We start from the raw sequence: 143,401 nt of genomic DNA on the forward strand, positions 1-143,401 counted from the left end.
AAAAAAATGAAAGGCACAAATACAGGATGGGAGACACCTGGCTTGAGAGCAGTACATATGAAAAGGATCTAGGAGTCTTGGTAGACCACAAACTTGACATGAGTCAGCAGTGTGATGTAGCAGCTAAAAAAGCCAATGCAATTCTGGCCTGCATCAATAGGAGTATAGCATCTAGATCAAGGGAAGTAATTGTACCACTGTATTCCACTCTGGTCAGACCTCACCTGGAGTACTGTGTCCAGTTCTGGGCACCACAGTTCAAGAACGATACTGACAAGGTGGAACGTGTCCAGAAGAGGGCAACCAAAATGGTCAAAGGCCTGGAAACGATGCCTTATGAGGAACGGCTTAGGGAGCTGGGTATGTTTAGCCTGGAGAAGAGAAGGTTAAGGGGTGATATGATAGCCATGTTCAAATATATAAAGGATGTCATATAGAGGAGGGAGAAAGGTTGTTTTCTGCTGCTCCAGAGAAGTGGACACGGAGCAATAGATTCAAACTACAAGAAAGAAGATTCCACCTAAACATTAGGAAGAACTTCCTGACAGTAAGAGCTGTTCGGCAGTGGAATTTGCTACCAAGGAGTGTGGTGGAGTCTCCTTCTTTGGAGGTCTTTAAGCAGAGGCTTGACAGGCATATGTCAAGAATGCTTTGATGGTCTTTCCTGCTCGGCAGGGGGTTGGACTGGATGGCCCTTGTGGTCTCTTCCAACTCTATGATTCTATGTGTGTGTGTCTGTGTGTGTAGGACTCAGGTTTCCCATTGCACCCATGGACAATGCCAGATTTCCAGGATCAGATTCTGCAAATACTGGAGAACAATAGTGGGTGAGGGATATTGCCTTCATGTTGTGCCTGAGGGCTTCCCATGGGGACTTGCACTCGATAGGACTTTGGTCTGATTCAGCAGGCCTTTTCTCACATACATTTTTAATTTCATGAATGTATGGTATGCATTTCCCCAAATGTTTGTGGCACAAATCAGTCTTACACTGCCTAGAATTCTAATTGGAATTCATATTAAACACACTCCTGACATTTGAGTGACACACATAAGAATGATTATAGAGTCTGGCTGTGGTGCATGCCTCGAGGTATCATTACAGTGCTATTTGGATGGGATGCCAGAACCTTTGTTTCTTAATTGCTTCTAATAATGGAGTATATAAAAAGAGAGAAATGCCGAGGTCTCTGAGGAAATCAAAAAGCTCTTGGAGAAGGAGAGTTGGACCTAACCAGGGATCCTAGAAAGAAACAAGGTGAAAGAGACAGCAAGAGAAGGATGGAGATTCGGGCATTTTTGATTGCTGTGCTGGTGGCTCTTCTGATTCTGCACTTCCTGAAACAACTCTGGTCACGCAGGCAATATCCTCCAGGACCTTTCCCGCTTCCTCTCATTGGAGGTTTGTGGCGATCCGGGGCGAAGCTTCGCGAAGATACTTTAATTAAGGTACTTACTTCTTAGTAATAACTCAGTCTAACGCCAATAATTGTTTTATCAATTTTACCCAACCATTCTGGTTGTTGTTGTTGTTTAGTCGTTTAGTCGTGTCCGACTCTTCGTGACCCCATGGACCAGAGCACGCCAGGCACTCCTGTCTTGCACTGCCTCCCGCAGTTTGGTCAAACTCATGTTCGTAGCTTCGAGAACACTGTCCAACCATCTTGTCCTCTGTCGTCCCCTTCTCCTAGTGCCCTCAATCTTTCCCAACATCAGGGTCTTTTCCAAGGATTCTTCTCTTCTCATGAGGTGGCCAAAGTATTGGAGCCTCAGCTTCACGATCTGTCCTTCCAGGGAGCACTCAGGGCTGATTTCCTTAAGAATGGATAGGTTTGATCTTCTTGCAGTCCATGGGACTCTCAAGAGTCTCCTCCAGCACCATAATTCAAAAGCATCAATTCTTCGGCGATCAGCCTTCTTTATGGTCCAACTCTCACTTCCATACATCACTACTGGGAAAACCATAGCTTTAACTATACGGACCTTTGTCGGCAAGGTGATGTCTCTGCTTTTTAAGATGCTGTCTAGGTTTGTCATTGCTTTTCTCCCAAGAAGCAGGCGTCTTTTAATTTCGTGACTGCTGTCACCATCTGCAGTGATCAAGGAGCCCAAGAAAGTAAAATCTCTCACTGCCTCCATTTCTTCCCCTTCTATTTGCCAGGAGGTGATGGGACCAGTGGCCATGATCTTGGTTTTTTTGATGTTGAGCTTCAGACCATATTTTGCGCTCTCCTCTTTCACCCTCATTAAAAGGTTCTTTAATTCCTCCTCGCTTTCTGCCATCAAGGTTGTGTCATCTGCATATCTGAGGTTGTTGATATTTCTTCCGGCAATCTTAATTCCGGCTTGGGATTCATCTAGTCCAGCCTTTCGCATGATGAATTCTGCATATAAGTTAAATAAGCAGGGAGACAATATACAACCTTGTCGTACTCCTTTCCCAATTTTGAACCAATCAGTTGTTCCATATCCAGTTCTAACTGTAGCTTCTTGTCCCACATAGAGATTTCTCAGGAGACAGATGAGGTGATCAGGCACTCCCATTTCTTTAAGAACTTGCCATAGTTTGCTGTGGTCGACACAGTCAAAGGCTTTTGCATAGTCAATGAAGCAGAAGTAGACGTTTTTCTGGAACTCTCTAGCTTTCTCCATAATCCAGCGCATGTTTGCTATTTGGTCTCTGGTTCCTCTGCCCTTTCGAAATCCAGCTTGCACTTCTGGGAGTTCTCGGTCCACATACTGCCTAAGCCTGCCTTGTAGAATTTTAAGCATAACCTTGCTAGCGTGTGAAATGAGCGCAATTGTGCGGTAGTTGCAGCATTCTTTGGCACTGCCCTTCTTTGGAATTGGGATGTAGACTGATCTTCTCCAATCCTCTGGCCATTGCTGAGTTTTCCAAACTTGCTGGCATATTGGGTGTAGCACCTTAACAGCATCATCTTTTAAAATTTTAAACAGTTCAGCTGGAATATCATCACTTCCACTGGCCTTGTTATTAGCAATGCTTTCTAAGGCCCATTTGACTTCACTCTCCAAGATGTCTGGCTCAAGGTCAGCAACCACACTACCTGAGGTGTACGAGACCTCCATATCTTTCTGGTATAATTCCTCTGTGTATTCTTGCCACCTCTTCTTGATGTCTTCTGCTTCTGTTAGGTCCTTACCATTTTTGTCCTTGATTATGGTAATCTTTGTACGAAATGTTCCTTTCATATCTCCAATTTTCTTGAACAGATCTCTGGTTTTCCCCATTCTATTGTTTTCCTCTATTTCTTTGCATTGCTCATTTAAGAAGACCCTCTTGTCTCTCCTTGCTGTTTTTTGGAAATCTGCATTCAGTTTCCTGTATCTTTCCCTATCTCCCTTGCATTTTGCTTGCCTCCTCTCCTCCGCTATTTGTAAGGCCTCGTTGGACAGCCATTTTGCTTTCTTGCATTTCCTTTTCCTTGGGATGGTTTTCATTGCTGCCTCCTGTATAATGTTACGAGCCTCCATCCATAGTTCTTCAGGCACTCTGTCCACCAAATCTAAATCCTTAAACCTGTTCCTCACTTCCACTGTGTATTCATAAGGGATTTGATTCAGATTGTATCTTACTGGCCCAGTGGTTTTTCCTACTTTCTTCAGTTTAAGCTGGAATTTTGCTATAAGAAGCTGATGATCTGAGTTACAGTCAGCTCCAGGTCTTGTTTTTGCTGACTGTATAGAGCTTCTCCATCTTTGGCTGCAGAGAATATAATCAATCTGATTTCGATGCTGTCCATTTGGTGATATCCATGTGTAGAGTCGTCTCTTGTGTTGTTGGAATAGAGTGTTTGTGATGACCAGCTTGTTCTCTTGACAGAACTCTATTAGCCTTTGCCCTGCTTCATTTTGAACTCCAAGGCCAAACTTGCCAGTTGTTCCTTTTATCTCTTGATTCCCTACTTTAGCATTCCAGTCCCCTGTAATGAGAAGAACATCCTTCTTTGGTGTCATTTCTAGAAGGTGTTGTAGGTCTTCATAGAATTGGTCAATTTCACTTTCTTCAGCACCGGTAGTTGGTGCATAAACTTGGATTACTGTGATGTTAAAAGGTCTGCCTTGGATTCGTATCGAGATCATTCTGTCATTTTTGAGATTGCATCCCATTACAGCTTTTGCCACTCTTTTGTTGACTATGAGGGCCACTCCATTTCTGCTACAGGATTCTTGCCCACAGTAGTAGATATGATAGTCATCCGAACTGAATTCGCCCATTCCCTTCCATTTTAGTTCGCTGATGCCCAGGATGTCGATATTTATTCTTGTCATCTCATTTTTGACCACATCCAGCTTACCTCCACTCATGGTTCTTACATTCCAGGTTCCTATGCAATATTTTTCTTTACAGCATCGGACTTTCCTTTCGCTTCCAGGCATATCCGCAACTGAGCGTCCTTTCGGCTTTGGCCCAGCCGCTTCATCAGCTCTGAATCTACTTGTACTTGTCCTCCGCTCTTCCTCAGTAGCATGTTGGACGCCTTCCGACCTGAGGGGCTCATCTTCCAGCGTCATAACTTTTATATGCCTGTTGTCTTTGTCCATGGAGTTTTCTTGGCAGGGATACTGGAGTGGCTTGCCAGTTCCTTCTCCAGGTGGATCACGTTTAGTCAAAACTCTCCACTATGACCTGTCCATCTTGGGTGGCCCTGCATGGCATAGCTCATAGCTTCTCTGAGTTATTCAAGCCCCTTCGCCACGACAAGGCATTGATCCATGAAGGGGAACCATTCTGGTATTTAACCTTAAACAGTACCATGGTTTTAAATGCTAACTGCAAGGGCCACAATTTAATACACAATTAAATGCGATGAAACTCCTACACTTAAAAATCATTGAATTAAAATTAAAACTGAATTTAATTTAAAAAATCATCCAAGGTTCCATCGCAAAAGTAACTTAATTCATTTTCAAGTCACCCAGAATTTTTACAAATTTTTACAAACATTGGTGATCTTTGCTTCTTCCAGTACACCGGCATTAGTTTGCCTGTCTTCCCAAGTGATATGTAAAAACTTTTTGAGACACTGTTAATGGAATCTGTAGAGGAATTGGAGATGGCATTTATAAGTGGTCCATGCAGTAAGGTTGGTAGTACAATAGCTTTGTAAACAAGCATTTTGATTTCCCTGCAAATGTCCCAGTCCTCAAACACTCTGCACTTCAGTCGGGAGAAAGCCGCACCCGCAGAGCTCAGGCGATGCTGGATTTTGGCATCAATGTCAGCCCTTGTGGAAAGATAATTGCCCAGGTAGGAGAAGTGATCAACATTTTCAAATGTTGCACTATTGAATTGGACTTGTGGTGCTGCAGAGGAGTTGTTTTGTGCTTGTTGGTGCAGCACTTTGGTTTTTTGGTTTTTGGATGTTGAGTGATAGGCCAAGCTTTTTGTAAGCTTCTGCGAAGATATTTAGGATGGCTTGGAGGTCATCCTCTCAGTGTGCACACACTACATTGTCATCAGCATACTGAAGCTCTATGATGGAAATTATGGTAACCTTGCACTTTGCTTTCAGCCTACTCAGATTGGTTGGAGGATGAATGGCAGCTAACAGATTGAGGCTGAATCCTGACAAGACAGAAGTCCTCTTTTTGGAGGACAGGGGGCGAGCAGGTGTGGGGGACTCCCTGGTCCTGAATGGGGTAACTGTGCCCCTGAAAGACCAGGTGTGCAGTCTGGGAGTAATTCTGGACTAACAGCTTTCCATGGAGGTGCAGGTCAATTCTGTGTCCGGGGCAGCTTCTACCATCTTCATCTGGTACGCAGGCTGAGACCCAGCTGCCTGCAGACTGTCTCACCAGAGTGGTGCATGCTCTGGTTATCTCCTGCTTGAATTACTGCAATGCACTCTACGTAGGGCTACCTTTGAAGGTGATCTGGAAACTACAACTAATTCAGAATGCGGCAGCCAGACTGGTGACTTGGAGTGGCAGCTGAGACCATATTGCACCAGTCCTTAAAGACCTACATTGGTTCCCAGTCCCTTTCCAAGTACAATTCAAAGTGTTGGTACTGACCTTTAAAGCCCTAAATGGCCTTGGTCCAGTATACTTGAGGGAGCGTCTCTGCCCCCATCATTCAGCCTTCAGGTTCAGCCTCCACTGAGGTCCAGCACTGAGGGTACCGAGGGGTGTGTGTGCAAAACTGAGAAGATCCTTCACTGAGAAGGTCTATTTGGGGGTGCCAAATTTTGTTCTTGCCCAGAGCGTTATATTACAAACTTCGCCTTTGACTGCCACTGTGAAAAGAGTGGGACTGGGACAGGAAGTTCACAGGCTGATCCTGCTACCATTTACAAACACGACACTGATATATCCCGATTTTGGACTAGCATGAACTTGACCCAATTTAAAGACTCTCACATGTAATGCTGTAACAGATTATTGTTGTATATATCCTTTTAGCTTTTACAACTTCTGTGTGGCTATATGTATTCTTGTTTTTGCTATTCATATTTGATTTGTCAGTAGGGATTATTCTCACTATTGAATCTAATATTGCCTGAGATCTTGGTCTGTTTTTTATTGGACCATTTACAATTCAACACTTGCCCTTTATTATTACTATGTGTCTTGCTTGTAGCTGCTGGATTGTTTAGACGTTTAGTTGTCTCCGACTCTTTGTGACCCGATGGACCAGAGAATGCCAGGCACTCCTATCTGATGGCTGAGTAGTCTTGTATTCTTTGAATTATTTTCTCTGAAAAAAATGGCTTATAAATGGATTGTTGTTGTTGTTGTTTAGTCGTTTAGTCGTATCCGACTCTTTGTGACCCCATGGACCAGAGTACGCCAAGCACTCCTGTCTTCCACTGCCTCCCGCAGTTTGGTCAGACTCATGTTGGTAGCTTCAAGAACACTGCCCAACCATCTCATCCTCTGTCGTTCCCTTCTCCTTGTGCCCTCAATCTTTCCCAACATCAGGGTCTTTTCCAGGGAGTCTTCTCTTCTCATGAGATGGCCAAAGTATTGGAGCCTCAGCTTCACGATCTGTCCTTCCAGTGAGCACTCAAGGCTGATTTCCTTCAGAATGGATAGGTTTGATCTTCTTGCAGTCCATGGGACTCTCAAGAGTCCTCTCCAGCACCATAATTCAAAAGCATCAATTCTTTGGCGATCAGCCTTCTTTATGGTCCAGCTCTCACTTCCATACATCACTACTGGGAAAACCATAGCTTTAACTATATGGACCTTTGTCAGCAAGGTGATGTCTCTGCTTTTTAAGATGCTGTCTAGGTTTGTCATTGCTTTTCTCCCAAGAAGCAGGCGTCTTTTAATTTCGTGACTGCTGTCACCATCTGCAGTGATCATGGAACCCAAGAAATAAAATCTCTCACTGCCTCCATTTCTCACTGCCTCCATTTCTTCCCCTTCTATTTGCCAGGAGGTGATGGGACCAGTGGCCATGATCTTAGTTTTTTTTTTTTATGTTGAGCTTCAGACCATATTTTGCACTCTCCTCTTTCACCCTCATTAAAAGGTTTTTTAATTCCTCCTCACTTTCTGCCATCAAGGTTGTGTCATCAGCATATCTGAGGTTGTTGATATTTCTTCCGGCAATCTTAATTCTGGCTTGGGATTCATCCATTCCAGCTGGATTAAGGAGGCTTATCTCCGAAACACATCTTGCAAAATGAAAAGCTGAGCTAATCAAACAGCTTATTACAATAGGCTCTGGAATTTGTCTTACTTCTCTTCCATTTTATTCTGCCCATGACCTAGAATGCTGGGAACCTCTCCCCTTCCAACAGATTAATGGGCACCAAGTCCTCTTGGCAATGAAGTAGGAGCTCCTAATCTCTTTCCAAGAAAATGGAGGTGGAGCTTGCACCTCACATGTGGCTATTATTAGTTATTAAATTTATAAATATCACCCTTAATCCACAGCTCAGGGCAGTTCCCAACCTAATAATAATAATAATAATTTTATTATTTATACCCTCTACCCATCTGGCTATGTATCCCCAGCCACTCTGGGTGGCTTCCAGCAGAATATGAAAACATAATAAAACTTCAAACGTTAAAAATTTCCCCAAACAGGGCTGCCTTCAGGTGTTTTCTAAAAGTTAGAATACAACATACATAAAATACATGATTAAAAACAAGAACTAAAAACTAAGAAACCAGTAACCCTTTCCACAAACACATTTTGAAAAGGTATAAGATGTTAATCACCAAGAGGTCTGGTTAAAGAGGAACAGTTTCATCTTAAACACCTAAAAGTGTATAATGAAGGCACCAGCTGAACCTCCCTTGGGAGAACATTCCGCAAAAAAGGAGAGGCTACAGAAAATGCCAGCTTTTGTGTTGCCATCCTCTGGACCTCTTGTAGAGGAGGGACACAAAGATGAGCCTCAGATGATGATTACAGGGTCCTGATCAGATCATATGGGGAGATGCAGTCCTTGAGGTATTGAGAACCTAAGGCTTTGTAGATCAAAACCAACACTTTTAATTGGACCCAGAAACTAATTGGCAGCCAATGCCGCCAGACTAGAATCGCTGTAATATGCTCAAACAGTCTTCTCCTGATGAGCAACCTGGCCACTGAATTCTGCACTATCTGAAATTTCTGAACCATTGTTAGATGCAGCAGCAATCTATGCAGCTAGATAGAACAAGAGAAAATTCACTCCTTGTCATATTTTCTTTTATTTATTTGATTATTTAATCCATTTATGTATGGATGTATGGAAGTGAGAGCTGGACCATAAAGAAGGCTGATCACTGAAAAATTGATGCTTTTGAATTATGGTGCTAGAAGAGACTCTTGAGAGTCCCATGGACTGCAAGAAGATCAAACCTATCCATTCTGAAGGAAATCAGCCCTGAGTGCTCACTGGAAGGACAGATCGTGAAGCTGAGGCTCCAATACTTTCGCCACCTCATGAGAAGAGAAGACTCCCTGGAAAAGAACCTGATGTTGGGAAAGATTGAGGGCACAAGGAGAAGGGGACAACAGAGGATGAGATGGTTGGACAATGTTCTCGAAGCTACCAACTTGAGTCTGACCAAACTGGGGGAGGCAGTGGAAGACAGGAGTGCTTGGCGTATTCTGGTCCATGGGGTCACGAAGAGTCGGATACGACTAAACGACTAAACAACAGCAACAACAATCCATTAATAAGCCATTTGTTTCAGAGAAAACAATTCCAAGAATACAAGACTACTCAGCCATCAGATAAGAACATAACTTTTAAAACATCTGAAATTGGTAATAATCTCTAGCCCAGAGATGTATCTTTTTAATTCCTTACCATACATTTTTATGGTGGCAATGCTCCTGCTGTGGCCCACTGTGGGTCAGAAACCTGACCCAGTGCTCTAGCCCAGCTTATGCCAACCTGGTGCCCTCCAGACTACAATGCCCTTCTGCCCCAACCATCATGGCCAATGGGAAGGGATGATGGGAGTTGCAGTTTTACAGCCTCTGGTGAGCTCCAGTTTCCACATCCCTGCAAAAAGAGAGAGTAAAACAAATGGGTTGGGAAGGAAGGAAGGAAGGAAGGAAGGAAGGAAGGAAGGAAGGAAAATAGATGCTGGCAAAAGAAGCTGTAGAAGTAAGGAAGGCTAGAGCTCATGTGTTAAGTTGAAATAGCCACCTGTTTACTTTGAACATAACATTCCTCTCCTCTCTTTTGACCTAAATGGTAGATAGCAAAGCAATATGGCAACGTTTACACCTTATGGATGGGACATATACCCTTTGTAGTCCTGTCTGGATTCCAAGCAGTGAAAGAAGCGCTCATTGACCACTCTGAACAATTTGATGAGCGACCAGTGATGTCTTTCTTTACAGCAAAAGGACAGGGTGAGTAGTGAAGAATGAGACAATCTACTGGTATTTCCCCCAGAGAAAACATTTAAATGACTCAAAATAATAATAAAAAATCCTTCCAGCAGCACCTTAGAGACCAACTAAGTTTGTTATTGGTATGAGCTTTCGTGTGTATGCACACTTCTTCAGATACACATATTCTTCAGGTATGAGCTTTCATGTGCATGCACACTTCTGTGTATCTGAAGAAGTGTGCATGCACACGAAAGCTCATACCAATACTGTAACAAACTTAGTTGGTCTCTAAGGTGCTACTGGAAGGAATTTTTTTTTATTTGGTTTCGACTACTTCAGACCAACACGGCTACCTACCTATATTTAAATGACTGTCTGGATATACAGAACAAAGCTTCTCTATTAACTGCACGAAATAGGTTGTTGGAGCCAATGCTAGTTCTACAGAAGATCCATTGTAATTAATGTGCATGGCTAATGAAGGTCTATTAATTTCCATGAGTCTACTCTGAGTAAAACTTACCTAGATACAACCCAATCCTCTAGCAAGTGCTTTATGGATAGCCTAACTACTGCCATTCATGCACTAGTAACCTCCAGGCTAGATTACTGCAATGCTTGTTATTTGGGGCTGCCCTTGAGGTTAGTCCAGAAGCTGCATCTGATGAATAATGCAATGGGTCAACTGCTCATGGGGGCAGGAACAGCCAACAAGTTATGCAACTGTTGAAAGAATTCCACTGGCTGCCAATTAGCTACTGGGTTTATTTTATTTTATTTATTAAATTTATATATTGCCCTTCATCAAAAGATCTCGGGGTGGCTCACAGAATAGTTTTTTTGACAGAATTACAAGCCTGGTAGATGAAGGGAACGCTGTGGATGTAGCCTATCTTGATTTCAGCAAGGCCTTAGACAAGGTGCCCTATGATATTCTTGTAAAGAAGCTGGTAAAATGTGGGCTAGACAATGCTACCATTCAGTGGATTTGTAACTGGCTGACTGACCGAACCCAAAGGCTGCTCATCAATGGCTCCTCTTCATCCTGGAGAGTAGTGACTATTGGGGTGCCACAGGGTTCTGTCTTGGGCCCAGTCTTATTCAACATCTTTATCAATGACTTGGATGATGGGCTTGAGGGCATCCTGAGCAAGTTTGCAGATGACACCAAATTGGGAGGGGTGGCTAATACCCCAGAGGACAGGATCACACTTCAAAATGACCTTAACAGATTAGACAACTGAGCCAAAGCAAAGAAGGAGAAATGTAAAGTACTACACTTGGGCAAAAAAAATGAAAGGCACAAATACAAATACTGGCTTGAGAGCAGTACATGATAAAAGGATCTAGGAGTCTAGGTAGACCACAAACTTGACATGAGTCAACAGTGTGATGCAGCAGCTAAAAAAGCCAATGCAATTCTGGCCTGCATCAATAGGAGTATAGCATCTAGATCAAGGGAAGTAATAGTACCACTGTATTCTGCTCTGGTCAGACCTCACCTGGAGTACTGTGTCCAGTTCTGGGCACCACAGTTCAAGAATGATACTGAGAAGCTGGAACGTGTCCAGAAGAGGGCAACCAAAATGGTCAAAGGCCTGGAAACGATGCCTTATGAGGAACAGCTTAGGGAGCTGGGTATGTTTAGCCTGGAGAAGAGAAGGTTAAGGGGTGATATGATAGCCATGTTCAAATATATAAAGGATGTCATATAGAGGAGGGAGAAAGATTGTTTTCTGCTGCTCCAGAGAAGCGGACACGGGGCAATGGATTCAAACTACAAGAAAGAAGATTCCACCTAAACATTAGGAAGAACTTCCTGACAGTAAGAGCTGTTCGGCAGTGGAATTTGCTACCAAGGAGTGTGGTGGAGTCTCCTTCTTTGGAGGTCTTTAAGCAGAGGCTTGACAGGCATATGTCAAGAATGCTTTGGTGGTGTTTCCTGCTTGGCAGGGGGTTGGACTGGATGGCCCTTGTGGTCTCTTCCAACTCTATGATTCTATGAGTTCATGATGTTGGTTTTGGTGTATAAAGGCATATACAACTTGGAATCATGATACTCAAAAGAGCATCTGATTCCTTATATACCTAAGTCAATCACCACACTCTGTGGGTGAGGGCCTCCTGCAGATACCATCGTAGGAGGCCCATTGCACACAATGTAGGCATGGGATCCTTAGTGTTTTGGTCCCTTCCCTTTAGAATTCCCTCCCTTTGAGTAGTAGACAGGTGCCCCCCCTGTTGTCTTTTCAGCACTTTCCAAAGACCTTCCCCTTCCAAGAAGCATTTGAAAACTTTCCCAGTCTGCATCTGTATTTGATTTTTTAAAATGATTCCTTCAGTAGCACCTTAAATGAAGGATTTTTTTAAAAAAAGATTTATTGTTGTTGTGTTGCTTGTTGTTTGCAGTTGTGGATTCCTTTGGGAGAAAAAATGGGGTATAAACGTACTAATAAATGATTTAAAAGTAGTTAAATTTATGATAAGGGGCTTCAAGAGCAAAACTTATTGGCTTGAAATCAGCAGGGTGCCAGATGACAGGTGCAGGATTTGGAAACTAATGAGAGGCCAGAGCAGGAAAACTGAGGGGAGTAGAAGAGAGGCACATAGGTATATGTGTATAGCATAGTAACAGCTAGCGATATTGCTCCACGTACAAGAACTCAAGTACATGTGGAAGGAGTATAGAGACAGTGGCGGAGCTTCATGCTCTGGCACCGGGGGATGGAGAGCAGGTGTGGGTGGGGCTGGCACGCGTCCTGGGGGCGTGGTGAGCTGCCTGCGGGGGCGTGGCACCCAGCACTGGCGAGGGGGCAGCTGCAATGGTACCTCGCCGGGATTGTGCTGCCCGGGGCGGTGCGCTCCCCTGCACTCCTCTTCATCTGCCAGTGTGTAGAGAGCAGCTGAGTTTGGTTATACTGAACAACAATCCTACTTAGTTACAGGTAGGTAACCGTGTTGGTCTGAGTCGAATTTTTTTATTTTAATCCTACTTAGGGTAGACCTAGTGGGTAGTCACCATCATTGTCACTAATTAATTTATTAATTGCCTTCTGCATGAATGTCTCACAGCAACTTACAGACATATAAAACAGCTAAAATGGTTTTAAAACAGTGCAGAATCAGCAACTAAATATGAGTCAAAAACAATATAAAATATACACCTGTTGAAGAGACCTTGAGCAAGGAAAACAGATTGAGACTATATGGGTAAAAATTGTATGAGAGAGAGAAACATCAGTGACCTTACTGTGGGACTCTGCTATAGATTGCCAAACCAGAATGAAGATTTAGATGCTGCCTCCCTAGAACAGATTACCAAACATTCAAAAAGGAGAGTCATGGGAGACTTCAATTTCCCTGATATCTGTTGTAACTCAAACTCTGCCAAGAATGTAAGGTCCGGCAAATTCCTCCATTGCCTCGCTGACAATTTCATTTCCCAGAAGTCAAAGACAACCCCCCCCCCAATTATATTCTTGCAAGGAAGTTGCTAAGATGTGGGATGAATGAAGTACTTCTTAGGTGGATTTGTAGCTGGATGACTGACAGAACCCAAAGAGTATTCATTAATAGTTCCTCATCACTTTGGAAAGGGGGGGGGCAAGGGGGTGCCGCATCCTGGGCATGTTGTTGTTCAACGTCTTTATAAATGGAATTGAGGGGATGCTCATCAAATTTGCAGATGACACCAAACTGGGAGGGATAGCTAATGCTACAGAAGTTGGGTTTATCTTTATCAACACTGGTAGTTTGTGCAAGAAAGACTGAACTTGCGGGTATCACCTGAGTTTTCCATAATTTTAAATGCCAGATAAAATCCCCCATCGTAGATATCATATGTCTGGAGATCTCACATTTTTCTGATACTGTAAAGTGCAGGGACTTCTGGAACCACCTGATTTCTGTTCTATTATCACACAATAATGAATAATGAATTTCTGAATGACGAAAGACAACAGAAAGTGAGGTTGTGTTATGCCAATATCGTAGATGCACCCATATAATACACTGAGACGGATTCTGCATCATCTTCTAATTCTTTGCTTCAGAGAGAGCAAGTACTGGTGGTTATTAAATTCAAGGACATGAACTTCAGTGAACATGGTTTCTTCCAGGCTGGCAACTTAATTATTTACATTAATTTCTGTAAATAATAATTTCTCAATGGTTTCCCATAGGTATTATATTATCAAATGGTCACGTCTGGAAGCAGCAGAGACGGCTTGGAGTGGTTGCTATGCGGAAGCTGGGATTGGGGAAGAAAGGCATAGAGCACCAGATAGCAGAGGAGGCCCGTCAGCTTGTGGAGATCATTGCACGTTCAAAGGGTACCATACATGATCCTAGGTGATGGTGATGGGTTTTCTTATTTTCCAGTCTGCAGAAATCTATGTGTCCTGCCTCTATCCATTTTGGAAAGGAATGTGATATGCTTTAGAATCACAGAATGGCAGGCTTGGAAGGGACCCAGAGGTCATCTAGTCCAATCTTCTGCAATACAGGAATCCTAACCACAGCTGTCCCTGGGTGGACTTGAATCACCAACCTTCTGTGAGACACACTGACCCATTGTGCTGGAGATCATAGCGGTTTCTCTTGACCATCATAAAGTCCCACTCTCAGTATCAACTGGAGCAGCTGAACTCACATTAGTATAACTTTATTTTGCAGGACAACCACTTGACCCCTCCATGCCCATCACTAATTCAGTCTCCAACGTGATATGTGCTATGGCTTTTGGGCACCGGTTTGCTCTTGAAGATGAAAGGTTCCAAAAGTTGATAGAAGACATGGATTTTGTCCTAAAATTTCAAGGCAGCATCTATCAGTCTGTGAGTAGACATTTTAATTCCTATTGAGCCAGAGAGGTCTCCCAAGGGTCTTAGGACCCCCCACTCAGCATTCTGGAATCCATTATGATAGAGGATAGAGTGTTGGAGAAGATAGATTAGGTTTAAATCTAATCTAAGATAAGGGCCATTTATGATCTCATAGCATAAATCATTTCTCAAGATTATTCTAGCGGTAGACTCGTAATCTGGGGAACCGGGTTCGCGTCTCCGCTCCTCCACATGCAGCTGCTGGGAGACCTTGGGCTAGTCACACTTCTCTGAAGTCTCTCAGCCCCACCCACCTCACAGGGTGTCTGTTGTGGGGGAGGAGAGGAAAGGAGATTGTTAGCCGCTTTGAGACTCCTTCGGGTAGTGATAAAGTGGGATATCAAATCCAAACTCTTCTTCTTTTTCTTATAAAGATTGAAAAAAAGAATGAGGAGACTATGTCCAGCCACAGGGGACTCTTTGGAGGAAAGATGGGATAAAAATGGAACAATGACCTTCAAAAAGGTCTTCTAGAGCCCAGGGATTCGCATAATAATCTTCTCTAGAAGGGAATTACATAGTTTGGTGGCCATCATAGGAAATTAAATTTGTTTTCTCTCTGCCCACTGAATATCAAGACTCATGGGACTTGTTTACTGAGCCTGAGGTAATATATTGGCAGCCCTATTATGGACCAAATAAAATTAAAAAATTCCTTCAGTAGCACTTTAAAGACCAACTAAGTTTTTATTTTGGTATGAGCTTTCGTGTGCATGCACACTTCTTCAGATACACTGAAATAGGAGTCCCCAGGCGCTTATGTGGAGAAGGGGTGGGGTGGGGAGGGGGTATCACTCAGAAGGGTGGTGGAAGTGGGTGATTGACTGACTGATAGCTGTTGATGGCTGAAAACGACTGCAAATGGTTTTGCATGAAAAAGCAAGGGTTGAGATGGCTGAAGATCGCTTTATCATGTATAATGAGATAAGAATCCAATGTCTCTGTTCAAACCAGGTCCCTCCATGGTTTTGAGCTTGGTGATAAGTTGTAATTCAGCAACTTATCTTTCCAGTCTATTTTTGAAATTCTTTTGTAGTAAGACAGCTACTTTGAGATCTTGTATAGAATGTCCTGGGAGATTGAAGTGTTCTCCTACTGGTTTTTCTGTAGGAGAACAGTAGGGGAACACTTCAATCTCCCAGGACATTCTATACAAGATCTCAAAGTAGCTGTCTTACTACAAAAGAATTTCAGAAATAGACTGGAAAGAGAAGTTGCTGAATTACAACTTATCACCAAGCTCAAAACCATGGAGGGACCTGGTTTGAACAGAGAAATTGGATTCTTATCTCATACATGATAAAGCGATCTTCAGCCATCTCAACCCTTGCTTTTTCATGCAAAACCATTTGCAGTCGTTTTCAGCCATCAACAGCTATCAGTCAGTCAATCACCCACTTCCACTACCCTTCTGAGTGATACCCCCTCCCCACCCCACCCCTTCTCCACATAAGCGCCTGGGGACTCCTATTTCAGTGTATCTGAAGAAGTGTGCATGCACACGAAACTCATACCAAAATAAAAACTTAGTTGGTCTTTAAGGTGCTACTGAAGGAATTTTTTAATTTTACTTCGACCCAGACCAACACGGCTACCTACCTGTAATCTATTATGGACCAGTTTAAGATCTTCAGGTTTTAAGACAGACAAAATATTTTTGAGGCACTGGGACCTAATATGGTATATTGCACGGGTGTCAAACACAAGGCCCTGGGGCCAAATCCGGCCCGCCAGACCTAGTCATGTGGCCCACCGAGCGCCCCAGCCAGCGGGACCCAGCAGTGGGACCTTGCTGCTGAAGCGCCGCGGCAACAAAGCGCCGACAAACAGCTGGGGCCGGGGAAATGCTTTTTGCCCCTGGGTCCCTTCGCGCTCTTTTCTGGCGCTGAATCAAGGCGGCGACCCCCCCCTTCCCTTTCTTTCTTCCTCTCTCTCGTTCTTATTCTTTCTTTCCCTCTCCTTCCTTCCTTCTTTATCTCTGTCTTCTCTCCCTCTTTCTTTTTCTTTCCTTCTTTATTCCTTCTTTCCTACTCTTCTTTCTCTCACCTCTTTCCTTCCTCTCTCCCTCCTGCTCCCTCTTTTCTTCCTTCCTTCCTTCCTTCCTTCCTTCCTTCCTTTCTTCCTTCCGTCCTTCCCAACTTTCTTCCTCTCCCTCATTCTTATTCTTTCTTTCCCTCTACTTCCTTCCTTCTTTCTCCCTTTCCGTCTTCTCTCCCTCTTTCTTTTTCTTTCCTTCTCTATTCCCTTCCTTATTTCCTACTCTTCTTTCTCTCCCCTCTTTCCTTCCTTCCTTCCTTCCTTCCCCTCCCTCTCCCACTCCCACTCCCACTCCCACTCCCTCTCCCTCTCCCTCTCCCTCTCCCTCTCCCTCTCCCTCTCCTCAGAAACATAGGATGCTGCTTTATACTTCTGGCCCTTAAACCCTGGAACCAGGAGAGCAGCTTCAGTGAGTCAACCTCAGCCAGTCCCTTTGGTGAAGGGTGGTGGCTCACTGGCAGAACATCTGTCCTGCATGCAGAAGGACCCCAGCCATCTCCAGGTACTAGTAGCTCTGCAAAGGTCCTGCATGAAACCCTAGCGAGCCTCCACCACCTAGTGCAGTTACCAAAAATCATTTTTCAATAAATTGTACAATAATTGTACATTTGAATATCTACTTGCCATTATTCTGACTATGTTTCTGCTTTCAGAGCTAGTTATTACTTACATTATTACAAAAAACAGTAATAATTGAATGCACTGACAATAATTTATGAGAATAAAGAGTGGACACATAGTCCTACAGATACAACCGGCCCTTTGAGGGTGACCAAACTGCTGATGCGGCCCCCGATGAATTTGAGTTTGATACCCCTGATTGTCTCCCAAAATTCAATGGCCACAGAACCCTGAGAGTCTGTGGGTGAAATAACTTGGTAAAGCAGGGACTAAGGAGGCATAGAAGGGGATATCCTGAAAGACAGCAAGGCTGGCTGGATCTGTAAGCCCTACACTGCAAAGATTACAACTGGAGCATGTGAGCATCTCTAAATTTTGGAAACATTTAAAGAGAGCCATAAATGCCCATGTTTCAAGAGTGCTACAATAACTGTTGAAGAGTTCAACCCTAAATTCAATAGAGGTGCACTGATTTTCCCAAGGGGGGGAGCAAAGCAATTTGCTGATTTGAATTGGGAGGGGGGAGATTGAATTTAGCAGTGGCAGTCATGATGGTGTGCCCCCTGCAGCCACCACCTTTCCTGGAATTTTTTTAATGGTTGCTCCCACTGCTTAAAAAAAGCAGCTCCCTTCTGTATGACCCAACTAATCCCCTTTGAACTGGGGGGTGGGCAGACCTGTCAATTTCAGTTTCTCATTTTTCCTGTCTTAAATACAGTACAATTCTCATTTCTACGTCAATTTCTGATCTTAAAAAAAAGTTCTCATGAAATTTCATCATTTGAGTTAGACTCAAAGTACTATGCTAGCCCTGAAGAATTATGCAGATTATTAAAGTGCTAACATGAAACATGTGACTAAGCATTTCTGCTCTCTTTCCTTTAGCTGTATGAAATATTGCCATGGCTTATGAAACATCTCCCAGGGCCCCACAAGAAGGCCTTGTCCTGCATAGAGATGGTAGTTTCATTCGCAAAGGAGGAGATAGCGAAGCATAAGGAGAATCTGGCTCTGCATGAACCACAGGATTTCATTGATTACTATCTACTTGAGATGGAGAAAGTAAGTACCCAAACAAATACTGCCTGGTCAGCCTGACATCAATACCAGGAAAGATTCTAGAGCAGATCTTCTAGAGCAAACGGTCTGTAAGCACCTAGAAAGGAATGTTGTGATCACTAAAAGTCAGCATGGGTTTCTGAAAAATAGGTCATGTCAGACTAATCTGGTCTCATTTTTTGACAATTACAAGCCTGGTAGATGAAGGGAATGCTGTGGATATAGCCTATCTTGATTTCAGCAAGGCCTTTGACAAGGTGCCCCATGATATTCTTGTAAAGAAGCTGGTAAAATGCGGGCTAGACAATGCTACCATTCAGTGGATTTGTAACTGGCTGACTGACCGAACCCAAAGGGTGCTCATCAATGCCTCCTCTTCATCCTGGAGAATAGTGACTAGTGGGGTGCCACAGGGTTCTGTCTTGGGCCCAGTCTTATTCAACATCTTTATCAATGACTTGGATGATGGGCTTGAGGGCATCCTGAGCAAGTTTGCAGATGACACCAAATTGGGAGGGGTGGCTAATACCCCAGAGGACAGGATCACACTTCAAAATGACCTTAACAGATTAGACAACTGGGCCAAAGCAAACAAGATGAATTTTAACAAGGAGGAATGTAAAGTACTACACTTGGGCAAAAAAAAATGAAAGGCACAAATACAGGATGGATGACACCTGGCTTGAGAGCAGTACATGATAAAAGGATCTAGGAGTCTAGGTAGACCACAAACTTGACATGAGTCAGCAGTGTGATGCAGCAGCTAAAAAAGCCAATGCAATTCTGGCCTGCATCAATAGGAGTATAGCATCTAGATCAAGGGAAGTAATAGTACCACTGTATTCTGCTCTGTTCAGACCTCACCTGGAATACTGTGTCCAGTTCTGGGCACCACAGTTCAAGAAGGATACTGACACGCTGGAACGTGTCCAGAAGAGAGCAACCAAAATGGTCAAAGGCCTGGAAATGATGCCTTAAGAAGAACGGCTTAGGGAGCTGGGTATGTTTAGCCTGGAGAAGAAAATGTTAAGGGGTGATATGATAGCCATGTTCAAATATATAAAGGATGTCATATAGAGGAGGGAGAAAGGTTGTTTTCTGCTGTTCCATAGAAGCGGACACAGAGCAATGGATTCAAGCTACAAGAAAGAAGATTCCACCTAAACATTAGGAAGAACTTCCTGACAGTAAGAGCTGCCAAGGAGTGTGGTGGAGTCTCCTTCTTTGGAGGTCTTTAAGCGGAGGCTTGACGGCCTTATGTCAAGAATGCTTTGATGGTGTTTCCTGCTTGGCAGGGGGTTGGACTGGATGGCCCTTGTGGTCTCTTCCAACTCTATGATTCTATGATTCTACCTGCTTTGAAATTGAATACTGCTCATCCAAAGAGTCATTATATTCCCTCTTACATATGAATACTAATCTCTTGCCAAGACACCAATATTTTTATTCTGAATCTCAGCTGAAAAGCACATTGAGTTTCGCCAAATTTCCCTCTAGTCATTTTAGTTGCTAAAGTAGGTTGACTTCCACCCATAAGCATCTATTGAAATGGGTAGGAAATGCCAGGCATTTCCATAACCCCAAACGTGAGTGTGAATGAGTGGAAATTTGTGTGTGTCAAGTAAGGGGTCTTCCCTTTGGAGCACTGCTTCTGTGCATAAATTATTCTGGATTGGTGTTCATCTCGCATTCAAACATGGGCAGAGACAACAGAAAAGCTGTACTGCTTCAATGGTTTCATTTTTTTATCTCACTTTTCTTCAGTGGAGGATATGTTGGCACATAGTTCTAACTCATGCTATCCTTTGCAGGAATGTATACAATTCCTCCAGTGTGGCCTGTGGCCCCAATCTGTGGCTCTCAATTCAGGCCAATTTTCTGTAGGCCACCCCAGGGACCACCTGTTTCCTGAAGCAATTTAGTGGCTGGGGCTAAGGCTTTTAAAACATTTATTTTAAAACAACAACAACAACAAAACAACAACAACAGTATTATAACAAACTGTTCAAATAAGATTTAAAAAGAAGGTTGGGAGGGGTGAAATTGCCAACAGCCTTTGGCAGTGGAATCAAAATCTCACAAGATCTTACTGGATACCACTGTTGCTGCTGCTGCCACTTTGCAGGCACTTATTAAGCATTTCCTGGTGGTATGGTAATAACTGGGTGAAAGTAGATAAAGTAAGTACTGAAGGACAGATTGTAATGCATGTAAATGACTTGTCACCTTCCCCATTTTCAACATCAGAGCAAGAATGACCCAGAGTCCACCTATGATGAAGAAAACTTAGCCCAGTGCATTTTTGACCTCTTTGTGGCAGGGACAGACACAACCACCATTTCTCTGAAATGGGCTCTTCTCCTCCTGGCAACTCATCCAGATATCCAAGGTGAGAGAGGGAGCAATGGGAGTCTGGGCTTCTCTTGACCTCTTGACAGTGGAATGTAGTTCTTTAAAGGTTTCATTCACATCTAATGAGGTGCTAAAATGAGGAACTTAAAGGCACAGAAATAGTTAAAAGTAAGTGAGTTTATGATGGAAGTTTTGGAAGACAAAGGGTTATCAAAATCAGTTAAATGTTTTTGACTTGCACATCTAGAAAGTACCCTTTTCGCCACCAACATTTTCCTACATAGCTTCTGGAACCTAAAATCAAGGTCGACAGAAGCAGAAATGTAAAATGCCCTGAATACCCTGTCCTCATAGGAAGCTTCCAATCTATTATTACTGGGACAGGAAGAGATGGAGGGTCTGAATGTGTAAAGAAGTTGGAACAGGAGACGGTTGTGGGCAGTGGATGAAGCTAAGTGAGTCAATGAAAGTTTTCCTGAAGGATAGGAATGGCTGTGCAAATAGAGGGAAGACAATTTGAAGATTGGGAAATGGCATGGCCAAAGGAAGGGAGAGAAAGATGCATAAAGAGGTCATTGTTTTTGCTAGGGGTATAGTGATGAATCCAGAAGTTCAGGTACCTTCATGACAACCCGCAAGCCATGCCCCTTCTAAAACTGAAACAAATATGAAATGTTAACCAATGCACAGATTATGACTTCAGTAACAAGCCACCTGTTTTCTTAGTCTCTCTCCCCTTCTTTGCTCAACATTCAGCCTGGAAGAGTTCTGGTGGGCTCACTCACTCCCTCTTTGCATTTTCTTTGGCCATGATAAAAGGATTTTGGAATCTTTCAAAATATAAATGGCAGTTTAACACATAGCCAATGAAGCCACCTTTTCCTCTGCACAGCTTAGCGGGTGATTTTCTCTTTGAGAGAAGCTCATTTATTTGATCTAAAGAGGCAGGGGTGCCAAATCGAATGAATGATTGGGGCGCAGGTAAGCCCCAGTCCACATAATTGATTACAAGATGTGGCACAACCCCCACCCCTTTGAATGGTAACATCCATCAACTTTGGGACGTCTGGCCCCCTCAAATATTTTTTGGGGGGAGCAAAGGGACCTCAACCTCTAACAGTTGGATCCCATGCAGAGGAAAGGCCAAGAGGTCCCCAGCAGATGCCATCATTGCCTCTGCTGTGAAATAAGTGCCTGAGCCCTCTCCTTGCCTACTACATGATTGATGTTTGCCAAGATCAAATAAGGAAAAGAGGATTGATAAAACAAAGTAGGAAATATTGAGGGGTGGGGGCTATGTTTTTTCAAAAATGTGTAAAACAGACAGTCTTGGATCACAGCCCTTCAGCAAATCCAGCCAGCTCATGTAACCAGAAACAGCTGAGAGGAGATTCACTTTCCCCCTTTTCACCCGTGGGATCTAGAGTGGGGAAGAACCATGTACATTGACATGAGCTCCTTGGAGGAAAAGGTGGGCTATAAATGTAAGAAACAGGGACTCATTCACAGAATCTTATGGAATAAGTTCATGGGAAATAAATGTCCATCTGAAAAAAAATGCAATATTCAAAATAAACCATATGTTTCCACCATTTTCTTCAGATAAAGTCTACAAGGAGATAGAAGATGTCATAGGTTCTGCTCACTCAATCAGCTATCAAGATAAGAAGAAATTGCCCTACATCAATGCTGTGATTCATGAAACGCAGCGCTTTAAATATGCCTTACTTTTTGGGGTTGTCAGGCAATGTAAAGAGGATGTGAAGATTCATGGTGTCCTCATTCCCAAGGTATAGAAGCATAATACAACTGCACTTCTGTATCCCAAGAACAAACAGCATCATTGGGCTGCAGTGTATTGAGTGTTGCAGGCAGCCATTCAGGAGCTTGTGTTGTCTAAAACCTGAAGAGCAAGAAAACCACACAAGAGCAGGCGCTCCATCTGCAGACTTGTTTCACCATCGGCTACTGTAGTGCCATTCCATGGGACATTTTTTGGGGGGGGGGGGTCAGGAGTATAGTGTCAACAGTGTTATGCAGCATCAAAGAAAGCAAATGCTATACGAGGCTGCATCAACTGAAGTATAGTGTCCAGAGCAAGGGGAGTAATAGTACTGCTCTATTCTACTTTGGTCAGACCACATGTGGAGTCCTGTGTCCAGTTCTGGGCACCACAGTTTAAGAAGGATATTGACAAGCTGGAATGTGTGCAGAGGAGGGTGAGCAAGATTATAAAGGGTATGGAAATTCAGCTTTATGAGGAATGGTTGAGAAAGCTGGTTATGCTAAAGCCTGGGGAAAAGGGAGACTGAGAGGAGATATAATAGTTGCAGGCCTCACTTTACGCCGCCTTCGTAGACTTCAAAGCAGCCTTTGACACTGTATCCAGAACTAGACTTTGGGACAGACTGCAGGGCACATCAATTGATAAACAGCTTCTACTATTAATTCAGGAACTGCACGCAAACACAGCCCTCAGAGTTAGGTGCAGCCACCTAGGACATCTAACCGATCCCATTAAAACCTATAAGGGTGTCAGACAAGGGTGCCTTCTGGCCCCACTACTATTCAACTTTTATTTAAATAACTTAGTAGCCGCATTAAATGATTTAGAATTCCATCCACCGAAGCTCGCAAACCGGCACATCTCGGTCTTACTATATGCCGACGATGCAGTAATCTTATCCAGAACCCCTATTGGACTCAAACGGGCACTAAGGAAGCTTGCTACATACTGTGAAACCAAACGCCTCAAAATCAATTACCAAAAAAACCAAGATAATAGTCTTTGGGGAAAAAAATCAAAGCTCAGAAGCTAGGAACTTCAAGGCCACAAATTAGAACAAGTTACAAATTACAAATATATCAGAATGGTAGTACAGGCCTCAGGATCCAACAAACTTCACATAAATTCTATCGGGAGCTCAGCGGAAAAAACCGCAAACTGCATCCTCAAATTTTTCAGAACACAAGGGGTTTCTTTCGTTCCTGCGGCCCTTAAGCTATTCAAGGCCAAAACGCTGGCCCAACTGTTCCTCCAAAGGGATTTTTATAAGAGCTGGTCTTTGACCGTAATAAAGTATTCTATTCTATTCTATGATAGTCATCTTCAACTATGTGAAGGGCTATCTCATGGAAAATGGAGAAAGCTTGTTATCTCCTGCTAGAGCGCAGGACGTAAACCAATGGCTTCAAGTTACAAGAAAGGAGATTCCAACTAAACATCAGGAAGAACTTTCTGACAGAGCTGTTGTGGACTTTCCTTCATTGGAGATTTCAAAGCAGAGGTTGAAAGGTCTTCTGTAATTTAAGCGTTAGTTCAGATTCCTGCATTGCAGATGATTGGACTTGATGACCTTTGGAATCCTTCCAGCTCTAGAATTCTATTATTCATGTATCAAGGGGAGGAAAATATGGTGACCAGAAGTCTTCCTCTGGTTTTGGGTCTTCCCTTTTAAAAGAGGGATGGAGAGAATGAGGCCGTCCTTTCCCCTGCCCATACTGGCAGCTTTTAAATGTAAAAAAGTTGGAGATGAATCTGGCCACTGGTAAATGCCACTCTCCCCACAAAAACCTCACCCAGTTTAAATTCAGTTTGAATTTCACAAATCCAGAAATGTATTGTTCTGAGTGCATTCCCATTCAATTGTTTCTTCTTTGCAGGGGACTGCTATTATTCCCGATCTGCGTTCTGTTCTTCTTGATCCCACACGATGGGAGACACCAACAGAGTTCAACCCAAATCATTATTTGGACAAGAACGGACAATATGTGGCTAGAGAAGAATATCTGCCATTTGGTGCAGGTAAATGCCAATGTCCAAGCTGTGTTGTGATTTGTAGGCATGCTTATTGGGGATATTCCAGGAGATGACAACAGCAGCAGCACCAAGGGAGGCAGAGCAGAAGTAACATCCTTCTGGCAGGAGTAGCACTGCTGGGCAGCCGAACATCGCAAGGCAGTGGCACATTTAGGCTAAAGCTACCCTACATCTTTTCCTGGGATGTAATTTAGCCTGGTCTGGAACCACACTCAGAACTGAGTCTGCAATGAAACCACCCCATTTCCTACTTCTTTCATCCCGAGCTCTATAGGAGATTGGGGTATGTGTCAGTTTTCCCTTTTGAAAGAGCAAAGGAATATTTTTGTCCCGTTATCTGTCACGAGCTGGGCTTTTAGCCTCATCTGCCACATGCTGTAAAGTATTGTTCCTGCAGAAATTCAGCAGACATCCTCATTGCTAACTTCCAAACATCTCTTAACCTTTTTATACAAGTAATTATGCCTATTCAATTGTTGATGATGATGTTTTAAAGTAAAGATGAGCCAGCCATTTTTGTATTATTATACAGCATGGTTTTACAGGTTCTTCTGATTGGTTGTCAAGAAGGCCCTGTGCTGGACCTTCTTGCACAATGCTATACTCTAGAGTCTAGAAGAAGACTATTAAGCTCATTGAACATAACCCTTGGGGACTGTGCAGAGGCAGATGAGTATTTTTTTAAAAGCCTTACAGCTCTCTTTAAGTCGAGCACCAAATAAACAAAGAAACCCAGAAACCTTCACACTGAAGCCAGGGGTGCAAGCACAAGGTAATCAGCTACTACAACCTCTACTCCCTCCCTTCCCATCTCTTTCAGTTTCTTCAGTCTGGGTTTGTGACTTATCCCCGCTATTGCTCAGGGCAGTTGACCAAAGTTTGTCTTTCATAATCAGCCATGAAATGCTGGCACTCAGCAGGCTAGGGAATTGACAACAGCCTTGATTATTTCCCTATCCTAACTATGTCTAGTTCACCAAAGTATTATGTAGAGTACAAAGAAATGGACACTGGAAAGTAAATTATTGCTCACTTGCTGCTTTCCCCTTGTCTCCTCCTCAGGGTCTCGCATGTGTTTGGGAATGCAGCTGGCAAAGATCGAAGTTTTCATCTTCCTGACCAGCCTGCTGAGAATGTTCCGCTTCCAGCTGCCAGAAGGAGTGAAAGAACTCAATATGGAGGCTATGCCAGGGGGTACAACACATCCCCATCCGTATAAACTCTGTGCTGTTCCCCGCTGCAAGGCATAATAAAATAGGAAAGTTCCAGGGAGCTGCACTCATGCTTCCTCCACTTGCCAAACTCTTTGCCATTCCTGAAACCTTATCCCCCTAGAGCAGGGGTCAGCAACCTTTTTCAGCCGTGGTTCGGTCCACCGTCCCTCAGACCATGTGGTGGGCCAGACTATATTTTGGGGGAAAAATGAAAGAATTCTTATGCCCCACAAATAACCCGGAGATGCATTTTAAATAAAAGCACACATTCTACTCATGTGAAAACACGCTGATTCCCAGACTGTCCACAGGCCAGATTGAGAAGCCGATTGGGCCGAATCCGCCCCCCGGGCCATAGGTTGCCTACTACGGTGATGACTTTTTCATTTTTTTTCTCAAAAATTATTTCCTGTAGCACAAATGGATGAACTTTTGCGTATTAATGACAAAAATGAGGTATATTCCATTGAAATATTTAAAAAGGTTATGCACAAACTGTTTTTATTTTTTTGTATGCCGTTTTACCATTTGATAAAATTGTATTAACAATTCTATATATATTTCATATCAAATTTGGACACAACACCACATTCCACAATGGGGAGTGTTCTTAGCAACATAGGGTATACAAATGTCACACCTGCGCAAGGTAAAAGCCCCTTTTTGCGACCTCAAAACTCATCCAGCAGACCTTGCCGGGCATGCTGGGAAAAGAACCTACAGGAGAGGTAGCAAAACATCGTCCTCTAGCGGCATCTATACTGTTACTGCAGCTAAAAAAAACCTCCTTGTGTGTTTGATGCCCCTATATAATGTCGTATATATGTGACTCTAAAGCTTGGGTTAAATTTTATATCTGCTTACAGTGACTTCAAAAATGGTCAAAAAACTGATAAATAAAAATTTTAAAATCATTTTGTGCGTGAGGTTTTTTTAATCAAATCTCTTTGAAAGTAAGTTTTAATCTAATCTTTAATGAAAGCTCATCAAATTATGATACAGGGAAATGAGGTTGTAAAAAAGTCATCACCCTAATAGACATTTTAAATTGCCCGCCCTAGAGTCCAAGACCCAGTGGCGGCACCCCCTGGGGGCGGGGCATCTCTCTGCAGCGCGCATGCGTCCTGACGCATGTGTCGTGACGTCATGACGCACGCACCAGGGCGAGCCCGGACAGACTGTGAATGTCCACACATGCGCAATCCGTCCGAGTTGGCGCTGCTGCTCTGCTCGGCCGGCACGCTCTGAAGCAGAGAGGCTACCTTGCAGTTTGCTGGCGCCGCCGCCGCCTGGCGGCAACCCGCTACATAGCGCACTCTGCTTCTTCCTGCTCAGGCAGAGGAGGTGAGGGGCGGGCCAGGGGCTGGGGGTGTTGCCCCCCGCCAGAGTGGAGCTAGGGGCGGCCCACCCCCTTTGTCCCTCCCTTACTACGCACCTGCCAAGACCACCCCCAGAAACATCATAGATACATCACAGAAGGGGTGTAGCCCAAGACCACCCCCCAAACACATCACACCTACATCACAGAAGAGGCAGTCTACAACAGAAATCCAAGTGCATTGTTTTTATCCTGCCTGGCAAGTTACCTGTTAATGGCCATTTGACTGGATTACCTGGGGAGCCTGGCTAGTCTTTTGTAATGATAAATACTTAAATACTTTTGTAATGATAAATACTTAGTTCCTGAGCCAGGTCACAGGCTCACACCCTATTCATATCTTGAATGTGCCCTTAAGCCAGGATTTGTGAGGAAAGAGACAATGGGGAGGTTTCCCACTTTGACCTTGCAGAGAAATATTTGAGGTCAATTTGTTTAGGACTTTTTTTCTGTGAAGTTTCAGACATGTGGTTTATATATACAGTTATGAACATTTTTCTTTAAATATATATATGATCTTAAAATTCTTATAACACCTTCATTCCATCTCCTGTTTTTCAGGCCCTTTCAGGCCCTTTCATCTACAACCCTATCCCCAAGCCTCCTACTCCCTCCTTTTTGCAACTTAATTTGCATCCTCATCCTCATTCTTACTCTCACTCCCTTTTTTTCCTCCACCCTCCTTGTCACTTTCCTCAACTCTCTCCTACACACAGATCACTCCTCTTTCTGCACTTCATTTTCTCTCCTGATTCGGTCACCCCCTTTCATGCTCCTCATAAAAACCATAAGAATTGTAGTGTTGGAAGGGACCCTGAGGGTCATCTGGTCCAACCCCCTACAATGCAGAAATCTCAGATGAAGCATCCATGACAGACAGATGACAATCCAACCTCTGCTTTAAAACTTCCAATGAATGATAGTCCACAACCTCCTGAGGGAGTCCGTTCCACTAAGAAACAGCTCTTTCTGTCAGAAAGTTCTTCCTGATGCTTACAGCATGTTATGGTCTTAGAGAAAATTATATGAAAATGTCCACAGGGACCTCACCTGTTCTCCAAGAACAGTCTGCAGCTCATCAGGCCCTGGAGATTTTAATTCATTTTAAGGTAACTAGGTGTTCCTTTACCACCACCTTATCTATTTTTGGCTGCAGCTCCCTCCATTTATTATCACCAGGCTGGGCATTGCTTTCTTTTTGGGTAAAAACAGAAGCAAAGTAGTTGTTGAGTAGTTCCGCCTTATATCTGTCACCCACTAGCATTTCTCCTTCTTCTCCACACAGAGGACCTACCACTTGCTTGTTCTTCCTCTTGCTTTGAACACAGCCAAAGAAGCCTTTAAAAGTTTTTTTTACCTCTCTTGCAAGCCTGAGCTCATTCTGAGCATTAGCCCGTCTGACATTCACCCTGCAACTGTTGGCTATTTGTGTATATTCCTTCTTTATGATTTCCCATCTTCCACTTCCTATAAAGGCAACAAATATTGCAGATGTAAGCATGCATACACACCTTGCCACAACCCGGAAGCAGCAGTAAAAGGAGGCGGGGTGTAATGGAGTGGGCTTATTTCAGATTTTAATATTGTGCAGCTTGAAGTGACTGGATGCATAAAAATGGACTCCTTTTGGAATAAAAATGGTCTAGACCCATTTGTTTGAACCCAAACTTTACTTGCAGAACTTTCTTCAAAACAGAACAAAAAAGCAGTAAATGATTCAACCAAATAATTCCATACATCATAATTCCATTTTACAAATAAAAGATAATTCCAAACAGACCTATAAGACAGACCTCCCTTTTGCCTGAGGCTGTGCACCCTTAATCTCAGAAAGCATGAGAACAAAAAAATCAGCCAACACCCTTCCAAGATGGTGATTTTGCAATTCAAAACCTCTCATGTAATCTAAGGTTAAACACTCACGTGTTAGGTAGCAGAGAAAAAAAACAATAGTTAATCATCAACTATTCTACCTCTCTTGTACCTGTGATACAGTGATGATATTTTCATTATCTGGACCCATGGTCAACAGACCCTGGACACCTTCCACCAGACATTCAATAACTTTCACCCCACCATCAACTTAACAATGAACCAATCTATGCAATAAATACATTTTCTGGACACTACTATAAAAATACAGGATGGACGCATAGACACCACCTTATACCGAAAACCATCTGACAGACAAACATATCTACATGCTTTCAGCTACCATACCAAACACGCCAAACAATCAATCGTACATAGCCAGGCTCTACGTTACAGCCGCATCTGTTCCAACTCAACAGACCGGGATTCTCAACTAAGATCTATAGCAAACCTTTTTGGAACTAAAATACCCGCCTGATGAAGTTAAACAACAACAAAGCCAGACTGATACCCAGAGAGAACTTGCTGCAAGACACACCCAAAAGAGAAAATAATGGAACACCACTATTAATCACTGTTGGTATTAAAGGGTTAAGTTATACTAGACCGGGGGTCGGCAACCCGCGGCTCCGGAGCCGCATGCGGCTCTTTTACACCTTTGCCGCGGCTCCGGGGCGGATACTAACGCCACCGTCGCCTGCCGCCCTCCCACGGCGCCCCTGTGCGCCTTTCTTTTGGTTTTTTCCCCCCGGCGCGCGTGTGGATTCCTCTCTTTTTTTCCTGAAGCTGCCGGGCTGGGGGGCGGGACCTGGGAGGAGGTGAGGGGCGGGCTAGGCTAGCATGGCGGCGCGTTATTGGCTGGCTGACGCTGACGCCCCTCCCTCCTAACTGGCCCGCCCCTCGCCTCCATGCCGGCTGCAGCTTCCTCTTTTATTTTTCTCCTCCCGCCGTTGCCGGGCGAGGGGCGGGTTAGCGAGGCGCCACGCTAGTGGCTGACTGGCGTGACGCCCCTCCTCGCTGGCCAGCCCCTCGCCCAACAACGCCGGGAAAAGAGAAAATTAAAAAGGAAGCACCGGCCGAGCGAGGAGCCCCGCCCAGCAACCCTCCGGGCACAGAGCCTATGCCTGAGCCAGCGGGCACGGAGTGGCAGCCCTGCCTGCCAGGGCGTGCTGCCAAGCGCCAGGGCCGGAGACGGCTGGGCAAGCCAGCAAGCCTTGGGTGCCTGGTTCCTCAGCGGAGTCTCCTGGGACAGGGAGAACTTAGCTGAGGAAATAGAAGGTGTGTGTGTGTGGGTGTGTGTGTGCGAGTGAGTGAGTGAGAGACAGACAGACAGACAAACAGACTGTGAGGGAGAGGGGGGAGCCTTGCCCCCTTCTCTGTTTCTTCCCCTCCCTCCCATCCCTAGTCTGTACAAAGTGGGCCAATGCCATGTGGGGAATTGCTTGATAGGCATGGAGTGATCGGCCAATAGGGGTGTAAGGAGGGGAGGCCGAAGAGGGAGGCTGGTCAGGCTTTACCCCACCCTCTAAGAGAGGCATCATAGAATCATGGAATGGGGTGGAATTGGAAGGCACCCAGGGATCATCTAGTCCACCCCCTGCAATGCAGGAATCTCAACTAACGTATCCAAATGGTCCTCCAACCTTTGTTTCAAAGCCTTCCCAGAAGGAGAGTCCACCACCTCGGGGGGGCGGGGCACCAGAAGGTGATCTTGCCTAGGGCGTAAAAAACCCTAGCACCGGCCCTGCTAACGAGGCCAACTGGCCTGGGCCAACAAGGCTCCGCCCCTTGTCCGCCGGGCGCGCTCCGGCTTTTCTCGATCGCGAGGCACGCACTTTTGCCGGGCGACCTCCACTGCCGTGCGCCATCAACAGCATTTTAAAGAGGCGCAGGGCAGCACATGACTCCGGCTTTCCGGCTGGCTTTCCCGAGGGGGCCAGCAGCGCGCGCGCCTCCAGTCTCACATTTCCACCACGTCTTCTTTCTTGGAAAGGGCTTTTACGAGGCGAGCAGCTACTTGTGGAAAAATGTAACCGAAGGGGAGGAAGGAGGAGAAGAGCTGAGCGGGCGGTGGCGGGGTGTGTGTGGAGGAAAAGGAGGGACACACACACACACGTCCCGGGCGCCCTCCATCCTTTCCTTCCTTCCTTCCTTCCCTCCCTCCCTTTCCTTCCTTCGCCAGCCACTCAGTCTCTCCAAGGTACAGTCAGAGGGCGCTTTAGCCATGCCTGCCCCCTGCGGTTGCTGCTGCTGCTGCCACTCCAGCGCTGAGGAGGCTCCCGTTCCCCGGCCCCTGCTGCTGCTGCTGCTGCCACTGACAGACGCCCGGGGAAGCGGTGAGGAGTCGGAGCCGTGCCACTGCCCCTCACCGCCTTCGTCCCTCGTTGGCATATAGCCCCCCCCGGGGGGGCTGGTGGCTTTTTTGTATGGTTGGACAAATCCATCTATTTCTGGTCTATACTAATTCTGCACAAGTCCATTCCATTAATCTGCCACCTATTTAAACAAGAACCCAAAAAACACACATTTTGAAATGTATATTCTTTTAAAAAGACATGTTTCTAAAGATATTTTCGCTTTTTTAAATAGGCATTTTTAAACAGAGGGGTTTTTTTTGGCCAGTAACTACATTTGAACATCTGAGAAGTCTAAAAGCCAGTAGATAATGATCCTAACCATGTTTCTCAGAAGTAAGTCCCACTGAATTATATAGCATTAAGGTAAGAAACAATATATGCAGTGTTATATTTGTTTTAAATGTCGCAATGGTTTTGCGGCTCCCAGTTTGTTTGTTTTCTTTGGAAACGGGTCCAAGTGGCTCTTTATGTCTTAAAGGTTGCAGACCCCTGTACTAGACGCTCTGAAAACTGAGCAGCTGAGCATCATGGACCATCTGGGAATGTTAGACAGTCTGTCTGTATAAATAGTCAGTTCCTTACATGTGCTCGCTCTCTTAGTAACGGTTTTTTTCTCTTGGTTGCTGTTTGTAGTAGAAATCATAGTAGAAATCATGCCTCAAGCTTGTGCACTGAGGCAAAGTTTTGTTTAAGTTTTTCTTGCCCAGAGATGAAGGATGTCTGCCTTATCTCCAGGCTATGTTTTGAGTTTGCAACGTGCTCCAGAGTTCCTGAATTTACGACTCCCGCTGACTGATCCTTAACCTTTGCCGTTGCGCAAACGCTCTGCTGAAAAGGAAGATTTATGTCCGGAAGCGCGACTGGACTAGTAAAATTGTTTACTTAAACATAAACTAATTAAAGGTTATGTACAATCACATACAGCTCCCAAGTTAAAACAGTTCAATGCATCATCAGAGATCTACAACCTCTCCTAGACAATGACAGTTCTCTTTCTCAAGCTCTGGGAGGAAGACCTTTCATTGCCTACAGACAGCCACCCAATCTTAAACAACTCCTCACCCGCAATAATACAACCACCAGACTTACATGGACACTGGTTAACCACCAGACTTAACATGGACACGGGGAAAAGCAAGGCACAAAAGAAAGCTAGATCATGCATAATGAGATAAGAATCCAAAATACATTTTTTGGACACTACTATAAAAATACAGGATGGACATATAGACACCACCTTATACAGAAAACCAACTGACCGACAAACATATCTACATGCTTCTAGCTACCATCCCAAACATACCAAACAATCCATCGTATACAGCCAGGCCCTACGTTACAACCGCATCTGTTCCAACTCTACAGACAGAGAATCTCACCTAAGAGATCTACAGCAAACCTTTTTTGAACTAAAATATCCACCTGATGAAGTTAAACAACAGATCAACAGAGCCAGACTGATACCAAGAGAGAACCTGCTACAAGACAGACCCAAAAAAGAAAATAACAGAACACCACTAATCATCACATACAGCTCCCAAGTTAAAACAGTACAACACATCATCAGAGATCTACAGCCTCTCCTGGACAATGACAGCTCCCTTTCTCAAGCTCTGGGAGGAAGACCTTTCATTGCCTACAGACATCCACCCAATCTTAAACAACTCCTCACCCACAATAATACCACCACCAGACTTAACATGGACACTGGTACCAGAGCCTGCAATAAACCCAGATGCCAACTTTGCTGCTACATACACCCGGACAACACCATTACTGGCCCCAACAACATCAAACATACCATCTCAGGAATATTTAATTGCTCATCTTCTAACATTGTGTATGCCATCAAATGCCAACAGTGCCCTTCAGCTCTCTATATTGGACAAACAGGCCAAACCCTACGTCAAAGGATAAATGGACATAAATCTGACATCAGGAATCACAAGACAGAGAAACCAGTAGGAGAACACTTCAATCTTCCAGGACGTTCTATACAAGATCTCAAAGTAGCTGTCTTATTACAGAAAAATTTCAGAAACAGACTGGAAAGAGAGAAGTTGCTGAATTGCAACTCATTACCAAGCTTAAAACCATGGAGAGACCTGGTCTGAATAAGGACATTGGAGTCTTATCTCATTATACATGATGAAGCTATCTTTAGCCACCTCACCCCTTGCTTTTTCCTGCAAGACCAATTGCAGTCATTAACAGTCATTAACAGTTACAGGTACCGGTAGGTAGCCGTGTTGGTCTGACGCAGTCAAAACAAAAGAAAAAAAATCCTTCCAGTAGCACCTTGGAGACCAACTAATTTCGTCATAGGTATGAGCTTTCGTGTGCATGCACACTTCTTCAGATACATGAAAGTTCATACCTATGACAAACTTAGTTGGTCTCTAAGGTGCTACTGGAAGGATTTTTTATTTTATTTTGTTTTAAGTCGTCAACAGGTTTACCACTCCTATCAGCCAATCACCCATTCCCACACCCTTCTGAGTAATACCCCTCCCCACCCTCCCACTATATATATGGTTTTGGTGACTTCTGTTTCAGTGTATCTGAAGATGTGTGTATGCACACGAAAGCTTATACCCAGAACAAACTTAGTTGGTCTCTAAAGTGCTACTGGACAATATTTATTTATTTATTTATTTCAACTACGACGACTACCTACCTGAATCAACTGTTCTGGGCACTCAGAGAGAGCCGTTTCTAACTTGGTATTGTCAGCATGCTGTTAGTGACTCCTGGAAGGTTGCTCAGGAAAGTATAAATACAAGGAAAAGTCTCTTAGCGTCCTTCTTTATTTCAATATTTAGAGAGAGGCTATAGAACCCAACCTCTTGGATAATGGCGTTGTCCCAAGTGAATCTCCACCCCCTCTCCCTGTCTTGCCCACTCCCTCATTCATCACTCTCATTGTCTCCTCTACATGTGCTGCTCCGTGCCCTCTGTCTTTGAGCTCTTTTACTTCTTTACTTCTACTTCTAAGGCTCGCCAGGTTCTGGGAGATGGAGGGTCTGGAATGCTTTCTGATGGCAAGCTGGGTGTTGTTCTGGCTCTCCCATGATTTCCCAGCTTTCCCCCTCATCTGCCTCTGAGCTGCGACTTCCCTCAACCCCCTGTTGTAAATCTATTCTATACTGTCTTCCTCTTGCTCCTCCCTGGAAAGGTCAGGATGGGGAGGCGATCTCCACCATTCCTCCTCTGCCCAGTCCCTGACAGGTATACTCCAGTGGAAAATCACCCATGTCCATTTCAATTACAAACAGGCACTCCCCATTTCAGTGTCAATTAAATAATTATACTTAACAGGACTTACATGTGCTCCGCTGTTGCATGCAAGGACCTAGACTGCAACCCCTGCAGAAATCAGGGGTTCCCTGTGCATGCCCGTCTTAAATCTCCACCCATCTGTAAGCTCCTTATGCAGCTGTGCTGGTCCAAGGGTAAACTGAGAGGTGAGGTCCAGGGCCAGTCTGAAGTCTAGAGAGTCCACAAGAGGTCAGTCCAATGAAGTTGAGGCAGGAAACTAGGCGAGGTCAGAAGCAGGAACACGGGCAGGAATCCAAGGCAGGTCTGAAGCAGGAACACAGGCAGGTCAGGTACTGGCACACAGGTGGGGTCTAGCAGTCAGCAATGTTGCTTCCGCAACCTGGGACAGGGTCTGACCACCTTTTATCTCTGCCGAGGTAATGGCCAGTCCTGATCCCCTGATGACTCACCACCTTGCCTTGCCTGAATGCAAGCACTCCTCCTGCGTGTACTTAGGTCTCTCCTCCTCTCAGCCCTGAGCCTCCCAAGTTACAGAACTTGGGAGACCCCGGAGGGTGGCTGGACCTAGGAGCCACCTCAGCTCTAGCCGGCAGTGGTCTCCTCTGCACCTGGACCCAAGACAGGCTCAGGCCCCAGATTTGGCTCAGCTGGTGCTGGTTGCAGGGGAGGCTGAGTAGACTGAGGCTCCTCAGGATCGGGTCCCAACCTCAGTTCAGCCGACGTCCCAGGCAAAGGGTCCGGTGCAGGCTGCAAGTCCTCCGGCTCCAAGTCCCAGGCCATCACAGGAGCCACACCAAAAAGTATGGCCATCACAAAAAGTGATGTTGCAAACAGACAGGACAGCACCCAGAGATGCCTGTGCTCTTGGTTTTGTTCCACTTAATTTGAAGCATATTACTTATGGAGCATATTAAATGCTTCAGCTAGCTGTGTGGTATGTTTTAGATAGGGTGCCTGATAATTTCACTGACTGGTAGTCCATCCACCTTTGGAGCCAACTGCTACTAAATACTTGAGGAATGCTGGTGCAACAACATTTTAAATCAGATAAATGAATCAGCACCTGTGTTTATGAGCTTATAAGCCTCCTAGCTGGAAGTTACTGGGAACACATCATTGCAAAGAGTGTAAGTTGTGGATCCACTAAATGTTATGCTTCTGAACTGAAATAGACATACTGATCACTAGCTCCTGATAAATTGCTTAGCTTTTTTCTTCCCGCTTCTGTAAAGTTTTCTGAGCCACTCTCATTGCACAACCTCATGTTTCAATCCTAGCATGCCTACATGGCTAACCTTTCCTGCCCCTTTAATTTATTTGAGCAAGTGGGGTTTGCCCATTTGGCATTGGTCATTCATACTGTGATTCGGATTTTAAAGTATTTGCACATTTCACTTTTTATCTGGGCTGCTGAAAAAAGAAGAAGCCTATTTATTCTCCAGTCTGAACTAAGCTATCAGATTTTCTGTCCCTGAATCTTCATTCTACCCACAAGTGTGCGAGAGTGCACTGGCCTCTGAGGACACTTCAGAAGTTTTTCTGTAACCCAGAGATCCTAACAAGAAGTAAGTTCCTGAGTGGACCACCGAGAAATACTAGGATATTTGTTCCCTGGTTGGGCACTTTCAAAATGTATTTCAAGTTAGAACTATTAGAGTACCCAGGCCTGGGGAGATGCTTTTATTTGATGACTTTCCAATGGTCAGAGTGTTGGACTGGGGTTGGGGAGAATCAGAAATGCAATTCTGCCCCAGAGCGCTCTGAGTGACCTTGGGCTAGTCTCTAGCTCTCAGCCCAACCACAGGGTTGGTGTGAAAATAACACAAGTGCTTAAACAGCCTTTCAACATCCCTCACCTCCCAGGAGATTGCCACCCCAAGTCTCCTAGATATCACATACGGATTTCTCCTATAAAATTCATGCCAGAAGGTTTCCCAAAGACCATAGTTATCCACAGTTACCATGAGAAGAAAATAATTCATGCTTCGCTTCACGAATTCTCCTTCTCAGCCAATTATTTAGAAATAAGTACCTTAGTGAATGTCTCTTGAAAGAGCCTGATTGCAATAAGCCACATGCTTCCAAGCATGTGGAAGGGGCCCTGGAGGGAAGCGTCTGCGTGACCACCAGAGCTGTTTCAGGAAGTACAGAATCAAAAGACCCACCAGCAGAGCGATCAAAAATAATCGTATGCCCAACATTTCCCTGCCTTCTCTCTCTCACTCTGGCACTTGTTTCCATCTAGCACTTCTGGCTGTGTAGGATGTTCTTTCTCTGTCCACATACTTACAACACCCTTTTATACAAGGCAATTAGGCTAATGGTCTGATACCATATAATAGTTTTGGAACGAAACCTTCCAGGCATTGATGCCAATGCTAACCATTCAATTTTATTGCACCACCAGTATAGTTAATTGTAGTATGTGGAACTGTAATAATTGAAAGGAATAGGCAGGCTGGTGTTAGTCCACTGTAGGCTATAGGAGGCAGGGACATAGCATGGTAGGTGCCATTGGGGCAGTTGCCCTGGGTGCAAAAATTTAAGGGTGCAAGTTGGGTGAGGGATGTTTCCCCACTTCTGAGCCTTGGCTACAGCTGGAGTGACCCACCTTCCAGCCCAGACTGCTGAGGAAGGAGAAGCTAGAATCTTCCTTTCAGCCCCACAAAAGAGGCAGCTGTGAACGTAGCCCACCAAGAGAAGTGGTCTGGCTGCCTCCCCAAAGGCACCAGCTGAACGGTGGTGATGGCAGCAGCAGCTCCCCTCACCCCCCGTTGCAGGGAGCACCTCCTAAGTGCACAGCTCCGTCCCAGAAAGGGGAGGAGAGGAATGTGAGAAGGAGGAATCATTTTGCAGAGGAAATATTATTTTCTCCCCCATTCCACCCCCAAAGTCCTTTCCATGGCTTTGCATCACAAATGAATTCAACAAGTCTTATCCTGCCAGGCTCCTGGCTGGCTTCTTTCACTCCTGAGCACTGCAGGTTAACACCTTCTCGAATCTGGTGAGCACCTAGCCCAGACTTTGTGCATTTGGGTGAAGGGGGGGGTGGTCTGAGAGCTGCAGGGGAGGGTGCATGGGAGGATCTGCAAGGAAGGAAAGTGAGGAGGGGGCTAGGAGACAGGGGGTGAGAGATCAGTCTTTGTGCATTTGGGTGAATGGAAGTCCCAGGGTTGCAGGGTGTGTGGTGTGCATAACAAGATCAGCACCTACCGGGGTTGCAGAACCGAGGTCTCCCTGAGGGGAACATCGCCTTCAGCTCACAATGAATGAGAAACATACCACACCCATCCTTTCCGAAAAAGTACGGGAACAGAAAGACAGCCATCCTTCGAATCCTTACTATTTTGTGACTACCCCAGCATGGGTATTTTTAGAGATGACTTCTCTAGCACCTCTCCTAGGATGGGTAGCTTTGGAGAAAAGAGAAATACCACCTTATCGCAGCTACAATTTTAGCAACTGCAAAGACATGGCATGTATTGTCTCATCAGTTATAATTTGGCCCTTTTGCTCATGGCAGTTTAATTTGATGGGGCAATACAGATTTGAAGATGGAAAGTCAGCCTCTTTCCTGGAAAAAGTGGGTTGATATGTGGGATTTATATATTAGATCAGCAGATAGGTTCACCGGCGAATGTTGAATGGCAATATCTACAAAGGCAACATCTGCTGGTGTCTGCTTTGAGCACTTTGGCATCTCCTAAATTGTTGGAGGGACTTTCCAGAACTTCTCAGAAAGCTACATCTATAACTCTGTTTATAAATGCTCTTTGGATTTCTGTAAAGCAGATGTTTAAAAATGTAGAGTTGTGGAATAGGAAATTAAAATATTCTATACAACCTTAACTATGGGAAATCGCTTGAGGATCTACACAGCAGTGTTTCTCAACCAGTGTGCCTCCAGATGTTTTGGGACTACAACTCCCATCATCCCTAGCTAGCAAGACCAGTGGTCAGGAATGATGGGAGTTGTAGTCCCAAAACATCTGGAGGCACACTGGTTGAGAAACACTGCTATACAGAATGGATTTGAAACGCAGATTGTTCCACCCAAATGGGTGTACAGGAAGGCATCATCTCAGGCAGGTAGATGCTGAGGTTGTGATGCTGCAAGGGCCTCATTGAAGCATATGGTACATGTATGTCCACTGATATATTTCGTTTGGTCTGAAGTTTTTGATATTTTCCGATGTTCTGGTACTTTTAAACTATATTCACATAGTATGGGGGAAACTGAGTTTTAACTGAGTTGATCATTAATTATTGTTGTTTTCTACTAGCTAATGCGTGAGTGTTTAACCTTAGCTCACATGAGAAGGGAGCTGCCTTCGTGTTTTTTCTTTGCAGGCTCTGTGGAAATAAAAATGCTTATAGGTCTGTTTGGAGGATTTCATATTTTCTAAGATGCTGAGCCTATGCTTTGGACTGGCACATGTCTTGTGGAACTGTTTGGATGTATCATTTACTGCTTTTTGTCATGTTTTGAAGAAAGTTCTGCAAGTAAAGTTTTAATTAAACTTATTGACCTTGACAATGTTTTATTTCCAAAAAGGAGTCGGTTTTCATGCATCCAGTAGCTTCAAACTGTGCAATATTAATATCTGCAATAGACCTCATCATCCTTGCTAAAAACAGCCTATCTCAAAGAAACACATTACTAAAAAAGAATCCACCTTGTAAAGCTGTTTATTCAGCAGGAAGGGATGGGGTGTGGATGAAGCAGAAGTCAGATTGCAGAGTGGGGAACGCTTGTAGTGGGAAAAGGGAGAGAGCTCGGATCAGCAGCAATGATTTCTGAATTAGCGGGACTTCTGCAGTGGGGTGGAGGGCAAGCCTTGGCTGCTGATGAATTGGGTTCTCTTCAGGCACTGCAAAACAAAAGGCAGGATGGTATGTGGAAAAAGCATTGAACTGTGCAACTGGCACTATATCAAAATTTTGTCCCAACTACTACCTCTTCCTCTTTTTCTTCTTGGATTGTCCATTCACAAACCTTCTTCACAGCAACCAACAGATGGCAGATCTGCTCAGAAAAGCCCTGCAGTGGGGCTGGTCAATGTTTGGACTTCCAGGTGCAGCTCCTGAACTACAACACCTATCAGCCCCAGCCAGCATGGCCAAGGCTTCCCCACACTTGCCCTGGTGTGATGCCAGCAAAATCCAGGGCCCTGTTTCCTTGGGGCAGCTGTTGGCAGGCCCTTGTTGTGGGGCTTGGTTTGCTATTGCTCCTGCACATAGATGCACACCTCGCCTCCCTCCCCTTGACAACCTTGGGAGAGAAAAGTCCACATCTGCCTGTAAACAAGCTTCTGGACTTGTCTGAGGATTCCTTGGGCTCCCGAATGATTGTTGAATGACAGTCACTGCACCCTGGAAAAAGGATTGGCTGCAAACAGGAGTGGGAAACTCTCCTGAGGTTTCTTGGTCTTTGATGCTCGTTGCCGTCATCCCTGGCCGTTGACCATGTTTGTTGAGGCTGATGAGAGTTGTAGCCGAACTGCATCTAGGCAGCTGCTGATGTTTCCCATCCCCGCAACAGACCACGAGAGCCTCCAGTGCCTGGTATCTGAGTGCTGTCCTGTCTCTCTGCTCCCAGATAGCTTGATTCCAGGTAGTCTAACTCACCATTGGACACTGGCTGCCCATTACTACATTACCAAAGGGGGGGAGTAGCTCTCTACCCTCCAGCTTCCAGTTTTCCAGATGTAGCAAACTCCCCCTCTTTAGCCAGACTTATCACTCACCTGAGGAGCTTGTAGCAAGCATCTGCAATGCAAAAAAAGGGAAAGAAGTTCATGAGCATTAGAACACAGAGGTGTGACTTTAGGAAATCTAATTGTCAAGCAAGCATGGGAGGCCTTAATGGTCAGGATTGACTCCCACTAGGCAAAACAAGTACCATATATACTTGAGTATAAGCCGACCCGAATATAAGCTGAGGCACCTAATTTTACAACAAAAAACTGGGAAAACTTATTGACTCGAGTATAAGCCTAAGGTGGGAAATGCAGCAGCTACTGGTAAATTTCAAAAATAAAAATAGATACCAATAAAATTACATTACTTGAGGCATCAGTAGGTTAAATGTTTTTGAATATTTATTTCAAAGAAAAACAGTAAACTAGTTCCATAAGTGGAAAAGAGGGTCAACAAAAACAATATAGTATCAACAATAACTTTAAAAGTAAAAAAAACCAAACCCAACCTTAGCTCAATCAGCAACCAAGCTAGAACACAAAGAGTTTTAACGACTAAGAATTTAAATATATTTATAACCACATGGCAAATGTTTTACGATGCCTCTAGACATAAGTAGTACAAGACAAGGGAAAGAAAGGAGGAAAGAGGGTGATGGAGAAGTAAACCTTGTTTGATTCCTAAAAACCAGTGTTTTGGATGGGGTTTCCTCTCACCCAAGATGGAACTTTGAAAAATATGATAGCCCTGGTTGAAATGGGAGCAGTTGCAGGATAAGTGAATGTTTGTGATTGCTCAGAGGTGTAGGGGAAAGTACTGTTACACACATTAAAATATATTCTATTTTTAACTGTCGGTAGAACTTATTCCAGGATGCTGGACTAAGATGGGCCACTGGTCTGATCCAGCAGGCTCTTCCTATGTTCTTCATTAACAAAAAGTAAATAAAAGAATGAACAACCAAATAAGTATTCCTGGTTCTGTCTTCATTCACATTAATGAAGTCTGTGTTCTCTCTCTCTCTTTTAACATTATTTTTAAAGCCATGGAACTAAGTTAATACTGTTGTTGTTGTTTAGTCGTTTAGTCGCGTCCGACTCTTCGTGACCCCATGGACCATAGCACACCAGGCACTCCTGTCCTGCACTGCCTCCCGCAGTTTGGTCAAACTCATGTTCGTAGCTTCGAGAACACTGTCCAACCATCTCGTCCTCTGTCGTCCCCTTCTCCTAGTGCCCTCCATCTTTCCCAACATCAGGGTCTTTTCCAAGGATTCTTCTCTTCTCATGAGGTGGCCAAAGTATTGGAGCCTCAGCTTCACGATCTGTCCTTCCAGGGAGCACTCAGGGCTGATTTCCTTAAGAATGGATAGGTTTGATCTTCTAGCAGTCCATGGGACTCTCAAGAGTCTCCTCCAGCACCATAATTCAAAAGCATCAATTCTTCGACGATCAGCCTTCTTTATGGTCCAGCTCTCACTTCCATACATCACTACTGGGAAAACCATAGCTTTAACTATACGGACCTTTGTCGGCAAAGTGATGTCTCTGCTTTTTAAGATGCTGTCTAGGTTTGTCATTGCTTTTCTCCCAAGAAGCAGGCGTCTTTTAATTTCGTGACTGCTGTCACCATCTGCAGTGATCAAGGAGCCCAAGAAAGTAAAATCTCTCACTGCCTCCATTTCTTCCCCTTCTATTTGCCAGGAGGTGATGGGACCAGTGGCCATGATCTTGGTTTTTTTGATGTTGAGCTTCAGACCATATTTTGCGCTCTCCTCTTTCACCCTCATTAAAAGGTTCTTTAATTCCTCCTCGCTTTCTGCCATCAAGGTTGTGTCATCTGCATATCTGAGGTTGTTGATATTTCTTCCGGCAATCTTAATTCCGGCTTGGGATTCATCTAGTCCAGCCTTTCGCATGATGAATTCTGCATATAAGTTAAATAAGCAGGGAGACAATATACAACCTTGTCGTACTCCTTTCCCAATTTTGAACCAATCAGTTGTTCCATATCCAGTTCTAACTGTAGCTTCTTGTCCCACATAGAGATTTCTCAGGAGACAGATGAGGTGATCAGGCACTCCCATTTCTTTAAGAACTTGCCATAGTTTGCTGTGGTCGACACAGTCGAAGGCTTTTGCATAGTCAATGAAGCAGAAGTAGACGTTTTTCTGGAACTCTCTAGCTTTCTCCATAATCCAGCGCATGTTTGCTATTTGGTCTCTGGTTCCTCTGCCCTTTCGAAATCCAGCTTGCACTTCTGGGAGTTCTCGGTCCACATACTGCCTAAGCCTGCCTTGTAGAATTTTAAGCATAACCTTGCTAGCGTGTGAAATGAGCGCAATTGTGCGGTAGTTGGAGCATTCTTTGGCACTGCCCTTCTTTGGAATTGGGATGTAGACTGATCTTCTCCAATCCTCTGGCCATTGCTGAGTTTTCCAAACTTGCTGGCATATTGGGTGTAGCACCTTAACAGCATCATCTTTTAAAATTTTAAATAGTTCAGCTGGAATATCATCACTTCCACTGGCCTTGTTATTAGCAGTGTTTTCTAAGGCCCATTTGACTTCACTCTCCAAGATGTCTGGCTGAAGGTCAGCAACCACACTACCTGGGGTGTACGAGACCTCCATATCTTTCTGGTATAATTCCTCTGTGTATTCCTGCCACCTCTTCTTGATGTCTTCTGCTTCTGTTAGGTCCTTACCACTTTTGTCCTTGATTATGGTAATCTTTGTACGAAATGTTCCTTTCATATCTCCAATTTTCTTGAACAGATCTCTGGTTTTCCCCATTCTATTGTTTTCCTCTATTTCTTTGCATTGCTCATTTAAGAAGACCCTCTTGTCTCTCCTTGCTGTTTTTTGGAAATCTGCATTCAGTTTCCTGTATCTTTCCCTATCTCCCTTGCATTTTGCTTGCCTCCTCTCCTCCGCTATTTGTAAGGCCTCGTTGGATAGCCATTTTGCTTTCTTGCATTTCCTTTTCCTTGGGATGGTTTTCGTTGCTGCCTCCTGTATAATGTTACGAGCCTCCATCCATAGTTCTTCAGGCACTCTGTCCACCAAATCTAAATCCTTAAACCTGTTCCTCACTTCCAGTGTGTATTCATAAGGGATTTGATTCAGATTGTATCTTACTGGCCCAGTGCTTTTTCCTACTTTCTTCAGTTTAAGCTGGAATTTTGCTATAAGAAGCTGATGATCTGAGTTACAGTCAGCTCCAGGTCTTGTTTTTGCTGACTGTATAGAGCTTCTCCATCTTTGGCTGCAGAGAATATAATCAATCTGATTTCGATGCTGCCCATTTGGTGATATCCATGTGTAGAGTCGTCTCTTGTGTTGTTGGAAGAGAGTGTTTGTGATGACCAGCTTGTTCTCTTGACAGAACTCTATTAGCCTTTGCCCTGCTTCATTTTGAACTCCAAGGCCAAACTTGCCAGTTGTTCCTTTTATCTCTTGATTCCCTACTTTAGCATTCCAATCCCCTGTAATGAGAAGAACATCCTTCTTTGGTGTCATTTCTAGAAGTTGTTGTAGGTCTTCATAGAATTGGTCAATTTCACTTTCTTCAGCACCGGTAGTTGGTGCATAAACTTGGATTACTGTGATGTTAAAAGGTCTGCCTTGGATTCGTATCGAGATCATTCTGTCATTTTTGAGATTGCATCCCATTACAGCTTTTGCCACTCTTTTGTTGACTATGAGGGCCACTCCATTTCTGCTACAGGATTCTTGCCCACAGTAGTAGATATGATAGTCACCCGAACTGAATTCGCCCATTCCCTTCCATTTTAGTTCACTGATGCCCAGGATGTCGATATTTATTCTTGTCATCTCATTTTTGACCACATCCAGCTTACCTCCACTCATGGTTCTTACATTCCAGGTTCCTATGCAATATTTTTCTTTACAGCATCGGACTTTCCTTTCGCTTCCAGGCATATCCGCAACTGAGCATCCTTTCGGCTTTGGCCCAGCCGCTTCATCAGCTCTGAATCTACTTGTACTTGTCCTCCGCTCTTCCTCAGTAGCATGTTGGACGCCTTCCGACCTGAGGGGCTCATCTTCCAGCGTCATAACTTTTATATGCCTGTTGTCTTTGTCCATGGAGTTTTCTTGGCAGGGATACTGGAGTGGCTTGCCAGTTCCTTCTCCAGGTGGATCACGTTTAGTCAAAACTCTCCACTATGACCTGTCCATCTTGGGTGGCCCTGCATGGCATAGCTCATAGCTTCTCCGAGTTATTCAAGCCCCTTCGCCACGACAAGGCATTGATCCATGAAGGGGAAGTTAATACTAGCATAACCTTAATATAGGACAATTGTTCAGTCATAAAGCAAGAACGTGGGCATGGCAGGGAGAGAAGACAGACAACAAAAGAAGCTTTTTTTGTAAATTTTAGCTGAAAAGAACAAAGCAAAACAAAACCCCACCTCCTGAGTGCAAGCTATGCATGGGCAAGACACCACATTTTAGTTCATTAAAACAAAAATAAACCAGGTAGCATTTCATTAAAACACCAGGTAACAATGCTACTTTGAAATGTCACTTTCTCCTTTAATTAGTACACTCTAATGATAAGTGTCAGGGACCCAGGTGGCGCTGTGGTTAAACCACTGAGCCTAGGGCTTGCTGATCAGAAGGTCGGCGGTTCGAATCCCTGTGATGGGGTGAGCTCCCGTTGCTTGGTCCCAGTTCCTGCCAACCTAGCAGTTCGAAAGCACGTCAAAATGCAAGTAGATAAATAGGAACCGCTACAGCGGGAAAGTAAACGGCGTTTCCATGTGCTGCCCTGGTTTGCCAGAAGCGGCTTTGTCATGCTGGCCACATGACCTGGAAGCTATACGCCGGCTCCCTCGGCCAATAATGCGAGATGAGCGCGCAACCCCAGAGTCGGTCACAACTGGACCTAATGGTCAGGGGTCCCTTTACCTTTAATGATAAGTGTATGTCATTCTTGCCTAATGAAAGTTAGGAGTGCATGTGGAATCTGGGTCACATTTCACTGGGAGCCACGTAGGTACAAACAGAATAAATTATGTTCACTATCAAAAGAGGGAACCATTAAGACAACACCTTGGTTGCCAGCATTCTGTACAGTATGAGGACCCACCTCACCCGCCCATCATCACATTGAGCAACATTTAGAACTAGAGAGACAATGAAGTGGTCAAAATCACACCATCACCGCAGCTATTTTAGCCCCTCTGCGCAAGAGTGGCTTCTGAGGTCTGGCTAAGAACTTCTGCATGAACACAAAGTCCCAAATGTATTTTTCCAGCTATATCTCCGAGGTGTGACTTTGAGGAGGGCCATCTTCTTAGAGGCATATATTTAATGAAAAGTCACAACATGGCCGCCTGCTTCTAAAAGGGGTTGGGAGTCCTATATATCACCAAGTTGCAATCGGAGGAAAGAAGCCCTTGCAGAATAAATCAAACTCTTACAAAATGGAAATACTTTTTTTTAAGGAAGGAAGGAAGGAAGGAAGGAAGGAAGGAAGGAAGGAAGGAAGGAAGGTGGGAGACACACAAACACAGAGTTGCCATCCTTCAAATAAAAAAGTTGTAAATAAATTCTTTTCATTTGAATACAAGGAAATACAAGGAAGCTGACAGGAGAAGGGCACATGCACGAAATATTTAAAAGCTTGTTGTAGCAATGGCAGGAGATAGAAATCCCAGTGCCAAATGGGATGTTCAGGGTGTTTATTTCAATGTCATAACCCAGGATGCGGTAGCGGAGGAGGAAGGAGCAGCCTGACAGCAGCTCGGTCCTCCACCGCCCCCTCTGCCTCTCACAAGATCAGGCATAGGAGCTGTGGTTTGGAAAGGCACAGCACAGTGCCACTCCCAACTGCGGCTCCTGTGCCTGCCCTTGCAAGAGGCGGGACCAGCGGCGAGAAAGGGCTCCTTTCTCACCACTCATCCCTCCGCCGCCTGCCGCCTCACTCGAGTATAAACTGAGGGGGGCATTTTCAGCACAAAAAATGTGCTGAAAAAGTCGGCTTATACTCGAGAATATATAGTAGGGTTTTTTGTTTTTTAAAAATGTCTGGTGGTATGGCTCGTACCCAATGAATAAGCTAGCTTGGAAAATCTCACCTGGCCCATTCCTTTGCTGCCATTTCACTCACAACCCAACCTCTGGATCAATTTGTGGGAATCAGTGTTATCCTCGCAATGAGCAGTGTTTTTCTGGGGGCACTCAATGGTATGCAGCACCTTTTTCTTTCAAATGTTAAAAGTGTGAGATTACTGTAGCAACTTCATGGTGAGTGCCAGCACCATGCTGTCAGGAGTATGGGCAGGAGTCAGGCTCTGGGGCCTGTAGTGCTTTGCAGGACTGGGGCCTGCCTCAGCTTGTGCTGGAGAAGCAAGGAGTGGCCACTCAGGTGAGGCCACTTGATACCTCACTGCACCTGGTGGCAGGAGCTGGGAGGGATAAAAGCTCAGCATTTCCCTTCAGCTCTTTGCCACAACAACGCTATCCCTGCCTGGTTGCATCTGGCCTCTTGCTCCTTGGACCGACGCCTTGATCCTCGACCCTTGGACCTTTGCCTTGCCGATGTCTTGCTCCTTGACTCCCAGACCTTCGCCTCTGCCTTGCTCCTTGACCCTGCGACTGCCTGCTGCTGGACCCTCAACCCTGCCCCTGTTCCTGCTTCTACACCACCATCTTGCCTCTGGTCCTGACATCCTCAGCCAGGGCTTCAACCGCCCGCTGACCGGACCGTGACACATGCTAAACCAGACAGGCTGGAAGGAAAACAAATCACAAATGCTATACTCACCAGACTTGGGGAGGATTACCATCAGGTCGTCTGTGAGCCCCACCTTGTGGTAATGCTCCTTGAACTTCTCCAGCACTTCATTGCTGATGTCTTGAGTGCGGGCTGCATCCAGAAGAGGTCAGAATTAGACTCTGTTCACATATACACAATGTTTGAGGTGGCGAGCAATAACTTCACCAACCTCCAGCTTGTGGGCAGCTCAGGGTAGAGTCTTGAGAGGCTGCCATGTGGAGGGAACACTCTAAGGGGGTTCCAGTCTGTGGGCTGAGGCTGGAGGTAGGGAAGAGTAGGAGCTTTCAGAAGCCATTTGAATGAGGGGTTGCACCTCATGGCCTGGACACTTGCCCCACTTTCACATGGCATGTGCTGGGCCCCCTTGGGAGCAACTTGGCACCTCTGTTTTCATGGCCTTCCCTCCATCGACTTTTAGACTGTAAACTTATTGGGGCAAAGGCCTGGCCTCTTAAGCTTTATAAAGTGCCTCTTGCTGGCTGATGCTGCTGTACATATAACAAAACATCTGTCTCGTCCCGCCTTAAAACTAGCAGTCCATTTAACAACCTTCTCCCTCCCAGCAAGGAATGCTGGGAACTCTTGTTCTATGGGAGGCATCGAGTCCTCTGCATCCTCCACCAGTTCCCAGGATTCCAGATAATTTGAAGTGTCATAAAATGGATGCTACTTTTTATTTTGGTAATTGAGCTTGCCCTATGCTATTATGATGTGCGAGGCGGCTGGAGGGGAGGAGGGTAGCAGCAGCAGCGAGGTATCCGAGGGGAGAGCTGTGCCACATAGCCTGCCCTGAAATTATGCTGTCCCCATCACCAGTGCTGAAATAAGATTCAGCTGCCAGTATATGTGGGGGAGACGTGCCATCTTACCCTTCACTTCAGGCAGCAAATTGCCTTGTGTTGGCCCTGTTTAGTACTGTACTGTACTGTATTATAATCTATTGTAGGGCAATGAGGGTTTGCTAGTTTTATCTACACCCCCCCCCCAACATCCTCCTGGCTTTAAAACCATGGAAGACAAGTGGCTGCAGAGTTAATCAGCACAGCACCAAGGAGACAGGAAAGAAAGCAACTCCTGAGTTTCAGTGAGGGGTCCCGATCAGGGGATTCAATCAGGGGGCCCTGCTTTTGCCTGGGATGCATCAGAGGGTGTGCAATCCTTTCATTCAAAGAAGCAGCCCCAACTTAGCCACACTGCTCTGCCACCAATTGCTCAGGAAGTAAGATGGCGGCTCTTGCCACCTCCACTCTCCTCTCTCTTGCTCAAGGGTGGGTCATTGGAGCACATACTGTACAACTGGACGGTGGTGCTGCTGGGCTCGTCTTCGATCTCCTTGAAGGTGTAGAGAAGGGCAAAGTTGGTGTAGTCGGTTTCCAGCACCCGCATATCTCTCTTGGCATTCTCTGAATGAAGGAGAAGATGGAACCCCAATTAGTTCTGGCCCTAGGGACTCTGAGGCCATGGAAGGAGGGTCAGAATCTGTTCTTTGTCCTTTCAACTTTTCCTTCCTCCCATCTTTCCAGAGTCAGAGCCAGATAATATTGATTTCCAGAGCCAGATAATCACCCACCAAGCCACACTCTGAAGTTATCCCATGCCACCCTAAATACATTCTGCCTTTCCCTCGTGTGGCATAGCATAGCATCAGAAAGATCACCACCTCAAAGATTCTTCACTTCTTCTAGAGTCTCCGTCCCAATTTTCCTAGATGGGAGAGGAGGAAATGATCCAAGAACCACTAATGTGAATGGCAAGGTCTTTTATCAAAACCTTGGTTCTCTTAGAGAAAGAGAAAAGCACTTTGCACAGGCTCAGAGGCACACAGGATTTTTTTAAACACATAACCATTTGTCAGGTCAGTTTTGCAGAGTCCCACTGTCCCTGTTGCCACATTACTACCACGCAGGTTGCCCTTACTCAGAAAGAGGTCATGTGCCAGGCTTTCCTCTCGCACAAGATGTGGTTGTTTTCCTGGCTCTGGACCAAAATCCTGCAGAGGCAAAGTCCTCAGGCAACTGCAGCTCTGAGAAGGAGATTGTTCCATGCCCTTGTTCATCTCATGGGGGTCCACTGACACTTCCCCCTCTCCTACTGAGACACCTTGGCCACCAGACTCTGATGGCTGGTCCACAGACTCCATGAGAAACCAAGAGAGTCCTCAGGAGAGATCCCTGCAGCTGGAAATCCTATTCCCACAAAGGAACCAAGGGCTGCAGCAGAAAGCTACAGTTCTTTCACTCACACTCAAGGAGCAAGGCTCTAGTCCAGGCATCCCCAAACTGCGGCCCTCCTGATGTTTTGGCCTACAACTCCCATGATCCCTAGCTAACAGGACCAGGGGTCGGGGAAGATGGGAATTGTAGTCCAAAACATCTGGAGGGCTGAAGTTTGGGGATGCCTGCTCTAGTCAATGACTAGCTAGTCCTGCTCAAAAAGTCTGTGGCCCTAAGACCTTGCTGAGGCAACATGGCTGTTCGACCACATGAGCAGGGGATCTCTCCATGGTCCTGACTTCCCTCCAAGGTGCAGACTTTTGCCTGCCCTGGCCGTGCCTGGGAAACCCCTTGCTTGGTCCATCCCCTTGTCTGAATCATGACAGGCTGGGCGGCGGGGGCGGGGGGGCAGGAAAATGCAATTCTGGGGGCAAGCCTTAACACACAGCCCTGCTCCCCTCTCTACACGCCCTAAAGCACTTGTGTCCTACCATCGTTTGTGAAGTGTGCAGGCTGGTCTGTCTTCTTAAAGTACATCTCTACCTTCTTGCACTCCTCAGGGCTGAAAAGAGAAATGAGGGAAAGACACATACTGGGATTAGAAATCATGGAATTCTACAGTTGGAAGGGACCACAAGGGTCATCTAGTCCAACCCCCTGCAATGCAGGAATGTTTTGCCCAATGTGGGGCTCAGACCCACAACCCTGAGGTTAAGAGTCTCATGCTCTATCTACTAAGCTATCGTTTGATTCTGAGTAGCTTTAAAGCCTCCACAAACTTTACAAAACAGTAAGTATACAGAGTTACACCTGTTTAATGTGGCTAAGTAACTGGGCCCAGATAGTAAAATCTGCCTGTTTTTTTTAAAAAAATATTAGCAAGAGGTTGAGCCCCCCCCCAAAAAAATTATAGAATCATAGAGTTGGAAGGGACCTTGAGGGTTATCTAGTCCTACCCCCTGCAATGCAGGAATGTTTTCTCCAATGTGGGGCTCGAACCCACGACCCTGAGATCAAAAGTCTCGTGATCTACCAACTGAGCTATTAGACTATGGAGGCTGCTTCCCTGTGGGGCATTTTCCACATAGGTGCTTTGTCTCATTTGCCCATATTTTGTTGCCTCTCACCCTAACCACAGGGTCATTGTGAGGATTAGAGGAGGAGGCAGAAGCATATACACCCCCATGAGCTCATCTTAGAAAAAGGTGGGATAGAAATGTAATGAAATAAAGAAACAAATTAAAACAAATTAAAACATTTGCAGCAGGTTGCATTTTATCACCTCACTTGCGTATTTTTATTAGCATTAGGTCACTTTTCCAGTATGTATAATATTAGGAAAGTACTGATTAAATTATAGTGTTGGAGCACTATAACACTTCAGTGTTGATTTGCAGAAGGAGGGGGTGGCCGGGGGGGGGAGCATTAAGCATCTCCTTATAGGGAAGTGGTCCAAAGCCACCCCAGCAAATTTTGATTAGCATTTGGCACATCTGTTCTGAAAGAGGGTGCTTCTCCTTGCTGGCTCTATGATCCATTGTAGTCTAAATGGCAACACCCCCAAGGGAAGCCAGAGTGAGGGGTGTGGCTTCCATGCTTGGTCTAATGAAGAGGGAACATTTTCATCCTACCCCAGCATTTTCAAAGGGTTTCACAGGGAAGGGGTATTTGGGAGGGGCAAATCCCCCCGCTGCAAAATGTGCCCTCCCTCCCCCATTCTTGATCATGTAAAGTGCTCCTAAGGCCAGCTAAGGGACTAGCAGTAGTTACTTACAAAGGGTAGCCAGTAAGTATTTTCATGTCACCATTTGGAAGGGGTTTGACTAAAGCAGCAGATGTTGTCATGATGCTCTTCATGCCCTGGAATACAGGGCAGTTTGATGATCCAGCCATGATGTGCCACATCCCTGCAAACTGGAGGAAACCATTCCAGTCAGACCAGAGACCTCACCCCTCCACTCCACCATCCAAGACAAGGCCAAATCTGGCATTTCCCACATTTCTGTGCATTTCAATTAACCTGAATTATTAAGGCTCAGAATGGAGCACAGGAACCCCTCTAAGGAAAAGATGCCCATAATAAAAAGGAGTATAAATGCACACCCAGATTAAATCTCAGGAGCTGGACTGAAGTGTACAGGTCAGCAATAAACCAACCACGGTGTCAGTGAAGCCGACTCTGGCAAGTGCATGAGGTGATGATAAGGCTTTCAAATTTGCCAACCAGATAGCATCATAAGATCAAAAGATAACAGAGCAAATGGCTAGCAACGAATCGGGTATAAATTTAGACAGTACTTTGTGGACCCCTGCTCCCATTATCCCCTTGCCGCTGGCCTCCCTGAGGGCACTTGGTTGCAGAAGGCAGAAGTGTGAGCCATTGGCTAGCTCTGGAAGCAAAGAAAGGGGTGCAACTTCCCTACAGCTCAGTACCTTCTGAAGATCGAAGTCTGGTTGCATGGCAATGTCTGCCTGAATGCAGAATGAGCAAAGCAGGAGCACCAGAAGGCTTTGCATGGTGGACCTCATTCCTGCAGGTGGCTCCTCTTGCTCCTTGTGTGCTGTCAAGAGAAAAGCAGCTGGGCAGAGGAAGATGCCGTCTCCTTCGAAGGCGCCCAACTTTATACCTCTCCCCTTGCATGTCCCAGCGGCCAGGGTGCTCTGCAGCGTCCCCTCCCACGTCTTATGTAACACTTTGGCCAAGTGTGGATCTGCTATCTTGGATGGCTGGTATTGGGTAACACCCTATTAAATGATAATTGCTGGGCTGCAACTGGATAGCAACCAGGGGCAAAACCAGGCTTCATTTCACCCGGGTCAAAGACCCAGTTTGGCGCACACTCCATCCGTACTTGTGTACAGAGGGGGCGGGGAGAGAGAGACTGTGAGCCTCAATGGCACTCCTCTGGAGGCTTCAACTGGGGCGAAAAACCCGGCTAGCTCCCCTGCAACTACAGCTCTGAGCAAGCCCCTTTGCCTGACCCAACAACAACAAGAAAAGAGAACAGGCAGGTTGGAGGAAGGGACCCCTCAAAATGACTCCCCATGATCCAAAAGATTGTTCGCAGTATACAAATATTCTGCCCTTGAGCGTATTCCCAACCAAGACCCCTTTTCCTGACTCTGCATGAGAGAGTGCACACTTTTGGTCCATTTGTTTGCATGGGCAGAATTGGGGCAGCAACCCCCCCCCAAGACAAAGGAAGGAATGCATAGGAAGTTGCTTCATACTGAATCAGACCATTAAGGTCCCTTTGAATCAGTGCTATCTACAATGACCGGCAGTAGCTCTCCATGGTTTCAGGCAAGGGAGATAGATGTCTAGCCTCACCTGGGAACTTCTGCATGCAAAGCAGGAGCTGTGACCACTGAGCTGTGAGCCCCAAGCTAAGATCCCCCCGAAGAGGAAAAGGACTAGCATCCCTCACATTACTGACTCTGCTGCCCCAAAAGCTGTGAGACTCCCCTTGAGATATTTCCCAATCTACTAGCGCTCAGGAAGAGCAAATCTGTCCCTGTTGGTTTCTCTCTTTTTCTCATTCTCAAATTTATTCTTTCCATACCAGTTGAACATTTTTTTAAGTCCTTGTGAAAATTCGCCAGCATTTCAGTGCAAATTTCTTCTGAAATGTACATTTTGTATGCACTTTTGCCTAATAAATGCAACCCGTTTGTTAGACAAGCATTCACATAACGAGTCAACATTCTCAATTGATTCCTATGGGGAAATTTCTAAGCATTCCTGACTGTGGAATTTTGAACTCAAAATTGGGGGGGACAGGACAGAAAAACCCTCTGAAACCTTGTCCAATTTATATCGCTCCCTCCCAACACTGTTTCTGATGAAACGGCTTCCGAGGACCAGTAAAACACAAAAAGAAGGTTACAGGTAGATAGCCTAAGCTTGTCATTGGTATGAGCTTTTGTGTGCATGCACACTTCTTCAGATACACATTTCGTGTGCATGCACACAAAAGCTCATACCAATGACAAACTTAGTTGGTCTCTAAGGTGCTGCTGGAAGGAATTTTTTAATTTTGTTTCGACATAAAGATGGCTTGTTTAAGGCGGCTTATTTGTTTATAGTACTTTATGCAGGCCTGGCTGCTTGGATATCTGAACTTGTGGTGCGCATAGCAATGTTTCGGTACTACCGTAATTCCTTGTGTTTAGATAAGTGAATTTTCATAGAAAGAATTTTCGGATCACAAGACTGGCTTTTTCCCCCCACCATCGGTTCATGGAAGCTGTGAGCAACCACCCGGGCAGGAGAGTCGCCACCAACCATGGCCGAGGAAGGCATTGCTGCTGGAGGTGCTGGAGGTGTAATGGATGTCAACACCGCCCTTCAAGAAGTGCTGAAGACCGCACTTATCCACAATGGCTTAGCCCATGGAATTCGTGAAGCTGCCAAGGCCTTAGACAAACGCCAAGCCCACCTTTGTGTCCTCACATCCAATTGTGACGAGCCCATGTATGTCAAACTGGTTGAAGCACTTTGTGCTGAACATCAAATCAACCTGATAAAGGTTGATGACAACAAGAAGCTGGGTGAATGGGTACATCTCTGCAAGATCGACAGAGAAGGAAAACCCATAAAGTTGTGGGCTGCAGTTGTGTTGTTGTCAAAGACAATGGCAAGGAAGGATGAGATAAGAATGCATGGGAAGAGATAAGAACGCATGCTACATCATAGCACTTTATTATTGGACTTGATTATTGCACTTTATACTGGACTTTTAAGACTTTGAGCATGAGCTTTTGTACACATTTTTGAATCTCCTTGTATACGTGAAGGTTGTTGGTGCATATACATTTAAATATTTGCACTTCACGGTGGTTTACCTTTTCATTGTTTTGCTAACATTACCGTGGCGTCTGTTTGTTGCGGCTTGAAACCTGTGGCAAGAGCCACTGCTCTCTTGCCAGCGGGCAGAAACTCCCAGCCAGCCGCAATCAAGAGAGAGAGAGAGAGAGAGAGGAAGTGGCTTGCAAACTAATCCTGCCTTTATCTAAATCCTCCTGAAGCTTTCCTAAATCCCCTTGTGCAAAGGCCTTCCAGCTGAGCCAAGATGCCTTAAGAGAAAATGTACACAATATGCCCCCTTCAAAGTACTGGCTTCTTTAAACAAACAGCAAAACCTGAAGGACCTCAAATTCCTCCCAGTTGCTGCATGCCCAGAACTAGAAAAGTGGTAGAGGTTGATTCATAGTTTCATAGAATTGTAGAGTTGAAAGGGACCCCAAGTACCATCTAGTCCAACCCCCCTGCAATATGCAGGAATATGCAGCTGTCCCATACAGGGATCGAACCTGCAACCTTGAGGTTGTCACCACTATGCTTTAACCAACTGAAAGGCATGGGAACCTTGCTCAGGAAAGGAGATGAGCATCCTATTTGGAAAGGGGAGAGGAAGCAACAATACCCGGTATTGAAATAATGGGAGACTATAGGTGGCATTTACACAGTTAGACCCATTGAAATGATTGAATATAGCCAGGGAAAAGCTAGGACTGGGAAAAGTTGGCCACGGCAGTTCATGCACTGGTAACTTCAAGACTGGATTACGGCAATGCACTTGAACCGGGAGCAGCACAATTGCTAATAGGAGTGAGGCCTTCTCAGCATACAACACCAGTGCTCAGGAATCTGCACTGGTTGTCAATCTGCTACTTGGCTAGGTTCAAGGTGTGACTGTTATAATATAAAGCCCTTAACAACTTGGGGCCAGCTTACCTGTGAGTTGGCAGGTTGGTCTCATTTCTGGAGCTGCTGATCTCTTCTTTCTGCAGCTCTGCTTTGCACCCATTTTCACCTTCATTCCATCTTCTGTTTTTCAGGCCCTTTCATGCCCCTGCTTTCATCTTCAGCCCTATCCCCAAGCCTCCTACTCCCTCCTTTTTGCAACTGACTTTGCACCCTCATTCTTACTCTTACTCCCCTTTTCCCTCCACCTTCCTTGTCAGTTTTCTCAACTCTCTCCTACACAGAGATCACTCCTTTCTCCGCACTTCCTTTTCTCTCCTGATTCGGTCACCCCTGTTCAACACCCCCCCCCAATACTGATCATAGAACCAAAGAATTGTAGTGTTGGAAGGGACCCCAAGGGTCATCTGGTCCAACCCCCTGCGATGCAGGAATCACAACTAAAGCATCCATGACTGATGACCATCCAACCTCTGCTTATAAACATCCAAGGAAAGAGAGTCCACAACCTCCCGAGGGAGACAGTTCCACTGTCAGACAACTCTTTAACTGAGATTCCTGCATTGCTAGATGTCCCTGGGGGTCCCTTCCAACTCTACAATTCTATTATTCTAACTTCTGTGCCAGACAGTCACCCACATCCTCTGGCTATGCGTGCAGAAGAGCTTGACACTTCCCCTGCTAAAAGGGCCAGAGATTTGTGGGAGTGCCAAGCTCTTTCTGCTTGAGACAACCCTAGAGTGCTGCTGCCAGCCAGTGTAGGCAGCAGTGGGCTACATGGATAAACAGGTTGAAGGATTAAGACACCCTTCCTAATGCATTCAATAGATAGTTCAAGTGCCTTTGAGTAGTAGTAGTAGTAGTAGTAGTAGTAGTAGTAGTAATAATAATTTAAAAATTGGCTGGGGGGGGATATCAATGGTGCAAAAGGCAACTCTGGGAAGAAATGCAGTATTTCCTGATGGCAGGAACTGATACTTTTTGTAGGAAGAAATATTACCTTATTATGACATTATAATAGTAGTAACAAATAATAATTCATGTACCTGTGGGCTGAGGATTAATGGAGTGTATTCCTGGAGATTTCCCCCAATGACAAAACCAAAACAGCAACACTACCATTTTGTGTGACTTTTTTATTTTTAATCAAGGATCAGCTTTTACAGGGGTGGGTTAGAGGTGAAAAGTGCTCATGGCTGAACAGGGAACAGGTGCTATGTCTGTGCTGGAGAAGTCAAGGATTGGCAGATGGGTCAGAAAATGAAGCTTCCTTGCTCGAAGCAAAACCTGGATTTTCAACCTAGGAGCTTAAAAAGGAAAGGGTGTGTGTGCCACATATTTCTGCATTCTGGATATAATCGCAACCACCAGATTCAGAAGTCTCAATTCCCCTTGGTGGTGTCCAAGCAAGCTCAGCCCTCCGCTGGGTGCAAACTACACACAACTGTATTTGTTGACACACCATGACTGCGGAACTCCCTGCCACCAGGTGTGCCTCTATTAGCTTTAAAAGGGGACAAGACAGATTCAGAGGTCTGTCAAGAGAGCATCCATGTACAGAAACAGTTTCCTTCTGAGCAGCCCCTGCTGAGGACGAGCAGCTGAGCGCAACTATCACATCCATGCCCAGGAGACTGGGCCCTTGGTCTGAATCAGCAGCAGGGCAGTCATTGTGTCCCCAAGAACTGCCATGGCTGATCATCAGGCCAACCTTTTGTGGGCCTTCCAGAAGCCAACCTGCAGCCCCACAGATGCTCCCAAACAATGAAGGCCTCTCTTGCTCCTGTTTGCCTCTCAGAGTTTGGGACTTGGGTAGAGCATGCCTGGGAACAGGGCCGTCTTAAGCATATCTGGCGCCCTGGTGTGAACATCCCTCCGGTGCCCCCCTGTTTCCCAGCGCAGCATGCAGCGCAGCTGCCGTGGGCGCAGCAGCGCGGTGCCCCCCCCCCCCCGGCGCCCTGGCTACCCAGCCTTGCCTTAGGGCCGGCCCTGCCTGGGAAAACTGAGTTCCCTTGAAATCGCCTCCATGCCTCTTCTCCCTCCCTCTTTGTCATCTAAGCAATCACAGAGTTAAACTATGGAGGCAATGATGGCCACCAACGTTCAGAGACTTAGAAGAGGATCGGACAAACTCATGGAGGAGAGAACTATCGCTGGCTACCAGACATGATGGCTATAATCCGCCTCTGCGGTCAGAGGCAGCCATGCTTCTGAATACCAGTGGCTGGAAACCTGGAAGGGGAGAGGGCTCTGGTGCTCAAATCCTACTTGCGGGTTTCCTACAATATGCATCTCATGGGCCACTCTGAGAAGAGGATTCTGGACTAGATGGGCCATTGGTCTGACCCTTCAGGCTCTTCTTATGTTCTTAAGCAAGCAGCCCTCGGCACTTGTTGCTCAGGACTGTGGCCTGGCTCACACATTACACAAAGGTTAATACATATCATGTCTGACAAGCCATGCTCTGGAGAGCCCTGTGCACTCCTTCCCCAGCAATTGACACACATGCGCTGCCAGGGTTTGTGAGGAAAGGCCTCGGTCGGTACAGACACGTATGAGCCCCAACCTTTCGATTGCTAGAAATGTATCACTGCCCACCGCCTGCCTCTACCACAAGCCACAGAGTAAAAGGCAACTCACCTACGCATCGTCCGTCATGCAAAGATCTGTCCGGAGAGAAGGCAAGGAGAGAGATCAGGGAGTGGTCCAAAGGCATTCGAAGGTGGTGCGTGTGTGTGCTGCATGCTGGTGAGCAAAGGGTCGCTTTGCTACCCAGAGCACAGTCCTGTGTGGCCATCAAATCACAGCTCTGGAACAAGGGCGCCCAGAGGTCTTCTAGTCCAACCTTGGCCACACAAGCACCACTAGGCAAGCCCATTGCACTCTTGCATTCCCTACTTGCTAAACACACACACCCCAGTCCCACAATGCAATTCAGAGTGTCTGGCTGCAAGAGACCAAAAGTGGCTTCTTAACCAGTAATCTGTGCCCAGTTGCAAACTCCCCTCTGTTGCTCAGGCTGGGAATACGGGATGCATGACACATAAGGCCAGATATCCTTAATTTTTAATTCCAGCAGGAAACTCGTTTATGCCTGTTTTTCCTCTCTACTCAGTTTTTCTCCTTCTCTTTCTTCATATACTCCCCGCTAAAAATCTAGAAACAGGACCAGCAGGCAGATCAATGGTCAGTGTGCTGTGGATCCTGACCCTACATCAGCTGAAAAGCAAGGATATAATATGCTTTTTATGATATACACGGGCTATAGACTGACAATGGTGATGGGTTTTTAACTGTGAACTGCTTTGGGAACCAATCCTAGCAAGGATCCCTACATGGATCTGTGGAACTCAATTCCCCAGATATTAGGCAAGCTCCACCTGACTGGTATTTTCAGATGTTCTTAGCTGATTCATCTCCTCTTTGTAATTTTCAAGAGTCCTATTTAAATTGGGGCTTTAAAAAAAATATCGGTTGTGCACTTTGATTTGTTGTTGGCATGGAGCCCCATCGTTTGTTGATTTTGTGCCAGCTCTAAGACTGCTGCACATTTCTGATGTTTCTAAAAAGCTGTGTTGAAATGGCGTTTCGTTTTTTTGGGGGGGGGGAGATTTTTCTGAGTTTTTTATTTGTACGTGTCATGGAGATCTCTTCCTTAAAAAGGCATGTGATCAATGTATTAAATCAATGGGTAGGGAAAGAAAACAAAGCAAACTTCTGAAATTATGTTTTGGCAACCGAAGCTTAAGAGTGAAGAAATATTTTGGGTTTCAGAATTCGAATCACAGACAGGCCAGGCAGGGACTGGGACCCCTTTAAACCAAGGATGGGGAGCCACACTGCCTTCAGGAAAACTTCTCTGGGGCCATGTGCCATTGGTGAGGCAAAACTAAGTGCTGCAATGGACTAGACCAGGGATAGGCAACCTAAGGCCCAGGGGTCGGATGCGGCCCAATCGCCTTCTCAATCTGGCTTGCAGATGGTCCGGGAAGCAGTGTGTTTTTACATGAGTAGAATGTGTCCTTTTCTTTAAAATACATCTCTGGGTTATTTGTGGGGCCTGCCTGGTGTTTTTACATGAGTAGAATGTGTGCTTTTATTTAAAATGAATCTCTGGGCTAATTGTGGGGCATAGGAATTCATTGATTTTTTTTTCAAAATATAGTTCGGCCCCCCACAAGGTCTAGGAACAGTGGACCAGCCCACGGCTGAAAAAGGTTGCTGACCCCTGGATTAGACTTTACCTACATCCTAGCCTAGTGGCTGCCCAGGTGGGCAGTGCAACCTTCTGGGGAGTGCATCAACAACAAATCCGTTTATTGTGAGGACCATGCCTGTACACAAACTTCTGGGGAGTGATTACCTAAGGTGGGGGTGCCAATATTCTAGGGGGCACCAGGGGGTGCTGGAGGTGTAAATGACCTTTGGGCTTTGAAACAGGTGCTATCGCTGGATCAAACATCATTTTCATTGCATTAATTAAACTAAATAGTCTTAATTGGATTTTGACTCAATGCACAATCAATGGCTACTGCTCTGAATGTCATGGCGCTACTATCTTGCTTAGTGTACCTTCTCCACGAGAGGCAGCAACACAAGAACGGGACCTTTTCTGCAGTGGCTCCCCATTTGTGGAATATTTTCTCCAGGGAGGCTCACCTGAGCCTTCATTATACACCTTTAGGCGCCAAGTGAAAAAATTCCTCTTCAACAAGGCCTTGGGCTGATTAACACTCTATTTACATTTAAATGTGTTTGTGGGAGTGGGGGTTGTTGTCATACTGTTAGCGTTTTAATTATTTACTTGTGCTTCTACTTTGTTTTTTTTATCTTGTGAACCGCCCAGAGATCTTGTGATGAATGCCGGTATATAAATTTAATAAATAAATGAAAATGAAAAATAGTGTGCTGTACAGAGCGCTATTCCAAATAACGCCTTTTCTTAGGACACGATGGGGGCACTGGGATGAGTTTTTATGGTACCAAGGGGAAGGGGCCTGAAAACTGTTTATGAACTGCTGCCCTCTGTCCAAGCAAGCAGGAGGCAGGTGAACCCATGATAAACCCCACATGGCAATCCCTAGAGGAAGAAACTTGAGGCCTGTCCTGATCCTGCTCCCAGTTCTCCCACTTACCAGTGCTGGGCAAGAAGAGGATGTCCTCATTACCAAGTCCCTCTGCCAAGGCCAGCTGGGTGAACTTCTCCTGCAGTTCGGGACTCAGCTCCTTGCTTCTACCTGCCACCAGAAACATAAAGCACTGTTGAGCAAGGAGAGTTGGGAGAGCACAAGAGTCTTCATCTCAGGGTTGTGGGTTCGAGTCCCATGTTGGGCAAAAGGGGTTTGCACCAGATGATCCTCATGGCCCCTTCCAACTCTTCAGCTCTCCTGCCACCCAATCGATCTGGTTGCAAAAAAAACCCCCAGTCTCCCCAGTCCTCTGCCCCCAAGGGGAGCAGCGCAAGCCAGAAGGGTGGGGGTGGGGGAGCAGAAGGGAGGAAGGCTGCCCCCTGGTGGCCGAGCAGCGGGAGGAACAGACGTACCATACAGTGTCACCATTGCCCAATTCCTGGGGCTTCTTTCCTTGGAAATGGAATACAGCAAGGCGTACTCGTTGTAGTTGGTCTCGACCACGCGGACGTCAAAGTGGTTTCCAGAGCCTGGCATCGAAGGAGGCAAGAGGGGAATTGAACTGGAGCCAGCAAGGAGACACAGTCACACAGCCACACCCCATCACTGCCAGACACTGGCTTTGCACACCACACAAATGATTCCTAGATTACAGGGGGTTAGACTAGATGATTCTCGGGGTCCCTTCCAACTCTACAATTCTATGATACAAATGGTGCTAAGCCACTGGCAGGTTGGCTTGGTTTGGCACCCACCCAGCCCCCAGCTGCTAGAACCAGTTTCCCTCTGCGTCTGGCAAGGGATGGCTCTTCCGTGCCCTGCTTGGAAGCAGCCAGGAGGGATTAAGTCAGAAAGGTGCCAATCTCTTTCCCAACCCATCCCTGACTGAGGGCTGCCTGGCTGCTGTCCAGCCAGACGGGAGATGATGTGGCTCTCACTTACGTGGGCTGGTGTATTGGAATCGTCCAGGCTGCTCAGTCCGGACAAAAAGGCTTTTCCTCGTCTCACACTGGTCGAGCCTAGAGCAGAGAGAGAGAGAGCAGGACAGAAGGAGAAGCACAGGCAGCCAACTCAGGAAGCCTCCTGGCTTACGGGAACAACCTTCAGGGTTTTGAGTTCAAAGAATCTCAGCTAAAGCATCCCTGACAGATGGCCATCCAACCTCTGCTTAAAAGCCTCCGAGGAAGGAGAGTCCACAACCTCCCAAGGGAGACCGTTCCACTGTCAAACAGCTCTTACTATCAGAAAGTTCTTCCAAATGTTCAGCTCAAATCCTTTGGAGGGCACCAGGTTGGCAGAGTCTCGCTTATGCAATGCTCTTGGGTCACATTTATAAGCAAGTACATATTGTAAATCTACGGACCTGGGTGGCACTGTGGGTTAAACCACGGAGCCCAGGGTTTGCCGATCAGAAGGTCAGTGGTTCGAATCCCCGCGACGGGGTGAGCTCCTGTTGTTCGGTCCCAGCTCCTGCCCACCTAGCAGTTTGAAACTATGTCAAAGTCCAAGTAGATAAATAGGTACTGCTCCGGCGGGAAGGTAAACGGCGTTTCCATGCGCTGCTCTGGTTTACCAGAGGCGGCTTAGTCATGCTGGTCACATGTGGACAAACGCCAGCTCCCTTGGCCAATAAAGCAAGATGAGTGTGCAACCCCAGAGTCGTCCATGACTGGACTTAACGGTCAGGGGTCCCTTTACCTTTACCTTAAATCTACAGCTGGGTTCCTATAGATGAAGGATTCAAACACAGGCCCACAGAGCTGCATACAGCCCTGGTGAATGGCAACCCATGAATATCCCCATTTTACAGGTGGAGAACACAGAGGCTGAGAGATGAGATGAGATGCCCAACATCTGTCTATTGCAGAATCTCTATGGGCTGCCTGAAACAATAATAACAGCTTCAAGCGGTGCATCATTAACCTGTGGAACCCCCAGTCACAAGGTTTGTGGCCATGGGGTTAGATGGTTTTTCTTTTTAAAGGGTTCTATGGATGCAAGAAGAAGGGTCAATTGCTAACAACAGTGATCAGTTGTGAAAGCACTATGGAACCTCCATGTCCAAAAGCAGTGTACCCCTAGATGTCAGGGAGCATGCAACAGGCAAGAGTCATTGCCTGATGCCTTGCTTGGGGATTGCCCAAGTCATCTGACTGTCCATATTTGGAAGCAGGAAACTGGGCTGGGTGGATCTTTTGCCTGATCCAGCCTGGCTCTTCTCATCTTGCCCAGCACCCTGACTCCAGGATCAGTTCAGCATGGATTGCTTCCAAGCAAGGCAGCCGCAGTCTCCCATCATATCTGGGCATCAGTGCTCCTGAACATGGAGATTCTGCTCCTAGCCTTCTGTGCTGACAAAAGACCCTCCATTAATCTCACTCATCCCTGATTTTTGATGCCATTGTGACCAGAGGCCTCTGCAACATCCCACAATATTAATTCCATCTGTTTCGGGGGGGGGGGGAACACGCCAGGCCAAGGCTTGGCAGCCCACCTGTGCCTCCTTACTTGGGATAAGTGGAGGTGATATCCAGGTTCCCGTCCTCCGTGGTCACGGCCACTGTGGTACACATCTTCATCACCTGCTTCTTGTTCTTGAACCAGAGGGAGTTGGAGGCCAGGGCAATGCTGTACCATCTCCCTGTGAACTACAAACGTTTTGCTCTGGAATCTGCTGCCTGGCCCAATGGGTGGGGTGGGTTGGGTTGGGACGCAATGCCTCGTGGGCTGACGAGAGGCCCCAGTTCCCTGATTTATAAACCTTTACTTATTGCTAGCCAGCCCACTGTGCTGCTATTGGCTCTTCTTCCCTCACACTTGTGCTAAAAACAGTGCAAGCTTCAGAATAACACAGGGATCTTGCTTGGCCTGGGCATTAAAGATGCAGGGAGAGGAGAGGCATACTGACAGCTCTCTTTAGAGCAGTTTTGCCTAAAGAAGAAGCCTCTTCAGATTTCCCCTCCAACCACCATAAATTAAGAAACTTTGGTGGAAAACTCTCTCTTGGAGTTGGGAGCACATAAAGCTAAGTCAGAATTATCCCTCTTCGTCTCTTAGTTGTGCCCCTTGCTGAACACATTTCGGTGGGGTGAGGTGGGGGCACAAACAAACAGATTATTTCCAGAATTTCAAAACACCTTCCCTATTTATTCCCAGTTTCTGAGATATGAAAAGCTCTAGCTCCTTGGGTAGAGCAGCTGTTTCGCAATCCCCACTGACAGCATCTCCAGGCGGGGCTGGGAGAGGCCTCCACTTGAAATCCTGGCTGCTGCCAGCCAGTATTGACAATACTGGGCTTGCTAGATCAAAGGTCTGACTTGGTCTAAGGCAGCTTCCAAAATTCCTGTACATGCAGATCATTGGCACAGGCATTATGTAAAGAGGTAGCGAGTGAGTTTCCTTCTCATTCCTTTTGCACAGGCACTAGCCAGACAATGAGACCATCCTCACGTCGGTCATCGTCTTTTCTCGTCCTCCACAGGACTTGGCTTGGATGAGAAGCATATGTTTTTCAATGCCTGGAACATGCCAGCGGAGATGAAATGAAATAAGTCATTTCATTTCAGATTCTGCAAGGGTCCTGGGCAGACTATCCAGGGACGGGGCTTGCTAGGTTTAAGCCAAGCTCCATGCAGACAACTGAACTCAGCTCTTTGGCCCCTGAGCTGGGGGCAGGGGTGGGGGAAGAAAGGCTCTGTTACCTGATCCTGCTGGAAGTCAGGCTGCACAGCCGGTTCGGCCTGTACCTGGGACAGGCAGCCCAGGGTCAGGGCAAAGACGCTGAAGAATTGTGTCCGCATTGTGCCTAATGCTCTCCTGGGTCTGCTGCTGGCCTCTCTTTGCACAGCCTGTCCAGAAACTCAGGCCAGCCGGCTATTTATTGGCCAGTTGAGCAATGCTTCAGGGTGGGATCACACTGACCTATCTTCCCCCCACCCCCCACTGATATGGTCTGTTACACAAAGCAGAAAGAGAGAGAACAGGGAAAGAATTCATGAGAGGGCGGAACAGCTGCTGCAATTTCCCACCCGCTATTCCCCCTCCGAAATGCTGACTCCCTATTGCAGCCTGGAGCAGGGAAGGGTTTTTAAGTATTGGGGTCTGGTGCACTCTGCTGGCACTCTGCTTGTGCATCACCATAGGAAATGGGGTTAGATCCACGAGTAAGAGCCTTTTGGTGAATGATAGAGATAATCGAGAGCAGGCTATAGTTTCTAGCAAAGCCACAATGACCAGGTCTGCAATAGGCGTCAGAAGAGGTGAAAAGCATCTATTTGTTTTCCATATCAACAACAATAGATCACTTGACAGCATGGGAGTAACAAGTTCAGCCAAGGACGGAGAACGCACAGCATGTCCTGTTCAGAGTTGGATCCTTAAGAAAGAATAAACCAGTGTTGTCAAAAGGCTGAGAAGCATAGCTGTCAAGTTCTCCCCCTTTTTAAGGGAAATTCCCTTATGCTGAATAGGCTTCCTCATGAGAAAAAGGGAAAACTTGACAGCTATGCTGAGAAGCAACTTGGATACATTTGGGTGTAGGCATGAGCAGAGTTGCCAAGAAGCTCACACTCATAAGTTGATATGTGTTGCACAGGGGAAATGTTGGGTTTGCAAGCAAGGGGGAGTCTAAACTGCATGCAGAGTGTCAAGGATTAAGGATCGCTAATAACAATGTCAGCAGCTTTCTCCCCTAACAGAGCAACTGCAGCTACGACATGCAAACAATGGGAAATTGAGCAACCCAAAAGACTGAGTTTAAAAAACCTGAAGCAAGATAAGATAAGATATCTTTATTGTCATTGTCCCCTTGTGGGAACAACGAAATTACTTGGTTGCTACATCCACTCAGATAAAGCATTCCGCATAATCCAAAATTACAAAACCTAATTAAAAACAGTAAATATAATACAAATTACAAGTAAAATAAGATGACTTCAAAGTCCAGGCTTTCCATTTAAGGCCAAAATCGCTCTAGAGAAGAAACTGTTCCTGAGACGGCTCGTTCTTGCCTGCATAGTTCTATATCTCCGTCCTGATGGCAGGAGCTGAAACAAATGGTGACCAGGGTGCGTTGGATCTCTTGATATGTCTAGTGCTTTTCTATGGCACCTGGTGGTATAGATTTGTTCTAAGGTGGAGAGTGAGCAGCCAATAATGCTCTCTGCTGTTTTAATAATTCTACAACACCTGATTCTTAGGGCCTTGCTGGAGGCAAGAGCTTGTTTGAGCAAGACAAAGGCTGCACGCGTAGGCCTTCAAGAAAACTGCTACAACGCAAGGGCAGCTGGAGTAAAAGGGGAAAGACTTGAGTTTCTAGTCCCTGTTCACCAGCTTTCACAAGAGCATAATGTAAAAGCAACATATAACAGCAAGTTCATACATAAACCTTTAAACCAGGCATCCCCAAACTGTGGCCCTCCAGATGTTTTGGACTACAATTCCCATCTTCCCCGACCATTGGTCCTGTTAGCTAGGGATCATGGGAGTTGTAGGCCAAAACATCTGGAGGGCCACAGTTTGGGGATGCCTGCTTTAAACAATAGCTTTACTGTGAGTCTAGAGTTGATCAAGTTCAATTCCAAGTGTGCCATAAAGGCTGACCTCAGTGCTGCAAAAAGGGCAGGTGCCACCTTGAGATGCTCCTGCCACAACTTGTTCTTCCAAACAGCTTCAAGATCCATTGCCAGTTGCAAGGCCTCCTGGTTGGCGAGGCTCTCCACCTTCTACCCTGGCAAACTGAACTGAAACCAAGTGTGCACATTGAACTTTGGGACAAAGGCTGGGGGCAAGGGAAACTGTGACGGGGGAGACAACTTCTGTCAGCAGACCTTGCAGCTTGGGTGAATTAGATTGAAGGAATTACTTAAAGTTTTTTTGTAATTCAAAGCCTTTATTCATGCAGGAATTACTTACAGGATGAGTGGGGGTGAGAGAAAAAAAGCAGCAGGAGAATAGCAAAACAAAATGGCTCAGCTTTTAGGGGCAAAGTTAACTTAGACCAGGCATCCCCAAACTGCGGCCCTCCAGATGTTTCGGCCTACAATTCCCATCTTCTTCGATCACTGGTCCTGTTAGCTAGGGATCATGGGAGTTGTAGGCCAAAACATCTGGAGGGCCACAGTTTGGGGATCCCTGACTTAGACAAACAGCTGGATAGATAGTTGCACTAACAGTGCCCTCATGTGGTTTGAAGCAACACATGCATTAGCTAGAAGTTCAGTGAGAAGGAAAAATATTTGCTCTTCTCCTACAGCTTCTTCTCTCTGTAATACCTTCCATGTCCTTGGTCATACCCAGTTGTTCACAACAACCTTGGGCTCACTCCTCCTCCGGAGCAGGTTTCTGTTGCTGCTCTTTCCACTTCCACTCTTCCAGTGTCCATCTTCCTGGTCCTGCTCTTTCTCATTGGCTGCTAGGAAAGCTGTTTCTACAGCTGAGCACCCTTTGCTTCCCTCTTTATGTTTAACTGAAATACTTTTTAAAAATATGACTTGTTTCAGTGGGCATTTTGAGTGATTTTGGGGTTTACAGGTAATTTTATCAGATTTTAAGGTGCATCCTTTGGGTATCCTTCTGAACATCACTTAAACTATGATATTAAGTGGAAGTAAATGAATCAAATACAGTGGTATCTTGCTAGACGAATGCCTCACAAGACGAATTTTTTGCAAGATGAATGCGTTTTGTGATTTCAATGGAGACTCGCAAGATGAAATTTCCTATGGCGCGCTTCGCAAGACAATTTTTTTCGTCCCATAGGGTGCCTCGCAAGACAATTTTTTAAAATTCGTCTTGCGAGGCACCCTATGGGAAACTGCACTTCAATGCGTTCCTATGGGAGCTGCTTCGCAAAATGAATTTTTTGCTATACGAAGCGACTTGCAGGACAAATTAAATTCGTCTTGCGAGGAACCATTGTACAGTGGTACCTCGGTTTACAAACACAATTGGTTCTGGACGTCTGTACTTAACCTGAAGCGCACTTAAGGTGAAGCGAACTTTCCCATTGAAAGTAATGGAAAGTGGATTAATCCATTCCAGACAGGTCCGCGGAGTACTTAAACTGAAAGTACTTAAACCGAGGTATAACTGTAAGTAAGAAAGTGTCGCTGAAATGAATGCAAAAAGAGCCTTGGACCTGGGTCAGACGCCGCACATCTAGTCCTTTTAGAAAGAGTGGGGGGTTTTAATGCGTTCCACCCCCTTAGTTTTGATTATTATTATTATTATTATTATTACTACTACTACTACTACTACAAAGATACAGCAGCGCTCCAAAGGCATAATAAAGTATTAACTCACACAAATATTCCCTTTACAAAGTATATATTAATACTTTCTTTTGCTCTGTGCTTTCTAGGCATAGGTCTTACATTCCCAGGTCCAGGTCTGAGCGGATTTTGTGTTGTTCTTTTGTCCTGGCAGACGAAAGCGGTCCAAAAGTGGTCCAGGCACTTTCCTGCATTTTACTGCTGAATCAGAGCAAACAGCAGGGGGGGGAACAAACCCCTGAAAATCCTATAGCTGTTTGCTCCCACTCAGTGGTAAAGTACAGGGATTCCCTGGGAAAGTGCCTGGACCCCCCCAAAAAAACCCCCCACACTCAAGCACTGCTTTAAAACCCAGACTTGTGTCTAGAAACGCTGCACAAAAGGAAGTGCAGATGAACCCTTAAATGAGCCAGACACTTGCATGTATACATGGGTGACCATGTGCTTTGATATTTGTATAAAAAATTAAAAATTCTGGGGCCCTGCGCCTTCAATTCTTCATTCCTTTTACCCCCCCCCCAAAAAAATGTGAAAATGCATTAAGTGAGAGGATGCCTTTCTGCTTGGCAAATCGGGTCCTCCCTAAACAGAGGGCACGCGTTGCAGTGGGACCCGGCAATCAGGCCTTGTGTTGTGGGTGGGACATTGGAGCGGCCACAACACCCTGTTGGTGGTCCCTTGAACCCGGGAGCAATTGGGCTAGCGGGATGCCAATCAAAGCAGTTCGAGGGACCACTACTTAACCGAATGCACATGCCCTGAGCTTCTCTTTCGGGCTCTTTGCATCAGAAGACCCGCCCACCTTTCCCTAAATTTATGGCTTGCACGCATGACCTTGCTATGCTGTCGTGTGTTGCCTGTCATTGGGAAAGGGACACAGCAGGAATTTTCCCCACTTGGCTGATTGGCTGGTGCCACTTGGGTTTCGCCTGCCACGTAGCAAATCGTCACAACTTGTAAGGTTGTGGATAGGCCATCCCTATGCGTTGGGTATTCCTTTAAGAAGGAATCCACAGATTCATGGTTGGTCTTCCCCAAGCGGGGTTGTGCCCTGGGCCTGAGTTCAGGGCACATCTGGGTGGAGGGATGGCACACACCCCTGTCTGCCTCTGTCCCAGGTGTACACCTAAGGCTGACTTATGGTTGGTGCCCAGAGTCAGCACTGCCTGCAGGGAGTGGCCTAAATTCTGCCAAAAACCAAACCAAAATTTGAGTCCTGTCTGAATTTATTTCTAGGCCTGGTTAAAGGGTCTCCACAGGCAAATGCCTGTAACAAGGCTGAAATGAGATTTTAAACACACACACATACAGTCCCATGGCATCCACTGCTGTGAGGTACTCAGTGAACAGTGATGTGGAAACACAAAAGTCATGAGGCCAGTGTTTTCCATTTGTCTACCGCTAAGCCAGGATTGTGTAAGAGTCTGCCTCCAGGCAGGACATGATCCTTAATTGCCACCCCTTCGAGTACCCCTCCCCACACTTGAAACTCCCAGTTGTTCTGCTTAGCCCTGCCAAAGCAACAGTTTACATAAGAGCGGCTGTTTACAAAAGGGATTTTCATTTCTCCTCCTCAACCAATTCCAGTCCCTGTTTTGCAGAGTGAATGAGGGCAATTTCTTCAGGCCCAGCTTTAACCCACACACTATCAGGGTAGTTCAGTTGCTTAGAGGTGCTGATAACATCAAGCTTGCATTTGGGACAGCTGCAGGGAGTTGGAAGAGACGATCCTCAGGATCGCTTCCAACTCTATGATTCTACAACACACACAGCAACTGTGGGAAACTCAGTCCAAGCAGCAGGAAGCAGGAGGGAAAAGGCATCAGGGCCTTTATTTGAACTGCAAATTCCTTCAGTCCTGGAACACCACAAGAGAGAAGTGCAGAGCCAAGAATTCTCTCCCTTCTATACAACTGCAAAGAATATACACAGAGAGATGCACCCCTATTTTCAGAGATGGATATTGCCCTTTTACTCATACAATTGCAAGTGGTCTTACAGCAAAAAGCAAGGGGTGAACCCTGGAGAGACCTGGTCTTAAAACCATGGAGAGACCTGGTCTGAATAGAGATATTGGATTCTTATCTCATTATACATGATAAAACTATTTTTAGCCATCTCACCCCTTGCTTTTTCCTGTAAGACCAATTGCAGTCGTTAACAGTCGTCAACAGGTTTACCACACCTACCAGCCAATCACCCATTACCACCACCCTTCTGAGTAATACCCCTCCCCACCCTCTGACTATACATAAGGGTCTGGTGACTTGTGTTTCAGTGTATCTGAAGAATGTGCATGCACATGAAAGCTCATACCAATGACAAACTTAGTTGGTCTCTAAGTTGCTACTGGAAGGAATTTTTTTATTTCCTTTAGGCAATTAATTCTTTCTCGGTGGGGTTCGCCAAATCATGAAATAGCAAATATAACCAATACAAAAGTATAGCAGCTGTTCACCTCATTCATCAAAACGATTCTTTTTGAAGTCCAAAACTTGGCCTCCAATGACTGTGTAGTTTAGCAGATATTTCTTTTAACTCTCTCCGTCCAGAACATGCCTTTTTTTTTGTCAAATCTTTTAATTTTTAGGAAACATGGATTCCTGGCTGATGAGACTGACTTTGGAGAGTTGCCAGATTCGTGCCTTGGACATCACCCAGAGTCCCTGCCTCTGCATCTTGTTACAGAGCGCAGATAACAGACTATCTGCAGGTGGCTCATCCCCCCCCCTTCCTGGGAGGGGGGTCAGGGTTAGTTACCCTCATTTAACCCTGAATTACTGGCACGACTGCCTATCTGATCTCTTGGGAGGCCGCCATATCTCATCGCCGGAAGCCCGGAGGGAGATTAGATCTTACAGCATGGTCATCTCAAACAGGGGCTTCTTCCTGATGGGAGCCAATGTAGATGTTTTAAGACCAGTATTATGTGGTCCCGTCAGCCACTCCCAGTCACCAGTTTGGCAGCCGCATTTTGGATTAGTTGTCGTTTCCGAATCACCTTCAAAGGTAGCCGCATGTAGAGCGCTTTGCAGCGGGAGATTACCAGTACAAAGCTGATTCCTGTGTTCCTTGATCGTGACGCATTCTCATAGAATGGCAGAGTTGGAAGGTGTCCTTGGGGTCATCTAGTCTGACCTTCTGCCACAGAGGAATCTCAACTAGATCAGACATGACAGGTGGCCATCCAACCTCTGCTTAAAAACCTCCAAGAAAGGACATCCACAATCTCCTGAGGGCATCCATTCTCCTCCAGAAAGCTCCTACCGACATTTAGTTGGAATCTCCTTTCTAGTAACTTGGATCCATTGTTTTGGATCCTGTTCTTCTATGCCTGTGAAAGGCTACCTGGGATTTTGCCTCTTGCCCTGCATTTCCTCCATCTCCAATGGCAGAACATGAACCCACCCACCCAAGAGAAGAGCAGCCACTTCCACAAAAACCCTCCCTCTCTCTAAGGCCCAGGACTGAAGAGAAGCAGGAGGTGAGGCTGCCCAACTGCTTTCACAGCTCATGAAGGAGGTGGACCAACTGCACCAAGTGTAGGGATAGGTGAGTGCTCTCTGCCACCTGCCTCAGAATCCAAAGACGAAGCTGGCCAAACAACGACCAACAAGTCCACACCCAGTAAGACATCAGACTCCACCAGTTCACAGGGGCCTTGACCAGTGGTGAGGACCCATCTTCCAGCACATCCATGCGCTTCTATGTCCTATTTTTCAGCAGAACTGCTTTATCAGCCCCTACTTCTTTGAAAACATCTAGCATGGCCTTGGGGGCAAAATCTCAATACATAAAGCCTTTGACTTCTCCCTCTAGCTCCAAGTAACACTCCATAGCGTAAAAAAGGAAACTGCCTCTAGCGCCCCTGCCCCGCCCCCAGCTTTCAAAGGATTCTTTTTCCTGGCAAACTCCAAAGGTCACTCATGGCAGTCATGATGGGTATCAATCAACAGGTGGGGCTGTTTGAATGGGTGCTGGTCCTTACTCCCAATGCTGCGCCTACCCAGCTTATCTTGTGCTCAGATCAGGGGGAAATTCAACAGGTGCTGCTTAAGGGGTAGTGACACATTTTAAAGGTTGCATCTGTGAATGTGGGGATGGGTTGAGCGGAGGGTGGGAAAGAAAGCCCTCCTGTTCTCCAGAGGCGGGCAGAGTTCCCAGCTCAGCACACCGCAAAAACAGGGCGGTACTGGAAGTGCGTCATGCAGTTACATGGGTAAACAACATGTGCTAGTCATTTGAGCAGGAATAAAAATGGGAGGGGGAGGGGGAGGGGAGGAATAAAAGAAAAAAGACAAAGCCCTCCATGCTTTGTTTGCTCACGCGCTCTGCGGGGAAGGCTCTTTGCTGCTCAAAATCTGCCTTCTCTGCAGAATCATTCCAGTCCCAGAGCTGCATTCAGCAGGAGCACCTGACAGGGTTGAAACTACACAGATGGGAGACGAAGCCACTTTTTGAAAAACATAATTTCCGGCGGAGAGATTCCAAAAACAAAAGCAACACAGGGAAGAGATGGGCCAGCCCAGAGGCCGCTCGTGCACAACCTCAACCGCTGTGCACAGTGAGGAGGAGAAGCCAGCTGCCTGCACTTTGCACTCCATCGGAAGGCAGAGTGCAGGGGCCGGTGTTTAGGGGGCAGGGGAGTTTGTGTGTTTTCCTACACATACAATAGTGGGTTATGTGCACACTATGCATATAAAGCACATTTCCTGCTGCCAAAGAATCCTGAAGCATGTTAAGAGTGCTGGGAATTGTAGCTCCGTGAATGGCAAACTATGGTTTCTGAGATTCAGGGGTTTGTGTGATTTAGATGTTTGGTTGTGTACACCGCTGTGGGTTCCCCCATATACATAAATAGAAACCTTTTGTTCTTCAGGTCTGTCTCCACTAAGGACCATTGTGAGAGCAACATGCCCCCCCCAGTGTACATAACGGCACCCACATTTTAGAGCCATCATTGCAACCTTCTTGCATAGATGTAAAAGACCATTGACAAGGGAGGCGGCTTTTACAAAGCGAAAGGCAAAAGGGAAAAGAATCCTGAGCAGCTATTTCATTGCCATACCTTGAGGCATTTCTTAATAGTTGGCATTAAGGTGGCAATTATGCAAAAGGAGATTTTGTCAACAATTACCCCTCACCCAGTGAATCAAAGTAAGTATTACCGGTAGGTGTTTTTTGGAACAAAATGGAATTTTTTTTACATACACACGATGAGGGTTACAGCTTAATTGCCCCAGGAAGTGTTGATTCAATTTTACAGAGGTATCATTGAAACTGTTCTCTGTAATTCTATCACTGCCTGTTATGGCACAGCCTCCAAGATGGACAATAAAAGGCTCCAACAAGCAGTAAGAATTGCAGAAAAGGTAATTGGTGCTAGTTTGCCTTCAATGGAGTCACTTCATGCTATCCGAACTAGGAAGAGAGCAAAGCGAATTGTAGCAGATCTGTTGCACCCCGGTCACAATCTGTTTGATTTACTTCTATCTGGACGTCACTACAGGACTCTATACACAACGGCTAGGCACAGGAACAGTTTTTTTCCCTTGCACCATCAAATTGTTAAATTCGTAGTTGTGTAGCGTAAGAGGAGGCCAGTTATGGGTGGGGTTCCTTTGTTCTGTTATTGTATTGTGCAACAGTGTTTGTATAAAGTATGTTTACACAGTAGCGTAGCAAGGGGGCGGGGGGGCAGGCCGCCCAAGGCTCCACTCAGGGGGGCTCTACTCGGGGGGTGCCCCTCCCCTCCCCTCCCCTCCGCCCGCGCGCATAGTACGGACATACACGGTCTGTGCCAGCTGCCCCGTGAGCGGCACCCCATTATAGGCTGCTGCTCCCGCACGGCAGCCCATAACGGGCCACTGTGTGCTAGCGGCAGCCCATTATGGGCCGCCGTGCACCAGCAGCAGCGTGTACTGACTGCACATGTGCAGCATCCCGTGTGTGCGCACTCCATGCACCGTTTGTCCTGACACGTGCGTCGTGCATTGTGACATCACAATGCATGCATCACGCCGCCCCGCCCCCAGGGGGCGCCTCTGCATTTGCCGCCCTGGGCAGCCAAGCGGCTCAGTTCGCCACTGCGTTTACATTGCAATGTAGCCGACGCAAAATTCCAAGTATGCTGGTACTTGGCCAATAAGTTGTTGTTGTTGTTGTTGTTGTTGTTGTTGTTGTTGTTAATGGTTTCTCTGATGAGGCACAACACTTTCAAACAAACACTCTTTACAGAGATAGCTAAGTACTTCTTTAAAATTCCCACTTTAAACCTGTCTCTGGATAGACTAATTCCTCCTAGAATGGCTATTGGTCTTACATTACCAGTGAAACACTCTCTATCTTCACCTCAGGGAAACAATCTGGGTTGCCTTGCCTGCTAATCCCTAATTCGGTCCTAACCACACTCTAAACTGAACCCTATCTAGGCATTTTCCAAGCCCTAAATGTTGGCTTGGAGCAAAGGTCCAAAATCATTGTCCCTTCCCAGCCAATAAACACAAAGGGGCTGTGGTTGGAAAGGTAAGAAAAGTTTATTCTGGCTGCAGCCCAGAGTCCCAGTCTGGATCACTCCAAAAGAACCAGGCCACAAACAAAGCGGGACCAAACATTTATATACTTGTAGCAAACACCCAAAGGTGTTAGGAAGGAAAGCCTGTGATCAAGGCATGCTTGAATCACATTCTTCTACTTGGCTTCAGAACTGTTTCTACAGACTCAAAAGCTTAGCAGGCTGAAGTCAGCTGTGTATGTGATGTGATCAGTTCAGAGTCTTGGCACCTCTGAATTATAACATTCAGGTATTGCATAACACTCAAGCAGAACACCTGAGTTATACCTTTCAGGTATCAGAACACTTCAATGTCCCAGGACATTCTATACAAGATCTCAAAGCAGCTGTTTTATTACAGAAAAAATTCAGAAACAGACTGGAAAGAGAAGTTGCTGAATTGCAACTCATTACCAAGTTTAAAACCATGGAGACACCTGGTATAAACAGAGACATAGGATTCTTTTTTAATATATAATAATTTTTATTAGTTTTTATAGAAACAAGACAGACAAAACATACAAAATAAACTCTGTCCCTTCATTTTCCCTCCACCCCCAAGATCACTTCTGCCACAGTGGTACCCATGGGCATTGAGAAACAAAGGGGTCCATTTTAAGCTGGGTTTGACCTCCCCCCTCCCTCCTCCACCCCCACCCCCCCCCTGCCACTGAGAGGACAGAGGCGGAGGTTCTCTGAGGTTTGGTTTTTTTTCCCCCCAGCTAATTCTTCAACATAACAATCTACTTAACAAAAAAACAACAAAAGAAAAAAAGAAAGAAAAAACAAGAAAAAAGAAAAAAGAAAAAATTATAAGTTCTCAAATCTTATTTTCTTAACAATATGTTTGTGGCTTCCTCGATTCTCTTCCTCCTGGTTTCCCTGACTTCTTTGATTGATTATGGCGGGTTTTCTATTCTAATTAAAAATCTTATTCTTATCATAATAACTTAATCCTCCTCCGTCTTCATGCTGCTCCCCCCCCCCGAGTCCCCTCCTGCCACGAGGATAACCCGAGGGGCTCAGCACTCTAAAGGTTCCATTTTTGTGTCTGGGTTTCCTTCTACCCCTCCCTCTCCCCTCAGAGCACCCCCTGCCACTGGGTGCAAAGAGTAAAGAGAGGGAGACAGGCAGCTCTCTACCCAAACACCTCTCTTAACACAAAAAATATTAGAAACAAAACTCTAAAATATTTCCTCAACCATTCTTCTAATCCCTCCAGAAAACTCCTAACCCTAAACTTATAAGACACTCTCCTTCCCCCCTCCCAATGTCTTTCCCCCCAATTGGATCAACATTTCCTTTAGCTAGCCAAGATTTCAGAAACCGTTATTCACCAGCCAGGAAAAAAAACCTTTAACTAAAGTTTTCACCCCACACCAATTCTTTCCCACTTCCAATTCCAGGCCTTTATTCCCCCCTCTCTCTGCCTTTCCCTTCCCTCACTAACACCACTCCACATTTCAGTCCCTCCAGGGTCCTCATTTCCATCAATCTTTATTTCACTTTGCTTCTCCTTGTCGGCCTCGTCTCCTTGTTCAAATCTTTGTTTTTCATCATCCAACACATATTTTTTTTGGTCCAAATCAGTCTCCAAATTATCATGAAATTGTTGCTCCTCACACACAGTCTCAAAATGAAAATTGTCCTCTAAATCTTGGTCTTGCACCTCAATCTCCGTTACTGTTGGATTCAAATATTGCCGTTCCTTGTAAATGTCTTCCCATATTTGTAGATAGTTCAACACAGCCTCCTGGAAGGCTCGAGAAAACTTTGTTTTCATACTTCACTTAACCACAGGCAGACAGGAGATAAGGGCCAAAGGGTACTGGAAAATTCCTCTCTACCACGTTGTCGGCGCCATCTTGGCTGATCTTCTCCTTTGTCTTTAACTTCATCACAAATCAAATTTGAATTCCAATTAAATTACTTCTGAATCATCTTCAACCAGTTTTTACAATCCACAACAATAAAATTGATTTTCTTAGTCTTTTAGCAGTTTGACAGCTTTTGATAGCTGTCAAGGCACCTTCCCCCTTATTAATGCTGAACCACCAGGGGCTGGGAAGGTTTGAAAAAGTCTTTCTTTCTCTCGGGTCCACAATCTGGAAAACTTTTCCCCTTTCAGCTTGAGAATATTTAATGCGCCTCCCGATTAGCCATTTGGAAGAGATCGGCTTCCGTTATTTTGGAATCTCTTCCTATCTTCAAAATTGATATTTTAAAAGTCCAAATAAAGATTTGACTTACTTTATAGAAATCTTTTGTTTTCTTAGAAGAATCTGCCGCTTGCAGGCTAAGGACTCGGAGCTTCACTTCAAGGAGGTAAGATGATACCCAAAAAATGGCTCCCGCGACTCCACTCCGCTGGCTCTCGATCGCTCTACGGAGCTCTCGGGCAGCGGAGGAATCGCGTCTGGAGCAAACAGCTGGGCGGCTATGTCACCGGGACTCTCTACCCGGTGTTTTTTCGGGGAGTCCGCTCGCTCTGCGGACTCCCCCCCCCCTCCACGAAGCCAGGGACTTCGTAGCGCGAAGTCCCTGCGTCCTATTCCACCGGCGCGATGGACCGGAAGCCAGAGACATAGGATTCTTATCTCATTATACATGATCAAGCTTTCTTTAGCACCTCAGCCCTTGCTCCCCCCCCCCCCGGCAAGACCAATTGCAGTCATTAACAGTCGTTAACAGTCATCAACAGGTTTACCACTCCTATCAGCCCATCACCCATTCCCATCACCCCCCCCACCCTCTGAATATATATAAGGGTCTGGTTACTTCTGTTTCAGTGTATCTGAAGAAGTGTGCATGCACACGAAAGCTCATACCAAAATAAAAACTTACCGGTAGTTGGTCTTTAAGGTGCTACTGAAGGAATTTTTAAATTATGTTCTGTGTAAGCAGAGTGACATCAGCATGTCAGCATAAGGGTAATCTGTAATCTTTAAGAGAACTTGGTATCTTCCCTGCATTCCTGCACAGCCTCTCCTGCTAGCTGCTAATAGTGGAGTCTAAAGCTATTATTCTTAGGAACTGTCACAAAGCTGTGAAAGGAATGTAAAACACTCCCAACACCTTCTAGCACCTCTACCTTCCCCTCAGGGAAACAATCTGGATTGCCCTGCCTACAAACCCCTAATTCAGCCCAAGCCAGGCTCCAAACTGAACCCTATCTAGGTACGTTCCAAGCCCTAAATTAGTTTTTCTCAACCTTTTTTGGGCCACGGCACACTTATTCCGTGAAAAAAATCACGAGGCACACCACCATTAAAAAAGTTTAAAAATTTAACTCTGTGCCGCCCTATATTATAATTATGACTGTAAGAAACACTTGCCAAATATTGCTTTCCGGCGGGTCAGTGTTGTGAATTGGCGGCCGCCAGGCTCGTTTGCATTGAGCTTTGGGAAAGAGGAGGAGAAATATTGCTTTCCGGCGGGTCAGAGTTGATAATTGGCGGCCGCCAGGCACGTGACAATGCAAATCGCCCTTCTCGTCGCCGCACGTCGCGGCACACCAGCCAGCGTCTCGCGGCACACTAGTGTGCCGCGGAACAGCGGTTGAGAAACGCTGCCCTAAATAACACCAAATAACAGACAAGCTCCACCTGATCTCTCATTGACAGTCCAGTCTTATCTGACAGCTAAACTGTAAAGTTATCATTTTTTACTCCCTGCTATCTCCTGATTATGGGATGCGGGTGGTGCTGTGGTCTAAACCACTGAGCCTAGGACTTGCCGATCAGAAGGTCGGTGGTTCAAATCCCCACGATGGGGTGAGCTCCCGTTGTTCGGTCCCAGCTCCTGCCCACCTAGCAGTTCGAAAGCACGTCAAAGTGCAAGTAGATAAACAGGTACCACTCCAGCGGGAAGGTAAACAGCGTTTCCATGCACTGCTCTGGTTCGCCAGAAGCGGCTTAGCCGTGCTGGCCACATGACCCAGAAGCTGTCTGCGGACAAACGCCAGCTCCCTTGGCCTATAGAGTGAGATGAGCGCTGCAACCCCAGAGTCGTTCATGACTGGACCTAACGGTCAGGGGTACCTTTACCTTTACCTCCTGATTGGATGACAGTCCACCCAACCCTGATTGGTTTCTGGGCTGCCAGGAGGCTGACCCAGGATCTGTCCATCACAGGGGACAAGACAGACCTGACCAATTTATGCACGTTCATAAATTGAAGGGCAGGGTGGGGCGGGGGTGGAGCAGGCTTGTGCATGCTCTGCCATCACACATGGTGACCTGGAACACAATCCCCACACAAACTGGGGGTTGCCTGTAGTACAACCCCATTGCTAAATTACTCCTGAGGATTGGAATCATCAGTTCCTTTGTGGCTGCTGTTTGTAGACTCCACTTCATTGACCCACACAGGTGGTCCAAAAGAGTATCATGGTTGATAATATTGAAGGCCATTGGGAAGCCCAGGGGAGGCAGACATGGAGTCAGAGGCACTTTCAGTCCACAATCAAGCCCAAGAACCAAATATTGATGGCATTTTTTGATGGCATGATGGAATGGCTGAATTCACAGAGGAGCAGTGCGAGGCACCAGCTAGGGAACTCCCAAGGGATGAATGTGGGTTTTATGAGGTTATATCCACGTCTTCAGTCCCTCTTCTGCCCCAACTGGGCTAACAGGACGACTGGAGCACCTTCTGCTTCAATAAACAATGGATACTGCGGCAGAGGTTTTTAATCCTCTTTATTACTTCAAGCTATTTACAGAATATATACATAGGCTGTGTGAAAGTTACAAACAGCTCTCACTGCAAACACACAGCATAACAGAGAGCCAGAGTACTCACAACAGCTACAGAGCAATATAGCAATACCACACCTTACTAAATTAGCTGAGTCAGGAAGGCAATTGAGTGAAGGAACAGTTCCCGCCCACTTCTCTCTCTGGAGACTTTTTGATTCTCACATTGGGAGGGGTGAAAATGCTAACAATGAAGGCTCAGAGCCCAGGGATTGGTCGTGGGACAATGATGAGTGATCAGAGCTGAAGAGGTTACAGGGTTTAGTGAGCAGGGAGAGTCTGTGGCAGATGTAGAAGCCTTCACAAATAAAGGAAGAAGAATAAAGAAGATTCAGAAACTAAGTCATGAACAGGAGAACTAATTTTTATAAGGAGTAAAATTATTCAGGCGTGTTACTCTTCCACTTCCAGTAGGGATCACCAACCTTTTTAGGTCCATGAACACATTTGGAATTTTGAATGAGTGATGTTGGCAGCACGTATAAGAAATGGAAGAAAGGGTAAATCACAAAGGAGTAGTGTACATGAGTAGCCAACAGTTGCAGGGGGGAAGTCAGGCTGGCAAAAGCTTAAAATGAGCTTGGACTTGTAAGAGAGGTTAAAAATAATTTTAAAAGGTTTATTTGCCTATGTCCGAAGTAAGAGAAAGAACAAGCAAGTACTGTAGTGGGGAACATGGAGAAATGCTATTGGGTGACAGAGAAAAGGCGGAACTACTCAACATCTACTTTGCCTCTGTATAAACCCAAAATTTAAGTGATGCCCAATCTGGTGATATAAAAATAAATGATGTAAGGAGGGAGCTGCAGCCCAAGATAGGAAAAGAAGGGTCTCTAAGGTGCTACTGGAAGGATTTTTTAAATTTTGTTTTGACTACGTCAGACCAACATGGCTACGTACCTGTAACTAGAACTATGGAAGGCACCACATTGAGCCACATGAAATGGAAGTCCATCAACCTCACCAAGAAACTTGCACAGGTACAGACTGACATTTTCTTTCTGACTAAATGCAAGAACCTGGACATTATACCTAAGGGTCTTAGAATTAATAAACCTCTACAATCCAGTTACAGGTAGGTAGCCATGTTGTTCTGAGTCAAAGCAAAATAAAAAAATTCCTTCAGTAGCACCTTAAAGACCAACTAAGTTTTTATTTTGGTATGAGCTTTCGTGTGCTTTCACACTTCGTCATGAAGTGTGCATGCACACGAAAGCTCATACCAAAATAAAAACTTAGTTGGTCTTTAAGGTGCTACTGAAGGAATTTTTTTATTTTGCCTCTACAATCCACTTATCCTACTGAATGTGCAAGGAAACTATGCCACACTTTCTCCAATAAGCTGCTGAAACATCTGATCGGCGTTCTGTACTCTAAACAGAAGCTAATAAAGGAGGAACTCTCTGTACTGGGCAACTCTTTCAGGAATCACCCAACCTGGCAAGAGTTCCACAAGGAAAAACAAACCATTTATACTCTCAACGGGAGTTACTGAAAAAACAGAAAAACAAAAAACTCTCTAACCTTTCCAACCTATAGGCTACTAATCAAAACAACAAGATCAACAATATTGTCAGTCTCTTGCAGCAAACATGCAGCCTAGCTGAGGAATCAGTCCTTTCACATGGACTATCATTCTGCCCTGCCAAATCCCCACACATGATTCAGTTCTTGGAAGCATTTTTCCACTGTTTACGCCTGAAGGAGTACTTTCAACACACACAAGAACAAAACAAACCGGCCAAACCCTACGCCAAAGGATAAATGGACATAAATCTGACATCAGGAATCACAAGACAGAAAAACCAGTAGGAGAACACTTCAATCCCCCAGGGCATTCTATACAAGATCTCAAAGTAGCTGTCTTATTACAAAAGAATTTCAGAAATAGACTGGAAAGGGAAGTTGCTGAATTGCAACTTATTACCAAACTTACAACCATTAAGAGACCTGGTCTGAATAGAGACAGTGGATTCTTATCTCATTATCTATATCTATATATATATAAATGTAAAAATCTTGAAATTGACTGCCGCTATGTTCTCCGTAACCGCTTGACCGATCGTCCTGAAATTTTGACACAGCGATCCAGGCCACTCTCCGAGGGTTGTACGGGACATGAAAAACCTCAAATCACACACCTCGACAGGATTTGACCCGCTTTCCCACCAAGTCAAACAGCACCCTCAAGTGGAATTCCTCCCACAGTACACCCCCTCCCTTCCTGTGAAATCTAAGCCACACCCACAAACCAAATGACATCATCATCAACCAAGCAACTTAAACACCAAGGCGGCCATTATCAGACCAACCACTAAGCTTTTGTTTTATGTAGGCCCCTGACAGGCCCCGGGGGGGGGAACCCACAACAACGCACATGGGGGCAAGGGGTTTTTACTTTACCATTTAGCACCACTACCCCCACCAAAAAAAACCCCACCAAAAAACCAACATTGCCAAGTGGAGGTTGGGGCCTGCCCGGGGGGGGGGGGAGGTGATGGCACAGGCCGCAGCACAGCTTTTGATTTATGTAGGCCCCTGCACGGCAAGGGCTTTTTACTTTACCATTTAGCAACACTACCCCCCCAATCCATTTTACTTTACCATTTAGCAACACTACCCCCCAAATCCACAAGACAACAAAAATAAATACCATCCTTCAAAACGTCATGAGATACGCCGGTCATGGAGGGGGGGGGACACAAACTGAATAGATCATGGATCGGAACACGTGGGGGCAGTCACAGGGATTAGGCACAACAATGCGCCACACCCACAAACCCCGCCTCTGCCACGAGAGGCCAAGACTCCATTTTACAGACTGGGCCTCAGATCTACAGCCCTTTAAATACTATCCCAAATGGAGCCCTGGGTGGGAGGTGGGGGGAGGAGGAGCCCAAATACGTCATGGGCTGACGTAGGGGGGGTAGATAACCCACAGCAATGCAGTTGGGGGCATGGCAAGGGGTTTTTACTTTACAATTTAGCACCACTACCCACCCCCCAAATCCACAAGACAAAAATAAATACCATCCTCCAGTCATGGAGGGGGGGGGAACAAACTGAATAGATCATGGATCGGGACACATGGGGGCAGTCACAGGGATTAGGCACAACAACGCATCACACCCACAAACCCCGCCTCCAAAAATAAGACACCGTCTTATACTTATTCCTAAAATAACCCCACATTGGCTTATTTTCACTTTATAATTTAGTGGGCGTTGTGTCACATGCGAGGTTCCGGCGGCCATTTTAAGTAAGGGCAGTCGTGCCCCTTTTAACTTAGGCTTTACCATGTTTCTCCAAAAATAAGACACTGTCATATATTTATTTTTCCTTTTAGAAACCCCCACATTGGCTTATTTTCAGGGGATGTCTTATTTTTTATTACGCGTCCAGCCTTGCCTCTTCCTTGGGGCCCTCCAGAACTGCGCCTATAACTATGTCTTATTTTGCGGGTATGGCTTATATTGCGCAAATGCTTAGGAAATCCTGCTATGGCTTATTTTATGGGTATGTCTTATTTTAGGAGAAACAACTGATTGTAAGCCTCTGTGTCTTTTTTAAAAATAACCCAACAACCATGCACTTTCTCTCCCCAGTTTAAGTCCTCAGATATTTGCAGTGGCCACCCCCCACCCCATTTACAATCCCCTACCTTCCCCTTGCCACTTCCTGGGTTTTTTATGGAACTGAACAACTCGGGTGCTTCAGAACGCGCCTACTGTTGCCAGGCCCTTACAGGGCCCGAGCCAGGTAGATAATGTGGCCCTGTTTTTAACCCTTTTGTTACTTTTTTCATTTTAATGATTGTGAATATGCTGACCGAGGCCCTCTTTAGATTCGGAGGCCCGCGCCAAGTGGCCCATATGACCCCCCCTCCTTCTGTCTGGGCCTGTCTGTTGCTACGGGGCTATGGGGCTTCACTATTTGACACCCCCCCCCGGGTTGGGATTCTTTAAGTAGTTCTCTGGGTCCCAGGGCGCATCATCACCCCCGATCCTTAATCTAAATATATAGAAATGTTCATGATGTGTGCGCAGGGGCCAATGTATGGAGACACAGGGGGGAGGGGACAACAGAGGGCTCAGACAAAAGTAAATACTGGGAAATGCAACCCAGAAACTGACAGCTCCTTCTCCAAGGCTGGGGGCCAATGTAGGAAGATACCGGGGGTAGGGGCCAACACTGCCCAGGGACAACAGAGGGTTCAGACAAAAGTGCATTCTGGGAAGTAGAACCCGGAACCTAACAGTTCCTTTTCGAAGGGTGGGGGCCAAGGTATGGAGATACAGGGGGAGGGGCCAACACTCCCCAGGGACAACAGAGGGAAGGGTATCCTACCGAAACACAGGGATGAGCTGGGGTGGAGGGAGGAGGGGCAGGATACGTCATGGATCGGGACAGGGTGGGGGGGATCACAGGAAAGAACCACAGCAACGTGTGGCCTGGTCAGCTAGTATATGATACAGTGGTACCTCGGTTTATGAACACAATTGGTTCTGGAAGTCTGTTCATAAACTGAAGCGTTCATAAACTGAAGCGAACTTTCCCATTGAAAGTAATGGAAAGTGGATTAATCTGTTCCAGACAGTCCGCGGAGTACTTAAACTGAAGCGTTCATAAACTGAAGCGAACTTTCCCATTGAAAGTAATGGAAAGTGGATTAATCCGTTCCAGACGGGTCCGCGGAGTACTTAAACTGAAGTGTTCATAAACTGAAGCATGGGTGTAATTGGTTCCGGAAGTCTGTTCATAAACTGAAGCGTTCATAAACTGAAGTGAACTTTCCCATTGAAAGTAATGGAAAATGAATTAATCCGTTCCAGATGGGTCCGCGGCGTTCATAAACCGAAAATTCATAAACCGAGGTGTTCATAAACCGAGGTTCCACTGTAAAGTTATTTTTAGCCATCTCACCCCTTGCTTTTTCCTGAAAGACCAATTGCAGTCGTTAACAGTCGTCAACAGGTTTACCACACCTATCACCCAATGACCCATTCCCACCGCCCTTCTGAGTAATACCCCTCCCCACCCTCTCACTATATATAAGGGTCTGGTGACTTCTGTTTCAGTGTATCTAAAGATGTGTGCATGCTCACGAAAGCTCGTACCAATGACAAACTTAATGTACGTATGTGTGAGTTTTGTACATGTACATGTGAATTTTGTACAATAAACTACGAAATTCATTGTTTGTTTCAATGAATTCGCACAAGGCTGTAAGGTTCTGTTTAAGAAGGAAGAACCAGATATACAAATATAGGGTGTGGGACACCTGACTTACTAGCAGTACATGTGAAAGGGATCTAGGGGCTTTGGTGGACCACAAGCTTAACATGAGTCAACTGTGTGATGCAGTAGCAAAAAAAAGCTAATGCTATTCTAGGCTGCATCAACAGAAATATAGTGTCCAGATCAAGGGAAGTAGTAGTATCACTCTATTCTGCCTTAGTCAGACCACACCTGGAGTTGTTGTTATTGTTGTTGTTTAGTCATTTAGTCGTGTCCGACTCTTCGTGACCCCATGGACAGAGCACGCCAGGCACACCTGTCTTCCACTGCCTCCTGCAGTTTGGTCAAACTCATGTTTGTAACTTCAAGAACACTGTCCAACCAACTTGTCCTCTGCCGTCCCCTTCTCCTTGTGCCCTCCATCTTTCCCAACATCAGAGTCTTTTCCAGGAATTCTTCTCTTCTCATGAGGTGACCAAAATATTGGAGCCTCAGCTTCAGGATCTGTCCTTCCAGTGAGCACTCAGGGCTGATTTCCTTAAGAATGGATAGGTCTGATTTTCTTGCAGTCCATGGGACTCTCAAGAGTCTCCTCCAGCACCATAATTCAAAAGCATCAATTCTTCAGCTATCAGCCTTCTTTATGGTCCAGCTCTCAACATCCTTGTCAACATCCTTCTTAAATTGTGGTGCCCAGAATTGGACACAGCACTCCAGGTGTCCAGCTCCTTCATGGATCACTGCCTTGTCGTGGCAAAGAGGCTTGAATAACTCAGAGAAGCTATGAGCTATGCCGTGCAGGGCCACTAAAGATGGACAGATCATAAAATCATAGAATCAAAGAATCATTGAGTTGGAAGAGACCACAAGGGCCATCCAGTCCAACCCCCTGCCAAGCAGGAAACACCATCAAAGCATTCTTGACATATGCCTGTCAAGCCTCTGCTTAAAGACCTCCAAAGAAGGAGACTCCACCACACTCCTTGGCAGCAAATTCCACTGCCGAACAGCTCTTACTGTTAGGAAGTTCTTCCTAATGTTTAGGTGGAATCTTCTTTCTTGTAGTTTGAATCCATTGCTCCGTGTCCGCTTCTCTGGAGCAGCAGAAAACAATCTTTCTCCCTCCTCTATATGACATCCTTTTATATATTTGAACATTGCTATCATATCACCCCTTAACCTTCTCTTCTCTAGGCTAAACATACCCAGCTCCCTAAGCCGTTCCTCATTTCCAGGCCTTTGACCATTTTGGTTGCCCTCTTCTGGACACGTTCCAGCTTGTCTGTATCTTTCTTGAACTGTGGTGCCCAGAACTGGACACAGTACTCCAGGTGAGGTCTGACCAGAGCAGAATACAGTGGTACTATTACTTCCCTTGATCTAGATGCTATACTCCTATTGATGCAGCCCAGAATTCCATTGGCTTTTTTAGCTGCTGCATCACACTGTTGACTCATGTCAAGTTTGTGGTCTACCAAGACTCCTAGATCCTTTTCACATGTACTGCTCTCAAGCCAGGTGTCTCCCATCCTGTATTTGTGCCTTTCATTTTTTGCCCAAGTGTAGTACTTTACATTTCTGTACTTTCTGTGCTTTAGCTTTTCTGACTTTGTCTAGTGGAGAGTTTTGACTAAGCGTGATCCACCTGGAGCAGGAACTGGCAAGCCACTCCAGTATCCCTGCCAAGAAAACTCCATGGACAAAGACAATGAGCTGGACACCTAGAGTACTGTGTCCAATTCTCGGCACCACAATTTAAGAAGGATGTTGACAAGCTGGACCGTGTGCACAGGAGGGCCACCAAGATGATCAAGGGTCTGGAAACCAAGCCTTATGAGGAGCCTTTGAAGGTGCTGGGTATGTTTAGCCTGTAAAAGAGGAGACAGAGAGGAGATATGTTAGCCATCTTCAAATATCTCAAAGGGCTGTTGCATGGAGGAGCATGTTTGTTTTCTCCTGCTCTGGAAGGTAGGGCTCAAACCAATGGCTTCAAGTTGCAAGAAAGGAGATTCCGACTAAACATTTGGAAAACCTTTCTGACAGTAAGAGCTGTTCAGCAGTGGAACAGACTCCCATGAGAGTGGTGGGCTCTCCTTCCTCGGAGGTTTTTAAACAGAGGTTGGATGGCCATCTGTCATGGATGCGTTAGCTGAGATTCCTGCATTGCAAGGGGTTGGAGTAGATGAACCTTGGGGTCCCTTCCTAGATTCTATGATTCTATGTGCTTGGATCACTCCCCACTCTCCCAGATGACACCCCCCCAAAAAAAAATCCCAAAAAGAATCAGAAAGTGAGAATGTGCACATGCACACCTTGCTTTCCCCCCAAAGGGTCTGAGAAAAGTTGGATCCAGTACACGTAGAGCAGAAAGACTGCCGCTCTTCAAACTTTCTTCTTCAGTTCTATGCACTTTTCAAGGGAGAACAGAGTTAACCACCTCACCATGACCTCACGACCAAGGAGGCTGCAAGAGGGGGAGGGGTGGAAGGGGTCAGGCTTTTCATTGCACCCATGGACAATGCTGGACTTCCAGGATCAGACGCTGCATGCTTTTCAGCACCCAATACTAGGGAGCAAAAAGTGGACGAGGGCTATTGCCTTCATGTCCTGCTGAGGGCTCCCCAGGGACATTTTGCACTAGAAAGGATTTTGGTGTGATGCTGCGGGGCTTTTCTCATATTCATTTTTATTTCATGAACATTCAGTACGAAATTCTTTTCCAAATATATCAAAACAAAACCAAGGTGATGTCTCTGCTTTTTAAGATGCTGTCTAGGTTTGTAATTGCTTTTCTCCCAAGAAGCAGGTGTCTTTTAATTTCGTGACTGCTGTCACCATCTGCAGTGATCAAGGAGCCCAAGAAAGTAAAATCTCTCACTACCTCCATTTCTTTCCCTTCTATTTGCCAGGAGGTGATGGGACCAGTGGCCATGATCTTGGTTTTTTTGATGTTGAGCTTCAGACCATATTTTGTGCTCTCCTCTTTCACTCTCATTAAAAGGTTCTTTAATTCCTCCTCACTTTCTGCCATCAAGGTTGTGTCATCTGCATATCTGAGGTTGTTGATATTTCTTCCGGCAATCTTAATTCCGGCTTGGGATTCATCTAGTCCAGCCTTTTGCATGATGAATTCTGCATATAAGTTAAATAAGCAGGGAGACAATATACAACCTTGTCGTACTCCTTTCCCAATTTTGAACCAATCAGTTGTTCCATATCCAGTTCTAACTGTAGCTTCTTGTCCCACATAGAGATTTTTCAGGAGACAGATGAGGTGATCAGGCACTCCCATTTCTTTAAGAACTTGCCATAGTTTGCTGTGGTCGACACAGTCAAAGGCTTTTGCATAGTCAATGAAGCAGAAATAGACATTTTTTCTGGAACTCTCTAGCTTTCTCCATAATCCAGCACATGTTTGCTTTTTGGTCTCTGGTTCCTCTGCCCCTTCGAAATCCAGCTTGCACTTCTGGGAGTTCTCGGTCCACATACTGCCTAAGCCTGCCTTTTAGAATTTTAAGCATAACCTTGCTAGCGTGTGAAATTAGCGCAATTGTACAGTAATTGCAGCATTCATTGGCACTGCCCTTCTTTGGAATTGGGATGTAGACTGATCTTCTCCAATCCTCTGGCCATTGCTGAGTTTTCCAAACTTGCTGGCATATTGGGTGTAGCACCTTAACAGCATCATCTTTTAAAATTTTAAATAGTTCAGCTGGAATATCATCACTTCCACTGGCCTTGTTATTAGCAGTGCTTTCTAAAGCCCATTTGACTTCACTCTCCAAGATGTCTGGCTCAAGGTCAGCAACCACACTACCTGAGGTGTACGAGACCTCCATATCTTTCTGGTATAATTCCTCTGTGTATTCTTGCCACCTCTTATTGATGTCTTCTGCTTCCTTACCACTTTTGTCCTTTATTATGGTAATCTTTGTACATAATGTTCCTTTCATATCTCCAATTTTCTTGAACAGATCTCTGGTTTCCCCCAATCTCTGGTTTTCCTCAATCTCTGGTTTTCCTCTATTTCTTTGCATTGCTCGTTTAAGAGGTCCCTCTTGTCTCTCCTTGCTATTTTTTGATAATCTGCATTCAGTTTCCTATATCTTTCCATATCTCCTTTGCATTTTGCTTGCCTCCTCTCTCCCGCTATTTTAAGGCCTCGTTGGACAGCCATTTTGCTTTCTTGCATTTCCTTTTCCTTGGGATGTTTTTCGTTGCTGCCTCCTGTATAATGTTACGAGCCTCTATTGATAGTTCTTCAGGAACTCTGTCCACTAAATCTAAATCCTTAAACCTGTTCCTCACTTTCACTGTGTATTCATAAGGGATTTATTTAGATTGTGTCTTACTACCCCAGTGGTTTTTCCTACTTTCTTCAGTTTAAGCTGGAATTTTGCTATAAGAAGCTGATGATCTGAGCCACAATCTGCTCCAGGTCTTGTTTTTGCTGACTATATAGAGCTTCTAGATATTTGGCTGCAGAGAATATATTCAATCTGATTTCGATGTTGCCCATCTGGTGATGTCCATGTGTAGAGTCGTCTCTTGTGTTGTTGGACAAGAGTGTTTGTGATGACCAGCTTGTTCTCTTGACAGAACTCTATTAGCCTTTCCCCTGCCTTTTGAACTCCAAGGCCAAACTTGCCAGTTGTTCCTTTTGTAGCCTTATTTGCTAACAAGGGTCCTTAAGGTGTGCCCAGGCAAGGACAGAGACAGTCAATAACGACTCTGAGGGTTGAATCCAGAGAAAGAATTTAATTCTTAAATTTAAGAGACCCTTGGTGATCAGCTTCACGACAAGAGTAAAGAAACACAAATTTACAAAGATTCTTATATACTTCTTGGGCTCCTTCCCCCCTCTGTAAGTAAATGCGCACGCAAGGGGATCATAAGTTACAAATACATATATGGATCTTCCTGTGTCCGGTCCTTCTTGTAAACACTTGTTGACTCAACAAAGCCTTCAATAAGGCTAATCTATGCATCAAGCTAGCAACTTCCAGCGTCAGGCTGGAAGTGCATCCGCTGATAATAAGCCTCTCTCTGCCCCTCATTCTGTGTTCCAGACAAGGCCAGCTTATTCAGCCTTGATAGCAAGCTGTCTCACTGTTGAATGTTTTCAATGCACTTTGACCTACTTTGGTACAGAGACGCAGAGGCACTGAGAGGCACTTGCCAGTTGGCACTGAGAGGCACTAAGAGGCACTAAGAGGCACTTGCCAGTTGTTCCTTTTATCTCTTGATTTCCTACTTTAGCATTCCAATCCCCTGTAATGATGTCATTTCTAGAAGGTGTTGTAATTCTTCATAGAATTGGTCAATTTCAGTTTCTTCAGCACCAGTAGTTGGTGCATAAACTTGGATTACTGTGATGTTAAAAGGTCTGCCTTGGATTCGTAACGAGATCATTCTGTCATTTGTGATATTGCATCCCATTACAGCTTTCGTCACTCTTTTGTTGACTATGAGGGCCACTCCATTTCTTCTACGGGATTATTGCCCACAGTAGTAGATATGATAGTCATCTGAACTGAATTCGCCCATTCCCTTCCATTTTAGTTCACTGATGCCCAGGATGTCAATATTTATTCTTGTCATCTCATTTTTGACATCCAGCTTACCTCCATCCATGGTTCTTACATGCCAGGTTCCTATGCAATATTTTTCTTTACAGCATCGGACTTTCCTTTTGCTTCCAGGCATATCCACAACTGAGCGACCATTCGGCTTTGGCCCAGCCGCTTCATCAGCTCTGAATCTACTTGTACTTGTCCTCCGCTCTTCCTCAGTAGCATGTTGGGCGCCTTCCAACCTGAGGGGCTCATCTTCCAGCGTCATAACTTTTATATGCCTGTTGTCTTTGTCCATGGAGTTTTCATGGCAGGGATACTGGAGTGGCTTGCTAGTTCCTTCTCCAGGTGGATCACGTTTAGCCAAAACTCTCCACTATGACCTGTCCATCTTGAGTGGCCCTGCATGGCATAGCTCATAGCTTCTCTGAGTTATTCAAGCCCCTTCGCCACGACAAGGCATTGATCCATGAAGGGGACCATTTCACATAGAAAAATAAAAAGTAATCACATATCAGAGGTTTGCCCCCCGCCCTTTGACTGTCCGTTATTCTACTGTTGGGGTCTAATTGCAAATTGTGGATTTCCAAAGGTCAGAGCACAGTTCCGATAAGTATTCCATGAAATCATCCAAAAGATAAGGTTTTCATGATATCCTGCACCTAATTAGTTTCCACACAATTTATACTTCCATTCTCGCTTGCCATAAATTAACGGATCTTATGAGGGCGTTTGCCAAGTCCCCCCCCCTTCAGTTCAATGTAATATACCAAATAAATCCAGTTTATCTTCTTCCAGACAGTCTTTTGGGCATCTCAGTGGCTGGCTATTTAGAAGATTACATTCTCCCTCCTAACTCCCTCGCCAATGCAGCTTCCAGGAATGCCGAACTCTCTCGGGGGCTTTGCATCCAGTCCCTCCCCCCCGCCCCGGGTCAGTGGGCAGCTGCGGATGAGGCAGTGTCTTCCCATACCCCTGGGAAGATTTAGGGAGGCTGATTACTCCCATCTCATCCTCTAATTACCCCGTGAGAATTGGAGCGCTGGAATTTTCGGCCATCTCCGTGGCGCCACAAGCGGAACTCCTGCACCAGAGAGGATTTTGGTGTGATCCAGTGGGCCTTTCTCAAATCCATTTTTTATTTAATGAACATTTGGTACAAAATTATTTCCCAAATATTTGTATCACAAAATCAGTCTTAAGATAGCCTGGGGTAGAATTGCAATTCATATTAATCAAACACCCTCTCATTGGCGTGGACACATATAAGACTGATTATAGTGTTCGATTGTGTTACGTGACTTGCAATCACATTCCAAGGCTACTTGCAAATAATGTCACAACACTTGTTGCTCATTTGTTTTTAATAACTGAGCATATAAAAACAGGGAGTACTCCTGATGTCTTTAATGAAAGCAAAAACTCCTAAGAGAAAGAGAGTTGAACCTGACCAGGCAACCTAGAAAGAATTAAGGAGAAAGAGACAGCAAGAGAAGGATGGAGATATGGGCATTTTTGATTGCTCTGCTGGTGGTTCTTCTGATTATGCTCTACCTGAAACAGCTCCAGTCAAATAGGCATTACCCTCCAGGACCTCTCCAGCTTCCTCTCATTGGAGCCATATGGTTGTTTGGATTCAAGATTCATGAAAATGCTCTCATTCAGGTACTTATTTCTTAGTGATAATTCAGTCTGATTTCAGCAATTGTTTTACCTATTTCCTCCAACAGTTGTGATATTTAACCTTAAACAATACGTGGGTTAACATGGTAAATGCCATAAGCCTCCTTTATCAGCAGCTGTAAGCAATACAAATAATAGTAATAATATAAAGGATATTATTATTAATACTGCAAAGCACAAAACCATATAAAAGTTGAAAATATGCATTAAAAATTACTGATCAAAAATATTTATTGTATACTGTTAAACTGAGGAAGGAGGAGAGAACACCTTCAAAGGAAGAATGGTTTATTAAAATCTTGGAATGTGCAGAGATGGCTAAAATTGATAAAATATACAAATTTAGAATCCTTTAAAGAAGACTGGAAACCCTTTTCAGTCTATATAAAAAGTTATTTCCCATATGCAAAGAACACAGCGGGATTTGAAGTGTAAGAAAACAGCAGAAAATATAAAGAAATATGTTAGAAAGGATGAAATCAGATAAGATGGAACTTTAAAATGCAATTTTATGTAATTCAAGTTATAAACATTGATGTTGGGTGACAGAAGTCATTTGTTTTGTTGAATTGGAGTGTAATTGTTGAATGACAAATGTAACTCTCTATATGGGAAAAATAAAATAAAATATTATTACAAAAAAAAAAAACCGACCACATACAGGTAGGTCCACAGCATTCATTCATGGCAGCCTCTCAACAGATACTACGGTAACTGTTGGAGATTCATTCCCCGTGTCTGCAGTCATGGGATTGTTGTCTATCACATGACGGTGTATGTTTTCATTCCACAGAGTGGGATGTGACGGAGACAGGATGGTTGTGTTACTGTGTTCCGTGAAATGGGATTATTGTCCTTTGTTTTTTCTCTTTGCTGTCTGATGCTAGAGAGAGAGGGAGCCATGTTGCAGTGCTCCGTGTGTAATAAAGTAGATTACAAAACAAAACAACAACAACACGAACTGGTGTTCGCAGTTCGCATAACAGAACTCAGCAGCTCAGCATTTGGCTACAGACTGGATTAATGAACCGTTCAACAAGTAACGTGAGTCCAAACACGGACGGCAATCCCGTGCCACCACAACGGTGAGGGTAGCACATAGGAAAATATTTAAAAATGTTCAAGGCCACTTGTCAAAGCTGAACTAGTTAGTTGGTTGAAATGTTCTTCAATGGGTCTTGAGCTAGAAACACAAAGCCGTGTACATGGATCAATCACGGGAAGGCCAATCAAAGCCACGACCCTGATGAGAATATCGCAGGTAGGCGAAAGAAAGAAGACCTGTTTTCCGGATATATTACAGGTTTTGCTACACGCTTCATCAGTCCAAAGAGCCAATCATATAAAACAGTTTACTTATGACCAGTCCCTAATGTTAAGAGATATAGAGAAAATTGAATGGAAGAAACAGTATAAATCCTATAGTTCTAGTTACAGGTAGGTAGCCGTGTTGGTCTGAGTCGAAGCAAAATAAAAAAATTCCTCCAGTAGCACCTTAAAGACCAACTAAGTTTTTATTTTGGTATGAGCTTTCGTGTGCATCCGTGAAAGGACGGATTCCTCAGCTGGGCTGAGTGTTTGCTGTGAAAGATTGACAATGTTGTTGATCTTGTTTTGATTAGTGGCCTGTAGGTTGGAAAGGTTGCAGAGTTTTTTATTTTTCTGGTTCTTCAGTAACTCCAGTTGAGAGTGGTAAATGGTTTGTTTTTACTTGTGGAACTCCTGCCAGGCTGGGTGGTTCCTGATAGAGTTGTCCAGTGCAGAGAGTTCCTCCTTTATTAGCTTCTGTTAATAAAGAAGCTAATAAAGGAGGAACATTCTGCCCTGCCAAATCCCCACACATTATTCAGTTCTGCGGGGACCTGGAAGCATTTTTCCGCCCTTTACGCCTGAAGGAGTATTTTCATCACAGACAAGAACAAGACAAAGTAGAACAAACAACATCCCCACAACACAACACCTCTCAACTTACTGGGGAACAACCATCACCCTCCAAACACATTAATGAACAAAACATTGACCACCAACTACCACCGAAAAGATGTTACACAAAAAGGGACTCCACGTGGACCCCTCCTGATGGACGCAGTGCCACACTAGATCTGTACATCGACTGCTTCCGCCGCAGAATCCAAATGGATGTGACCAGAAAACACCATCGCTTACAACAAAATCTAAACCATGCTGAAAGGAGAGCCATAGAAAATCTCAGGAACAACCGAGACATTACAATTAAGGAGGCGGACAAGGGTGGAGCTGTCGTCATCATGAACAAAACTGATTACATCCAGGAGGCCCACAGACAACTTTCCAATACCGCCTTTTACATGAAATTGGACTCAGACCCCACACAAGCATACAAAAAAGAACTGAACAAGATTGTTTAAGGAGCTACCCCTACACATCCAAGAACAGATCCTCACAAACACACCAGCGGAACCTTGACCAGGAACTTTCTATCTTCTACCTAAAATATACAAACCAGGAAATCCAGGACGCCCCATCATCTCAGGTATTGGCACCATTACAGTGGGTGTTTCCGGCTATATGGACTCTGTTCTGAAACCATATGCTATCAGTGCTCCCAGCTACGTACGTGACACCACAGATTTTCTGAGGAAAATACAATCTTTGAACAATCTTCCTAACAATACTATACTAGCCACTATGGATGTGGAATCTCTATACACCAACATCCCACACAATGATGGTTTATAAGCCATAAGGAACACCATTTCAGATAAAACCACAGCGGACTTTGCTACCAAACTCTGCCACTTTGTCCTTACCCACAACCACTTCAAATTTGGTGATGACCTGTTCCTCCAGATCAGCGGCACAGCCATGGGCACCCGCATGGCCCCACAGTATGCCAACATCTTCATGGCAGATTTAGAACAACGTTACCTAAACTCCTACCCACTCAAACCTCTCTTGTACCTACAATACATTGACAATATTTTTATTATCTGGACACACGCTTACCAAGCTTAAAACCACGGAGCCACCTGGGATGAACAGAGATATCGGATTCTTATCTCATTATGCATGATCTAGCTTTCTTTTGTGCCTCATTATGCATGATCTAGCTTTCTTTTGTGCCTTGCTCCCCCCCCCCCCCGCAGGACCAATTGCAGTCATCAGCAGTCGTTAACAGCCATCAACAGGTTCACCACTCCTATCAGCCCATCACCCATTCCCACCCCCCACCCTTTGAATATAAATAAGGGTCTGGTTGATTCTGTTTCAGTGTATCTGACCAAGTGTGCATGCACACGAAAGCTCATACCAAAATAAAAACTTAGTTGGTCTTTAAGGTGCTACTGAAGGAATTTTTATAAATCCTATAATTTGTCTAAGGAAGAATATACTATCCTTAAAGAGATAGCTGAGAAAAAACATCTTGTTATCAAACAAGCTGATAAAGGAGGGACTGTTGTGGGTTTAGATAAAGTAGTATATGAACAAGAGGCCTTTGAACAATTGAGTAATCGCAACTATTACCAACCTGTTGATCACAATCCCACTAATGAGGTCAGACGTATGTTTTGATGATAGTTCAGAAGGCATTGACCCTTGGTATTATATCACAGGGGTTCCCAACAAAATTTTCTCGAGGACCCCTCATCGAGCCGCTATTGTGACAAGGACCCCCATTAATTCCTAATCCTAAAATTAAAAAGTGAGAGCCAAATTAAGAGTCTTTTTATATTTTATATTTATACGTTTTTTTACAGTTCTTCCTCTTCATCTGTAGGCCTTTGTCGTTTTAACGAACCACTTTTTAACCAACGGTCCATTTTTAACTACGCGAACTGTAGCTTCCGCGAAAAACAACACTACTGTTTTGCAAAGAGGCAGCGCGCGCCAGGGAGGAAGGAGGGGAATGGAGAAGACAGGGTACCTGCGCAGTAGCGCACAAATGAAGCCGACGCGCGCAAAGCATCTTGGGGAGGTGAGCGTTAGTAGAATGCGTGCACTGCCTCTTTGCAAAACAGTAGTGTTTGTAAAGCGCCACCTAACGGCATACAGCAGAACTACTGCCTCTATCTAATTCTAGTTTTGCATTAGACTCTGCTCATGCAGGAAGCGGCCAAAACAAAAATCTGTTATCATACAAAATATATTTAATTTTTTTTATTCTAATAGCATCTTGCGGACCCCTCTGGCATAGCTCGCGGACCCCTGGGGGTCCCCGGACCACCTGTTGGGAACCACTGTTATATCAGATCAGTTGACTGAATTTCTAGTGCCAGAACATAGTCGTGTGCCTATTTTTTTTATACCCTCCCTAAAATCCAAAAGGGTGTTTTACCCCCTCCTGGTCGCCCCATTATTTCTGGATTTGGGTCCCTCCTTCAGCCTGCTGCTCAATTTTTGAATTCCATTCTAAGTCCCTTAGCTAAGAGAACTACATCTTACATCAAAGATACTCAACATTTTATTTCTGTCATAGAAGGCCTTGATGTTCCCCAGAGTGCCATTTTAGCTACATGGGATGTTGAAGCATTGTACAGTATACCAATGTCCTAATGGACCCTTTACCTTTTATGAGTTTGAACACTAGCTGTGCCTGTGAATATCTCTTTTATCCTGAGTAAACTGCTTCGTATGATTGGGTAAGATATAGTATGGGATAGATGTTTTATAATTTCTTTGGCTTACCACACATTGTAATTGGAGTGTTATTTGTACCATGCAGCTCTTTGGACTGATGAAGCGTGTAGCAAAACCTGTAATATATCCGGAAAACAGGTCTTCTTTCTTTCACCCACCTGCGTTATTCTCATCAGGGTGGTGGCTTTGATTCGGCTTTGTGTTTCCAACTCAAGACCCATTGAATAACATTTCAAATAACTAGTTCAGCTTTGACAAGCGACCTTGAACATTTTTTATATTTTTGAAGAATTTTTTATATTTTGAAGCATTATATTTTTGAAGCATTTTCCTGAGAATGGAGAGCGGCAGAAAGCTATAGTTGGATTTGTGCTACGGCAAGACTTTCCCAGGACTTTAGCTGTGGATTTATTAGCTACTGGGGGAGGAAGAAATTTCCCCAATGCTGCGTAGAAGTAGCAGACATGGACTTTAAGACGATAGGATTCTTCGGTTCTGGTTTCGCTCGTGAGGGAAATGGCTGACCCCTGTTCCATCTCGCCAACCTTCATGGGGAATTTGGCGGCTGCTAGGGGAGTAATAGCAGTCTCCCCACCCCCCAGGTTTTGACGGGGGGCGCTGGCCCGCGGATGCCCCTTAACCCACCCCGACTATTTGAGGGGTGGGGGGGCCTGGGCCGAGCACCCAGGGGGGGCGGAAATCCCGGAGGCCACCCTATGCGAGCGAGATCTCCATGATTAAAGAGGATAATTGGAATTAAATTCATGGACATGCTTCAAAAGAAGGGGGAGAATATACTGCCAAGGAATTTTCAGCTGCTGAGTGTGAGGAGCTGAGGGAATATTTCATCTTGAAGAAAGATTGATTGGGACAGAACGAAAAGAGAAGTGAACTTTTATTATTATTTTTTGATACTTTAAGAGGCACTTAACACCTTCCCGGACGCTCTGCCCTGGTATTTGGAACAAATGAGAAATGGAAACGAACTGTGTGATTATCGGACTTTATATAATTAGAGAATTGCTATTTAGTATGTTTTTAGAAGCTGTTTGCGTAAAGCTGTTAGTGAAAAAACCTCACCAGTCAGATACGTTGTTGGAGTGTGCCTCGAGCTGTCGGGTGGATTTACGAGGTGTGATGCACATTGAATTTGAACAGCGGTCTGAAGCAAAGTGCAGCTAAAGGGCAAGGAGAGCCATAAATCTGCTAAGAGACTGTGCATAATTTGAACCGGCTGTGCCTTGCCTGGAAAAGCTGTAATTTTGTGATAAATGGACAGTCTGAGAAGTTGGAGAAGAAAGTGGAAAACGATCTGAGTCATGCAAGATGGTGCCTGCTGTGCTTGTCTGTGCTGGACGGCCGACGCATCAGGAGAGGCACTCCAGATAAAGAGAGATTTATGGGGAGGTTGGACTGGATAAAATTCACATAGGAGAACGAACATGTGTTAAATCTCGTTTGATGCTTATCTCAGCAGCTGTGGCAAAATTGAAAGAAAGAAAACATCTAGAGGGAATGTTGGAAAAGATCAGGATAGACTTTGAGAGACTGTTTTTTAAGATTTGGACATTAGAATAAAGACGGCAGTGCAGACAGTTATCTAGAACCCTCAGATTTTGAAGCATTGGGAACTCAATTTTTTTAATGATTCGGCATACTATTTGGTTTAACTGATATGTATTTGTATAATTTGAAATATTGGAAATAATTGATGTGATATAATTGTGTTTTAATTGGAAAATTAATAAATATTTTTTTTTTAAAAAAAAGAAGAAGATAGGATTCTTCTGATTCATTCCCTGTGAATTTGGCAATGTGGGGGAGCAGTGCTTTTGTTCCCAAAACTGCAAAAGTGGTTTGATGCTATGCCTGAGACCAACAGCCAGAGTGTGTGTTCGGCAGGAATTTCCTCTGCAACACACTTGGACATTCCAAGATGGCGATGAGCAATCTAGGATGCCAGAGAAGTTCGGAAGGCTGGACTTTGCTCTCTCAAATGCCCACATGAAGTGGGAGGCAATGGTTCCTGAAACCAAAACCTCCGGTCGTGTTTGAAGGCATTTTGGAGGAAAATTGCACTATTTCTTGTTCGGGGGAGAGAACTCTCCAGAACTGAAGGAGAAGAAGGGGAGCTGACTGCAATGTCGTCCCAAGCATCATGGCAAACTGCAGGTGGCACTGCTGAGGTCAAAGCAGTGGAAAGTTTGTCGTGTGAGAAGTTTTGACAGAGTCCAGAGGCAAGGATAAACAACAGCTGCAACGTGTCCAAAGGCACCCCTGGCGAGAAGCAAAGGGAATGTTTGCTAAGAGCACAGATTTGGTGATTGGCTAATCCTGTACAGAGGTACAAGAATCTTTTGTGCTAGATTATGAAGCAAAGGCACACCTTTGTGACAGAAGGAACTGATCCACCAGTTGGGTGGAGACTCCTTGAAGGTGCATAGCACTTGGACCAGTGGAACTGAAAAGCGTTTTGTTGTTTGATGTGTTTTTCATTCCAGGTCGGAATTGCAGTGTGCTGATGGAATTCCAGCTGACGCAGCATGACTGTTCTGTTTCAGGCTGTAAACAGAACGCAACCATCCGGAAGAACGAGAGTGACATTTTACATTATGATGTTTATTGTGTAAATGGCTTGTTCTTGCTGTGTTATAATGTAAACATAGGGGATGGTGTAATGGTTCAAGAGAGATGTAATGTTTTGCCTGTTAACCATATTTTTCATGAAGATTGTAAGCATGAAGCTCCCAGATTGCTCGTGTCTAACACGAAGATGGGCAGGTGTTCCAAATGTGTTTGAAGGCAAAGCAATGGGGGAGACAGTATGGGTATCCTAGAAAGGCACCCTATTGGTGACAATGTTTCTGATGGTAAAGAAACAGAGTCAGTGTCAGAAAAGGTTTCTGATAGGAACTGTGACAAGATAAACCCAGAAAAAGCCAGGATGCCAATGGATGGGTCTGACATGCGGGTTGAGATGTCACGAGGCAGGGAGCATAGATTCTTTCTGTGGTATAGAAGCTTGTACAGAGTACTGAGTTCTAACACCGAGATGATTTTACTCACAAAAGATGTTGAGTGCAGTGCAGAAGGGGGGGGGAGAGATAAGGTTATTTTCCAAGACTACCCCACTGCTGGAGGAGACTCTTGAGAGTCCCATGGACTGCAAGAAGATCAAACCTATCCATTATTCAGGGAAATCAGCCCTGAGTGCTCACTGGAAGGACAGATCGTGAAGCTGAGGCTCCAATACTTTGGCCACCTCATGAGAAGAGAAGACTCCCTGGAAAAGACCCTGATGTTGGGAAAGATTGAGGGCACTAGGAGAAGGGGACGACAGAGGACGAGATGGTTGGACAGTGCTCTCGAAGCTACGAACACGAGTTTGACCAAACTGCAGGAGGCAGTGCAAGACAGGAGTGCCTGGTGTGCTATGGTCCATGGGGTCACGAAGAGTCGGACACGACTAAACAACTAAACAACAACCCCACTGCAGAAGGCTCTGATACAGAGTCTGCTGCTGCTGCTAACACTGAGGTGAGTTCCACTGATACAGTGGAGGAGATGTGCCAGATGCACAGATCAGGAGGAGCTACAAAGGATGAAATGCCCACCAGGTATGCTCAGGAGTTTGCTAACACAGCTGTTGCAGATTTAGCTGTGGTTAGCGGCTTGACACAAGTCTTGAAACCTGGAGTCTTGAAAGGGGTACAGGATTTGTCCTCAAGGGATGGGAAACCATGCCCAAAGGCCACATTATAGGAAACCACAAAAATTGTTGAACCTTGTCAATTGTGTTGAAATACACCTGGGTGTTTCCTGGCATTTTGCCAATTCTTGTCAGGACATGTCAGGAATTTTCCTGATGTATGGCAAGCCTACAGTAAATGTTAATCTCCAGGTAATACTCTCACCAAGATTACAAGGCCAAGGCTGTGAAATCAGCTTCAAAGATTCATTTAGAAAGCACCAACTGCATCTGTGACAACTTTTCAAAAAATATAAATTACTCAACCATCAGATATGAACGTATTACCTTTTAAAATGTTGGAATTGGTAATAACCTCTAGCCCAGACAGGTATCTTCTTAATGCTTTGCCATATATATGTATGGTGGCAATGTTCCTGTTGTGGCCCACCGTGGGTCTGAAACCTGACCCAGTGCTCTAGCCCAGCCTATGCCAACCTGGTACCCTCCAGATGTTTTGGACTATGATGCTCATCTGCCCCAACCAGCATGGCCAACAGTCAACAATGATAGGAGTTGCTTGAAAAACCACTATACAATCATTCAGGAAATTAGAGTCTTTTTTATTCTTTGGGCCTACTCTATAGGCCCTCAAGATAGTGGATTTTATCTCTTCCTGATCCAGGCCCCACCAACTAGCAAATTCTTGTGCAATTAAGTCTCTTAAATTTCCTTTTCCCTTCTCCAGTTCCGGCAAATTCCTGATTCGTAGTTGATTCTCCTTATCTCTTAATTCCAAAAAGGCCAACTTTATTTGTGTCTCTTCCTGCAATTTTTCCAGATCTGTTAATTTTGTTGTTTCAATATCTGACACTCTTGCCTGTAATCCAGTGACCTGTGTTTTCACTTCTTGAAGATCTTTTTTCAATACGCCAAATTCTTCTTTAAATTCCTGGAGGCACTTTGTGGTAGCTTTCACTTCTGTGGTCAGACTTTGCAAACTCTGCTTATTTTCCTTCATAAACTCCAAAATTTGTTCTTGAAAAGCCTGATCTCTAGATTCCCGCCGCAGTTGCATTTTTTTATCTGTGCCTGACATTTCCTTATTTGGGGCTTAGCCTTTGTACTCCCAAAATAAGAGCAAAGAGATAAGATATTAAGTCACCACTACCAAAAAAAATTTGAAGTTCTCCAACATTCAATAATTTTATTTAAAGAAACGCCTAAAATTTTTTTGGCCAAGAGAAATAGATATACAGATCTGACAACGATTTTGACAAGGAAAAATATTTTCTTCAAGTGGAAATTTCCAGAGGGCCTGGCATTTAAATATAAACAAAAGGAGCACAAGATCAGATCGGTGGAGGATAAAAGAAGATTCTTGGAAAGGTACGCGGAGGACTTTAAGATACCAATTGGAGGAGGCCAAGACTTGGAAGCAGGGGCAGGACCAGGAGCTTTCGATTTAGATTTGTTTGCAGGAGCAGGACAAGGAACAGGAGCAGGGCCAGGGGAAGGCGAGCCAGCCACAGAGTAAGACAAGATGGCGTTAAGAGTGCTTTCATGGAACGTGAATGGACTAAATTCATGCTTTAAAAGAAGGAAGATATATCATGTGGTAAAAAAGCAGAATTTGGATATAATTTGTTTACAAGAGACTCATGTAATTAGGACTCATAGAAAAATTCTGCAAAATAAATCATTGGGTCAAGAATTCATATCTTCCGACAAAGTTAAGAAAAGAGGAATAGTCATCTATGCAAAGGAAAAATATAACCCTAAACTGTTGTTAAAGGATAAAGCAGGAAGATATATTGCAGTGGAAATATCTATGCAAGGCGAAAAGTGTTTGATACTGGGAATATATGCACCAAATGAAGCTAAATCAGAATTTTTTAAAAATATACAAACTGCGTTGCTGGACTATTTGGACTATAAGATTATAATGATGGGGGACTTTAATGGAGCTGTATCAACTATGATGGATAGAACTCAAAGACAAAAGCTATCTAATGATGGTAGGCTTCCAAAGACATTTTTTGATTTAGTGGACAATTTAGATTTAGTAGATGTATGGAGGCTGAGAAATCCATTGGAAAAAGAGTTCACCTTTTTTTCGGACTCGCAAAAGTCAGGAAGTAGGTTGGACTACATATGGATCACAAAGGACTTGTGTCCAAAAGTGACGAAAAGCGAGATATGCCCCAGAACCTATTCAGACCACAACGCTGTATTATTGGAGTTAAAACAACATCTGCAGAGTTCGTTTAGATGGAGAATGAATGATTCTCTGCTGAGAAATGAGCAGATAAATAATAAGGCCCAGAAGACATTGAAGGACTACTTTGAATTAAATTTAAATAAAGGAATGGACATTCGAGTGGTTTGGGATGCTAGCAAAGCAGTAATGAGAGGATTTTTGATCCAGCAGAATGCAATATGGAAAAAGGCGAGAAATGAGAAGAAGGAAAATATTTTGGACAAGTTGAAAGATAAAGAAAAAAAGTTGAGAGACAATCCGAAAAGTCAGGAAATTCAAAAAGAGATAAAAGCCTTGCAAGTACAGTATTCCCAAATAATAAATGAGGAAATTGAATGGAAAATTAGAAGAATGAAGCAAAGATCATTTGAATCGGCTAATAAATGTGGGAAATTGTTGGCCTGGCAATTGAAGAAAAGGCAAAAAGAGAATACTATTATAAAGATTATGGATGAAGGAAAATCTATTGAGAACTCTGCAGAGATAAGGAAATGCTTCACAAAATATTATAAACAGCTGTATAAAAGGGAAAAAGAAGACATAGACGGTATAGAAAAATTTATAAAGGAAAATGGATTACAGAAAATTCCAGTTCAACAAAAGAATCTACTGAATGAGTTGATTACAAGACAAGAGGTTGAAATAGCAATCCAAGAGTTGAAAAATGATAAGGCCCCAGGACCTGATGGACTGACCTCCAAGTACTATAAAACACTAAAAAACTGGTTGATACAGCCATTAATGGAGGTAGCAAATGAGATTTTAGGGGGGGGGGCAAGGCACCAGAGTCTTGGAAAGACGCTTTTATCTCTCTGATACCAAAACCAGATGTGGATAGGACTCAGGTTAAGAATTATAGACCAATCTCATTATTGAATGTGGATTATAAGATGTTGTTGTTGTTTAGTCGTTTAGTCGTGTCCGACTCTTCGTCACCCCATGGACCATAGCACGCCAGGCACTCCTGTCTTGCACTGCCTCCCGCAGTTTGGTCAAACTCATGTTCGTAGCTTCGAGAACACTGTCCAACCATCTTGTCCTCTGTCGTCCCCTTCTCCTAGTGCCCTCAATCTTTCCCAACATCAGGGTCTTTTCCAGGGAGTCTTCTCTTCTCATGAGGTGGCCAAAGTATTGGAGCCTCAGCTTCACGATCTGTCCTTCCAGTGAGCACTCAGGGCTGATTTCCTTAAGAATTGATAGGTTTGATCTTCTTGCAGTCCATGGGACTCTCAAGAGTCTCCTCCAGCACCATAATTCAAAAGCATCAATTCTTCGGCGATCAGCCTTCTTTATGGTCCAGCTCTCACTTCCATACATCACTACTGGGAAAACCATAGCTTTAACTATACGGACCTTTGTCGGCAAGGTGATGTCTCTGCTTTTTAAGATGCTGTCTAGGTTTGTCATTGCTTTTCTCCCAAGAAGCAGGCGTCTTTTAATTTCGTGACTGCTGTCACCATCTGCAGTGATCAAGGAGCCCAAGAAAGTAAAATCTCTCACTGCCTCCATTTCTTCCCCTTCTATTTGCCAGGAGGTGATGGGACCAGTGGCCATGATCTTGGTTTTTTTGATGTTGAGCTTCAGACCATATTTTGCGCTCTCCTCTTTCACCCTCATTAAAAGGTTCTTTAATTCCTCCTCGCTTTCTGCCATCAAGGTTGTGTCATCTGCATATCCGAGGTTGTTGATATTTCTTCCGGCAATCTTAATTCCGGCTTGGGATTCATCTAGTCCAGCCTTTCGCATGATGAATTCTGCATATAAGTTAAATAAGCAGGGAGACAATATACAACCTTGTCGTACTCCTTTCCCAATTTTGAACCAATCAGTTGTTCCATATCCAGTTCTAACTGTAGCTTCTTGTCCCACATAGAGATTTCTCAGGAGACAGATGAGGTGATCAGGCACTCCCATTTCTTTAAGAACTTGCCAAAGTTTGCTGTGGTCGACACAGTCAAAGGCTTTTGCATAGTCAATGAAGCAGAAGTAGACATTTTTCTGGAACTCTCTAGCTTTCTCCATAATCCAGCGCATGTTTGCTATTTGGTCTCTGGTTCCTCTGCCCTTTCGAAATCCAGCTTGCACTTCTGGGAGTTCTCGGTCCACATACTGCCTAAGCCTGCCTTGTAGAATTTTAAGCATAACCTTGCTAGTGTGTGAAATGAGCGCAATTGTGCGGTAGTTGGAGCATTCTTTGGCACTGCCCTTCTTTGGAATTGGGATGTAGACTGATCTTCTCCAATCCTCTGGCCATTGCTGAGTTTTCCAAACTTGCTGGCATATTGGGTGTAGCACCTTAACAGCATCATCTTTTAAAATTTTAAATAGTTCAGCTGGAATATCATCACTTCCACTGGCCTTGTTATTAGCAGTGCTTTCTAAGGCCCATTTGACTTCACTCTCCAAGATGTCTGGCTCAAGGTCAGCAACCACACTACCTGGGGTGTACGAGACCTCCATATCTTTCTGGTATAATTCTTCTGTGTATTCTTGCCACCTCTTCTTGATGTCTTCTGCTTCTGTTAGGTCCTTACCACTTTTGTCCTTGATTATGGTAATCTTTGTACGAAATGTTCCTTTCATATCTCCAATTTTCTTGAACAGATCTCTGGTTTTCCCCATTCTATTGTTTTCCTCTATTTCTTTGCATTGCTCATTTAAGAAGACCCTCTTGTCTCTCCTTGCTGTTTTTTGGAAATCTGCATTCAGTTTCCTGTATCTTTCCCTATCTCCCTTGCATTTTGCTTGCCTCCTCTCCTCTGCTATTTGTAAGGCCTCGTTGGACAGCCATTTTGCTTTCTTGCATTTCCTTTTCCTTGGGATGGTTTTCGTTGCTGCCTCCTGTATAATGTTACGAGCCTCCATCCATAGTTCTTCAGGCACTCTGTCCACCAAATCTAAATCTTTAAACCTGTTCCTCACTTCCACTGTGTATTCATAAGGGATTTGATTCAGATTGTATCTTACTGGCCCAGTGGTTTTTCCTACTTTCTTCAGTTTAAGCTGGAATTTTGCTATAAGAAGCTGATGATCTGAGTTACAGTCAGCTCCAGGTCTTGTTTTTGCTGACTGTATAGAGCTTCTCCATCTTTGGCTGCAGAGAATATAATCAATCTGATTTCGATGCTGCCCATTTGGTGATATCCACGTGTAGAGTCGTCTCTTGTGTTGTTGGAAGAGAGTGTTTGTGATGACCAGCTTGTTCTCTTGACAGAACTCTATTAGCCTTTGCCCTGCTTCATTTTGAACTCCAAGGCCAAACTTGCCAGTTGTTCCTTTTATCTCTTGATTCCCTACTTTAGCATTCCAATCCCCTGTAATGAGAAGAACATCCTTCTTTGGTGTCATTTCTAGAAGGTGTTGTAGGTCTTCATAGAATTGGTCAATTTCACTTTCTTCAGCACCGGTAGTTGGTGCATAAACTTGGATTACCGTGATGTTAAAAGGTCTGCCTTGGATTCGTATCGAGATCATTCTGTCATTTTTGAGATTGCATCCCATTACAGCTTTTGCCACTCTTTTGTTGACTATGAGGGCCACTCCATTTCTACTACAGGATTCTTGCCCACAGTAGTAGATATGATAGTCACCCGAACTGAATTCGCCCATTCCCTTCCATTTTAGTTCACTGATGCCCAGGATGTCGATATTTATTCTTGTCATCTCATTTTTGACCACATCCAGCTTACCTCCATTCATGGTTCTTACATTCCAGGTTCCTATGCAATATTTTTCTTTACAGCATCGGACTTTCCTTTCGCTTCCAGGCATATCTGCAACTGAGCGTCCTTTCGGCTTTGGCCCAGCCGCTTCATCAGCTCTGAATCTACTTGTACTTGTCCTCCGCTCTTCCTCAGTAGCATGTTGGACGCCTTCCGACCTGAGGGGCTCATCTTCCAGCGTCATAACTTTTATATGCCTGTTGTCTTTGTCCATGGAGTTTTCTTGGCAGGGATACTGGAGTGGCTTGCCAGTTCCTTCTCCAGGTGGATCACGTTTAGTCAAAACTCTCCACTATGACCTGTCCATCTTGGGTGGCCCTGCATGGCATAGCTCATAGCTTCTCTGAGTTATTCAAGCCCCTTCGCCACGACAAGGCATTGATCCATGAAGGGGGGATTATAAGATATATGCTAGCATTCTGGCATTGAGACTGAAAAGGGTGTTGAAGGACCTGATACATAAGGACCAGGCAGGATTTTTGCCTGGGAGGCATATGAAGGACAATATAAGAAATATAATAGACATTTTGGAGAGACTGGAAATGAAAATAAACACCAAAGCAATGTTAATTTTTGTGGATGCTGAAAAAGCTTTTGATAATGTTTCTTGGACTTTTATGAAACGAAACCTTGCAAAAATGGAGGTTGGTCAAAACTTTGTTAATGGGATTAATGGTATTTATTCTGAGCAAAGAGCGAAAATTATTGTAAATAATGTGGTTTCAGAAGAGATAAGAATTGAGAAAGGAACAAGACAAGGGTGCCCACTTTCCCCCCTGCTATTTATTTCTGTCTTGGAGGTCTTACTGAATATGATAAGGAGTGATGAAGGTGTTAAAGGAATCACAGTAGGCACAAAACAATACAAGCTAAAAGCCTTTGCAGATGACTTAGTACTAACTCTGCAGAACCCTGAACACAGTGTTGTAAGAGTATTGCAGATAATCCAAGAGTTTGGTAAAGTGGCAGGTTTTAAGTTAAATAAAGGGAAAACTAAAGTATTAGAAAAGAATTTGACGATGCAAGAGAGACAAAGAGTAGAGGACTGCACAGGACTGAAATGTGTGAAAAAGGTGAAATATCTGGGAGTAAATATGACTGCAAAAAATCTGAATCTCTATAAAGATAATTATGAGAAGTTATGGAATGAAATCAAAAGAGATTTGGAGATATGGTCAAGGTTGAAACTGTCCTTAATGGGCAGAATAGCAACGGTTAAAATGAATGTATTGCCAAGAATGTTGTTTTTATTTCAGGCCCTTCCGATAGTGGATAAGTTGAAATGTTTTCAAGAGTGGCAAAAGACATTGTCTAAATTTGTCTGGCAGGGGAAGAAACCCAGAATCAAATACAAACTTTTGACAGATGTAAAAGAAAGGGGAGGATTCTCACTGCCAGACTTAAAGATTTACTTTGAAGCCGCAGCTTTCTGCTGGTTGAAGGAATGGTTTCTGCTAGACAATGATGATGTGTTAGATTTGGAAGGCCATGATAATGCATTTGGGTGGCATGCGTATTTATGGTATGATAAGGTAAAGCTACATAAAGGTTTCAAAAACCATATAATCAGGAAATCATTGTTTAATGTATGGATTAGATACAAAGATTTGTTGGAAAGGAAAACTGCTAGGTGGATTTCGCCACTTGAGGCGAAGAAACCTAAAAGGACAAATATGGATGAGAACAGGCTGAAATACAAAGACATTTTGATGGAGGTGGAAAACCAATTTAAGTTAAGGCCGTATGAACAATTGAAGGATAGGTTAAGTGATTGGTTTCAGTATGTGCAGATAAATGAAGCATTCAAGATAGATAAAAAAATAGGATTTCAATCAGAAAAATCGAAACTAGAAACAGAGTTAATAGAGACAGATAGCAAGAATTTGTCCAGAATGTATAATTTATTGTTAGAATGGCATCTGAAAGATGAGCAAACAAAATCGGTTATGATTGATTGGGCCAAGGATTTGGGTCATAATGTAATGATGTCGGACTGGGAAAAATTGTGGAAGAAGGGAATGAAATTTACGGCGTGCACGGCGCTGAAAGAGAATTTAATGAAAATGATGTATAGATGGTATTTGACTCCGGTAAAATTAGCGAAAATGTATCACAAAGGTGATAATAAATGCTGGAAATGTAAAGAAGAAGTTGGTTCACTCTATCATATGTGGTGGACATGCCCCAAGATAAAAGGCTTCTGGGAAATGATTTATAATGAAATGAAAAAGATATATAAAAATACGTTTTTGAAAAAACCAGAGGCCTTTTTACTTGGAATAGTAGGGGAAGAAATCCCCAAAAAAGATGTCAATCTGTTTATGTATGCCACCACAGCTGCGAGGATTTTAATTGCAAAATATTGGAAAAAAGAGGAATTGCCCTCTTTACAGGAATGGCAAATGAAAATGCTGGACTTTATGGAACTGGCAGAGCTGACAGGAAGACTCCGAGATCAAGCAGGGGAAAGAGTGGAGGAAGACTAGAGAAAGTTTAATATATATATATAGGGAATTACTTTTGAAAGTTGAAAATTTGAATATCTAGGGAAATACAGAAGTTAAGGCAATAGGGAGATAAGAGGAGTTTATAAGGTTGAAAAATTGATATGCAAATATAAAGACGAGATTAAGAGGAATTAAGGAGATTATAGTATGAAGGAAGTAAAAGAGATGAAATAGAAACTGCTACAGTGACATTCAAAATGAAAATCAGATAGTGGGGAGTTGGGGAAGCCAAAAAGACAATGATTTAAAAAGTTGATTAAAGAAGATATGTTTATGTTTCTGTTTGTATTGATGTTTTTTTTTTTTTGTTGTTGTAATGATGTTCTTTGTATTTTTGGTATTTTATGTATTTTTTGTTTGTTATAAAATGTTTAATAAAAATATTTTTTAAAAAAAAACAATGATAGGAGTTGCAGTTCAAAAGCATCTGATGGGCTACAGTTTCCACATCCCTGCACACACACACACAAATTGTGGCAAGATCATTTTCTGGCACAGAAGGGTTTGTCACTATGAAGTGCCTGTGCTGCTCTGATCCTAGGCAGAGACAACATGGACGGCAAATAGAAGAAGGAGGAGGAGGAGGAGGAGTTTGGATTTGATATCCTGCTTTATCACTACCCGAAGGAGTCTCAAAGCAGCTAACATTCTCCTTTCCCTTCCTCCCCCCCAACACACACTGTGAGTTGAGTGAGGCTGAAAGACTTCAAAGAAATGTGACTAGCCCAAGGTCACCCAGCAGCTGCACGTGGAGGAGCGGAGACGCGAACCCGGTTCCCAAGATTACAAGTCTACCGCTCTTAACCACTACACCACACTACACTAATGGGTTGAGAGGGATGGAGGGAGATAATAGGAAGAGAACTGCACATAGTGAGAAGCTGCAGAGGTGAGGGAGACTGAAGCTCTTGTATTAAGTTGAAATATCCAACTGCGTTTTTTAAACTCATCATTCATCTCCTCTCTTTTGACCCAAATGGTAGCTGGGAAAGCAATATGGAAATATTTTCACCATATGGGTAGGACATGTACCCATTGTAGTACTGTCTGGATTCCAAGCAGTGAAAGAAGCGCTCACTGACTACTCAGAAGAATTAGACGAGCGGCCACAGTCTCCTTTCCTCCTATCTTTGACAAAAGGAAAGGGTAAGTAGTGAATAATAAGAATGTCTACTGGTATTTGCTTGTTCAGACCCAGAGACCTACCCCCCAATAAAAACAAATTTGACTCAAATTTTAGTTTGGTTTTTGGCAGAATTTAGGCCACAACTTAATTGATTACAAAAAGTGAGTGATTGTCTCCCAAGAAGCAGGCGTCTTTTAATTTCGTGACTGCTGTCACCATCTGCAGTGATCATGGAACCCAAGAAAGTAAAATCTCTCACTGCCTCCATTTCTTCTCCTTCTATTTGCCAGGAGGTGATGGGACCAGTGGCCATGATCTTGGTTTTTTTGATGTTGAGCTTCAGACCATATTTTGCGCTCTCTTCTTTCACCCTCATTAAAAGGTTCTTTAATTCGTCCTCACTTTCTGCCATCAAGGTTGTGTCATCAGCATATCTGAGGTTGTTGATATTTCTTCTGGCAATCTTAATCTTAAGGCTTGGGATTCATCCAGTCCAGCCTTTCGCATGATGAATTCTGCATATGAGTTAAATAAGCAGGGAGACAATGTACAGCCTTGTCGTACTCCTTTCCCAATTTTGAACATCAGTTATTCTGCATCCTGTTCTAGCTGTAGCTTCTTGTCCCACATAGAGATTTCTCAGGAGACAGATGAGGTAATCAGGCACTCCCATTTCTTTGCATAGTCAATGAAGCAGAAGTAGATGTTTTTCTGGAACTCTCTAGCTTTTTCCATAATCCAGCACATGTTTGCTACAGTGGTACCTCGACTTACGAACGATATCGACAACCGGTTTTTTCGACTTACGAATGGGGCAAATGACCGCACGCTTACTAATTTCTCGACATCCAAATGGAAACCATGGCGTTTTTAGATAGGGTTTTTTTGACTTACGAATTTTTAGATGGGGTTGCTTAGACTTATGAATTTTTCCGTTTCCAATGCATTCCTATGGGAAATCGCGTTTCCAACGGCGCTTTTCAACTTACGAATTTTTCGACCTACGAAGGTGCCTTCGGAACGGATTAAATTCGTAAGTTGAGGCACCACTGTATTTGGTCACTGGTTCCTCTGCCCCTTCAGAATCCAGCTTGCACCTCTGGGAGTTCTCGGTCCACATACTGCTTAAGCCTGCCTTGTAGAATTTTAAGCATAACCTTGCTAGCGTGTGAAATGAGCGCAATTGTGCGGTTGTTGGAGCATTCTTTGGCACTGCCCTTCTTTGGGATTGGGATGTTGTAACGGTCACTCTAAGTCAGGCATGGTATAGAAAGAGTTAACAAGGGATGACAGTTAGAACCTAAGGCCAGCGGGGTCAGAAGGCCTATAAAAGCCCATCCCAGAGAGGAGAGAGGGTGGTTGTTGTTGTTGTTGGTTGTTTGAGTGGAGAGCTGGGAGTTAGAGCTGGGTTGGAGTGGCTGAGAGAGATATCGTGGCTTAGAGTCTGAAGGGAGGCATAGGTGGTTAATTATCAGAAAGGATAGAGTGTTTGAAAGAATCATTAGTAGATTTTAGAGGTAATAGGCTGGTAATATAATTAGAGGTAATAGGCCGGTATAGGAAAAACTGTTAAAGAAGTATTTGATGACTTTACTATATTGAAACCATATGCGTATGTACCTTTAATAAAGAAACCTCTTTTATTCCAAACCTCATCCTTGTCTGGAGTAGTGTACAGTTACCAGTCTGATTACTGGTTGGTGGTAGCGGGATAAAAAGTCGTTTGGCAGGCATCAACAGACCGTGAAATGTCTGGGGGTCCTGCACAAGTCTAGGCGACCGCCACCGATGTAAACTGATCTTCTCCAATCCGCTGCCCACTGCTGAGTTTTCCAAACTTTCTGGCACCCAATCAGATGGGTGGTTTTTTTTATTGAGGTTGAATTCTGCACCATATTCTTGACAAGACCATAGTGCATCAATGGTGGATTTATTCCGCTTTGTTAGTTCTTCTGCAATGCTTCCTGAACACTCCTGCATTATTGCTGTCTGGGGAAACTATATATATTGCAACAAAAGTGGGAGAAAAATAACTTTGTGCATTTGTAGTTTTCAGCAGAAAGTTAAAGGAGTGACAGAATGGAAATGAAACTGCAATCCAGTCAGGGCAAAAGGGAGGCAGACTATGTTTAGGGCACCTTTTCTAGCCCCTGCCCCTTCTCAGGGTGAGCAGAGTAGATCCTAAAAAGGGCTGCTCAGTCATGGATACATCTGCCGAGCTGCTCAACTGCCTCGTTCCTTGAGTCAGAATGACTGAATCTGTATTCACTGCCCATGTGCAGGTTCATGACTAGGGGCTTCCAGATTTCACGATCCTGCCCCCGTTACCATTTGCCGATCACCATGGGACTTTTGGGGTTTGGGTTGGGTTTTTGGAAGACGCCTGTGCGTGAATTTGTTTTATGTGTGTAGATCAGTGTGTACGCTGACCAACGCACAGTCTTCACAGTAGGGCTCTGTTCCGATGGCATGAAGTAGTCACTATCTGCTGCAGCCTTCGTCCGCCTTCACAGCCGTTGTAACATACCGCTTGTTATCATCTGCCTGTTCTGCCATTGAGGACTTCTTGGATCATTCTTTGTCTAGCTCCTTCTCTTTGACCTTACCACCTTGGGTGACCCTGCTGGGAGAACGAGATTCCCGACAGCTTCGCTCACAAGGGTCATAGGAACATGCAAGCCCACTCACCACGACAAGGTGATGATTCAGCAAGTGGGGGTCAAGAATAGTCCTCTTCCAATCCAGTATGATGACTTTATCTCCCCCCCCCCCGCAAAATTCCACCCACTCCTCCATGTTTAAAAACAATAAATCCTTCATTTTTATTTAAATAGGAAACTCTCCTCTGTAGTAATTAATAAGAAAAATAATCCATAGTTATTCACGTGTTGTATATTCATTATTTTATACCCAGTTTGATTTATCCCATTTCTTGTAGGGAAATTTATCAAGAGAAAAAGAAAAGCACTTCCATTTCCACCACTTCCATTCTTTCCCCAATAGTATCATCAAAAGCTTGATAGATTTTTCCTCTAAATTTCCTCCAAATTGTACCTAGAATCCTTTCTGCATTGTCTTGTAATTCTCTGCTTAAGAGAGACTAAGCAGCTCTTACATGCAGGGGCATGAACTTCAGTAAACATTGTTTGTTCTGAGATAAAATCTTTTCACATTGATTTCTGTAAGTAATAATTTCTCCTTGATTTTCCATAGGCATTGCATTATCAAATGGTCACACCTGGAGGCAACAGAGAAAGTTTGGTGTAATTACTATGCGGAAGCTGGGCCTGGGGAAGAAAGGCATGGAGCACCAAGTAGCAGAGGAGGCCCATCATCTCGTGGAGGTTTTTGCACGTTCAAAGGGTATGTGATGATGGGTGATGGTGTTGAGCCGGCATATGAAGATATATTTGTGTACTACCGCTGTACATTTTAGAAAGGAATGTGATATGCTTTTCTTGGTTCCTAATGGAGACCCCAGCAGTTTCTCTTGGCCACCATGAAATCCCACTCTCAGTATGAACAGGAGCAGCTGAACTCACATTAGTATAACTTTTTTTTGTAGGACAACCACTTGACCCCTCCATGCCAATCAGTAATTCAGTCTCCAACGTCATATGTGCTGTGGTTTTTGGGCACCGGTTTGATCTTGAAGATGAAAGGTTCCAGAAGCTGATGGAAGCCATGGATTTTATCCTAACATCTTTATATGGCTTTGTTCATGCTGTGAGTAGTTATTTCCATTTCTACTAAGCCAAACAGGTCTCCTAAGAGCCTTAATACCACAAATCAGTATTCTGGAATGCATTCTGATAGAGGGTAGAGGGTTGAAGAAGTGAGATCAGGCTTAAATTGATCTGAGAAAAGGGCCACTTACTATCTCACAGCCTGATCAATTTCTCATGATTATCATTGAGATTTTTTTAAAAAGAAGAGTAAGAAGACTTTGTCCACCACAGGAGACTCTTTGCAGGAAAGATGGGATAAAAATGGAACAATGACCTTCCAAATAGGTCATCAAGAGCCCACCAAGGGGAACAGAGGGGAACAAACTAATCTTCTCAAGAAGGGAATTACATAGTTTTGTTGCCATCATGGAAACCTAAATGTATCTACTCTCTACTGATTTAGCAGTGGCAATCATAATGGTGTCCCTAGTGAGGCCCCTGCAGCCACCACCTTGGCTGGAGGTTTTTTTTTTAATGAAAGAGAGACCTGCAGCTCAAACACTGTCCCTTCTGCTAAGGAAAGCAGCTCCCTTCTGTATAACCCTTTTCCTGCCTCCTCACATCCAGCCACTCTCTGAAGACTAGAGAAGAGACTCTCTTAAAAATATTAGTGGGTCAGGTAGGGGAAGCATGGCTTTGTTTTCTGCAGTCTTCAGGTGAGGACAAGACCATGTGAAAAATGAATATAAGATTTTAGCTGCGGTTCATTCATTTTCAGCTTTGTATTCTTGTTATTAAAAAGGAACACCTAAACATTCCGTTGCTGCACCCATAATCGAGGTCTGAGGTGCCATTTAGCTCAGAGCTTTCATATCTCAGTTTCTAACACTGCTTCATATTAGTGCAAGTTTTATTTTCTAGCTCCTTATATATTCAGAAAATGTAAGTAATTGATCATTAATGAAAAAACAAGGAAGGAGAAAAAACATCCTTCATCAAGGTTTAGTTTTTTGTGATGAAATATCAGAATCACTGGACTGGCAAACTGGAGGATTTAAAAAATACAATTAAAAATTGGAGGAGTGTACATTTTGAATGATGGCTGTCTTTCCATTTGTGTATTAGGCAAATTTGCTTTTAAATGTGAGCTTACTTTAATTCCCACCCCCATCCCTATTCTTCACCTACCAGAAAAGGCCACTAACATGTTCCAGGAGGGGTCCTGTGATTGTGCCCAGTTTTGGAATAATGCTTGGAAGCTGGAAAAATATTTTGAGCTATAGTTTTCTTTAACATTTTCAGCTAGGGATAATTCACAGAATCCAATCATTGTGGGATTCCAGAGAAGCTATAGACACCTTCCTTCTTCTTAGTGAGATTCAAACTAATATGCTAGCCCTGAAGAAGAATGCAGATCATGTTTTTAAGTGCTAATCCAAAGCACAAACAGTGTGACCAAGCTTCCTCATGGTAATGACAGCATTTCTGCTATCTTTCGTTTAGCTTTATGAAACGCTCCCATGGCTCATGAAACATCTTCCAGGGCCCCACAAGAAGGCCTTGTCCTATGCAGACATTATGCGTTCATTTGCAAAGGAGGAGATAGAGAAGCATAAAGAGAATCAGTCTCTGCATGAGCCACAGGATCTCATTGATTACTATCTACTTCAGATGGAGAAAGTAAGTTCCAGTATCTGCTTTGAAGCCGAATGATGCTCATCCAAGGAATCATTATATTACCTGTTAAAAGTGACTACTAATCATTTTTCCTGAATCTCAGTTGAAAATGGCATTGAGTCCCCCCACCCCCCAAAAAATTCTCATAGTCATTTTAGTTGCTAAACAGGGTTGACATCCATCCATAAGCATCTATAGAAATGGTTAAGAAATGTGAGCTTAAAGGAGTGGAAATTTAAGTGTGTTAATGGGTCTTGCTTTGGAGCATTCCTTCTGTACATACATTATTTTGGATTGGTGTTCATCTGACATTCAAATGTGGATTGAGAAAACAGAAAATCCCAAACAAAATGCTCTTAAACTAGAGTATGACTTCAAATCCTTGTCTCAGCCATCTTTATATACTAGAAAGGACAAATATATTTTCATCTTTCACTCTTTGAACAATGCTTATCATGATGACAAATGAAAGGTGAAATATGTTTAGTGGTAAGTACCATATTTCACCATACTGTAATTGTCACATTTTTATGCCAATTATTCTTTTCCCTTTCTCACCCTTAGACTTGTATATGGAAATTCCCCCACCAATCCTATCACAGCTCAGTTTTTATGTTCATATAAAATGAACATAAACCAATTCATTCCCCTACCAATCCTATCACAGCAGTTTCACTTTTAAACAAATTTCATAGAGTTCAGAAATAATCCAAAATAGAAGAAAAAATCACACATATATGCACAATTTAACAACAACAACAACAAAGGAGACCTGGTCTCACCAAAATCTTTCAAGATCTCACCTGGTTGTTATCACACTCCTCGAGTGGTGTTATGTTGTCCTCTTGGTGGTAGTCTGATGTTTTCAAAGTCTCTAGTCATATCTTATAGTTCACGCTGTATCTTGTAATCCAAAATATTGAAGTCCAATATATTCCAAACATAGGTTAAATTTGTAATCCAATTTGTATTTATATTCCAGATGATATTTGTAATCCGAATGGTATTTATAATCCAATATATAGTGTTCTCCTCAGTTTTTATTCCAGTATGTGGCCCTGCTCTTTTAAAGTTCTCTTTTTCTTTTCCTACTCCCACTCTCCTAGGCACTTCTCCTCCCTGAGATTTCTCCCAGTTATGGAAAAGTGTTCCCAGGTTGAGCTTTGGTAGGGTTTTCCAAGATCCAGGGTCCTTTAAAGTTTATTTAGATCCCCCCCCAAAAAAATCCTTTAGTCACTTTCATTCACAAAACAGCTCCACCATTCACAAAAACTGAGGATACTCCACTTCATTCATGAATACTCTTTCAAAGTTCACAGAGCAACAGTTTATTATTTTATAGCCAGCAAAGAGATGGTTGCTAGTAAATATCTAAGTGCAGTTTAAAAAGTAACATAAGGCTGATGTATCTATCTATAAGTATCTCTGATCCCATTCACAAGTCTGTACTGCAGAATCTGTCTTTCAAAAGACGGAAGTTGACTTCCTTTTTAGAGACCATCTTTGCCAAATTGATTTTAATGCAAAAAAATTCTAATTTAAAATTCAAATAATCTTGGCAATAGATACAGTGGAACCTCGGTTTATGACTACCTCTATTTACGAAAACCTCCGTTTACGAACACCGTGGACCTGGAAGTGTTTACATCCAGGTTCCGCAGTGTCGGATGCGCAGACGCGATCTGCGCAGTGCATTCATGCGCAGAAGTGCTCTATTGACGCTTCACAAACGCGCAGAAGTGTGCCTTCGGCGAGCGAATACCTCAGCGAGCGAACGCCTCCGCGGAACAGATTGCGTTCGCAAACCGAGGTACCACTGTACCTTGTTTAGAAAGTCTGCTGCTTCAGGCGGTGGTTCGTGGTTTCGGACTTTCAAGCTGCATTGGAGCCACAGGCATACTCTAACCGCCGCCCCCCCCCCGCGCTAGCTGCCAATGCAGCCACAGGGCTCCGTGAATGCATCAAGTCTATTCCAAGCCTGGCTGGTCCCCTCAAGACCCCGCTTATCTGCAGGGCTTTTGGGTGTGTGTCTCCCCTGTCTCTTTAAAATCCTGGTAGCGGTTGTCTCTTAGTCGGACGACCGGCTCGTGCCTCCATTTCCCTTCACAGCCAAACCAGAAGCCGCTGGTCCCTTACCTTTTTTGCCCTGATCTAGCCACAGTGATCTGTGTGATGGTCACATCCAGGCTTGATTATTGTAACTCGCTCTAAGCGGGGCTGCCCTTGGAGCTGACCCAGAAACTCCAGCGGGTGCAGAATGGCGCTGCGAGGCTCCTTACGGGGTAATTGCCGTGTGACCACATTTATCCAGTGCTATACCAGCTGCACAGAGTACAGGGTCAGGTTTAAAGTGCTGGTTTTAACCTTTAAAGCCCTATACAGCCTAGGACCCTCATACTTATGGGACCGCCTCTCCTGGTATGCCCTGTGGAGGACCTTACGGTTTGCAAATAATAATATTTTGGAGGTCCCAGGCCTCAAGGAGGTTAAACAGGCCTCAACCAGGGCCAAGGTCTTTTCTGCTTTGGCCCCAGCCTGGTGGAACACTCTATTGCAGGAGACCAGGGCCCTGCGGGACTTGGCACCTTTCCGCAGGGCCTGCAAGACGGAGCTGTTCCACCTGGCCTTTGGTCCGGGCCAGGTCGACCCCCCTCTATGGGACCCTGTAAGTTACCTCTTTGGCCCTTTTATCGGCTCATGCTTGACCAACATGGATAGCTAGCTGGCCCTGATGAATACTTGAGGTTCCCAACCCCTATGGTTGTAACTCATGGGCAATCATTTAATTTTATCTTTATTCTAATTTTTAAGCTGTATTTTAATCAATTGTTTGATTGTGTTTTAATGCATTTGATATTTGGTGTTAGCCGCCCTGAGCCTGGTCTTGGTGGGGAGGGCAGGGTATAAATAAAAATTTACTTACTTACTTACATGTCACTTTCCCCATTTTCAACACCAGAGCAGGAATGACCCAGAGTCCACCTATGATGAAGAGAATATGGCTCAGTGTATTTCTGAGCTCTTCATAGCAGGGTCGGACACAACCACCGGTTCTCTGAAATGGGCACTTTTCCTCCTGGCAAGTCATCCAGATATCCAAGGTGAGAGAGGAGAGCCAGGGCTTCTCTTCATCACTAAGGTGGAGCATAATTCTTTAAAGGGTTCATATCGGAAATAATTAAAAGTGAATTTATGATGGAAATTATGGAAGGCAAATGTTATTGAAATAAGTTAATGTTTTTAACTTCCATGTCTGGAAATATCAGTTTTCCCCACCAACATTTCCCTACAAATTTTCTGGAACCTATAAATAACAGAAGCAAAAATGTAAAATGCCCAGAATGCCCTGTCCCCATAGGACATTTCTAATCTATGATTACTGGGACAGGAAGAGATGGAGGGTCTGAATGTGTAATGGAATTGGGATAGGAGAAAGTAAGATACAAAAAGACTCATTAAGAAAAAACAAAGGAACTTCAGGAGCTTATCTTGAGATATGTCCTTCAGCTTGTTTCCTCCCCCAGAAGTCTGAAATAAGCTAAATGTTTTTGACTTACATGTCTGGAAAGATCAGTTTTTCCCACCAATATTTTCCTACATAGTTTGTGGAACCTAAAATCAAGATCAATAGAAGCAAAAAATGCAAAATGCCTAGAATGCCCTCTCCCATAGGATGTTTCCAATCTATGATTACTGGGACAGGAAGAGATGTAGGGTCTGAATGTGTAATGGAATTGGGATAGGAGAGGGTTGGGGCAGAGGATGGGCCTCTGTTGTGAAACTAAGGTGAGTCAATGAAAGGTTTTCTGAAGGAATGGCTTAGTGTAGCAATGGGCAACGCAGTGGAGATGAATCAACTACTCTCCTGCAGTCTAAGGCATGTCTTAGGGTTGTTGCGAGCATGATAAGCTGGGACTGGGGAAACCATGGGCCTTTTCCTAAATTCATTGAATGAGCAGAATAGTCATGTAACAAAATAAAATGTCTCTTAGAAGCTTAAAGTTGGACATGAGTTTAATGGCAATGCTCTGTCATTTGTCATCATGGAAGCCTACAATTGTAGGGTTGGAAGGGACCCCAAGGGTCTTCTAATACAAACCCCTGCAACGTAGGAACACATGCTCAACATCCAGGTTGATACCATACCACAAGCTGCTTTGCTTTGCAGTTTCTTTATGCAGCAAATGTACAAGAATGCCCCTGCTGTGAAATAAGTGACTGAGCCTCATTCCTGCCTCTACATGCTGCATTACATGAGGGATGTGCGTGGCACTGTGGTCTAAAGCATTGAGCCTCTGGTTCTTGCTGATTAGAAGGTCATCAGTTCGAATTTGCGTGACAGGGTGAGCTCCCGTTGCTCTGTCCCAGCTTCTGCCAACGTAGCAGTTCGAAAGCATGCCAGTGTAATTAAACAGTGGGAAGGTAATCAGAGTTTCCGTGCGCTTTGGCACTCATCATGGTGTCCACTTGTGCCAGAAGGGGTTTAGTCATGCTGGGCACATGACCTGGAATGCTGGACAAAACACTGGCTCCCTACCGTAGGCATGAAAGCATAATGAGCCCCACATCCCATAGTCTCCTTTGATTGTACTTAACCGTCCAGGGGTCCTTTACCTTTACCTTTACATGAGTGATGCTAGCCAAAGATCAATTGAGGAAATGAGGATTAATGAAACTAAGTAGGAAATATTGAGGGCAGGGGATGGAGAATACACACACACACACACACACACACACACACACACACACACACACACAAGAGAGAGTGCATGGGGGGGCAGCCTTTGATCCCAGTCCTTCAGCAAATACAGCCAACTCTGGTAACCAGAAACAACTGAGATTAGCTTCACTTTCAACCTTTTCACACCTGGATCTAGAGTGGGGAAGAACCATGTACACAGACTTGAGCTCTTTTGAGGACCAGGTGAGCTAAAAATGCAAGAAAGTAGGATGCATTCACAGAGATTTATGTAATATGTTCAAGGGAAATAAATGTCCATCTGAAATAAAATGCAGTATTCACAATAAACCTTCTGTTTCCATCATCTTTTTCAGATAAAATGCACAAGGAAATCGAAGATGTCATAGGTTCTGCTCACTCAATCTGCTATCAAGATAAGAAGAAACTGCCCTACACCAATGCTGTGATTCATGAAATGCAGCGCTTTAAATATATCAGTTTTTTTGGGGTCCCTAGGCAATGTACAAAGGATTTGAAGCTGTGTGGTTTTCTCATTCCCAAGGTATAAAAATGTGATACAGCTGCACTCCTGTAGCCCAAGAACAAAGAGCAGCAGAAGGTTTCATATTGAGAGATAACAGCCAGCCATACAGGAACTTCCTGTCTAGTCAAAAATCTGAAGGGCGAGAGCAGGAGCTCCACCTGCATGTTTCACAATCGGCAAGTGCCATTCCATGGGGCCTTTGAGGCAGGGGAGGAGCATGAAGTGGACAGAGGTCCAGTTGCAGAGGAAGATGAGTGCAGTGGAAGCACACTTCCCCCAGCAGTGCAATTCCGGTGGGGCGCCATCGCAGCTGCCGCCCTGCCTGTAGGCAGCGTGCCACGCCTCCAAGATGAACACTAGCCCCCCCCGCCTGCTCCCCCCCCCAGTGCCGGAGCATGAAGCTCCACCACTGCAGAGGTCTGAGCCTGGCTGTGAGCTTTCATTTTAAAAGAGGTGGGGGAAAGTCCTCTTGTGTTCCTGCCTATTCAAAAAGTTTTTGTAGGTGATGAATACAACCCCCCCCCGAAGTAATAAATCAGATTGGTCTCTGCAATTATTAGTCTTGGTATACTGTGGGACAATAATAATAATAAAGTATTGATCTGAATGCATTCCAAGTCAATTGTTTCTTCTTTGCAGGGGACTATTATTGTTCCTGATCTGCGCTCTGTTCTTCTTGATCCAACACGATGGGAGACACCTTCAGAGTTCAACCCAAATCATTTTTTGGACAAGGATGGACAATTCGTGAACAGAGAAGAATATCTGCCATTTGGTGCAGGTAAATGCAGAAGACCAAGCTATCTTGTGATCTGTAGATGTGCTTATCTGTCTGCTTCCAGGAAATGACATCAGCAGCAGCACATGAGAGATTGGGTCAGAGCAGAAGCAGCGTCTTCTGGCTTGAGTGGCAATGCTGGTCAGCAGAATGGGGCAAGGCAGTGGCAAGTTAAGGGGATCGCGGGGATAATGGCTTGGGACCAGAGCCGTAGGTAGGTGATCTTGCGCCCCTGACAGAATTGTCCAGAGTGCACTCCTTAGCCATGGACAAATGAGCTCTTCTTTCTGCCTCTCCTCCAATCCCCCCCACCGCCCATTCAATTCCTCACACACTTTACTTTGTATTGAATTCTTTCACCAAAAATCCAATATTTAACTTATTATTTCTTAATAAAAGGTTTCATTAAAAATGACATTATGATGGGAGTTGGCAGGGTTTTTTTATGCAATTAAGTGGTAAAACAATACACAGATAGGCCTAAATAGATAAAGCCAGCATGATGTAGTAGTTAAGAGCGGTAGACTAGAAATCTGGGGAACTGGGTTCACGTCCCCGCTCCTCCACATACAGCTGCTGGCTGACCTTGGGCTAGTCACACTTCTCTGAAGTCTCTCAGCCCCAATCACCTCACACCACTCACCTCACAGAGTGTTTGTTGTGGGGGAGGAAGGGAAAGGAGATTGTTAGCCGCTTTGAGACTCCTTAGGGTAGTGATAAAGCGGGATACAAAAAATATTATACTGATTTGTTCCACTATGATAACTTTACATTATAATAATATATGATACAAAATGGCATTACTTTCACAATATCTTCCACGCCACTAGTTTGAAGCATCCCTCTTAGAGGTGTGACAAAATGTTAGGCTAAAAACCAACTGTAACAGAGAGCTTACAAAATGCCTGTTAAAAATAAATTGCAGGACACTATTGTAGTGTCTATTCTACTATTGTTGAAGGGGATGACAGAGGACGAGATGGTTGGACAGTGTTCTGGAGGAGACTCTTGAGAGTCCCATGGACTGCAAGAAGATCAAACCTATCCATTCTTAAGGAAATCAGCCCTGAGTGCTCACTGGAAGGACAGATCGTGAAGCTGAGGTTCCAATACTTTGGCCACCTCATGAGAAGAGAAGAATCCTTGGAAAAGACCTTGATGTTGGGAAAGATGGAGGGCACAAGGAGAAGGGGGCGACAGAGGACGAGATGGTTGGACAGTGTTCTCGAAGCTACGAACATGAGTTTGACCAAACTGCGGGAGGCAGTGCAAGACAGGAGTGCCTGGCGTGCTATGGTCCATGGGGTCACGAAGAGTCGGACATGACTAAACGACTAAACAACAACAACAAATTGTAGACATGCTTCCAACTCTTCAAAAGAAAAGAACTGCTGCTAACACAGATAAAACATTTACCTAGATCAGACATCCCCAAACTGCGGCCCTCCAGATGTTTTGGCCTACAACTCCCATGATCCCTAGCCAACACGACCAGTGGTCAGGGAAGATGGGAACTGTAGTCCAAAACATCTGGAGGGCTGAAGTTTGGGGATGCCTGACCTAGATCATTTCTGACAGTACCCAGTTCTCTTGGAGTATTCTATGATACTTCACATAACAAAGCAGACCAAAGTACTACTAAAGTATGCAATTCTCGTAAATCACCTGGAGTGTCATTCAGTATGGAATTTAGGGGTACTTTCCAGATGCATATACTCAGCTAAAAGTGCTACAAATTATGCAAACCTCCAGCTAGCTGTTTATTGTTCATTTACTGATATATTTAGCACATTTAGCTTACAGAGTCCTTGGCTGTGTGCTTCACTAATCTTGAAAATTAGTGCTATGGATTCACTGAAACAAACAAAAAATAAATCCAATTTTGGAATCAGGGAAATTGAAAGTTGAGAGATGTTGATATTCCCAGTTGGTGGACAATCTTCCTAAGTCTGGGAGGTAGAAAATAAGAAATAGAAACAGAAAATAGTCAGCTTTTAATAAACATGTGTTTTCATTGATATATATAGGTATGGAACAACAAATTGTTTCAAAAAAATTATTTTCAGGATACTGTACGTGCAAATTGATGGTATCAGACAAGGGTTTAGGAAACTGAGCTCAACTATTTCCAAAGATATGCTTGGGTCTTGGGATATTGGCTTGGGGCTTGACTCACCTGATTATTGCAAGGATATTTGTGGATTAGATCATGCCTAACTGCTCAGTATTCAAGTGCTAAATAATGATTACACAGATATCATTGGTTCAATAGGCATTGAGTATTCAGCAATTTGAAAACATCTGATAAGACCAGACCTGCTTCACTTTTGTAGGCTCTTCAGATGCTGTTGGACTACAACACCCATCATCCCTGCCTTTGGTTGTGCTATCTGGGCCTGATGGGAGTTGGAACCCACCTACATCTGGAGGCCACATTAGATTCTAAGGCATGAAAATGACCTTTCGGAAACATATAGGGCTTTTCTTCTCAAAATAGATTTTGTTTTCAGTGAATGTTTCAAATTAAATTAGCTTATGCACATCAGCAGTCTCCACGTTGCAAAAGAATATTTCTATCCACATCACATGAGAAAAAGCATAAACAGCTAGCAATGCCATTTGCACTGTGCAATTCCGTATAAATAGATGGCCGTCGGAAACAAAACATTTCCCTTTCTCAGAAAGGCTACTGGATTGCCGATGAATCCCCCTGCTTGGGATGTTTCATTTCAGAGAAGAGGTCAGGGGACTGATTTGTGACTTAGCCAGTTTGTGCGAGGGCGCGTTTGTGCGTGTCCGCAGAAGTTAGGCACTGAAGCATTATAACTTGAACAGTTGATGCTCAAGGCAAATCTCCACTCTCTCCTCTCCTCTCCCGCCTGTCTCCCACCCCTTTTTCTTTTCATTCCCCATTGAAGTGCTTGGAGCAAACACCCTGCCCCACCTGCTACCCCCAAGGTAACGATTAAGCCGTGCGATTGGAGCCTGCATTCTTCAGAAGTCGCGCAAAAACCAGGAAGTGAGAAAGGCAGAGGGGTGGATGGAGGGTGGAGTGGAGAGAAGCGCTCTTAAGTAGCCAGGGAGGAAAGCAGCGTCCCTTCTACAGGTGGCGGCAGAAGCAGGAGGATCCCCTATGACTGGGGTTCCAAATGGCCCGTTCCAGCTGAGGTGGGAAAGCGAATGTGCTGTTCGAGGGAGCCGCGCTGTGCTCCATTCAGCTCTGTTCCTGTTGTGGCGCTGGGCTGCGGGATCCAGCTGCTGCTGCTACTGCTAGGGAAAGAGAAGGCGACATATTTTTTAGCCGATTTTGCGCCCCCCCCCATGCCTGCACCCCTGGTGGGGACCCATCTCACCTAGTTATAGCTCTGCTTGGGACCACACGTGCACATACATCCATGGGGCCTCCATCCATGGGCATACCCAGGATCAAAACTATGGGGGGGGGGCAGGCAAGCCACGGGGCCCGGCACGCCCCCTGAGCCATCCGATTGGCTGGCTGGTAAGGACGTAACCAGGATCCCCCCAGGAGGCGTGGTCAACGTCCACGCCCCCCGGAGGGGAGGGGGTGGTCACCGAGAGAGAGACCGAGAGAGAGGCGGACAGGAGCCTGGCAAAGGTGGCAGGGAAGAGGAAACGCGTGTGCGCTCTCCCTCGCACACAACACAACTCAAGCGCTTTGTCTCCCGCCCTTGCCGCCGCTCCTCAGACTCACTCCGCTCCGCTTCTGCTGCGAACGCCAAGTTGAGACCATCGATTGCCGCCAAACTTGCCCGCAAGTACAAGGGCAAAGAGGGCGAGAGGAGCCGCTACAGCCGCACACACACACCCCTCCCCGCCGAAGCAGCTCAGGAGCTGGGTGGGAGGGGAAAGAGGCGGGAACGCGCGCCGCCTCCTCGCGGGATTGGCTGGCTATGATGTCCACGCCCCCCGAAGGGGAGGCAGTGGTCACGCGGTTCTCCGCAACCACTTTTTCCCGCCGGCCACTTTTTGCACTGAAAAAAAACCTACAGTGCGATGCTACAGCTCGCAGTGCGAGCTGAAATTTATACCCTTTCCCCCTTCCTTTTTAGCTTCTGGGGGGGGGTAGCTGCCCCCTGCCCCCCCCGGGCATGCCCATGCCTCCATCTGGACCTCCCTACATTTCCCACCCCTCCCCTGTCCCTGAGAGAAGCAGCACTGCCAGAACCAGGATACTGCTGTTCCCTGTCTCACATCACCACTGCAAGCCATCCAACTTCTTTTCAGGCAGCAAGGATAAGGCTATCTTTTCATGGGGTGTTATTTAGCCTGGTTTGAAAGCACCCTCATAACTCAGTGTGCAATGAAACCATCCTACTTCCTTACTTTTCCTACTCTGAACTCAAAAGAATATTATTCCTGCAGAAATTCAGCAGACATCCTCACTGCTAACTTACAAATTCTCCAAACGTCAGATTCATGTGCCTTTCCATACAGCATTCAGAAAGCATCACACAGGCAGTAAAGCGTAAACCCATTCTGCATTGTCGATTTGGGCAGTTGACCAAAGTTTTCATCTATTGAAAGTTTTATACATTAGACACAATAAAAATCATACTAGGGAAAATAGAAAAAATATAGGGAACGAAAGAAAAGAAGAAAAAGAAATTACAAAGTCCTCTATCAAAATTAAATCTTCACCCATATTGTTCACACAGAAAAGTGAGCCCCCGAGTTCTCACTTGGGAGCTAGACCCTCTTACCCCAGCTTCTAGCCCTGGGCAATCCTCTCTGCCCTGCCCTTCACACAGGCCCCTTCATCTGCAATCCATCCCCTTCCTCAGTGTATCTTCCTTGATATGAGATAGGGAACTTCACATTACAGAATAAAACGTAAGTATAACAAGAAGAAAGGAAGGTTAGGAAATTGACAGCAGCCTTGATGATTTCCGTATCCTAACTATTTCTAGTTTGCCAAAGTGTTATGTAGAACAGTGTTTCTCAACCAGTGTGCCTCCAGATGTTTTGGGACTACAACTCCCATCATTCCTGACCACTGGTCTTGCTAGCTAGGGATGATGGGAGCTGTAGTCCCAAAACATCTGGAGGCACACTGGTTGAGAAACACTGATGTAGAATGTTTATAGCAACTAAGCAATGAACACCGGAAAGTAAATTATTGCTCACTTGCTCCCTTCTTCTTATCTCCTCTTCAGGGGCTCGTGTTTGTTTGGGAATGCAGCAGGCAAAGATTGAAATATTCATCTTCCTGACCAGCCTGCTAAGGACATTTAGCTTCCAGCTGCCAGAAGGAGTCAAAGAACTCAATCAAGAGGCTATAATAGGGACTAATGTACATCCCCATCCTTATAAACTCTGTGCAGTTCCCCGTTGCAAAACATAATAAAATAGGAAACTATTAGGTGCACCCCTGCTTCCTCCACTCGGTGACCCCTTTGCCACTCTGGACACATGAACCCCCTAGAACAGCGTTTCTCAACCGCTGTTCCGTGGCACAATAGTGTGCCACGAGGCGCTGGCTGGTGTGCCGCGACGTGCGGCGGGGAGAAGGGCGATTTGAAGCCGGACGGGTCACGACGCTGCTTCCGTTCCCGCCGCCGGCCGACTCGGGTCGGGTCCTGCCTGCGCCTCCCGCCCAGCCGCCGCTCGGCCTAGTCGCGGCCGCCTCCGCTCTTCTCCCTCTTTCCCGCCTCCCGCGCTGCTGCCCTTTATGCCACCTGGGTGCGAGCGCCGCGTCCCCCCCCCCGATGCCTGAGGCTCCGGGTAAGGAAGCGACAAAGCAGAGCTCTCTGCCCCTTCCCGCCGCCTCGCGTCTTTCTCTCCTCCTAAGCGGGAGGCGGCCTCGGCGGCCTGTTTATTAGAATGCAAGGCCCGGGATGGAGAAGGGGGGTTCCCTTTGCATTTGCTGGTGGGGGTGGGGGTTTCGCCGCAGCCGTACGACCCAGCGGCTGCGAAGAGCCTCCTTCCGGCCCCCGACGAGGTTTGCAGAACAAACTTGTTTTAGTCCTGTGTTGGCCTGCTGGGATCTAGATTTTAGGTATAGGCTGTAAGATTCAGAAACAGTTTTGTGAGTCTACTGAGCTTTCTACTTGGAATTTGTGTACTGTATCGTTTCAGTCCCTAACTTACAGTTTGCTTTTCCCAAAAACTTATGGTGGGAGTAATACTGAGCATTAATTACTTGTAAAATATTTGGGGAGTGGAGTGGAAAGTCAGTATTTTGCTGCTGGTAATTAATTTAATCTGTACACACACTCAGAGTAATCAACATTAAAAGACTACATGGAAGCTGTTTCAATACGATACACAAAATAATACATCTGATCATAAAGCACAAATCATTTCTAAAAACACTGTTCACTTCATTTACTATTTGGTGAAAGACAACAACAACAAACATTGGTGTTCCTGAAATAGAAATTGTCAGCTTTGATCTTAAAGATGCCATGAATGTGTGCAGGGAAATCTTTTAAATACCATTGTTTAAGAAAAATTATTTTTAATGGAAAGTTAATAAAGAACAAAGGTTACTGACAAGGCTGGATACTGAAAATTGTGTAAGTAATGCACACCAATAGATTTCTAATACAGTATGATGTAAAATGTCAAGCAGGTAATACCTTTCTTTAAAAGAAAACCAGAAATGGGTATTCAGCTCTTAATGAGATATGCATACAGTCATAATTATATAGTCAATATAGGGCGGCACAGAGTTAGTTTTTTTAACTTTTTAAATGGTGGTGTGCCTCGTGATTTTTTTCATGGAACAAGTGTGCCTTGGCCCAAAAAAGGTTGAGAAACACTGCCCTAGAATTTCTCCTTCCCTTCCCTTCCCATCTCATCCCATGCATCTACTGAGGTCACATTTGCAGCTCAATTTCTGAAGCCACTTCTCTCTTATCTTCTGCAGCTCTGCTTTGCATCCATTTTCCCCTTCACCCCATCTCCTCTTTTCCTTTAAGCCCTTTCATGCTGCTGCGTCCATCTTCATCCCTATCCCCATCCCTCCTTACTCCCTCCTCTTTGGCGCCTTTCTTTGCATCCCCATTCTTACTCTCGCTCCCTTTTCCCATCCCCCTTCTTGGAAAAAGAATGGAAGAAGTATAAATGGAACAGCTATTTTCGCCCACAATCAAGATGGTAAATCACAACAAACACAACAGGTTCAGGTTGTACCCTCCAGAGCAGGAGAAAATAAGCTTGCTCCCTCTTCCATGGGACAGCCCTTGAGATATACGAAGGTGGCTCTCATATCCCATCTCAGTCTCCTCTTCTCCAGGCTAAGGATGGGCAGATATTTCTGTCTTGGCCTGCGACCCTTTAAGCAGAAATCCCAGAAATTTTAAGCATGCAAAGTATGCCTCTTTCCTTATGCCCCGCTCCCAATCAGTGTATCATTTTGAACATATTCAGTTGGATGGGTGGGAGGGAAAAGTGAATTTAGAGCAGGCATAGGCAACCTTGGCTCTCCAGATGTTTTGGAACTACAACTCCCATGATCCCTAGCTAACAGGGCCAGTGGTCAGGGATCATGGGAGTTGTAGCTCCAAAACATCTGGAGAGCCAAGGTTGCCTATGCCTGATTGAGAGTATAAGCTGTCGTGCCAGAACCCTCTCTTGAGCTCAAGGGAGAGAAACATTTTGCATTCATGAATTTATATGTAAATAATGCTTGTGCTTTAACTGTTACCAGCCTGAGAAGTAAAGATTTATCTTCAACTACTTGTGTAAAACATTTTTTTAAAATCGCGGGTGGTGCTGTGGTCTAAACCAATGAGCCTAAGGCTTGCCGATAAGAAGGTCGGCAGTTCGATTACCCACAATGGGGTGAGCTCCTGTTACTCGGTCGCAGCTCCTGCCAACCTAGCAGTTCGAAAGCATGTCAAGTGCAAGTAGATAAACAGGTACCGCTCTGATGGGAAGGTAAACGGCGTTTCCATGCACTGCTCTGGTTTGCCAGAAGCAGCTTTGTCATGCTGGCCACATGACCCAGAAGCTGTCTGCGGACAAACACCGGCTCCCTCAGCTAGTAAAGCGAGATGAGCGCCACAACCCCAGAGTCATCTCAATTTACAAATGGAACACACTCAACAGGAAGTGGAACATGTTCTGCTTCCAAAGCAAAGTTCACAAACCAAAACACCTACTTCCGGGTTTGCAGCATTCTTAATCCAAGTTGTTCATAAACTAAACTGTTCTGAAATCAAGGTACCACTGTACTCCAGAACTCTGGCTTCCCCCCTGCACAAACATTCAAATTCTTCTGGGGAGGGGGAATTCTGACTGCTTTCTTAGGGCATCTTATGAGCTTTTCTAAACACAATTCTGGGCTCTGAAACCTCCTCCCCCCTCCATCCCTTTGATGCTTCTCGTGGAGAGAAAGCTAAGGGTGTAGCAAAAGCTGGAAAAAAAAACCACACAGCTGTTTCGCCAATGGAACTTACCTGTATGAAGTTTACAATGTGTTTAACTGAAACACTTATTTGATGTGTCTTCTGCAGGGTAGGACTCTAACCAATGGCTTCATGTTACAAGAAAGAAGATTGCAGGGAAAAACATACAGAAAAACTTTCTGACACTAAGAGCTGTTTGACACTGGAATGGTCTCCCTCGGAACGGTCTCCGAAAAAGCTGGATACTTCCAAACAAAAACCCCACATAGATGTTTTTCCACTGGATTTTTATACAGACAAATTTCTTTCTTCTGTCTGTCATACTTCAATAAAAAACAACAACTGCAGAGCAGGAAGAGACCCCTGATGGTCATCCAGGCCATCCCTCTGTAATGCAGAGAATGTCTACCAAAGCATCTTTTTGTGTGAACCGCCCTGAGACCTCCAGATATAGGGCAGTATAGAAAATAAATAAATAATAAATAAATAAATAAATAAATAAATAAATAAATAAATAAAGCAAATTCCCATTTCTTCCTTAAACAATCTCTGCTGAAAGCCTTCAATGAAGCCTTCAAGTCCACAATCTGGTTAAGTGTTCCAGCAAAAGTGGATCATTTACAGTACCTTTTACCAGAATGCTAATCTTTCAGCTCATATCATTGGTGATTACTCTCTATTCAATCTCTGGGGCAGAAACCTCAGGGTTGGGGGTGTTCCAAGAAAACTGCTTGGCTCCTTGACCAGGCAACAGTTAATATGTGGAGCAAATGAATTTGCCCTGGGCTGAATGAAACTTGCTGCTTGCAGTTTGCAAAGCACATTTGCAAAGCAACTTTCTCCTGTACGCTTTATCATGTACAGGAAGCTGGTGAGACATTGTTGTGTCTCCTGTTTCACAATTTTGGGACTGAAAAAATTAAAAGTGTAAAGCACTTTGCTTTTCTGAAACTTCCTCTTCAACAACACTGTCTCCTTCACTTGGGGTCTTGGTGGAACGCAAGCTGAACATGAGACAGCAGTGTGATGCAGCAACAAAAAAGCTAAAGCTGTTCTAGGCTGCATCAACAGAAATATAGTGTCCAGATCAAGGGAAGTAATAGTTTTCTCCTGTGACTCAGGTACATTTGTAAAGATAAATCTCCTTATGTGCATTATAACGCTATGACACCAGATGGCGCAGTGGAGTCCCATTTTTCACCAAAGGAATTTTCCCATATGAAATTTACAATGCGTTTAAGTGGGGAAGGACATTGGTAACAAAAATGAATGTATTGCCAAGAATGTTCTTTGTATTGCAATAGTCAGTGGAGCAGGACATTTCAGGCAATGGCAAAAACATATTTCTAAATTTATCTGGCAGGGAAAGAAGCCAAAGTTCAAATACAAGGTTCAAATGCCAGAGTTGAGGTTATATTGTGAAGCGTCCTGTCTTTACTGGCATAGGGAGTGGGCAACTTTAAAAAATGTAGACATTTTAGACTTATAGTGTCATGATAACAGATTTGGTTGGCATGGATATCTTTGGTATGAAAAGACAAAAGGGCATAAACCACTTTTTTAAACCACTTGGTAAGAAAATCAATTTATGCAGTATGGGAGAAATATATAAAAAAATTAGAGCAGAAAACACCATGGTGGCTCTCCCCATTAGAAGCAATGTCCTTGAAAAAGCTAAATGCAAAAAGTGAATGAGCAACTTATGAAGAGTTATTAATGAAAGCAGAACAACAGTTGAAAATGGAAAACAAATTGAGGATATAAGACATTTAGTAGCTGATTGGTTACAGCATCACCAATTAAATGATATATTCAAAATGGATAAAAGAAATGGTTTTAATAAGGAAATTTCTTTCTTTTTTAATATTAAATAATCTTTATTGAAATTTCGCTCAAAAGCATACAACTAAAAAATACATACAAACAATAAACAATAATATATATATAATAAACAATAAACAATAATATATATATATATATAATAAACAATAAACAATAAAATATATAAACAAAACAAATTCTACATATCATGTCTCGTTATCCAATATATACGGCACTACTAACAATTACTAACAATTATCTAAATCAAATACCTAACACAATTAATCTTATCGTAACCATGACCAATGTAATAACTTCTATTAATTACAAATGATTCTTACCTATATTGACTTCCACTTGTCTTCCTCCCAGGCTAATCTTTTTACCCACCATTGTACTGCTTTCTTTTGCTTTTCATCTTGGGATCTTTACAGAATATTGGAAATAAATCCAAGCTTTATTAGATAGTCTCTAAATTTTCCCCAATTATTTTTGAATTTTTGAATACTCCCCCCTCTAATTGAGTTTGTTAATTTGGCCAAATCAATATAACTGATCACCTTTTCTTGCCATTCTCTAATAGTAGGGATTTCTTCTTTTTTCCAGTTTTTGGCAATTAAAATCCTCGCCGCTGCCACTGCGTAAAGGAAGACCTTTTCATCTTGTTTATTTATATCTTCCTCTACCATTCCCAGTAGAAAAGACTCAGGGTTTTTTTGATATTGTATTTGAATATTTTGTTCCAAAATGGTTTTATTTTTTCACAATGCCACCAAATATGAATAAAGGTCCCCACCTCCTTATGACATCTCCAGCAGCAATTGTCCTTGGTCTTATACATTTTATGGATCTTTACTGGCGTCAGATACCATTTATAAAACATCTTAATCATGTTTTCTGATTCCTTCTGATGCTGTAAACCTCCATAATGTTTTCCATAATCTCTCCCATTTTTCCATTTGTATAGATTTCCCCAAGTCGATTGCCCATTTTATCATTGTCTCTTTCACCATTTCATCTCTACTGTAATTATCTACTGTAATCTCTACTGTAATTATCTCTACTGGTGATAACCATTTTGGGGTTTTGGGTTCCAATAAACGTCTATGTTTCTCCCACACTTTCAATAGTGATTTCTTAATATGTTTATTGAACCCTTTATGTACTTTGATTTTCTCGTCTTCCAAATAGGCGTGCCAGCCGAACTTATTATCAAATCCCTCTAAATCCAATAATTATTTTCTAGGATGATCCATTCTTTTATCCAAGGAAACTTGCCGCGTCATGATAGAAATTTAGATCCGGCAATGCCAGCCTCCCCCCCTCCTTCGAATCGATTAATAATTTAAATTTTATCCTGGCTGGCTTGTAATTCCAGATAAATTTCATAAGATCTTTTTTCCACTGTTTAAAAATATTATTTCCTGTTCCCAATATTGGTAACATCTGAAACAAAAAGAGCATTCTGGGCAAAATATTCATTTTAATAGTTGCGATCCTACCTAATAATGTTAAATTCAATCTATTCCAAATTTCTAAATATCTTTTCACATCTTTCCACATTTTTATATAATTATCTTTCACCAAATTGTTTGTGTTATTAGTAATCCAAATTCCCAGATATTTAGTTTTATTTACTACTTTCAATCCAACTTAATCCTGTAATTTGACAATCTCCTCCTTTGTTAAATTTTTTACTATCATATTTGTTTTATCCCTATTAATATCTAATCCTGCTAATTCCCCAAATTCTCTTATTGTCTCCAAAGCTTGGGGAGGAATACTTTCAATTGGATCCTCCACTGTAATTATAACATCATCAGCGAATGCTTTTAATTTATGGACATCTTTCCCGATTGTTATACCCCTGACCTGTCTGGTGCCTCTTTGAATCTGTATTTCTCCTGTTATTTCATTATTCAATATTAATTTAGCCCTTTGTCTTGTATAATAAGGAAATTTCAAGGTTGGAAAAAGATTTTCTGGAAAAAAATGTGAAGTTACTTTCGAAAATATATAAACTATTGCTAGAATGGCGTACTAAAGATGAAGAAGTTATATCAGTAATGATACAATGGGCAAGAGATATTGGGCACAATTTACAATTCTCATCTTGAGAAAAGTTATGGAGGGAATATTTAAAATTCACAGCATGCTATACATTGAAGGAAAACTATATAAAAATGATGTATCATTGGTATCTAACACCTACTAAATTAGCAAAAATGTATAGAACTGCTACAAATATTTGTTGGATATATAAAGAGAAAAAAGGCACCCTCTACCATATGTGGTGACCTGCAAGATAACAAAAGCATGTTCGGAAATAATTTATAATGAGTTGGGAAAAGAATGTTTAAAATAACCTTTGTGGGGGAAAACCAGAAGCTTTTTACTAGGAATTTAAGGTGCAGAAATACCAAAGGAGCAGAAAAGACTATTTATGTATGCGATGACAGCAGCGTGGATATTTTTGGTGCAGAGAAGGAAAGAAGATAAAGTCCCTACCAGAAAAGAATGGCTGATAAAGATGATGGACTACGTCAAAATGGCGAACATGACAGGAAAGATTAGAAACCAAGAAGAATAACTAATAAGGAATAGGGAAAATTTATAAGTTCGCTGGGAGAACACTGAAGAAGTGTTCTGAAGAAGTGTGCATGCACACGAAAGCTCATAAAAACTTAGTTGGTCTTTAAGGTGCTACTGAAGGAATTTTTTTATTTTACTTCGATCCAGACCAACACGGCTACCTACCTGTAATTAAAACATTGGCAGGATTCTAACAACATTTGTAATGAATAATAAATGCTAAAAACAAAAATAACTATAAAAAAAAATGAATACTATGTGTTTATCACTTCTTTGAGGTGTCGAGATCCAGCCCTGCTCTGGAGGGCTTCATGTTACAAAAAAGAAGATTCAGAATTAAACATACGGAAAAACTTTCTGACAGTAAGAGCTGTTTGACAGTGGAATGGTCTCCCTCGGGAGATTGTGGACTCTCCTTCCTTGGAGGTATTTAAGCAGAAGTTGGATGGTCATCTGTTCTGGATGCTTTAGCTGAGATTCCAGCATTGCAGGGGGTTGGACTAGATGGCCCTCAGGGTCCCCTCCAACTTTACAATTCTGCAATTCAATAAGACCCAGGTGAATGCCATGACCTAGAACCAAATGTAGAGACCCCCTGGGGTCAGCACAGCATGTAGGCAGTTCTGATCATACATTGCTTTCAAGAACCAGATTTACAAGGATTAAGAAGACCTGTGCCATTCAAGAAGGCCTGTAGCTGGCCTACACTACCAAATCAACATGGCAAATTAGATTCTGATCTATAATATGCAAGGCCCAAAATGGAGGAGGTGCAATAATAAAAATAAAAATCTCTTTCAAACACAGAAGTCCCGCCCCACAATGAAGTAGTAACCATAATCGTAATTAGTACAATCTGTGTTTCTCATTGGAACCTAATGAACCATGAGTCACGCACATACGTTATGGGCACAAGTTCAAATGCCAGGTGTTATGTATTAAGATTGGCTGCAGTTCTCACTCAGGGCCACCAGTATGCAAATGAAGGATTGAGAACTGTTGCTCACTGATTTGTTAGTTAGTTGGAAGTTGTTACTGTTGCAAGTTACTTACAGGTAGTATTATATAAAGCAGCCAGCTAGGCTGCAGTCAGTCAGACTTAAGGAGCAGTTCTAACTGCTGTAATAAAGAGCTGTGAATCTAACAGAGCTGTGTCCATCATCCATCTTTCCTACTATTTAACACCAGGGGTCAATGAGGGTTTTGAAGCATGATGGCATGCACTGGCTGAACACCAAGGAATGTGGGAGGTACTACCCGGGGAATTTCCAAGGGATGAAGGCCGAGAGGCCGGGGATTGGTGGTGAGTCAGGGAGATTCTATGGCAGAGAGAAGTCCAGAAGCAGAAGCAGAGGCAAAAGAAGGAGATGAGGGAGGCCAAGAGGCAGAGATGAGTCAGGCTATTGAAGGAGCCAGGGTTTCTCCTCCTGCTGCTGCAACAGGCTCCCCTCTCCCGGTGTCTCCCAGGGCCAGAAGAGGTATGAAGAGGGAGGAGCAGAGAAGGGTGATTCAGTGGAGACTTAGATTGCTTGGAAAGGACCTGGGGAAGGAGGAGATCTAAACAGCTGTAGGAAGGAGGAAGTCTTTTCGTAACGGAATTCAGGCAATTTACACTAAACAAAGAACAAGAATACTAGTGAATAACAATATCTCTGAAGAGTGTGAAATAAGTAAAGGAACCAGACAAGGCTGTCCCTTGTCCCCTTTAATCTTCATTTTAGTTATGGAAATACTAAACAATAAAATTAGAGAGGAAAGGGAGATAAGAGGAATAACACTCGGCAGTAGAGTATATAAACTACGGGCATTTGCTGATGACCTGATCATTACTACGGAGAATCCAAAGGAAAGCATCATCAAGATCTTATAAATTATAAATGAATTTGGAAGGATGGCGGGATTCAAATTGAATAATACAAAAACTAAAATATTGGCTAAGAATTTATCAATGGAAGAAAAAGTAGAAATCGAACGTTTAACACAATTATTTTTCTCAAAAATTAAATATATTGGAATTTGGCTAACCTCAAAAAATATCAATTCATATCAGGACAATTATATAAAAAAATGGGATGAAATTAAAAGAAATTTGGGGATCTGGAGCAGGTTAAAGTTATCACTTCTGGGGCGGATTTCGGCAATAAAAATGAGTGTGTTACCAAAGTTTATGTTTTTGTTTCAAAACATTCCTATATTAGGTAACACAGGATGTATAAAAGCATGGCAGAAGGAAATCTCTAAATTTATATGGCAAGAAGCAAGGCCAATAATTAAACATAAGCTGCTTATAGTCATCAAAGAAAGGGGAGGATTTGGCCTACCTGACTTGAAATTATATTATGAAGCTGCTTGTTTTGCATGGTTAAAATATTGGTTTTTGCTTCAAAGAACAAGTTTATTGGACTTAGAGGGACATGACCTAAGGTTTGGGTGGCACGACTACCTAAATTATGACAAAACCAAGGTGCATAGGGGATTTACCAACCATATAATAAGAGGCTCTCTCTCTTTAAGGTGTGGACGAAATATAAATATATTTTGGAGCCTAAAACTCCACTCTGGATTTCACCTGTGGAGGCCAAAGCTGTAAGGGGAAAAAAATACCAAAGAAAAATGGGCAACCTATAGATCATTGTTGACGTGGGACGATGAGCAAATCAAACTAAAGGGCTATGAAGAAATAAAAAATGAATTAGTAAATTGGTTAGATTACCATCAATTAAATGAAATGTTCAAACAGGATAAAAAGAAAGGATTTAACGTAGAATCGTCCAGATTAGAAAAAGACCTGTTGGAGAATAATAACAAGATTATATCAAAAATGTATCACCTCCTCCTTGAATGTGAGGTTAAGGAAGAAGCAGTGAAAGAAGTCATGATAGAGTGGGCCCAGGATCTTGGCCACACAATTATGATGGAAGAATGGGAGATGCTGTGGAAATGTAACATGAAGTTTACTGCGTCATATCATATGCAATCAAAGAAAACATGCTTAAAATGATGTACCGATGGTACCTTACGCCCTCCAAATTATCTAAAATGTACAAAAGAATAGCAGATGTATGTTGGAGGTGTGGGGAGTCAAGAGGAGATATGTTACATATGTGGTGGGGCTGCCGTAAAATAAAAGAATTTTGAAACAAAATATATGAGCAAATGAAAAAGATCTTCAAAGTAACCTTTGTAAAACACACAAACTAGAGGCATTCCTCCTTGGAATTCTGAGTAAAGACCTACCAGTAAACCATAGAGAGATCTTTCTGTATGCTACAGCAGCAGCCCATTTGCTGATAGCTGCTAACTGGAAAGGGGATAAAACCCCCACAGTTGGCGAGTGGCAAATTAAGTTGCTACAGTTTGTGGAAATGGCTCAGTTAACAGATAATCTAAGGGGAAAATCTAAACAGTCGTTTGTGGAAAAGTGGGAAAAATTCAGAAAATATATGCAAGAAAATGGGAATAATGACGTAATCTTCATGGCGGCTTTGGAATGATTGGCTTATAGCAGAAAAGTAAGACCAATGGTGGTATGATTGGCTTTATGATGTACAAAAGAAATAATAAGAATACGATGAGGAATGAAGGTACATGTGTAATATAGATGAGATGCGTGGTGGGAGGTGACGGGACGTCAATAGTAATGATACAACCAGTTCTATATGTTATGGATTTATGATGTCTATGTTGTATATTATGAAGTGTTTACAGGTATTTTCATTAGAGTTAATTTAAATAATTTGTGAGGAAGGAATTAAGAAGCAAGAATTTGGGAAAACAGTAATTCATAAAGGCTTTATTCTGTAATTGTGATGGAACAAATCATAGATGTATAAGATTGTACAAGAATTGCTTAATAAAGAAATTTTCATCCAAAAAAAAAAGGAAGGAGGAGACCTACTGCCTCATGGGGGCAAGACCTACTGAACAGAGTTGCTGTGGCATGGCACAGGTGAGCAAGGTCTTGCTTCTTCTAATACTCTAATTATTCTAATAAGACTTATCTTCCAGTAAATAGTTATTATCATGTTCTATGTGATTTATTGCTGGGTGGCTCCCTGGCACATAGCTAGAAAGGTGTGACGAAAGTCCTCTACTTTCCGTCTTTATTGTACAACCTACTTCTCAGATTGTGCAAGGCTTTAATGGGGATGTCCTGAGGTAAAGTTCACCTCCCACTATCCCAGTTATTCTCCTTATAAACCCCCTCACAACCCTTGGAGTTTAAAGGTAAAATGAAAGTGCTCTTCCGGCCCAAAACGTGGCACGGATTCTCTTAAGCTCTGAGGGGAATTATGAGACTATTCTTAATGTACACAACAGTAAGGGGTTCTCCTCACTCGAGCTTTCCCCCACTTGAAGCTTTCCTCCCACCTGAGGAAACTTTGTGTCACCCTCGAACCAGTCTCCCTCTTCCTCCTCCTCTCGGTGCACTCAAGGGACAACAACCTATCCTTTCTGCCTTAGATAAGGGGTTTTGTCCTTTTAATGAGTATCCCCACCAGATGAGCCATAGATACCTCTGCTGGAAAGATCACACAGACGATAGTACAGATGGAACTTTAATTTAACATTTAATGGCTTATGAACTTAATGGTTGCATTCAAGGTTCATGTGTACAAACATGTGGTTTCATTTGAACTGTTCTTGTAAAACATATAACTTCAAACCTCACTAGTTCCTCACCTAACACTACTCCAGGGCAGGAGAGTGCTAGAGCCCTGTCTATTCATGTTGTATGGGATCAATTCCAATCTGTTACCTCCGAGGATGTGGACAGGCTGCTTGGACGAGTGAAACCGACCATCTGTCTCCTTGATCCTTGCCCGTCCTGGCTAATAAAAGCGAGCCGGGAAGGGCTGGGCGATGGGCTCCGCAGGGTGGTGAATGCTTCCCTCTACGAGGGAGCCTTCCCAGACCCACTGAAAGAGGAGGTCATTAAACCGCTTCTTTAAAAAACATCTTTAGACCCGGCCAATATGACCAACTACCACCCAGTCTCAAATCTACCATTCTTGGGCAAGGTGATTGAGCGGGTGGTTGCTGAACAACTCCAAGCATGCCTGGAAGAAGCGGACCGTTTGGATCCCTTCCAATCGGGATTCAGGCCTCACCATGGGACTGAAACTGCCTTGGTCGCGTTGGTCGATGATCTCCGGAGAGCTAGGGACAAAGGTGAGAGCTGTTTCCTAGTTCTGCTGGATCTCTCAGCGGCCTTTGACACCATCGACCATAACATCATTCTGGACCGTCTAGAGGGGCTGGGGGCACTGTCATACAGTGGTTCCGCTCCTTCCTCCTGGGCCATGTTCAGAAAGTGGTGGCGGGGAATGAGTGTTCAGACCCCTGGGCACTCACTTGTGGGGTGCCCACGGGTTCCGTTCTCTCCCCCATGCTTTTAAATATCTATATGAAGCCGCTGGGAGAGATCATCAGGGGGTTTGGGCTGGGTGTTCATCAGTATGCAGATGACACCCAGCTCTACCTCTCTTTTAAATCAGAACCAGTGAAGGCGGTGAAGGTCCTGTGTGAGTGCCTGGAGGTGGTTGGAGGATGGATGGCAGCTAATGGATTGAAGTTGAATCCTGGCAAGACAGAAGTACTATTTTGGGGGGACAGGAGGCGGGTAGGTGTGGAGGACTCCCTGGTCTTGAATGGGGTAACTGTGCCCCTGAAGGACCAGGTGCGCAGCCTAGGAGTCATTTTGGACTCACAGCTGTCCATGGAGGCACAGGTTAATTCTGTGTCCAGGGTGGCTGTCTACCAGTTCCATCTGGTACGCAGGCTGAGACCCTACCTGCCCGCATACTGTCTCGCCAGAGTGGTGCATGCTCTGGTTATCTCCCGCTTGGACGACTGCAATACGCTCTACGTGGGGCTACCTTTGAAGGTTACCCGGAAACTGCAATTAATCCAGAATGCGGCAGCTAGACTAGTGACTGGGTGTGGCCGCCGGGACCACATAACATCGGTCCTGAGAGATCTACACTGGCTCCCAGTACGTTTCTGAGCACAATTCAAAGTGTTGGTACTGCACTTTAAAGCCCTAAATGGCCTCGCTCCTGTATACCTGAAGGAGCGTCTCCACCCCCACCATTCAGCCCAGACACTGAGATCCAGCACCGAGGGCCTTCTGGCGGTTCCCTCATTGCAAGAAGTGAGGTTACAGGGAAACAGACAGAGGGCCTTCTCGGTAGTGGCACCCGTCCTGTGGAACACCCTCCCAGCAGATGTCAAGGCAATAAGTAACTATTTTACTTTTAGAAGACAACTGAAGGTGGCCCTGTTTAGGGAAGTTTTTAATGTTTAATGCTGTACTGTTTAAATATTTGGTTGGAAGCCACCCAGAGTGGCTGGGGAAACCCAGCCAGATGGGCGGAGTATAAATAATATATTATTATTATTATTATTATTATTATTATTATTATTATTATTATTCTATTCCACCCTCACCCACGCTCACACTCTCCTGTTTCATCTCCCTCTCTCTCTCCCAACTGTCACTAACTGCCGTTTTCTCCTCATAGAATGTTCATAACCCCGCCCCCACAAGCATGTGATGTAACTCAGGGTAGGAGATGCATTAACCCTGATACATCCAGGCTGTGACCAAATATATCATCCTAGGGTTATTTCGTTACAAAAGGGACTCATAAGGGCAGGCCTCGGATAGGCTATGTCTACCCATGTAAACCAGCTGAGGCTTGAAGATGGCCTTAGAACCTCCCAAATCTAGATGTTCTCTCTGATCTGCATCATTAAGGTCAATCAGCTTGATGAGTACCAGTGGAAAATGACATTATCACTGGTGGCCCCACACTTGAATGCTGCTTGACCCACTTTCTTGCAGTCCTTAAGCAGTCCCTAAAAACTATTTTTTATCCCACTAACCTTTTATGAGTTTCATTCCTTTTTAATGGTTTTATTTGATGCTGCTCTTATTATGTTTATTCTAGATCCATTTCTAACCCAGGTTTAGGCCCAGTTTTGGCACACAAACTGCTTGGGTCGCCCTGTATGATGATCTCTGTGGGGAGTGAGACAGTGGGAAAGTGTCTCTGTTAATTCTGCTTGACCACTCCTTGACTTTCTAGGTCATCAAGACTGCTTCCTCCACCCTTCCCCTCCACTGCAGGAGGAGCCTCTCAGCCTTCTATACCCCCTCATTGTTGTCAACATGGGTGGAGAAGGACCCCCCCCAAATATTGTGTTTGGTGGGTCCAATAGAAGTTGGCACCTATCTTCTTACCCATTGTTTCTCTAAACCTCTATCTCTATACATTTTCTTCTCTGTTTAGAGACAGAAGCCTTGAGAAATAAAGAAGATTCAGAATCTTAGTGTAAATCAGGAATAAAAGGAGAACTAATTTTTATAAGGAGTGAAATTATTCAGGGGTGTTACTCTTCCACCAAGGGAATCACCAACTTTTTAAAGCCAGTGAGCACATTTGGATTGTTTAATAAGGAGGGAATAACTGAATTAGTGAATTTTGTGCGGTCAGCACCATGCATTTGGGTCAGTCCCCACACTCCCAGTTGAGCCCCGAGAGAGAGAGAGAGAGAGAGAGAGAGAGAGAGAGAGAGAGAGAGAGAGAGAGAGAGAGAAAGAGAGAAAGAGAGAAAGAGAGAAAGAGAGAAAGAGAGAAAGAGAGAGAGAGAGCCACTTTGCTTTTCCTAAGGGTCTGGGTCTCATTTTTATTTAATGAACATTTGATACAAAATTATTTCCCACATATTTTTGTCACAAAATCAGTCTTAAGATAGCTTGAATTCGAATTACAATTCATATTAATCACACATCCTCTCATTTGCGTGACCCATATAAGAATGATTATAGTGTTAGATTGTGTTACATGACTTGCAATCACATGGCAAGGTTCCTTGGAAATGGTGTCACAACTCTTGTTGCTTATTTGTTTTTAATTACTGAGCTTATATAAAAAGAGAGCACTGCTGATGTCTCTGAGGAAAGCAAAAACTCCTAAGAGAAAGAGAGTTGAACCTGACCAGGCAACCTATAGAGGATTAAGGAGAAAGAGACAGCAAGAGAAAGATGGAGATATGGGCATTTTTGATTGCTCTGCTGGTGGTTCTTCTGATTATGCTCTACCTGAAACAGCTCCAGTCAAATAGGCATTACCCTCCAGGACCTCTCCAGCTTCCTCTCGTTGGAGCCATATGGCTGTTTGGATTCAAGATTCATGAAAATACTCTCGTTCAGGTACTTATAGCTTAGTAATAAGTCAGTCTGGTGTCAGCAATTGTTTTATCTATTTTCCCCAACAACTGTGATATTGAACCTTAAACAATAGCATGGGTTAACATGGTAAATGCCATAAGCCTCCGTTGTCAGAAGCTATAAGCAATACAAATAATAGTAATAATATAAAGGATATTTTTATTAATACTGCAAAGCACAAAACCATATAAAAGTTGAAAATGTGCTTTAAAAACTACTGATCAAAAATATTTATTGTATACTGTTAAACTGAGGAAGGAGGAGAGAACACCTTCAAAGGAAGAATGGCAAAAATTGAAAAAAAGATACAAATTTAGAATCTTTTAAAGATTTAAAGATTAAAAAGTTATTTCCCATATGCAAAGACCATGGTGGGGGTTGAAGTGTAAGAAAACAGTACAGAATATATTCAGAAACATGTTAGGATGAAATTAGATGAGATGGAACTTTAAAATGAAATCGTATGTAATTCAAGTTATAAACATTGATGTTGGGTGAGCGGGTTGTCACTTGATTTGTTGCATTGGAATATAAGTGCTATGTAACAAATGTAGCTTTTTATATGGGAGAAAAGAATAAAATATTATTACAAAGAAAAGACTGACCACATAGGTCTTCAGCATTCATTCATGGCAGCCTCTCAACAGGTACTAACCTGTTCGGGTTTCATGGGCGTAGGCAGGGGGGGCAGGAGGGGGCATCTGCCCCCCCCTAGAAGCAAAAAATTATTGTATTTTACAGACCATAACCAGCACTTTCCCCCTCCAAAAACTGAAGTGGAAAGGGCTTTGCTTTAGCAAGAGCAGCTAAGTCTCCGCTTGCTTGGGGGGGGGGGGCGGAACACAGCTGTAACAAAAACACATCAAATAAATAAAGCAAAGTGGATACCGGTACTTAAGCAGTTAAGACCATGGAGCAGGAATATCCCTTCAGGCAAGGTTTGATAGCTGACCACTTCACCCTATTGTTCTTCAGTGGGAGTTGTTAATGAGCATTCAGGGATCGCAATAACAGTTTTATTGGCAATTTAATGAGGGTGCAGAGGATTCAATTTGACTAAGGTGGCCCTGCAAGGCTAAAAGGAAGTGAATAAGAAAGGGGGGCTGTAGCTTTGATAGACACAGTGATGTTTATAAAAAGCAGTGGTGTTCCAGTCTGCCCCTCCTCCTGCATCTGTATACTGTAAATCAGGGGTGGCCACCTCCCAAGAGACTCTGATCTACTCACAGAGTTAAAAACTGGGAGTGATCTACCCCCTTTGGGGGGGTTCAGGTCAAAGCTGTTGAGTTTTTTTTTAAGAAAGGGAAGCCCTGTTTTGGGGGGTTTAGGTCAAACTTGTTGAGCTTCTTTTAGGAGGGAGGGAGGCCCATTTTTGTTTAGGGCTTCAGGTCATAGTTCAGCTTTTTTTAGGGAGGAGGAAAATTTTGGGTGAGCTTTTTTTAGGGGTGCCAGTGATCTACCAGTGATCTACCACAGACACCCAGTGATCTACTGGTAGATCACAATCTACCTGTTGGACGTCCCTGCTGTAAATCAAGCAGAGAGAAAGCTGCTTACAAGGCTCCTGTACAGGCGTACCGGTATCTTCCTCTTGCTGCAGAGTTCTAGCATCACAGCGTCACCCAGAGGCACCCACAAATGTGAGTTATCCCTCTCTCTATTTCTTCCTTCCTTCCCTCCCTCTTCCATCCTTAATAAAATAGGGGGGGCAGATAAGCCCCACATAGAAAGCCCATCAACATGGGGTGTGTGTGTGAATCTTTCAAATACGGAATTTACCAGTAATTGGGGGGGGG

At 44.3% G+C, this 143,401-nt stretch overlaps 5 protein-coding genes, 1 long non-coding RNA gene and 1 pseudogene across 7 annotated transcripts in view; 4 read left to right on the forward strand and 3 right to left on the reverse strand.

Annotated features, from left to right (window-relative positions):
• The first annotated feature begins 1,257 nt into the window (after positions 1 to 1,257).
• On the forward strand, positions 1,258 to 26,848 carry LOC118093817 (cytochrome P450 2J2). Its single transcript, XM_060274304.1, has 9 exons — positions 1,258 to 1,449; positions 9,676 to 9,832; positions 13,996 to 14,145; positions 14,489 to 14,649; positions 18,241 to 18,417; positions 20,662 to 20,803; positions 22,369 to 22,556; positions 24,430 to 24,571; positions 25,649 to 26,848. Exons 1-9 carry the CDS (start codon positions 1,282 to 1,284, stop codon positions 25,834 to 25,836), a joined length of 1,473 nt encoding a protein of 490 aa, XP_060130287.1. The 5' UTR covers positions 1,258 to 1,281; the 3' UTR covers positions 25,837 to 26,848.
• A 19,463-nt stretch (positions 26,849 to 46,311) lies between these two features.
• Positions 46,312 to 52,375, reverse strand: LOC118093961 (lipocalin-15-like). The gene is made up of 6 exons (XM_060274214.1): positions 51,839 to 52,375; positions 51,180 to 51,319; positions 49,897 to 49,967; positions 48,482 to 48,595; positions 47,181 to 47,282; positions 46,312 to 46,349 (listed from the first exon to the last, which is right to left on the reverse strand). The coding sequence occupies exons 1-6, from the start codon at positions 51,932 to 51,934 to the stop codon at positions 46,312 to 46,314; spliced, it is 561 nt and encodes a 186-aa protein (XP_060130197.1). The 5' UTR covers positions 51,935 to 52,375.
• Positions 52,376 to 53,638: 1,263 nt separating this feature from the next.
• Positions 53,639 to 54,056, forward strand: LOC118093962 (small ribosomal subunit protein eS12-like; annotated as a pseudogene).
• Positions 54,057 to 56,215: 2,159 nt separating this feature from the next.
• Positions 56,216 to 64,114, reverse strand: LOC118094065 (lipocalin). The gene is made up of 7 exons (XM_035134052.2): positions 63,943 to 64,114; positions 62,750 to 62,889; positions 61,184 to 61,260; positions 60,655 to 60,771; positions 60,248 to 60,349; positions 57,753 to 57,778; positions 56,216 to 56,419 (listed from the first exon to the last, which is right to left on the reverse strand). The coding sequence occupies exons 1-6, from the start codon at positions 64,039 to 64,041 to the stop codon at positions 57,753 to 57,755; spliced, it is 561 nt and encodes a 186-aa protein (XP_034989943.1). The 5' UTR covers positions 64,042 to 64,114; the 3' UTR covers positions 56,216 to 56,419.
• A 27,016-nt stretch (positions 64,115 to 91,130) lies between these two features.
• On the forward strand, positions 91,131 to 125,946 carry LOC118078840 (cytochrome P450 2J5). The gene is made up of 9 exons (XM_060274307.1): positions 91,131 to 91,298; positions 109,094 to 109,256; positions 112,450 to 112,599; positions 112,802 to 112,962; positions 114,408 to 114,584; positions 117,541 to 117,682; positions 119,637 to 119,824; positions 120,446 to 120,587; positions 125,759 to 125,946. The coding sequence occupies exons 1-9, from the start codon at positions 91,131 to 91,133 to the stop codon at positions 125,944 to 125,946; spliced, it is 1,479 nt and encodes a 492-aa protein (XP_060130290.1).
• LOC132592140 (uncharacterized) lies at positions 121,588 to 124,511 on the reverse strand. 2 transcript variants are annotated; one of them, XR_009557556.1, is made up of 2 exons: positions 124,297 to 124,511; positions 121,588 to 123,854 (listed from the first exon to the last, which is right to left on the reverse strand). It is a non-coding gene; the product is annotated as an uncharacterized LOC132592140 (long non-coding RNA). The 2 variants fall into 2 exon arrangements; XR_009557555.1 differs by having other exon boundaries at positions 123,938 to 124,511.
• Positions 125,947 to 141,360: 15,414 nt separating the features above from the next.
• LOC132592137 (cytochrome P450 2J2-like) overlaps positions 141,361 to 143,401 on the forward strand; it is a 28,685-nt gene continuing 26,644 nt past the window's right edge. The window contains exon 1 of the mRNA XM_060274305.1: positions 141,361 to 141,587. Within this exon, the coding sequence (XP_060130288.1) occupies positions 141,420 to 141,587 (168 nt within the window). The 5' untranslated portion in view covers positions 141,361 to 141,419. The remainder of the gene's footprint in view (positions 141,588 to 143,401) is intronic.

The sequence above is a fragment of the Zootoca vivipara genome, chromosome 5 (genome assembly GCF_963506605.1).
Source record: "Zootoca vivipara chromosome 5, rZooViv1.1, whole genome shotgun sequence".
NCBI lineage: Eukaryota > Metazoa > Chordata > Lepidosauria > Squamata > Lacertidae > Zootoca > Zootoca vivipara.

Coding starts and splice junctions, on each gene's coding strand:
- LOC118093817 (XM_060274304.1), top strand. CDS start 1,282: ATGGAGATTCGGGCATTTTTGATTGCTGTGCTGGTGGCTCTTCTGATT. Junction 14,146..14,488: donor GATCATTGCACGTTCAAAGG/GTACCATACATG, acceptor TTTATTTTGCAG/GACAACCACTTGACCCCTCC. Junction 22,557..24,429: donor ATGGTGTCCTCATTCCCAAG/GTATAGAAGCAT, acceptor TCTTCTTTGCAG/GGGACTGCTATTATTCCCGA.
- LOC118093961 (XM_060274214.1), bottom strand. CDS start 51,934: ATGAGGTCCACCATGCAAAGCCTTCTGGTGCTCCTGCTTTGCTCATTC. Junction 51,320..51,838: donor CAGACTTCGATCTTCAGAAG/GTACTGAGCTGT, acceptor GGTTTCCTCCAG/TTTGCAGGGATGTGGCACAT. Junction 47,283..48,481: donor CACCACCGTCCAGTTGTACA/GTATGTGCTCCA, acceptor TTCTGGATGCAG/CCCGCACTCAAGACATCAGC.
- LOC118094065 (XM_035134052.2), bottom strand. CDS start 64,041: ATGCGGACACAATTCTTCAGCGTCTTTGCCCTGACCCTGGGCTGCCTG. Junction 62,890..63,942: donor CTGACTTCCAGCAGGATCAG/GTAACAGAGCCT, acceptor AAACGTTTGTAG/TTCACAGGGAGATGGTACAG. Junction 61,261..62,749: donor ATCACCTCCACTTATCCCAA/GTAAGGAGGCAC, acceptor TCTCTGCTCTAG/GCTCGACCAGTGTGAGACGA.
- LOC118078840 (XM_060274307.1), top strand. CDS start 91,131: ATGGAGATATGGGCATTTTTGATTGCTCTGCTGGTGGTTCTTCTGATT. Junction 91,299..109,093: donor ATGAAAATGCTCTCATTCAG/GTACTTATTTCT, acceptor CCCAAATGGTAG/CTGGGAAAGCAATATGGAAA. Junction 120,588..125,758: donor ATATCTGCCATTTGGTGCAG/GTAAATGCAGAA, acceptor TCTCCTCTTCAG/GGGCTCGTGTTTGTTTGGGA.